This window comes from Ruditapes philippinarum, unplaced genomic scaffold (assembly GCF_026571515.1).
Source record: "Ruditapes philippinarum isolate M1 unplaced genomic scaffold, ASM2657151v2 ctg1513_1_1_1_1, whole genome shotgun sequence".
Taxonomy (NCBI): Eukaryota; Metazoa; Mollusca; class Bivalvia; order Venerida; family Veneridae; genus Ruditapes; species Ruditapes philippinarum.
In genome coordinates, this window is record NW_026852983.1 from 224,872 (window position 1) to 365,563 (window position 140,692).

Genomic DNA, 140,692 nt, shown 5'->3' on the forward strand with positions numbered 1-140,692 from the left:
TTTGAGATATTAACAAATATGAAATGATATGAAGTTTATTCTTCAAATAAACTATTCTTGTCATTATAATATTCAAGATGACCATCACAACATGAGTGTCATTTCATATGTCTCTCTGTTTGACCAAGCATTTCTTTTCACTATTAATTTTAGAATTGAAACTCTTTCAGCATAACAAAAATGTCGGTAAAGATTCCAAGACATGTGTCAGAAACTGATGTGATACAGGAAAAACACTTTCATTATAACAAATCTGATTGTTTTAATATATAGCTTTATAATATCGTTTATTTGTGTTTTTTTACATTCTTTATATCTAATTTCATTTATCTGGTTTATTACGTTGAAATATCAGATAGCACAATCTCGTAAGATGGTTCGACATGCTTTTGTTATGAGAATATTTAATTTTTTTGGAAGGTAGAAATTATTTTTTACTTGAAACATATGTGATCTAACTAGAATAATCTGATAGATGTCAAATATGGTTTGAATGACAGAAACCCAATCTTGAAACACATGTGTTGTTACTAGAAATATCATTGTTACAGTATAATATGGGCAAGATTCGTATTTTTTCATACATTATCGTTTTAAGTATTTTAGACTTTTTTTAGAATTTGGCTGTGATTCCATGTTTTAGTACTTATTGTATAGACGTTTGCCATGTAAAACTTACTATGGTACCATTCTACCTTAAACAGTTGCTTGTTAGAGTAAGAGATGAGTGGCGTGCAAAACTCTCTTTAATAAACTCCGTATGATCACAGAATGTAAAATAAAATACAGTCAATCTGTGACAATTTAAAACAAAAGTTCAACATTTGAAGTAGCAATGATGTAGTAAAAATAATTACAATTACAAATTAATTTCTATTTTTGCAAAATGGATTTTCATTATGTAATATGAATAAAACTTTAAACATTCTTTATTCTAGACATACATAGTATAATTTGTCACGTGCACATAAGGCATGTGTTTGTATGAACTGTTTACACTGTATAGGTCTTTATGGTTTAAAAACTAGACATATATCTTCAATTATATCAAAACGATTAATTATGATTGATATCACACTATACTTTCATATATTATCACACATGCTGTGAATGACAAAAGACAGTTTAATTTTAAGAATAAAAATAACATTTTAATTAACAGTATGACTTTATACACGCTGTTGAGATGCACATGCTAGCTTCGTCTAAAAGCACCCACATTCAGTGTTCACCTTGTTTGCAATGGTCGAATGTTTAACTATGCTGAAAGTGAATATCGCACTTTATTATTAAAACAATTAGCAGTACATTTTATGTTGAATCAGTAAACACTTGTCGTATGGTCCTTTTCAAGATGTATGAACGGTCTGTTTATGCCTGTAAGGACATAAACATACGCCTTGATAAATAAATAAACAAGATAAACAATTTCTGGCGCAAACCAAGAGAAATATTTATACCAAAGTGCGCATGCGTGAGGTGGATTTTCCGGGAAGTTTGTAAAAAACTGAGGCCCGGCATGCAAATTATGTCAAAATGAAATATGAGAAATTAGTTGTTATAATGAGATGATGAAATGGAATGATATAGGAATGATATGGGATAATGGATTGTATATCGGACTGTAAACAGACAAATACAAGAGATATATATACAAATACAAGGACAAAATGATACATGAAAACGATATTCAAAAACACGAATATCGACCACATGACATACTTCCCCACTTTGGGGAATGTCGCACCGACATTCATAAAATATTAAAGAGGAAGAGCTTGAATCAGACATTGCAAGTAGTAAGCTTAGACCATAAAGTAACTAAACTACTAGGTACTACTACATAACTAAATCTAAATACTGAAGGCAATTACAACCTGTGAGTAAATATATAATACCCGGACAAAATACCTTAAACTCAAGCATGTTCCACAAAAAATACCGTATGCCGCGAATCGCGAAAAAAATATGTCACGCGGAAACAAAATTTTTAATTTATCAGTAGAACTGTGAATTCATTGAAGAGGTGCACTCTCAACAATAAATCCTTTATTTCTAAAGTACTGCAAAGTACATTTATAAATTATCAAGGTAAAATAAATGGTACATGGTATAAAACATAAAACGAAACACATCAGGTACCGAATAACGCCTAACTTCAAAGTTGAAACACACCTAGATTATAAAAAAAAAAGAAAAAGCATTAATCTAATTTCCAGTTGTCATTTAGCATCCATCCGGGTTTCTTTCTAGTACGCTTCTGCCTCTGTAAATTGTTGTTGTTCTCCTTAGATTTATTTCTCAGTGCAGGAATGACATATTTAGAACCTGTAATAGAATGAGATGTTTTATTTGGAACAGAATAAGAAGTTTGAGTTGTTGATGTGACATCTTGTTTGCTGTTTGACGTTCCTGTAAAAGAAGTTGACATACAATTGTTAGAATCATGTATTGTGGCAGAATTGCTTTGTGAAACATTTGATGGACTTGATGTAAGTGAGGGATTTGAATCTAACGGAGCTGTAATGGAAATATCAGAGGAGGGATTGGAGAACGAGTTCTGATCCGAATGTAAGTCAGAGGAAGCGGGCTTGTATAAGGACTCAGTTGTTTTGCACAAAGGCATCCCCATAAAGGGAAGTAAAAGGTTCCTGTGCAAAACCCTGGACCTTTCCTTGCTGTTCTCCTTCTTCACCTCATAGATGGGAATTCCAGAGGTGGGCTGGCTAAGAATGGTGTAAACATCTTTTTCCCATCTATCTGCAAGTTTGGATTTTCCCCGAACACCTACATTTCGGACCAGTACTCGATCCCCGGGCTTCAATTCCGCTTCTCTCACACGGAGGTCATAGTACCTTTTATGTTTCTTGCCTTGTTTCTTGGCCTCTCGAGTGCAACAGAATATGCAAATTTTAGTCGGTTCTGGAGACCTGAGACGTAAGAATGGTCCTTGACAGGAGATTTGTCTGGTTCGATGCCAAGAAACGCATCGATGGCAAGCCTAGGGTTTGGCGCCCCAAACTGAGAAATGGGGAAAAATAACCGGGTAGAAGAATGGGGAGTAGAGTTATGGGATGGAAAAGAGGGGGAACTTTGGACTTCCAATTGCCCTTCTTGTCATTTTTCTGGGGTTTTCCCCCCAACATTTTTCCAAGGGGGTTTTTTAAAAGGGGCTCGGGGCATCCCTTTTCCCCTTTTGGATGAAAGGGGTTTAGTCCGGGTCTTTTTCAATTTTGGGCCAATTTTGCACAACTCCCGGATAATTTCCCCCTTTAAAAATTTCGTCCCTTGACCCCACTTTTGGAAACCCCGACTGGGAAAACTTTGTGACAAAAAAAATTTCCCAAAAGAATTTTAACCCGGAAAGTATGGGGAAGTTTTTTTTTGGGCCCGGGGATGGGCCTGAGAAAACGAGTAAAGTGATCGGTAATATCAAATTTTTTCAAAAACCCCAAACCCGGACATCCCAGAGAAAAGAAAATCCCTAAGACAATTTCCCATTGGGATAAAACTTCGACTGAATAGGGGTTTAACCCTTAGCAGTGTTTTATTCCAATGACTTTTCCGGATTACATCTTTGGCAGGTTTCGAAATCGTGTTCGGTATCTCGGCTCTAAATGAGGCCAAAAGAAACGTGAACGGAAATGAAGGAAATCGTTCTTGTTTACAACCTTTTATGTCCTGGCCTCTCATGCAAACCCCTGAAAGCTAAATCAAGGATATTGCCTTCAGGGAGACAAGCTGAGTAAAAGGATAACCATTTGAAGACCTTTACGGTAAAGAATTGTGGAATCCTTAAAAGTAAAGGTTGCTCCATTTCCTGTCCCAAAAACCGAAAATCCGAAACCTTTTGGCCGTTTCAATGTGACTTTTTGGCGTTCCCAGTTAAACCTATGACCAATTTCAAAGAGTTGAACTAAACGGGAAAGAGTTGGATCATCTTGCTGCTCCTTCTTCCAATCAATTGACTTAAGGCTTGCTTCCGACTTCGATCTCGTCTCTGGGATTAAGAGAAAGAACAGTTTGGTTAAAAGAAATACATTCTACGGCTGGAAGATGACCTGGACCTTCAGATTTAGAAAACAAAAGAGCCTTGACAGCATCTGAAAGGAGAATGTTAGAATCAGGTAGAGAAGAAGCTGAAGGAATTCTAGAAAGGGTATCGGCGTCGACGTTCTCTTTACCAGCTCTGTACCGCAAGTTGATGTCATACGCAGACAAGGAGGATAACCACCTGTGACTGGTAGCATCAAGCTTGGCAGATGAAAACACATAGGTAAGTGGGTTATTGTCTGTTCTAAACTTCCACAGAATTACCATAGAGATAATCATGGAACTTATCACAGACAGACCACTTAAGAGCCAAGAACTCTAGTTTGTGAGCAGGATAATGTCTTTCTCCGCTCTCAAACCCCTACTGGCATAGGAAATAACATGCTCCTTACCATCAGCACCAACCTGGTAAAGAACCGCTCCCAAACCGCTAGTACTGGCATCAACATTAAGAATGAATGGTTTATTGTAGTCAGCAAAAGCTAAGACTGGAGGAGAAGAAAGTTTATCTATCAAAGAACAAAAGGCATTCTGCTGATCTGGACCCCAATTGAAAGGAACTTTTAGATTTCTTAGAAGAACTTTTGCAGGTGGGAATACCAATAAGAAGGTCATTCAAAGGTTTGGCGATCTGTGCGTAGTCTTTTATGAACCTCCTGTAATAACCTGAGAAACCTAAAAAGCTACGCAACTCCTTAAGGCAAGTAGGTACAGGATATGTCTTGAGTGCTTCAATCTTCTCAGGATCTGTCTTCACACCATCAGCACTAACAATGTGACCCAAATACTGGACTTGCGGCTTAAAGAATTCACACTTGGACCCTTTAAGTTTAAGATTGTGCATCTCAAGACGTTGAAAGACAGACTGAAGGCGACGGAAATGAGTATCAATAGAATCAGAAAAGATGATAATGTCATCGAGATAAATCAAACAGTCACGAAGGTGAAGTTCGTGCCCATACAACGCTCCATCAGACGCTGAAACGTTGCAGGGGCATTGGTAAGACCAAAAGCCATTCTGTTGCACTCATAGAATCCGAGAGGCCCAACACTAAAGGCAGTCTTTTGCTTATCAGATTCTTTGACTGGGACCTGCCAGTAACCTGAGCGTAGGTCGAGTTTAGAGAAAATAGTGGAACCTATGAGAGAATCTATAGTTTCGTCGATGCGAGGAAGGGCATAAGCATCCTTGATTGTACGGTTGTTCAGTTTCCGGTAATCGATACAAAAACGCAAAGACCCGTCCTTCTTTCTTACTAACACAACATTAGAAGAAAAAGGACTCTTGGACTCACGGATCGCTCCTGCGGAAATCATGTCTCGTAAATGCTCACGTACCTCCTCAAACATCCCTGGTGGTATTCGGCGATAAGGGTCTTTAAAAGGTGTGGGATCAGACAAATTGATTTCATGTTCGACCAAGTCAGTAGAACCAAGATCAGTAGGCCCAGAGGAGAAAATATGTTTCCACTGATTGAAGAAGGAAGTTGCCTTAACCTGCTGTTCAGAAGTTAAAGTATCAGTGGGAATAGAAATACCAAGGTCATCAAGAGACTTGTCTGAATTGTGGGATTTATATCAGCAACGCCCTCTGAAGGATCAATGGTGCGAACAACAGACACATCATGTAAGTTACAAAGAGTCATTCTTGGATGAATGGTAATAGCTCTAGCAGTCAAGTTACAAACACGTACTGGAACCCTGCAAAAAGAAGTACCAGGTTGTAATTTAACCAATCTAGGGCACACATTCAACATAAGAGAATCAGTAGACTCTGTAACACCAGATGACATGTTGCCAATATGTCTCACCTTTCCCTCAAGTGTTGTTGTTTCAAAAGGCTTCACAATGACAGTCTGATGATGAAGAAGAGTAACAGGTTTGGTGACAATGTCAGGCAAGGAAGATATGATGTCTGAAAGTGGAGATGGTGTTGACTCTGTTCCTGATGACTTCAAAACATTCAGTATGTTGGTGCCTATTATTAAAGGAACTCTGCTGGAGTACTCTGTGTCTGGAACAATCAGAATAGGAGCTGAAAAAGATTGTGATGAAAGAGAAGGAAAGGAAATATCAAGAACTGAATATCCTAGATATGGTACCTTAGAACCATTAGCAGAAGAAATATCCAACATAAAATCTGACAACTGTGACATGACAGGCTGAGGCTTTAAAGATTTGAAGAAGGAAATTCCAATAGATGAAATCATAGAACAAGTATCTATCAAAGCTATAGTAGAAGTACCATTTATAAGAATTTCAGATTCATTAAAAGAGCCAACTAGAGGAAATGTATAAGCAGGGTCATTAGAAGGGGAAGTATGACCTCTCATCTGCCCTGCGATGGAGGTCGACTGTAGTTTTAAAGGACTGGCAGAGGCTTTGACATCCTGAGTGGAAGATCTCTCTTGTTTCAAGCCCTTGAGTTCCTTCTTTATACTAGACAGCCTGGACTCCATGCCTTCCATCTGCTTAGAAAGGGCCCTTATTTCCTGGAGAATTCTACTATCTACAGTAGTGACACACTGCTGTGCAGGAACAGACTCATTAGGAGTAGAAGGTAAAGAAACATTGGCCTGAGGGGCTGCCTGCTTGGGTGGAAGAGGAGAGAAGTGGCTAACCGAGACAAGCGTAAGTCTTCCTCAATGGCTCTCAACTCTTTACGAAGAGTATTGAAGTTGAGGTCCTTCTGAAAAAGAAATCTAGAGGCATTCTTAAGCTCTATATCACAAAGGCCTGACCACAACCTACCCCGCAGCATCTCATCCTTGGACACCTATCAAGATTGCATGGTATCCTGCTAAGCAACCTCTCCAGACGCAAACTATAACCAGCCAACAGACTCATCCACCTTCTGCTGTTCATTGTGAAACTGTTCCTTCAACCTTTCAGTTGAATGAACATTACCATAAATGCCATCTAACTCATTTAAGATCTCAGGAACAGTGGCATTTTTCACCTAAATGCAAAAGAACACCTCTGGCACTGCCTTTCAAAGATTTACGAATGGCCTCCCTGATGATAAATGGTGGATAATTACCCTCATCAATGACACAATTGACATCATAGCGCCATATCTCGAACATTGACGAGTTGTATTTCCCATCTCCTGAAAAAGAAGGTAACTCAGGGATACGGGCATGTACCAAGTCCCTATTTGTCACAAAAGACAAGTATGGTTGAGGGTTAGGCATGGGTGGAGGAATGCTATAAACAGGTGGAGGAAAGTGAACCTGATGTGTACCTGTTCTGCTGATATGTTCCCGTATAGGAGTAGGTGTAACATTAAATGTATGACTTGAGTGTACTGTATGAGGTGTACTTGCCATTGCATTAACTTGAAACTTACCAGATTTCTGTAACTGTCTAGCAAAATATTCTAGATCTGCATCTGAATAGTCTAAGGACTGAGTTGTACCATCCGCCATGATGAGAAAACAAACAAAAAATGGATTGGACCAAAAAAAAAAATGAACGTGACTTGAACGTGACTTTAAATTCAGGATTTCAAATGGCCCAAATTGTACACCATACACTAAAAAAATGATTTACATCAGTAACCAGTTTAGGTCTATATAGATGTAATAAAAAACAAACAATAGAAATAAAACAATTTTATTTCAAGAGAAAAAAACACAAAGACTTGAAAATAATTAATCAACTTTATTCAAATTATGACCCACACAGTGCACCATACATTACACAAAATTTCAAGGTCACCTGAATAATATAAGTACCAGATACAGTCAGTAAATTAGATCAAAGTTTGTAAAACAATAGATCTAATAACACTGCTATTCAGTCTCTATTATAAAGCAGTATTAAATTCAACTGAATAATATTCAATGCTTAACTCACTAAATAAATAACAAACACCTAAGATTGTCAAGTTACAGGTAACAAGTCTATAAAATTGTATTGTGAAATGCACAGACACTTGTTCAGTTACTTGCTATAGTGTATAAATTTCAACTAATTTATGGTAATTGCAAGAGAAAACACAGGCTTGTGAAATTATATGCAGGAATTCTGTATTGCAACAATGTTCAGTCCAATACTCTATACAATTTCAGAAAAAAAATCCCAAAGACCTAACTTACATAGATTATCTATAAATTTCCTTGCAGGCACAGACTCAACTGAATACAAGTACACACAAAGCTAACCGGAATAAATAAATGTGTAAAGTTTCCTTTTTTCTGATTTAGACAATTATTTCAATGCAAAATGTTTTTATTTTCAGTTCATAAAGTAAAATAATATACCTATCAACAGACTTTTTATAATGACTAAATGAGTAGAACCCAAATTATCAACTTTTCAGCTGTGATACAGTAGCAACAATTGATTTGCTATTTGTATATATGTTAGATTCTTGTAAATATAGAATAATTCTATATAAGAAAATATATTACCACTTACACAAAAAATACTTCACTATTCGAAAATGAAGAAGAAGTTTAATGTCGGTTCTCACAGACTGTGTATAAAAATATAAATCAGCGGGATTTAAAAATGAACAATTTATTCTAATTAAAGAATAAATATTTCACTTCAAATCTATTTACCGGCTACATGATACCGTCACAGTATTTCAAATGAAACGCTATTTGAAGTTTACAACTTTACAGAATTTTAAATATAATTGATTTTAACTGCCCGGGTTGAACAATTTATTCTAACTAAAGAATAAATATTTCAAACCTACTTGTATACTTTATATTTACTCACAAGTCAACTACAATGATCTGTTCCTACAATAAATGCTAAACTATTCAATCTACATGCTTACTTCAGGCAAAATTCCGGTTCAAGCAAGTCCTGCTTTTAATAAATAATAAAAATAAAGATTGGTACAGTAAGTTATCAGGATAGGATATAAAATAATTCAGCTGTTGGATATATAATATCTGGGGTAATATAGGATTTATTACAGTAAATGGACAATACCAGACTGAATGGAAATAATTTCACATAGGGACAGGTGTAATATACTAGTTATTCAGACCAAGATGAAAGATAAAAGAGACAGAGTGTTAGCTCACCAACCACCTGATAGTTAAATGCTGTGTCTACATGTCTGTGAACTGTATCAATCTTGCCAGCAACAGGATAAAAATCAATATCACAGAAGCCTGAAGTACAAGGCTTTGTGGAATTCAACCTAAAATATACAAAATCAAATAATAATATACATGTATATCTATGGTTCAAAACAAATTGATTTTCACATGTAGATCTTGATTAAGATTTTACACCACTCAATATAGATAAATGAAAAAAAATCAACCTAGATCTACATTATACAATATAACAATAAAATGGCACTTGATACTAATTAAATTGAAAAAGACACTTATCCAAAAATATGTAAACACTGAATTTAAAGAATTTACAAATTACACTGTTTGTTTACAAATGTTCAAAGTCCACAAATATATTGTTGTAGTCTAAATGGTCCGAAGAAGTGAATGATCCAACGTTGATATATAAATAAGAATAGGTACCTTTAATTAATTAAATGTTAGCGCTCTTTAAAATATAGAAAATTAACTAGTTGAACTTTTGTTTTTGAACTTTTGAACTTTTATTTTCAAATTCTAGGCCTCTGAGAGGCATCAGAATACAACATATTAAACATGAACAAATGACGTAATACAAATTTGCTATATAACATGAACAAATGACATGATACAAATTTGCTATGACTAGATAAACAGAAAATTATCATATCAGACTAAATTTGAGAAATATCAGACAAAATTTGAGCAATATCAGACACTGAGCCATTTCTAACACATAGGAAAATTTGCTATATAACATGAACAAATGACCTGATACAAATTTGCTATGACTAGATAAACAGAAAATTATCATATCAGACTAAATTTGAGCAATATCAGACAAAATTTGAGCAATATCAGACACTGAGCCATTCCTAAACACATAGGTGATAAAAATACATGTTAGCCTTAAGAAACATAATATTATACTACACAATACTATTTACTATCAAAAATGTATACATATATTACACAACCTCGTTTATCATTTGAAAACATGCATTACTTTCCTGCAATAAACAGCAAGTTTTAACAAGCTCGTTTTTGTCTGTACTATTCATTAGCAATGAATATTTCAAAGTATTAGGATTACTAGTATATCTTACTGAAATATATTTACGACGCTCCTGCTTAAAAAAGTCACACACAAACAGGTAATGAAATTCATCCCCTAAAGAGTTTGTATTACATAAATGACATGTTCTTTCATCTCTCGGGATACCAAAGAATCTCCCCTTTTTCTATAGGTAATCTATGGTTCGTACATCTGAACTTTAAAATAGCATTAGACAAATGGTAAGGCAAAGTATCTAGATAATTTTCAAAAACAAAGGAATCTTTGTACATTCTGTAATTAAGGCTTTTACTGGACTCAGCCACAAAACTATGCCATTGTTGTAAATATTGATCTCTCAATCTAGTTTTAACAATGTTCTTGAACAATTGCTGTGAAGAAGGTATATTATACATCCAGTAATTTGACATGCCCAGAGAGTCCAATAAATTGTGTACAATAATTGATTATCCAAGGTAGTTTTTTACATTTGTTATCATCACTATACAACTTATAAGAAACATTATACAATATATGACATATTTTCTCAGGTTTAGCATTTAAATTCTATTCCAGTAACATAAAATATGAGCCTTAACATGAATAGACAAAGGTAGCACCCCTAGTTCACCATATAGCATACAATTAGGAGTGCTTTGTTTTAACCGAAGAATAAGTTTTTGTAGAATTTTAACTGAAATTGATCTATCAAGTCTAAATTTTCAATTCCCCACACTTCACTTCCATATAACAAAATGGGTGCTACCATTGTATCAAACAAATGTATTTGCATACTAATAGGCAGGTTCAGCCTTCTAGACTTTACTATTACAGAGAACATTGCTTTCCTAGCTTGTTGTAACAAGTATTCTTTTGTTTTAGTAAATTTACCATTATACGAAAACTTTACGCCAAGATATGAAAAAGAGTCGACTACTTCTAACATATTACCTTCAAAAATGAAATTAGGAGCATTACGAATACCACGTACATTTTTTACAAAATACAACAATTTTAGTTTTTGCAGGATTAACTTGGAGACTCCACATATTACAGTAACTACTCATTGCATCAAGTGCCTTTTGCAATTCATCTGCAGTTTCAGCAAAAATTACAGTGTCATCAGCATAAAGTAGTATGTACAATTTAAAATAAACCTCAACATCGAAGTTACTCAGAGTATCATTTACTACTGAAGATAATGAAACTAGACCATTATAATGTTGTGACAAAAACTGGTTTAAATCATTCAAAAACAAAGAAAATAGAACAGGCGAAAGATTTTCACCTTGCCTAACACCTGTATGACTTGTGAAAAAATCTGACATTTTACTAAAGGAGTTCACCTGAACACAAGATTTAGCTTTTTTATACATATCATATATTATTTTTATACATTTACCATCAACATTATTACTTAACAATTTTTGCCAGAGTGCAGTTCTATTAATGCTATCAAAGGCTTTCCTGTAGTCAATAAATGAACAATACAGTTTTTTACCTTTAGACAATACAGATCAATTTAACATTTTTAAGGAAAAGATGTGATCTGTTGTACTATAATTCTTTCTGAATCCAGCTTGCTCTTCACACAATATATTATTATTCTCTAAAAAATTATTGAGTCTAGTATTAAGAACATTCGTAAAAAGTTTACCAAAACAGCTCAAAATTGTAATACCACGATAATTGTCTGGATCAGAAACATCACCTTTATTCTTATATATTGGCAAAATAATACCCTTACTCCATACTTCAGGAAATATTCCCGAGTCTAAAATGATGTTAAACAAATAGCAAAAAAATTTCATACATATTATCTGGTGCATATTTCAAATATTCGTTTAACACATCATCAAATGAAGATGAAGCTTTGTTGTTTTTAAGTAAACGAATGGTTCTTCTAATTTCCTCTACTGTAAAAGGTTTGTCTAAATCTATATTATTCGCAGATACATTTGAAACATTGAAATCATCTGGTGCGTCATTCGCTATATTTTCATTCAACTTACTAAAATGTTCATGGAACGCTTCAGTGGCAATATTATTAACAATTTCTTTTTTATTGTTACTGTATTTGTTTAACATGCTCCAATACGCCTTTGGGTCTTTGTTTTTCAGCCCTTTAATTTTGTCAACAATTGCCCTCTGAAAATTCCTTAACTTTTTATTAAGTGTGTTGTTTTCATGAAATTCCTTAGGAGTACCCGGTCACCGGAAGTAAACACAAAATATTAAAGCTGCTCTGATTGGCAGGAGTCGGGAATTCCCTACGTCACCGTCTGTGTTGTTTCGTCCCAAATAAATTCGTACCATTGAAAAACCAATTCAAACATAAAAATCCACACTGGCCACCAATGTCGTATGGTCCTTTTCAAGATGTATGAACGGTCTGTTTATGCCTGTAAGGACATAAACATACGCCTTGATAAATAAATAAACAAGATAAACAATTTCTGGCGCAAACCAAGAGAAATATTTATACCAAAGTGCGCATGCGTGAGGTGGATTTTCCGGGAAGTTTGTAAAAACTGAGGCCCGGCATGCAAATTATGTCAAAATGAAATATGAGAAATTAGTTGTTATAATGAGATGATGAAATGGAATGATATAGGAATGATATGGGATAATGGATTGTATATCGGACTGTAAACAGACAAATACAAGAGATATATATACAAATACAAGGACAAAATGATACATGAAAACGATATTCAAAAACACGAATATCGACCACATGACACACTGTTTCAGTGCTCGTTTTATTTTACATTGCGTGTCAACATTTCTTTCAAATTTCGATGCAATAACGAGGTTACCTTAATAGCCTTAAAATAGCTGATTATTTAAAAGACCCAAAATAAATTGAATGAATAACACATGTAGAACTGGATTAAAGATATGCGTGAATCAAACCAAGTATACGTGACTTATAATATGTCAGTTGTGACATAGCATGGATCGTAACATTTAAATATTCTGATAGTTCTTTTCTTTTTCATTTGAGAATCTCATTAATATCTAGTACCTGAAAATCATCACTTATAAATATCTGACAGACTTTGTATTTATATATACGAACCTTTAAGTATTTTTCATTAATTTTCATTTAGTTTTGTCAATCTTTTATAAGTACATGTAAAAACAATCGTAAAAATCGTAATAAGATATTTAATTCTTTAATTCTTGCTGATACATTTTCGCAAGTTAAAGCGAAGTTTTGCTTTTGATTGTATATTTTTTATCAGCCAGCTTACCTGTTAAATTATGTTTAGAAATTATAATTGAATATACCGGTGTATAACTGAAAAGTGAAATTCATCAAATTTTGTTTGACACATTGCTGAAATAGAGTTAGGAATAAGCAGACATGTAGACAAAATGTTATCTTTGTCTCTGAAATAACTTAACGATGATATCTGAATTCACGAGGCTATAATTCCATTCCGTTATCAAAGCCTAATCATGTTTTAATTCGTTCAAAATGGTGAAGTCAAATAAATCACCTTCAATGACAATATTTTGAAAATATTAGTTGCTATGTATAAAAAGGAATCCAATTAATATTATGCAAAACATAGCACGGAATTTGTGCTTGAAAAAGGGAAAATGGAAAATTACATTTTTCAATACTACGAAAACCAATTATCAAAGAAGACTTCATACTCTATTTACTGATTACGTCACTGACAATGGCATATTTATCAACATTATATTTAACATTAAATGTTTTGAAAAACGTATAACGCATACAATGAGTCATCAAAAATGTACCTTTGATGTCACGACAAAGTGACTTACTCATAAATAACTGTTATCTATGAAATATTTCGTAATGTGCAATTTAAAATGCGCAACGTTGTATTTGACACTCGATTAAACAGAGTAATCTAGAAATCGATAGTTTGATTTTGCCGTAAAACGGTCACATTCATAGTATATACTTATCAATAGTATGACAATAATTGTTTAGCCGACGAATTAGACAAATATGATGAATTTAAGTTAAAAAATCTCATTCAGCTATTTAATGCTAGTTTCTAAAAATGGTTTGGTACACAAGTACTTGTCCATTGTACATGTATCACGTGAATCACGATTTCAACGATGAATTTCACAAAAATGTTCCCAACCATTTGTTTTATTTTAGAAGTCGGAGTTAAGTCGGTATATCTTTTCAGCAGTTGAGAGTTTTATAATATTTAGTTGCACTCTCATGTTTAAGTTAACTAAACAAGTAACATAGTTATATTGCTTTACATAGAAACGTAAATAAATTTACCTGACCTGGTGTTATATTGTAAGACATAATATCTAGTCAATTCATAGTTGTAACAATCCTTTGTGTTATAATTAGAAAAGTAAAGGATGAAGGATGAAGACCTAAAACTGACTGTCAACAAAGTGTTTGACTTGTTGTGTTTTCTCAGAAAACCTGAAGCCCTATTATCCAAAACTTGCTTTGCAATCATCATAGTTGGTCTAGGTGACAATTCACATGTCAAATTCTCACGTGGGATTTTAAAATTGGAAATCTGGTTTGATTGTTTTACATCTAAAATATTACATAAATAATCATATGACATTGGATCGGTTGTTTGCATGTTTGAACTTTTTACATATCTAATTACATTAATTTGTTCTGTTATGATGGAACGCATAATTATATACGTTCAGTTTAATTTCAGGTAATTATCGTTTTAATTCAATAGATGTAATATTTTAAGAACTGGTGGTTACAAACGTGACTTACTTTTAGTTTGGTTCAATATTAATTCAATTGTATATGCAAATAGTCTTCAATAATATTTAGTGTATTTATTTTCGGTATACAATTGCTTATCATTAAACATCACAATTTAAAATATAGAACTATTTATAATGGTTTATCGTAATATTAGTTATGTCTGTAACACTTCAATCTTTTCAAAGTGCCTAAAGGCCTCAACAGACGGTAGGATTTAGTTGTACAACACTAATTAGAGATAAGATGTACAATTTTTAAAGCAATACAACACTTGCATTCAGACTGTAATTCTGCATTGTTGGAATCATCTGAGGTTTCCCTAAAATAAAGTTCCCTCCCAACTGATCGCTGAAATACTTTACTCACTAAATTTTTTTTTCTCCGTGAGTAATGATTGAAGCACCTTCATTTTTTTAAATTTTATTTTTTTTAATGTGCAGCCGGACCGAAAATCGAAGCTGGGACCCTTGGAATACCGTCCCGCGGCTCTACTGACTGAGCTATCCGGCCGCCTACAAACTACATCCCTAATTGTGTTCAATACGGGGACATAATAATGTTCGGAAAAAATTTGGGATTCGAACATACCACAACTTTGGGTCTCCTGAAGAGTTTTTCAACATCATTTTACCCCATTTTACTACTATGTTTAACTTTTAGCACTAATTGTTCTGGAATTTCATTCATTACACCCATTTTTATGAGATAATTTGGTAATCTGTTACTTGTCACTGTGGGAGGTCTGTAGAAATCTGTACGACAAGATTTTCAAAATAGAACATGTCCTATCCCTTACATCTAGACTAAAGGTTTACCAATTCAAGAAATAGTAACCTTCACACATTAAGATTTACTTCAAATTCCTACCGTCTGTTGAGGCCTTAAGCTGTAAGCCATGTTTGTATCAATTATTTTTTATTTACTTTTACTACTGCTTTTATGAATCAGCTTGTTAATGAGACAGTAAACTATTAAACTTTTATTCTGCATACTTTACTCATTTAAGCAACATGGAAATCTCAGAACAAGAACGGAGATTGCCAAGAGTTGATTGACACTGAAGCAAAATAACAACGCATTCACAAATCGTATAATTTTTCATACTATAGACAGTAAAAAACCAGACAGCGAAGTCCTGTTACCAGTAGGATCGTAATAGACCGCATTTTGATATATTCTGTACCAACAGATTTTAAGAATATTTTATTTGTGCATGACTTTTTATTAAGTTATCAGAGAGGCAATTGAAATATAAAATCAGTAGATACGGTAATGAGAGTACTAGTGATAATAATTATTTGATAGAAAATTGCACAATATTTACTATACTTGACGGCAACAATATGTACTTATGCTGTTTCCCCCATCACAATTTCTATTATATGGCATATTATATCACGAGCTTGCGCTGTGCCAAAATTAATATAAAGCTATAAAGCAGATTGAGGCAAAAACATAAACTGTCATTACAATTAATTACATTACTTAAAATAGTTTTGGCAATCTAAGTCAAAGCGAACTGACATTTTCTTTTTTCTCTACAGTCATAACGTCCGGAGATTTGTCATTATTTGTTTCCCTGATGGGACAGTGCAAATGCCTTCAATTATGAATAATAATAATAGGTAAAATGGATTTAACCTTCAACTATTCTATTTGATTTACTGTTTTCTGTCATGCTTAGACGAACCTCTGATCATTAAATATCAAGCTATGAATTATTCCAGACACTGACTGCTATGAGTTGACTGAAAACTGTTTTCGTGCGAATGTTACAAAATTGAATTTGTGTTGTTGTTTATCGTTTTGCTGCAGGGAAAGAGTTATCGTTTATATGGTGTGAGATCGAGATGGTCCATTGACGTCAATATATGATAATAGGTGTATTGTGTTTACATTTTAACACATACGTATAAGTAATTGTCATGATAAAGATCAGAGGCTGTGAAAAGACTGTTAGAAACAATAAAAAAAAACATGACTATTTTCGTTAGATGTCAGATACTCTTCTCCTGTGAAAAATAAGCATAAATAATGGTGGAATTATTTATATACATTAAGCATCAATACGGAGAGCATAGCATTTGTAATTTAGGTGTCGTTGGTTCAATTCTCGGCGATGCAAAACTTCCTCGTGACAATTAATGCCGAACATTGAGTCTACACTGATTGATTTAGCCATTTGCGAAGAAAATGATATAACTGGTAACTTATTCTGGGAAGACGAACGCCGATATGACCTAGAATTTTGTAAAATTCGCCGTAAAAGATTTATAAATTAAACTTATAAATATCACTAAAACACAACAATGATAAACGCACAATTGCAACTTGTAATTTCAATTAATTTGCTAAAGCTGGTGATGATTGTAAGGAAATTATAAAATGTTCCATAAGGTTTAAATGAGTAAATAAGCAATAAACACTGTTATCATATAATTTTGTTTATAATTTATAGAATGATAGAATAATACAATTCCATACGTTAATATTTTTGAATAATACTTAATCGTATGTTTGATAGATTTTGTGGTATTATCATGCAATTCGTAACAGTTATTCAGTCATATACGAAAGTACAGTAAGCAGCATTTGGAACTATTTATAGAAAGTTGCGACTGAAGTAAGCTGTTTCCAAACAGAATTGTTACTGTTCTGGTGATCAATAATATTACATAGTTAACCAACAAGAGCAATTGCGGATGAATACCAATAGAAAAACTAAGAACAATCCGAATGACCTGTATTCATGAAAACATATTGGGCATATATTAGGTTAGAGACTAACTTTAATAGGAGCTTAATCGACCAGCCTAGGGATTTTTTGAGAGATTTATGCAAATAAACGTAACAAAAATCGCATATTCCTGTTTTCTTACAAAAAGATGAAGCCCCTGAAATGATTGTCATTTCATACATTCATACATTCGGTTGGTGTTTGACTAGCTCTTCCGTTTACCAGGAAATTATACCCTGTCACTAAAACAATGAAGCCGTTTAACAAATAAAGCTAACAAAAATAAAAATATAAAAAGATCCCGGTCTATTTTATGAAAACACATTTCTAATACTCACGTGATACTGCGGAAACCCCATAGACACTAATATTTAAGTTCGCAAATAAAACTTGACATTTTAACGACAGTTTTGCGTGTTTAGTTTGTTTTAGAATGGTAAAGCGTAAAGGAGCATACTCTTCGACATATTGAGTATTTACTGTAAATTATTGTATTAATTTAGAAACCATCGTAATCTGATATACATGTGTACAAACTAGAAATATCAGGTACATGTATCCTTATATCCCAGTTCACATTATAACAGTTACGGTCAATGATAATTGAACCGTCGTTGTACAGTCAACGACTGTCTGGGGTAAACGTGATCTTATTGTATCATGGGCGTCACATGTCAACCTATTTTGCGCCCTCTCTTTTTCTATTGACAGAATTTAATTTTACTAGCATTTTATTACAATAAAAGTGTTACTTCTTCGCGATGTATGGTTTTGCTTTTCTTTTAAACTAGGCCCGTCTTCTAATTATTATTTCATTTATTTCCCTTTTGAATTCAATACTGGGTTTAATTCGAAACAAACTGTCTTGTTGTTTTTTTTTTCAGTTTTGATTCTTGTTTATAGTTTGTTTCGTAGTTTACACCTTATTCGAGCGTAAGGCGTATTTCTGATTAAAATTTTAATATCTGTGGTAAAGCAAAATTACCCTATGACTTCTAAGCAATCGGAGGCACCTGTACAAAAATGACTAAAACCCGTGAAGTCTCAACATAAACATGCCTTTCCAACAACAAAATTAAATCATATTTCAAATAAAGTTTATTTCAAGGTAATCACTTCTATCTTGTGAGACACCAAAGAGTAACACCTAATCGTGTGTTTGTGTGTGAATTCTTGGCGAGGTTCATAGTGATAATATTGTTTTATCGCCCACTCATTTGTCAGAGCATTTAGTAGCGTTATTTTATAAGTCTTCTTTGAAACACTAAGCTTCATGTTGCGTTTGTTCATGGAAACTTTTTGAAACAATCCTTTTTCCTTTTTTTGTTCCTTTATGACAAAAATGCCCGTATGTGTGATTAATCAAGTAAGTTGTTTTATACAATGGCATAAACAAATAGTGTAGACCTACCTGAGCTTCAGGGTGTCAAAATCTTGAAGTCAGTTTACTTTCAAATGACAATCAAAAATAGTTTTATATAACATAACACATGTTTGCATTTGTTATGCTTTGCATCAAGGCGTCATTTAATGAGGGGGTTTGTCATGTAAAATGAGGTTCACTCCGCAGTCTCAGATATTACAAGTAAGTACCTTTCAGTGTTGAAATGTAGTGAATCGACCTCTATAACCGATTTACCGAGAAAATATGGAAAATTCACTAATAAGGGTAGCATTAATTTTGCGTGGCTGCTAAGCCATTCAAACCACCTCATATATTGTACTGAAGGTTTACGGGGATCCTAATTTTCTATTGCTCTTTTTCGGGTCACTCCCCTGCATACTTAACAGAACCTTCAGATCTTCAAAACAGTTTGAAGGAATTATACGTTGTACCAAAGTTCATAGGTAAATTGACACGCCTAAAGTGCTTATTAATCTTTTGCCAATGTCCTTTGTCATCAGACGAGCCCTCTCCGAGGGTAACATAAAACAATAACATTTCCATTTTGATATAATCTCATCACGGTTTTTTTTTTCGCTGCTAATTAAGTCATCTGCTACATGCACTTTATTTACCGTTGACGTAAGTAAGTCACTAATGGACATAAATTAAGTAGCGACATAAAAAATACATATTGATACAGAGAACTAATTCGTAGAGTTATTTATGAAAATGTCATTGAAATGAATAATGAAATATTAGCTGTTTATGGTAATCTTGCAAAAACTATACATTTGCATCCTTTTATAAGATTCTAAGAAACAAGATTGGGAATTTGTTATCACCAAAATTTAAACAAGAAAACAAGTGAAAACAATATGTACCTTGAAACCTTTTCTTTACCTCATACAAGAAAATATAGACTATAATAAGAAGTAATTGTCATACACTGGATGAGTACGTTCCTATTTTAATAACGGCTATAGAGGTCTATTTTCGCAAAATACAATTTAAAATTAACATGTGCGCACTTGACGTGTGTCTATATAGTCTGTCAGAATGTTTTTATCTAATCAGACATTTGAAAGGTTTCCGACTAGACAAATTCTTTGGATAAAAAACCCGACAATATATATTCATTTAAACATTATATGGTTTCACTCACACTGAGTACACTATCGCTTTGTTTTCTTCTAATATCGTTATTTTTAAATAATATTTCACAGGATATTGCACAATGTGTTCTAATGTTTAACGGGCCTTAAAATCCATTGGGGCTTTACATGCCATTGAATTTGATATGATATTCACCGGCAAAATGTCATACTGAATAAGAACCAACATGACATTAATTTTACCGATGAATTTCGAACGCTCACTAGTCAATAATTGTATAATAGTAGTTATTCTGTTTCTGTCAGTTCTTGTTCTGTTAGGACTATAATGCTTATTCTTTTTCTGTCAGTTCTTATTCTGTTAGGACTATAATGCTCATTCTTTTTCGGTCAGTTCTTATTCTGTTAGGACTATAATGCTTTTTCTCTTTCTGTCAGTTCTTATTATGTAATATCAGTTATTCTGTTTTTGTCAGTTATTGTTCTGTCATCTGTCACCACTTATTCTGTTTCTGTCTGTTTTTATTCTTATTCTGTTAGATCAGTTCTTATTCTGTTTATTTTGGTTCTTATTCTGTTCAGTTCAGATTTTTTCGTAATCTATTTAAACCAGTTTTAATTCTGTTTAGATTGGTTTTAATTCTGCTTCTTTCTATTCTTTTTTTCTGTTTTGGTCCGTTCTAATTCTGTGTCTGCCAGTTCTTATTTTGTTTGGAACAAATCTTATATTATTCAGTCTATTCTTATTCCGTGTTGGACAGTTTTTATTCTGTTTCTCTCAAGTTCTTATTTTCTTAGGTTATTTTTTATTCTGTTTTGTCAATTTTTATACTATTCAACTCAGTTCTTATTCTGTTAAGATCAGTTCTTACTATGCTTAGATCAGTTCTTATTCTGTTTTTTTTTCAGTTCCCAACTTCCCATTGTGGGGTTTTCCGTTCCCATTGTATTTCTGTATTTTTTTTATTCTGTCTAGAGCAGTTTGTACTCTATTTATATCACTTTGTTACTGTTGCAATCAGTTCTTTTTAATTCCATATTTGAATGTAAGTGATAACTCTCACATACAACTGACAATTTACTGAGACTAATGTTGGCCCGGGAAAGTTTAATGTCTCTATCTACATTTGTCATATTTCTTGTATGGCTATTCAATGGTTTCACTATGAACAAATTCCAGTTCTTGCTTACACAAGTTAGTAAGAGGAGTGAAAATGAAAGGTTTCAATTGAAAACCTTTCAGAATCTTAACTGTACAGTAAATACAAAATATTGCGGCATCATTATACACAAGGGAAGTAATGTCATCAAACTTTATGATGAATACTTTAAATAAGGTTAACTCCCTTATAAGAACTAACTATAGTTGTAATGGTTAACGTTAAGTTGGTGATTTGTTTGTAACCATAAAGTGCATGCATAAAAATTATTAAACTATATAAACAAAGTTTGACTTACAAACTAAAATTTTTTATTCAAATAAACATAAATTAAATATCACATAACACGTTAAATCAAACAGTTACAAATTAAAAAAAATTGACGCATTTCATTGTAAAATAACATAACTCTTAAAATGCTTGTGGTGAAGTAATTGTTCACTATTTCCCCACTTGTATATGGTAATTCCAGTCATAAATTATGTGGGGGATACTGCTAGAAGAAACATTTGAGCATTTCTACAATGAAAGTTTTTTAATCTAAATATGGGAAAGATAGATGTGTTATATTCGGTCCCAGTCTAAATTTACTGTGTATCATGTTTAGGACAGTGCTTCAGTCAATTACAAAGCAGTGTTTGTTTGTTTGTTTAGTTGGGCTTTACATCACACCAACAAAGTAAAGGTCAAATGGCGACGTTCCAGCTTATATGGTGGAGGAAGACCTCAGGTGCCCTTTTGTGAATTATTTCGGGCACGAACGGACACTTGATTAGAACCACCGAGGTTCCGTAAGCTAGCTTCCTCACATGAAAAAATCCAAAGTCCCTGTCGGGATTTGAACCCACAGTCCCTGTCGGGATTCGAACCCATAGCGGTGAAGGGGCAAGTGGTTCAAAGTCAACGACCTTAACCAGTCGACAAGGGACTCCCCGTACAAAGCAGTGTATTATAATTCCATATCAAACTAACCAAAACATGGGCATATCGTTTTTATCAAAAGTCCAAAAAGTAACGCCCAGGAGATTCAAACTTGCATTGTGCGCTGAGGTAAATAAATCACACATACTGAAATTAGACAGACATGCTCAACTGTTCTGAAGAAGACGCCTTACCAGAAAAAGAAAAAGAAAAAAAAATGTTATTCAAATATCAATGAATAATGTCATTTTATATTTCAGAACCATGACTTAAAAAAACTCCAATTCAATTTATCATTTAGTAATTCCACTTCAAATATAAGAAAATATATAACAACTATGAACTCCACTTTCAATGAAAAAATAAAAAAAAAAAGTTTGAAAATCTTGATGAAGCACCACAGAACATATCTGAACAAGAGATGTCAATAGGACAGCACCCTCGACTATCCGTATTTGATAGGTAAATAATAGCCTTGATAATGTGGAAATTAACTAAGAGCAAGATTTAATTTGAATAAACATGCATAATAACTTGAATATCGACCAATGAAACTAGTGCCATATTTCATTTAAAATCCATGCCAGAGTTGTGGGTCTTGGACATGAATTAAGTTTCATCTGAGCACAATCACTAGTTTTAAAGATGAATGTTGCAAGCAAATTCTTAAAAAGAGATTTTCTTAGTTCATAAGGCAATAAATCTGTCAAATTCCATTCCAGAGTTATGGACATTGGATAAAGATCTCCTGAAGAGATGCATTTAGTTTCATGTTAATTCTTTTGGTAGTTTTGAAGATTGATTTATATGTACTTAACTTTAAACAGGAATTTTCTTAATTGACGAAGGGCCATAAATATGTCAAATACAAACTAGAGTTACTGTCCTTGAATAGTGACCTACTGCCATGATATCAAAGACATGGTTGAAATTACAAGCCAAAATCTTTAGAGGTTGATAAGACATATTGTACATGAAGTTGAAACCAAACATGTTCATGTAGTCCCACAATTCTTGAATAGTCAAGCTAAATAATGCAAAAACAATCTAGTACATGCATGTAGATGTAATAATAATACAGTTTATAAATGAAGAAACAAGTAATGAGGTAAACGTAAAATGAGCAAATAAAAATAACACTACCTTAATATATACTAAATAAAATCAATGTCCTGGTTTATTTTACATACATTATGTCAACAAATGAATATCTTAATAAAATAACTGAAACAATATAATACACCATCTATGATTTACAGACAATAAGCAGTCGAAAACAAAAATTGCATTTAATTCTTAAGGTTAACATCCATGCATGCAAGGCTTTTTAATAGTTTTTATATCTGTATATGCCATTTAGTTGATATCACTTGACAACTGTCCAATCCCAATAATCAAAACACATTCTCATACACATTTTCTGGAAACATCAATATAAAACCTTTCTTTTCACAAGATACAACAAGAGGGCCATGATGGCCCTGAGGTCGCTCACCTGTATATAGGACCCCCAACCCCCACTCCCCCAACGTTGCAGAGCCAATTTAACCAAAGGGCTTTTATTTGCACAAACTTGGTAGACACCCATAAGAAGATGTTTCATGCTAAACATTTAAGTTCTAGCTCATTGGGCTTTTTAAAAGAAGATTTTTTTTAGTTTTTACTATACACATATAGTTAAAAACAATGAACACCCCTGGGGCCGGGCCAGTTTTGACCCCAGGGCTTTTATTTGAACAATCTTTGTAGACACTTACTAGAAGATGTTTCATGCTTAATATCTAAACTCTAGCTATTTGGGTTTTTTCAAAGAAGATTTAAAGTTTTTGCTAAACACATATAATAAAAATCAATGACCCCCGGGCGGGGCCAATTTTCACCCCTGGGCTTGTATTTGAACAAACTTGGTAGACACCTATTAGAACATGTTTGATTGCTCAATATCTTAGCCATAGCTCTTTGAGTTCTTTAAAAGAAGATTTTTTAAGTTTTTACTATATGCATATAGGGAAAATCAATGACCCCCCGGGGCTGGGCCAATTTTCACCCCAGGGCTTTTATTTGAACAAACTTGGTAGACACCCATTAGAAGATGTTTCATGCTAAATATCTTAGCTCTAGCTCTTTGGGTTCTTTAAAAGAAGATTTTTCAAGTTTTAACTATATGCATATAGGGAAAATCAATGACCCCCTGGGGCGGGGCCAATTTTGACCCAAGCGCTTTTATTTGAACAAACTTGGTAGACACACACTAGAAGATGTTTCATGCCAAATATCTAAGCTCTAGCTGTTTGAGTACTTTAAAAGAAGATTTTTAAGTTTTTACTATATGCATATAGGGAAAATCAATGACCCCCGGGGCGGGGCCAATTTTCACCCCAAGGCTTTTATTTGAACAAACTTGGTAGACACCCATTGGAACATGTTTCATGCTAAATATCTTAGCTCTAGCTCTTTGGGTTCTTTAAAAGAAGATTTTTTAAGTTTTTGCTATATGCATATAGGGAAAATCAATGACCCCCGGGGTGGGGCCAATTTTGACCAAAGGGCTTTTATTTGAACAAACTTGGTAGACACTCACTAAAAGATGTTTCATGCCAAATATCTAAGCTCTAGCTCTTTGAGTTCTTTAAAGGAAGGTTTTTTAAGTTTTTACTATATGCATATAGGGAAAATCAATGACCCCCGGGGCGGGGCCAATTTTGACCCCAGGGCTTTTATTTGAACAAACTTGGTAGACACCAATTAGAACATGTTTCATGCTAAATATCTTAGCTCTAGCTCTTTGGGTTCTTTAAAAGAAGATTTTTTAAGTTTTTACTATATGCATATAGGGAAAATCAATGACCCCCCGGGGCGGGGCCAATTTTGACCCCAGGGCTTTTATTTGAACAAACTTGGTAGACACTCACTAGATGATGTTTCATGCCAAATATCTAAGCTCTAGCTCTTATGGTTTTTTAAAAGAAGATATTTAAAGTTTTTTCTTTTGGTTGCCATGGCAACCAGAGTTTTGCATGGAATTAAATTCTTTGAACAATTTTTAAAGGTGACCACCAAAGGAACATTCCTGTGAAGTTTGGATGAAATTGGCTTAGTGGATTATGAGGAGATGTCATTTAAAGTAAAAGTTTACGGACGGACGGACGGACGACGGACGGACGGACGCCGGACGAAAAGCGATCACAAAAGCTCACCCTGTCACTTTGTGACAGGTGAGCTAAAAATATAAAAAAAAAAACAGTGAAAAATTTAATACTTTTTATAAACAAGGGAAAAGAAGAAAGTACTTCTTTGATAAAATGATATCACATTTTGAAAGGAAATAATTATATAACAGTTCATTAATCATTTATATCTTGTCCCGTATACATACTTTTGATCTGTCTCATTTTAGATGTTGTTCATGTCAGTTGTTTTTCAGCAACAAATATGATCATTATTTTTTGATACTACATTAATAATACTGATACTTCAGTCAAAAAACTTTATGACTATGCAGGCTTCTTAAAACGCATTCAAACAATTCTAACCAATTTGCTGTGTGGTGTTTACTTGAATTTTACAGGATAAAAAGTGTTAAGAAATTTACTACATTTTTGAAAAGTTATTCATACAAGCCGATAATTAAGTACTTAAAATGTTCCTTAACCAATGACCTGGTAGAACCCTTTGTCTGGTTTTAACCTAGTTTAAAGCCAGGTCAACCTGCACAATCAATATATGATTTAACCCAAGTTTTGTATTTTGATATTGAAATCCCTTAAACTTTGAAAGGACTCTTCCATATTCAAAGATTGGCAAGTCCATTATGAAAATTCCGCTGACTGAGGTCTACAGAGATCATTCAAGCTTCAGAAATGATTCAAGCTTCAGAAATAAACAAGAAGTTTATTTAACAGCAGCAGCTTTAATCCTTTATCAAACTTGTGTTATGGGATATTCCTCAAGGTCTACATCTGTCTCTACTCTCTTTAATTCAACTTTGGCTAGCTTTTCATTGTCCACATGTTTATCCATTGTGTCTAAATATTGGTTCAATAACTTGTTGAAGTTTTCAGATCTGTCTGCATATACATGATGCCCTGCACCCACAATTATCTGCAAAATTAAAGTTATAATTGTATAAATGCCAAAACTGAAAATTTGAAAATAATACAAAATATGTATTTATTCTGTTTAATCTTTTCTTCAAAGCTAGTTTCAGTGATGATTTAAATTTTTTTTTTTTGGGATGGGGGGGGGGGGGAAAGCTTACATTGTAATAAGATTTAAGAAATATATTTTACCAGTGTAACTTTGCTCAAAATCAATCACTCACTTATATCATTAGAAAGTATATATAAATATACATTAGAAAGTATATATAAATATACATTAGAAAGTATATATAAATATACATTAGAAAGTATATATAAATATACATTAGGAAGTACATATAAATATTAGCTGTCTTTTTAAGGGAGGTAATCACTGAATAATTTGGCAAAAAGATAGAAACAGTTGCCCTGATATTAAAATACAAGTCCAGTCACATTAACAGTCAGGTCAAAAATTGTTGAAAATGTTATGAAAGTCATAATATGTATTTCTTAGGTAATGGAAAAAGATTTTTGTTGACAGGATGGGGTTATACATCCTGAATATAATTATTATATATTTATAATATAAATGTAAAATATACATGTTTATCACATAAACCGCAGCTCAGGAGTGTAATAAAGCCATTTAATAAAAACGATATTACACTAGTGTAATAACACTTTGACGTGACGTCATTTGCGCTATATAGAAACATAGCGTTAAAACGCGCTAATGTTAGCGTTACACTATAGGCGTGTCATTGAAAAATTACCCATTTTAACAGTTTACTGTTTTTATATTATATATGTGATAAATAGAATATTATATTCGTGTAGATTCAATACTAAATTTATTGAACTCGTTCAATAAATTTAGTATTAAACTACACTCATTCAATATCCTCTATATCGTCATTTTATCACAGGAATTCCTCTGAATTACAGGTGCCACTTAATAGACTACTTTATAATACTGTTTTTGAAAAATGAATAGTTTGTACATGTAGCCTAGAAAATACTGCATCAAACAACAAGAGGGCCATGATGGCCCTGAGGTCGCTCACCTGTATATGGCCCCCCCCCCGCACCCGGGCCAATTTTTACCCAAGGGCTTTTATTTGTTTATTTAAACAGACTTAGTAGACACCCATAAGAAAATGTTTAATGCTAAACATCTAAGTTCTTGCTCATTGGGTTTTTAAAAGAAGATTTTTAAAGTTTTTACTATACACATATAGTTAAAAACAATGACACCCCTGGGGCAGGGCCAGCTTTGACCCCCAGGCCTTTATTTGAACAAACTTTGTAGATATTTACTTAAAGATGTTTCATGCTTAATATCTAAACTCTAGCTATTTGGGTTTTTTCAAAGAAGATTTTTAAGTTTTTGCTATACACAGATAAGGAAAATCAATGACCCCCCCCCGGGGCGGGGCCAGTTTTGACCCCAGGGCTTTTATTTGAACATACTTGGTAGACACCCATTAGAACATGTTTCATGCTAAATATCTTAGCTCTAGCTTATTGAGTTCTTTAAAAGAAGATTTTTTAAGTTTTTACTACATGCATATAGGGAAAATCAATGACCCCCTGGGGCGGGGCCAATTTTGACCCCAGGGCTTTTATTTGAACAAACTTGGTAGACACTCATTAGAAGATGTTTCATGCTAAATATCTTAGCTCTAGCTCTTTGGGTTCTTTAAAAGAAGATTTTTAAGTTTTTACTATATGCATATAGGGAAAATCTATGACCCCCTGGGGCGGGGTCAATTTTGACCCCAGGGCTTTTATTTGAACAAACTTGGTAGACATTCACTAGAAGATGTTTCATGCCAAATATCTAAGCTCTAGCTCTTATGGTTCTTTAAAAGAAGATTTTTTAAGTTTTTACTATATGCATATAGGGAAAATCAATGACCCCCCGGGGCGGGGCCAATTTTGACCCCAGGGTTTTAATTTGAACAAACTTGGTAGACACTCACTAGAAGATGTTTCATGCTTAATATCTTACCTCTAGCTCTTTGGGTTCTTTAAAAGAAGATTTTTTTAAGTTTTTACTATATGCATATAGGGAAAATCAATGACCCCCTGGGGCAGGGGCCAATTTTGACCCCAGGGCTTTTATTTGAACAAACTTGGTAGACATTCACTACAAGATGTTTTCATGCTTAATATCTAAGCTCTAGCTCTTACGGTTCTTTAAAAGAAGATTTTTAAGTTTTTACTATATGCATATAGGGAAAATCAATGACCCCCGGGGCGGGGCCAATTTTTCACACCCCAGGGCTTTTATTTGAACAAACTTGGTAGACACTCACTAGAAGATGTTTCATGCCAAATATCTTAGCTCTAGCTCTTTACGGTTCTTTAAAAGAAGATTTTTTAAGTTTTTACTAATATGCATATAGGGAAAATCAATGACCCCCTGGGGCGGGGCCAATTTTGACCCCAGGGCTTTTATTTGAACAAACTTGGTAGACACTCACTAGAAGATGTTTCATGCCAAATATCTAAGCTCTAGCTCTTAGGGTTGTTTAAAAGAAGATATTTAAAGATTTTTCTTTCGGTTGCCATGGCAACCAGAGTTCTACATGGAATTAAATTCTTTGAACAATTTTTAAAGGTGACCACCAAAGGAACATTCCTGTGAAGTTTGGATGAAATTGGCTCAGTGGTTTATGAGGAGATGTCATTTAAAGCAAAAGTTTACGGACGGACGGCGGACGGACGACGGACGGACGCCGGACGAAAAGCGATCACAAAAGCTCACCCTGTCACTTTGTGACAGGTGAGCTAAAAATGAAACCCATGTAAACTGCTTCATTAATATTCAGTGCCCGGACAAAGTTGAACATCAAACTTTAACATTCCTCCCATTCCATAATCTTAATAAAACCAAACTAAAGTGGCAGCTGAAGATGTCTGCAGCAGAACTTATGTCTTATGAATGGATTCAAACATTACATTTATACAACCATGTTTTCTTATAAAAAAAAAACCTATGTTTGTAAGCAACTATTGTGACAAATAAGTTTAGATTTTTATCTTATTAAATTAAAATCATAAAACAATTTTGATATATCTTTTGGGAAAGCTGCATAAGTTTAGAACTTGCATTTCTATTTATTCTAAAAATGTTGTACTTAAAAAGTGCATTTACAAATCATTAAAATTTTGTTACCTCAACATCAACTCTGCTTTCAGTACGCAAGTATCTTGATTGGTTCCCACATTCTCTGTCCATCCAAGTACGGGAACCGTAAATGAAAGTGATAGGTAAATTCTTGTCAATATCAGCTATGCGCTGTATCATAGGTCGTTTGGCCCATCCAAGAGGTAATGAGAGTGTTTTAAAAGCTGTCTCACCACTGTAATTTAAAAATAAAAATACATTTTCATTATTTAAATGACTTTTACGGTAGTAACGTCCCCATTTTTTTGTCAAATTTTCAAAATGTAGTGCATATGATTGTGCATTCCTGGATTGTTATGGAAAAAATTTATTTTAGGTAATTTCTTAACATCATGAGTTAAACAAAGTAACAATAGAAATTTACATATGGAAAAGGATCTTACAAACATTAGTTATGTTGTGCACATTTGTTAGGGTATAGTAGGCAATAAACTTTGTCATTCATACACAGCAACTGTTAAATGATAAAAGCATTAAGTACTATACAACATAAACTTTTGGGAGTTGTGTTTCTAAATGGAAAAAGAAATGTAAATATATGGCATTCAAAATAAAAAAGAAGGCATAACTTTGAATTTATTTATTAAAGGCAAATCTATTCTTACTAATTTCAAAGCAGTTTCTCCAAAGGTTCAGTTAATAGACATGATAGAAGAGGTTGTATAAAATATTCACCAAAATTTGAAAGGGACATAATCATGTAAATATCTATGACAATGTTAAACTCTCTAGCCAGACAGAGCTTAGGTGATGGTAGTACTATTTTGCTCTACAAACTGCCTATCCAAATGTTATAAAAAGCCATAAATGAACAACACATTTAAAGGGCTTGTAACAAAGGGTTGTAACCCAAATTAAATAACGAAGGCATTACGACCCTTTCACATCAAGCTGTCAATTTGTCATTTTTAATGGCATTTAAGAATAAACATAGTCTAATCAAAATACAGTTACATGTATATCAATTTTAATTTAACCACTCACTTATTATAATACATGTAAATAATCATGTAGAGTTTAATAGAAATCAAACCAACTAAATGTTAATTTTCCTTGAAAAATGGCTTTTTTAATAACAAAATGTTTTAGCTCAAGAACCCAACTGTGGATTTTAAAGGGACTCCACTGCGGTTTTTTGACTTGATGGGACTGAAAATATTTTTTCTAGATAAATATACCATTTGATGTAGGTTTTAGACAACTAAATTTTGTGCAAAATTTCAGATCATTTGTGCACTTCGTTTTTCAATAATAATTATTCAAATTGTAAAAAAATGACCGGAAATTAAAAGCTTTTAAATGCTTCTCACTCAAATTGGGCTAAGAAAACCATAAAAATACGATTTTCAATTTATTTCAAAGTATATTTCTTAACTATCTTTGCATATATTTCTGTTTAAAGTGCCCCAGTTCATTTCAATTCAAGTTTTATGTTTTTAGGCTTTTGAACCTCAGTGGATTCCTTTTCATGGCAGTTTGTGATCTTCATTCCACTTTTCATATAATACATTAAGAAGGGTACGTTACAGGTGGTAAGGCCTACCTGGTTTATTAAATAGAGTAACCACCAAGTACCCTTCTGTATGACTCCTCAAACAGTCGGAGATAAATGACAATCATGCTTTATCAGACATACTTACCTCGGAACTTGTGCATTACAATGGTATATGTAATCTAATATGGTGTCATCATCAAACAGGTGAGAGAACTTTGCCTGAAGATCTGGACGAAACCTTTTGATTAAACCAGGACCTGCAATAGCATGAGTGAGAGTACAAAAATATCCTTATGATCAGCTGGAATAGTCAATTAACACTGTGTGACAGTAAAATCAGTTATTGTCACAAATGAATAATCTTTTTAAGCAAAAACATAAAAACAATCTCATATTTAGCAATTAAGATATAAATGAAACCATTATCATATTAAGCAATATACCTTGTCTCATGAAGTCTGGAAATGATGAATATATTTCTATGAAAATGGAGCTGTTTATACTAGTGTACTCAATTTAACTGTTAACCACATTTACACTCAGTTTACTTTAGCAGTATACCAGCTGGAAATTTAATTGATTATAAATTTTGTATTATTACCCCTCACTTTTTTCGTAATGCTAATTTCCCATAGGCCTCTGGGAGTTATTTTTACTGTTAATGCAAGTGTACCACGTGACTACGAATTTTGTACTGTTACATAGGTAACAGTATTTTTTAACAGTATAAAATCTGGTCATGTGGTCTATTTTCTAAATAAAATGAAATAAAATGGCTGCCATTTTTTTCTCGATTCATTCTTATTTTCGACGTTAAACCCCGATAGGACATCAATTTCTTCTCTGGAGTAACTATGACAGTGACACTCATAAAATTTAGTTGTTCGCACCCAGGTGTGCTTTTCGTGTATAAAATATCTTTTTGTTGAATAGTTAAAAGGTGAACATCCGTTTTCAACGGAAGTAATTGCAATGTAAATAATTAGGTGTCAAACTGGCACATGCAGACGATTTAAGCATGCAACAAAGGATTATTTAACAATTTTAATCAGTGAAACGTTACAGATATGGTGGACAGACATAGGATATCATCGTTATTTTGTCAAAAACCATGCTAAGAATATTCTGGAAACAGAAGGATCAGATTTCACAGATCATAACCGTGTAAATGGATTAATGTTTTGTTTTCTAAATAAAACCTAGCTTATTGTATGTTTATGATTTGTAGATATCATCACTTGCTTAAAGAATAAAAGAAAAAGAAAACTTCTCAAGTAGGCCTAAAGTACACTTAAAACTTAAAGTAACATTTAATAAATTTAAAAAAAAACTAAATAGCGACATTTCATTAATAAATTGGGTTTTATATCGTCTCCAGGTCTTATTTTGGTGTCCAAACAACCAAAATTAGTTTTATTAGCATAAAAATAGGTAACCTCATTGTGGCGAATGGGAAGTACAATTTCAGTTTGCATGAGAAACTCCGCCTTCGGGTCATCCGTACATCAATATTAAATCAACAAACATGACTATAAGTGGCAGTCCTAATTTAACGGTATATTTCCGCATTGTAACAGATGTTTTCATACAAATTTAATCTTTTTACGAGATTATTACTTTTACTGAACCCCAGGTTTAGCGCACCGTGAAGCTTAAACGGTTAAAGTGTGTCTGCACAAGAAAATATCACATTTGCTGTGTTCCGGATAGCAACTATAAAATTGTGACGTAGCGCATACACGAGCTCATTATAGTCTTATTTGCATGTTAAAATTCGTATACGAACTTTAGTGTTACCATGGGGTTTCCCGTTTAAAATCCTAATTTATGAACAATATTTGATGAGATTTACAACAAAACTTTTAAACAGGTTAATGAAACTGTAGAATGTTTGATTTTTAGGCTGACGGCAAAATATTTTTTACATATTTATTTAATGTAACTTTAAAAGGTAAGGACAGTTTAGTTATTGTTACTCTTGGTTTATTTTTGTTACAGTTAGATTTAGTTGACAATTTCAGATCATCACAGTATTTTTGTTCGGGGTAATAAAATAAATAACACATGGGTTTGTGAGTAACAGTAAAAATATCATCCCTCGTAAAAATATTGTTACCCTCGGCAGTGAGTACGCCTTGGGTAACAGTATTTTCCTCGGGATGATATATTTACTGTTACCCACAAACCCATGTGTTATTTATATATTATTCTGATGATGAGCAGGAAATAATATAATGTGAGTTACTTTATTCTCATCACTTTATACTTACACATAAACATCTATATTATATACATAATACTGCATATATGTATTGTCGCTTTCATCAGATAATCATGATGCTTTAAATAATTTAAATACACAGTCAATTTATGAGAAAATCTCACTTTTTTCTCTAGCGGCTCGGCTTATATTTTTCCAAGCAACCCTTTATATTGGGTCATATAACCTGTCAAAAGTCATAAAAACTTATAATAAAAACATGTACTGACCCCAGGGTCCTGATGCTCTAACTACAGCTAAAGGATTGAAAGGTGACAGCACCTTGGCTACAGCACGCACCCACACTGGTATTCTTCTACTGCGATCATTATCTTTTGGCCTGTCTGGAAATCCCCAGGGGTCCACAAGAAACAAGTGTTGAATCTTTTCTGGATATTTTATAGCATATGCACTTACAATGTAGGCCCCTAAACTATGCCCTAACAATGCCATTTTATCAATTTTCATTTCTTGTCTCCATTCCTCTATAGATTCAACAAATTCCATCTCAACCAGTCTTGCACTTGTACTTAACTTTGGTCTGGAACTTCTACCAAAGCCTAACAAGTCAAAAGTATACACAGGTCTTTTTTGGGCAAGGGCATCAATGTTTTGAGCCCAGAGTCCGACCCCACCTCCCATCCCATGAACCATAACTAGGGGTACATTTGGCTTGTCTTTGTTGGCAATAACTGTCCATATTCTATGTTGACTTTGAGGTAAAGTTACAAATTTTTTCTCAAAAGCACTTTTCAAACCTGTAAAGAAAAAGAAAACCTGCTGTTAAGGAATGTTTGGAATCATAAAATTGACTTCTTAATCAAGCTAAACTGACCTACAGTATATTTTAATGTTTAAACAGCATTTAACCTTTTGTCGATTTCTAGCTAGCATTTAGCCAATTTAATGTAAGTCATATGACTACATTATGACATTATTAGTGGTCGAAGAACTAAGGTTTACTATAAGAAAGAATATAATGTCAGAATCCCGGCCATCGTTTTTAATTACTTTTATTTTTTGGTTTGGTTATATGTCACAATAAAAATATGAGGTCAAAAGGCTTCAAAGCCCTAATGGTTGGAGAAGACCTAAGGTATCCCGCCTAGCTTTATGCAAGACAGCTCCTTGTACCTAATTAAACACCACTTGACCATGACTGAGGAAACCCTAACCCATGGCTTTGTATATCTTATATGATATAATTAATGATATTCAATGAAGCTTTCACAATCTGAAGATAAAGTGGGGAAGAGTAAAATATAAAATGGTAACTTTTAAAAAATAACTATTAAATTTTTCCCCAAATCTTATAATGAAAAAATTCAAATTGCTGTAGAATTCTCTTTGTGTGAATTTATAAAATATGTTTCTTTGCCAAAGTGGGGACTTAACTAACAATGAAAAGAGTAAAGTTACTTGTACACTAAGTGAAAGACTAGAGATCAAATAGCATAGCTATGAAAATCAAATAAATCCATATGTTATGTTACTCTGGCTAAATATCAGTATACTCTGAAAAGAGACATACTGTACAATCATGTATGTGTAATTTATTAAAATCATGGTGCTCAACAAGATTCAAACCTATGCTGCATTTGATACTTTTAAATGTCAAACGAGAAGTTTATACATATAATATAATATATATATATAAACGAGAAGTTTATACATATAATATATATTATATATATATAATATATAATATATAATATAATAATATACAATATATATATAATATGAAAAACACCACACTCAGGATCTCTTTTTCAAACAAATGTATTTAAAATTTCGATCAACATAATTATTCAAACAAGTAAAAATGTTGAATCATTTAGTAAGTCAGACTCGTCCAAGGGTAAAATCCTTCTAAAGTGTAAATATCGCTGCTGCAATAAAAATTTCAGTTTAACACTTACTACTGAAAATGCGTGCTTCTATCTGTACTAACTGAGACATTGATGTTGGAACCCACTTAAACCAACTTTCACTTTCTTCAGCAACAACTTGACTGTGAATACAAACAAAAGAGTCATTTAATAATTAGTAATATAATATCTGGAGTTGTTGAAGTTTATTTCAATACATCAAGTATGAAGTAAAAGTCCACCAAAGTTATGATAATTCATTACAAATCATAGAAATAAAAGTATACTGAACAGTTCATTATTTATATACTTAGTTTTTTGGTTGTAGAAACCGAAAGTAAAAAATGTATTCATGTTAACATTTTATTGGATTTGGTTATAATTGTACATCAGTGGGCATTTATAAAGTGATCATGATTGTCATACATAATTTCACTGTTGTTTCAAATGGACAGACTTTATTTCCCTCTGTATGTTAAAGCTAAATTTCTCCAAATGAGTTAAAATATTTAAAGAAACGAAAACTTGAAAAAATGTTTTAAGATTTTAAGAAAAGTTAAAGATTAAAGTTTACATGTTGTGTGCAATTAATTACTGATGCGGTATTTATCACTTTATTTCTAATGTGTGCCTTACAAAATAAGGGCTAGTTTTGCGTATTTTGACCTGTTTACGAGATTTTTATAATTTATTTGGGATTGTAAATGAAATTTACCATGGGTAAATTACTTTCTTTTCCACTTCACAACCATTTGACTTTACATGTAAACACATTTTATAAATTTTCATGAAAATTGGCATGAATCTGCAGGCAATTGTAGTTGTAGTTAGTGTTTGAAATTATTTTTTGTCCAATAGGATTAGGATTACAGTATTTCAAATGAATCGTAACACATTTACTTTGGTAAATCGGCAAACTGTGTATCAGTCTAGTAAATCAACTGTTTATAAAAATAATTTAAAACACTAAGTAGGTTAAAGTTTATAAGTTTATATCTGCCGCGCCTGACCTATTTAGTTTTTGTAAATACCTACTCATAAACTTTAACCTATACTTAATAATATTATACATTAGTGTATTATTGGCCAATTTAATGTAATTTGACTGTGGACACTTGCTTGTCCCATCAATGTTGCATGACCTTTTTCACGGGTCATTTGTTGCTAATTCATGAGTTTTTGCAATCAGTCAGAAATCTGTTCACACTTCATCCCAGAACTTTTATCATTTAATTATGTTTACAAACAAAAAAAGTTATGACCACCAAATTTCTCCGTAGATTTGCATCATCAGAAAACAATTGGCAAGTATAAAAAAAGAAAATTGTTCTCGAAATAATAATGAATGATATTTAAAGTGATTAATGAATCATGAAATAATTTTACCAATAAAGTATCACATCTATGATTAAATGCAGCGAGTTGTGAAAAATCAACAGCACACCGAGAATTGTCCTGCAAGCCCGCCATGTTGAATTGACCGACGTGGAGAAATCTTATTATTTCTGTTAAGGTGCCCTCACACATAAAACCACGACCTTACTGCGACCTGAAAACTAGTAAAATAGCATTTTTCTTTCGAAAATCGTTGGTTTTCTTTCAAATTACTCTCGCAGACGGTCCGGGGCTCTGCAGTCTTGTGTTCAGTACGTTTTCTCTATGTCCTCAATACGACCCTTCTACGTCCATGGCGTTTCCACTGCGACTGTATTGCGTCCCCAAGGCGACCCCATGGCAATCATCGGCGACCCAGCTGCGACTGTGCTATGTTCTCTGCGTCCTTACGGCGACTCTACGACGACTATTGCGTTTGTCCGGCGACTGTCCTGCGACTGTACGACGACCCTACTACGTTCTTGCTACGTCTATAAAAACAATACTTTTTACCAGTAAATTTCATTCTGAGTCTGACCTTCAATGAGTGAAGACGTATATTTAATTAGTATTAAGTTAAATCAACCATATTATTCGCGTCGCCAAAGGTTTCCGAGCAATTTCTTGTAATTTCATCGGTGACTCTACGGCGTCCTTAGTACGAGTGTACTACGTCTATTGCGTTCTTATTGCGTCCTTACTACGATGCTGCTGCGACTATGGCGACTCCACTGCGATCCCATGGCGACCTAACCAGGACTCAGCAAGAACGCAGAGTTTCTGCGACTGTTTTGTGCATGTTCAAAATAGTCGCCAACGGTCTGCGACCTTGTGCGTCCTTGGGTTCCTCGCTACGACCTCGCTGCGTCCCTGCTGCGTCCATGGCGACTGTGCTGCGTCCTGGGTCGTAGCAAGGACGCAGTAAGGTCGCGAGGTATGTGTGAGGGCAGTATTACTGATTAATCATGTAAAAATGAGTTACAAAATGACATCATTATAGATATTTTTTTAGTATTGTTTTATATCAAAATATTGATATATATGTAATTATTTCTTAAAATAATTATATTGGCACATTTCCTTTTAAAATTGAACAGGTCTGCCTTGCTTCGGCTTATTTTTCAAATTCTAAAATAAAAGAAATGGGTCTTGTTTTTTATCAATGCTTCAGATTTCAATGAAATATTGCATTTAACAGTAGAGTCTAGAAGTCAGACCTAATGTTAAATAATAGTGTACTGTATAAATTATAATATTGTATTGCCTTTGTAAATTTTTCTTATTAATTAAATAAAACAGAAATTAATTTGTAATTGCTACATTGTACTAATGACCATAAAAAAACCCACAAAACAAAGCTGTAAACTCTACACTCAATTTTTTTATTTTTAAATGATAATAATTATGATATACATACATTTTTTTAAATTGATAAATAATTATCATTTTCTACTGACTGTCAATATTTTATTTTTTCCAGATGCATGACTGAGTCTTACAAAGGGACTGTCAGCATTATTATGATGTTTTATATCATTAACAATAATGTAAGCCTAAAATTTTTTGGACTACATGTGCAACAAGTTGAAAACTAAAAATCAACAAAGGGCCATAATTCTGTTAAATTTGGTTGCAGCAAAAATTCTTTCCTTTACTGCCATCTACACATTAAGGTTGTTCGTCCCTGGAAGTTTAAGCAAAATCTGCCATCCGGTTTAAGAGGAGTTGCATTCACAAAATTTCTACATAGTATTACTGTATATAGTGAAAAAATCAACAAAGGGCCATAATTCTGTAAAATTTGGTCGCAGCAAAAATTCCTTCCTTTACTACCATCTACACATGAAGGTTGTTAATCATCCCTGTAAGTTTAAGCAAAATCTGCCATCTGGTTTAAGAGGAGTTGCGTTCACAAAATTTCTACATAGTATATAGTGACAAAATCAACAAAGGGCCATAATTCTGTAAAATTTGGTCGCAGCAAAAATTCCTTCCTTTACTCCCATCTACACATTAAGGTTGTTCATCCCTGTAAGTTTAAGCAAAATCTGCCATCCGGTTTAAGAGGAGTTGCGTTCAAAAAATTTTTACATAGTATCTAGTGAAAAAAATCAACAAAGGGCCATAATTCTGTAAAATTTGGTCGCAGCAAAAATTCCTTCCTTTACTACCATCTACACATTAAGGTTGTTCATCCCTGTAAGTTTAAGCAAAATCTGCCATCCGGTTTTAAGAGGAGTTGCGTTCACAAAATTTCTACATAGTATCTAGTGAAAAAATCAACAAAGGGCCATAATTCTGTTAAATTTGGTCGCAGCAAAAATTCCTTCCTTTACTGCCATCTACACATTAAGGTTGTTCATCCCTGTAAGTTTAAGCAAAATCTGCCATCCAGTTTAAGAGGAGTTGCGTTCACAAGATTTCGGGACGTACGGACGGACTGACTGACGGACGGACAAGTGCAACGCTATATGCTCCCACATTGTGGGGGCATAAAGATCTCTTAGTCTGAACTCTCTTACATAATCTATACGACTACGAGTATGAATAGTCAATCTACATTATTTTACCTTTGATTTAGCTTCTGAACGTCCATTTCTAATAATTAAAATTTGTAATATATCACATGCTATTTCAAAGAATCCGGATTTATCAAAAATAGAACAATATCTAGGACGCAAAATGTAATATTTATTTATACCTGCTTATCTTGTCAAGTTGAACGTCATCCGCCATTTTATTCTATCACATGACCTTTCTAATTTGTCTAAAACCCGTACCAGAAACCGGCATTAAATTTTGACGTACTAAAACCCGTGCTCGAACAAGCGTCTACCTGTTTTATACTGTGATGCTGCATCAGACGAAAAAAAATGTGAAAAAAGCGACTTGTAATGTTTTGGAATAGGGACAAAAAACAGAATCCCTAAGTCCAAAACAACAAAATTGAAAATGTTGCAGGCTCGATTTGATTGAGCCTGTTCATGGACGGTACTGGTAGGATGGTCCCCTATGGTACCACTGTTCTTATTATTTTCAGCATATTGTACAAATAAAAAGAACTTATATTTACTATTTTATTGAATCGTGTTTAGCTGCCGCATCTTGACTGTAAAATACACATGTCATTCATAGAATAACTCAATGATTTTAATTAGAAACATCTATGGTCGTTCAGTCATGTTTAGAATGGGACCTTATACGGAGAGCACTATGGTACCGTGGTATGTTAATTGATGGCCTTTTTTGGCTTCAGTATATTTTTTGTAACAGAATATGCTGTCACTACAGTTTCAGCAGACGACATTCACTTGTGGGAACATGAAATTGTAAATTTAACCGTTAAATATGGGAGTAAAATAAAGAAGTTTTTTCAGCACACACAGGCAGCTTTGGATTTTCCTATCAATGACAGAATTTATTTGAAATGAAAAAATTTCTAACAATTTCTTTCCAAATTCACAAAAAGCAGCACTTCCACTTTCACTTTAACGGTGGAAACAGTATTTGGTGGCATTCAATGTGTAAAGAAACAATTTTTCTGATTACATCGGAATGGGCAAGGACGCGGTACCCGCGGGAAGTACTATAAGTGCAAGTTACCGTCCACATCCCATAGCACGGGTTTTAGCAGATTACAACATTTAAACACGAAAATGGTGAAATTTCGAAGCCAGAACTCCCTGCTCTCGAGTTCGACACATAACCAGTTATGCCGTCTCAATGGATGCCAAAAAAAGACTGTAGGTCTATATGCATGAATATATATAGTGTCATTATTTTCTGCGATCTGCAAGCAAATCGTGACTATATTGTGGTGCACTGGCACACCGTACCAACAAGTCACGGTTTAATATGGGCGAGGGTCACGAGCAATACAAATTACTAAGGGATTGAACATTTTGTAACATCATAGAATAAAGTATAACATTGAGAATAATAAGCTACATTACCTCATTAAATAGAAAGCAATATATGTTCATTTTAACCTGGAAGTTATGTTACAAGTCGACTTGGCTTTATAGAAACTAAATAGTTTGCAGGATTGAAAATAAATTTGAAAAAATATAAAGTTCAACACAATCCGAAATAAATTTTATTTTAAGCTGGAAAGACTTGACGAACAAGCATACATGTACCAAACATCACTATATATCTATTTACATGCGGTTTGCAATTCATGTTATTATCAAGTGTAGGTATATTGTGCTCCTGTTAGTTCACGAACAAGAAAGAAAACAACAAATGAAACTTACGGTACAAAAACTGCCATAAGCTGTAACATATAATTATAGGGATTTTCAAGTATGACACAAGTAAACAACAATTATATTAAGTCAAAATCAGTTTAAATGGGCCAGACGTAGACCATATGTCGGCTATTTTGAAAACAGTATGTCATCATTTAAATCGCGGTAAATGGTGTTACGCTATAGTTTTTTTCATGTTTCAGTTAAAATTTCTACATGGTATACTGCTCAATTTTAAATATTAAAACTATCTTTACTTTGTTACTCAAAACTTATTTTTTAACAAACAAGAACAATTAGAAAATGATGATTGTTTTAGACGTATGCACAAATTTAATGGACTCTTGTTGCTTTTTGTAGAAATTTGTTGTTCTTTTTTACGTAAAATCTAGAGATTTAAAATATTTTGCATAAAAACTTTGTTGTTTATTTGTATGTATAAATCATGTCAATTCTGATCAATTTTAACACTGGTCACGTGAATATATGCCATTTCGATGAAATAATTAAGTGATGACGAGGAATTAGTGGTGTTGAGTATATATACTAAGGCTCCACTTCTTTTTTCGCTGGAAAAGGTCATTTCATTTGACTCTGCTTTCAATGGTCATCGTATGAAAAAGAATAACTAGAACACCATTGCCAATAACAGTTAATGCTTTTGTGTTGCCTTATTTGTCTAGATGCCGTCCTGCATTCATTATCAACAATTTTGATAAAGACATTTCAGACATCATTTCTTATAGAGGCTTGTAATAGTTCAAAGCGTTTTCTTACAAACGTTATATTCCCGTAACAAAATTGTCTTATATGTATACAGTATCCATATTGGAAATAATTATATAACAAGAGCACCGCTGAGGCAATATACGCTAAAATGAAAATTATTTGAGAAATAAAAAATAATCATAATTAATACAACTTTAGTAGAAGGCTACAAATTGATGTTATTAATGCCAAATATCAAAGTTCTGGGCTAGTTGGGTGGTTCCAATATTCCTACTTGAATAATGTTGAATCACCCTTAGGATATGTTGCCTGCTTTTTAAATTTGTCTCTTGACGTCTTATCTGTGATATGCAGGCTTAATAACCTCTGATCCCCTTTCAAAATTCCATTTTAATTAGTTCCGCCCATTGCTTTCTCGTTTAGGGCACACGCTTTTTATTACTTGGGGACCATACGCCGCTTTTTATGGAATGGCACGGAAGTGTCACATTGAAGGTTCCATGATAACCGCTGCGGATGTATCAAAATTCAAAATTGTACTACTTCATGTTTAAATGTTGAATTCTGCTTAAGCCGGTGCTATTTTTTTATAGTGTAGGAGTAAATAATTTCAAGGTATGTTTATAAAATAGAGAAAAACTGAATCCCTAAAGAAAGTCCAACACAACAAAATTGAAAATGTTGCAGGCTCGGTTTGATTGAGCCTGTTCATGGACGGTACTGGAAAGTGCAATTTACCGTCCACGCCCTCTAGCACCGGCTTAAGCAGAATTCAACATTTAACACGAAAATGGTGAAATTTTTAATTATAAGTCGACATTACCTAAGAGATCCCCAGGATGGGCCAATTTTCACCCCAGTGTCATAATTTATAAAACTTTTGTAGATGTCAAATAAGCAATGCTACATGCTAAATATCTAAGTTCTATGTATTATAGTTTCACATAATGTGGCTATAAAAATTAATGTGTTTCCCATATAAAATCTATATTAATCAAGTAACCCCCGGGGCGGGACCATTGTTTAGAAGAAGCCCACACCTGCGTTCTGCACATCGTCTTATTATAAGTAACATTTCTGCAAAATAGTTTATATTTTCTTCTATCGGTTCAAAAGATAGAGAGCGGTCACAAAAGTTTGAAATTCATACACAATCACTACATGTGACTTTGACTTGGGAGAAGGTCATACCTGCCAAACCTGCATGTGCAAATCTTCTTATCATGAATTTACTTCCATCGGCTCAAAAGCTTCAGAGCAGAAACGAAATTGCTAACAGACGGACAAACGGACTTTTAGGTATATACAAACATACGCCGTAATTTTTTTCAGGCTTATAAAAATGTATTTTCGTGTATAGAAAACAGAACAATTCATGCATATAGTAAAAATTTTAATAATATGTGAAAGCATTTTGTATTAGAAAAATCAAACAACAGCATTCTCACAAACACAAAAAGATACATGTAAGATCGTATTGGCAAAAACAATTTGTTCTATTGATGTTTTGTACTTTTTCAATTTATATTCTGCTTTTGAAAAGAGTGGGCTAATACTGTATATTTGGATGGGATACATGAATTCAGTGCAGAGCTGTGTATTAAGTAACATTTTATCACATTTTACAAGTTCTTTTTAATTACTAGTACAGTAACTGTATTACAAGTTATTCCAAAGTAGAGGTCCACTAGGCATACACAATATTTAGGCTCTGAGTGTTGTAGTTTAAAACCAGAATATTTCAACAAGCTTTTTCTTTATAAGTCTACATGAACTAAGTGACCACAGGGAGAATGCCTCTATTGCATGATTCAGAGCCATACTGTCAAGGATTACAAGTTATGCTAGATGCAAAATATCTTAGCTCTGAACATTGTAATTTTTTGAGGCGAGATTTCTCAGGTTTGCTTTTTAAAATCTTTTATAAGCCCTTATGACCTACTTAATAATCCACCAGACTGGAACTATTTATAGAACTATTGTAGGGAGCAACTTAAGATTCAAGAGAGTATATTTTGAGATGTTGTTCACGAACGGCAGCCAATTGCCACCACAATAACACACCTCTGAGCACTATATCTGCTCAAGTGAACTAAACAAAAAAAAAACAAAAACAAAATAAAAACAACCAAAAAACAAAATAAACAACAACAACAAAAGACAAATAATAATACAGTTGATTGTAAGTTAATACAGCTACTTCCCTTAAATAAATGTCGATTCGTTCTAAAGTATACAAATATATTGACGGAACATTTTTTTTTTATTTTTAACATTCAATTTAGCTTTCTCCTGACGTTTTGTATTGTTTTTCATTGATTATGACACTGAATTCAAACGCATAAAACATTGTAATTACAAATATCTTAATAAGATGGTAAACATTACCAGCTTCATAATAATTTATATTGTTTTTTCTTCTTCAAATATTGTACAAAAGACATATTAATTACTTATGTTATGATTATTAGAATACAATACCCCTCAGGGTATGAGATTACACACCTTACCCAATTGTGAAGAAAAAGTACAGATTAAAAATAAGATTAAAGTTATCAAAATACATTTGCATAGAACTCAAATAATTTTCAGACAAGAAAAAACCCATTACCTTTATAAATATATATCCCGAGTCTAATAAATATAATTAACTAACTAACTATTATTCTTTCCAAAAAATGTTTTACATATCTCTTTTGACTAAAAATCTTACATGGCTTTGTAACCTACACTACAAATAACAACACATTTGTTAGTTAGAAATGTTGTTATCTGATATGCTAAATATATTTATTTCACACCTATCAAAATGCAACCAATTTCAGCCTTTGCACCTTGTGATCTTTAAATCTAAACCACTATTGGATCCAATATCATCAATTTAAACTCGTTTTCTTTCTACGAATCCAAAAGGTCCGTATCAAATGCATAGTCGTACTCAATTTAGCCTCGTTTTCATTTTCCGAGTAAGATAATCCATATTAAAACAATATTGTACGCTACCTATCCTTTCTTTCATCTTTCGAGTTCAATAGCTCCATATTAAACCATATTGGCCAAGATGTAGCTGTATATTTGATATTATACAATAACACCATTGACTTTGAGTGTTTTTTCTTGAAAGAAGTGGTGGCGTAAATTAGTATTTATTACACACTGTTGGATGTAATATCTACTTTTCGGGATTCGTAGTCAAACCTATATTGGACAAAACACTAGCAGCACGTCCTAAACAGGTTTTACAGTTGTATACTCTTCAAAAGAATTTAGTTTAGTTCTCAACATTGAATAATTACATCATATCATTTCACAGCTTATGACATGTAACGATTGAAGTTTCAGCGTTTGCGCCATGTAATCTCCCAATATAAACCAGTATTGGATCCAAAATTAGCGATTTAGCCTCGTTTTGTTTCTTTTTTTTCGAGTACAAAAATCCATATAAAGTCTATTTTTGTGCTCAATATTTGGCCCTTGTCTCTATTTTCCAGATCTAAAAATCTCACATCAAATCACATCAAATTGTTCTCCTTCTAGTAAGTCCAAAAATTAAGCAAGTCCAAAAATCCATATCAAATCCTTACTGATCATTGTACTAGATGTTCAGCCAAAATGTAAATAATGATGGTGTGAAATAAAGATTTCATTATAAATTCTTGAATACAATAATGATTTTATTTGACTCGCACAAAGCTGTCAAGACTTATATAAGCATGATAAGACTCGGCTAGCTCCTCGTCCAAAATCAGGTTGCCAGCTGTTTGTTCGTCCAATAGAATTCACTGTTATATCCAACAATGTATTAAAATCTTATAAAATCCGTAATAAGAGTTTTCCTTTTTGTAAAAAGTACACTACCTTTACAATGAATGCACACATACATTCCAAAGGCGTTCGGCACATTTGCCATGCTAATTATGGTCAAATTATCATAAAATAATTACCCCTTGATAATCAAGAACAAAATTGCTATCGAGCACCGGTTTACTATGGCAAATGTGTCAAATTCCTGTGATAAATTCTAATTATAATTGAAAAATAATGTTATAATATAGGATTCACTATCATCATGTTTTTATGATAAAATTCACCTTATCATCAAATAAGCAGGTCATTAAATGAAATAAAAACACACTAGGATATATCATTATCGTCGTTTTCATTTTTATAAAAAAAAGAACACCCCTATGCATTTATCTTTTATAGAAATATACACTTATACATTTAAATCAAAGTTATCAAATTATAAAGTGAAGGATTCACCTTTATCACATTATAATGACAAAGTACACCCCCTTGTTTGTTATAGTTTTCTTGATAATAAATTACACCAAAAGTTTAAATCAATTTTATCAAAAAAATTAATATAAGTTTTACCTTTATCATCTTCAAATGACAACGTACACCCCTATGTTTGAATATGAAAATTAGTATAAGATCCACCTTTATATGACAATAAAGTACACCCCTATGTTTAAATATGAAAATTAGTATAGGACCCACCTTTTTATGATAATAAAGTACACCCCTATGTTTAAATATGAAAATTAGTATAGGATCCACCTGTATATGATAATAAAGTACACCCTTATGTTTAAATATGAAAATAAGTATAGGATCCACCTTTATATGATAATGAAGTACACCCCTATGTTGAAATATGAAAATTACTATAAGATCCACCTTTATATGATAATAAAGTAAACCCTTATGTTGAAATATGAAAATTAGTATAAGATCCACCTTTATATGATAATAAAGTACACCCCTATGTTTAAATATAAAAATTAGTACAGGATCCACCTTTTTATAAAATAATAAAGTACACCCCTATGTTTAAATATGAAAATTAGTTTAGAATCCACCTTTATATGATAATGAAGTACACCCCTATGTTGAAATATGAAAATAGTATAAGATCCACCTTTATATGATAATAAAGTAAACCCCTATGTTGAAATGTGAAAATTCGTATTGGATCCACCTTTATATGACAATAAAGTACACCCCTATGTTTAAATATGAAAATTAGTGTAGGATCTACATTTATATGGATATAAAGTACACCCCTATGTTTAAATATGAAAATTAATATAGGATCCACCTTTATATGGTAATAAAGTACACCCCTATGTTTAAATATGAAAATTAGTGTAGGATCCACCTTTATATGATAATAAAGTACACCCCTATGTTGAAATATGAAAATTAGTGTAGGATCCACATTTATATGGATATAAAGTACACCCCTATGTTTAAATATGAAAATTAGTATAGGATCCACCTTTATATGGTAATAAAGTACACCCCTATGTTTAGATATGAAAATTAGTATAGGATCCACCTTTATATGGTAATAAAGTCCACCCCTATGTTTAAATATGAAAATTAGTATAGGATACACCTTTATATGATAATAAAGTAAATCCCTACGTTGAAATATGAAAATTAGTATAGGATCCAACTTTATATGATAATAAAGTACACCCCTACGTTTAAATATGGAAATAAGTGTAGGATCCACCTTTATATGGTAATAAAGTACACCCCTATTTTTAAACATTTAAATTAGTGTAGGATACAACTTTATATAGTAATTCAATTATTAATTAAAGGGTTCGCCTTTATTATCTTCAATAATAAAGTATACCCCTATGTAAGAATATAAATCAAATACAAAAAGTACAAGGTTCACCTTTATCCAAAATTATACTATTTACATGTTACAATTACAATAATGGAATAAATTTCCAAATTATACTATTTTCATGTAACATACATGAAATAAATATGCAAATATACTTGTTACACGGTACATAATGACATACATTTTCAAAATATACTATTTACACGGTACATATTGATATAAATATGCAAAATATACTGTTTACACGGTACATACTGACATAAGTTACCAAAACATACTATTTAGATGTTACATAATGATATACATTTTCAAAATATACTATTTACACGGTACATATTGATATAAATTTGCAAATTATAGTGTTTACACAGTACATAATGACATAAGTTACCAAAACATACTATTTACATGTTACATAATGACATAAACTTGCAAAACATACTATTTACACGGTACATGACATAAATTTGCAAAATATACTATTTACATGTTACATAATGACATTAATTTGCAAACTATACTCGTAACACCGTACAGAATGACATAAATTTGCAAAAAATACTATTTACACTGTACAAAATGGCATATATTTCTAAAATAAACTAAGTATTTACATGTAACAAAATGACATTAATTTGCAAACTATACTCTTTACATGTTACATTATAAATGACATAAATTTGCAAAATAAACTATTTACATGCTACATAATAACATACATTTGCAAAACATACTATTAACATGTTACCGAATGACATACATTTGCAAAATACACTGTTTACACGGTACATAATGACATAAATTTGCAAAATAAACTATTTACATATTAAATACATTATTAAAGCTGTGTACTTTACATACATTATTAAAGCTGTGTACTATATATTCCTAATCACATTCATGTAAATAAAGAGCAATACGCATGTATTTAATAATAAATTTTACCAGCAAAGGAAGAAAAAACACTTAAATGTCCCTTTTTTAAAATGTCAAGGCGTAGCCAAAAGAAACGCTCGAATGTTTATCAATGGCTAAAACATAGATGGTATATATGAATACCAATATCTCATGAAATTATATGTGTATCAATATATGATTGTAAATATGTGAGTATCTATATATTAGAGTGAATTCATGAATGTCTGCATCGGAGTACAGATATACGAGTGTCATCATATGACTTTCGATATAAAACTATTTTGATATAAGAGTGTCAATATATAATTTTCCACATATGAGTGTCAGTATATGGCTGTCAATATATGAGTGTCAATATACAAATGTAAATATATGAACGTAAGTATATAACTGTCAATATATGAGTGTCAGTATAAAACTGTCAATAAATGAGTGTGAGTAAATAAGTTTTAGTATATGAGTGTCAATATATGGGTCACAACATGTGAGTGTCAGTATAATAATTGCCGAAAAATGAGTGTTAATATAAAATTGTGGATATGAGTGTCAATATATGATTTCAAATATATGAGTGTCATGTACAAATGACATTAATGTAGTTTGTGTGTTCTGTATAAAAATAAGCGGCAAGTTTAACAAATTATTTAATACAGCTGAGAAGTAAGCAGTTCATCATTAAGTTAGCTTTTTGAACACCTTAGCAAAAATTTAAAAAAGTTATTAAGCAATGTATGATTGCTTCATGTTTATTAAAAGAAAATATATGTGAAAAAGATCTAAGTATGCATTATTTCTATGCATGTGTGGATTAAGCAAAGAGAATGTGTGGATTAGACAAAAAGGAAAAAAATCAAAATATTTGAGTTAACACATCAACTATTGAAACCACTTATTTTACACACATTATAAATATCATTTTGCATATACAGTTAAACGCTAAAAGTGAAATTTTACGAATGAGAACGAGTATGGCACAGTTTATAGAAAACATTATCCTTAACATTTTACACTAAACCTCACCACGTAAAACATTTTTATCACAAAAAATAGTACGCGTTACATCACGATCGATACATAAACAGTTTTACCAAAAACTTTTACATTAAAATAAAAAAAATATGTACATTTCAATAAACAACAGTGTTCCGTTATCTAATGTGGATCATAAATAACATAAAAAGAATGACTTTAATTCAAAACCATACGTTAAAAAAACAAAGTTATAAAACATAAGTACAGTCAAACTTGTGAATAAAGGCCACCCGAAGTAGCGACCTTTTTAGACAAATGGCCTTTATTCGGACTGTAGTATTTCATCAATAAAGATTTGTCAAAAATATGCTTGTAGATGTGCCCTGAACCAGAAAACAACGGGTGAAACTAAATAAAATTGAATTTGAAAGGGGGCTTTGAAGCCGTTTTCAATATAACTACATTATGTCACTTTAAATTCAACAATTACATTAAATTTACATTATTGAATATTATGCACATTGAATAATTTGACTTAAACTAATCTATAAATACAATATCATGAAGAATATTAGATTATTTCACTTTAACTAATATATGAATACATGTTAAATATCATTTATATAAAATCAGTTGATTAATCATGCTGCTATTTCATACGTTCACTTATAGCACTTCACAAACAGGAAAAACGTTACATATTTGTTTTAGTTTCATTCCGTTGTTTTTTCCTCATTTATTCATTTATTCTAATCTAAAAGCCAAGCACATATACTACATTCACAAAAAGTAATGCATTTGAAAATAAAATCCATTCATCTCTTTTAAACAAAGTAAAACATATACAAATATAAGTTATTCTACTTCAAACAAATCATTTCAATCATCCAATCATCATCATTTTTAAACAATTTCCGTCGAGGCATCCAAGCATACGTACACAGTAAATAAAGTTCTATGCTATGAACTCCTCTACCAAGTTTAAAAGTGTTCCTGTTGTTTTTATAGCAAAGTCAGCATCTTCTTTTTTGAACAAATCGGACGGAATATTTGGTCTGGAAAGAGCGTCTGGATACCGTAACCTGCTATTGTCTCCAAATTTATCTTCCATCAGCCTTGCCTAGTAAGTGAAAAAAATCTATAAACTCTCAAGAAGAGTAGTCACTTTTAACAAAAATAACAAAAATAAAATATATCTTTTAAATTAAAGTAATATAAACATTTCATATTTGCCAGTTGTTTCGGTAACTCGTGAATGTATTGCCTTATAAAACGTCAGTATGACATGGAATTAAGTAAGCTTATCATTAGTTCTCTATATGTATGGTACAACAATACTAAGGTACCCTTTATTCTTAAGAAATTACCAAATAAATCTTATGAAGGCAAACATGGCGCATCAATTTCAACATATTACCGACAGGACGATTCTTCTATATTTCTGTTCTTTGGTAATTTGTTAAGGTTGAACATTGATCATATTTCTATTTCTTGTCATATAATGTATATGATATAAGGCAACAAACTTCCAAAGTTGTAACAAAAACTCAAAAACCCCAACAAAGTTTCAAAAACTTTGGTGTGGCGCCATACATTTCCGAGCATATGCAGTTTAAATGTTTTGAAATACATGTTTATTATGTTATACAAAACGACAGATAATTATGGAAAACGAAGACCTGACGATAGAAACAGATAAATATCCCCAACCCCTAAAGATGGACCTAGTTTAAGTACACGACCTTTCAATTATAACAAATGCATGATACTTCGGTATATATATATATATATATATATATATATATATATATATATATATATATATATATATATATATATATATATATATATATATATATATATATATATAATATATATATATATATATAATTTATATATATTGTTAATTAATTGTAGATCGGATGCATTGCGTACTGCTGAATATTATGTTAATGGTATCGTGATTTAGACAAAACATGTTTACCTGTTTACGCATATCATCATCGAGAGCCAGTAATGACAGTCTATGACTAGAACTTCCTCTAGGTACATTGTCTGCATCTCTTGCATAGTATGTCGATTTTAATGCCTTTTCACACGACTGGAGATGTTCAAAAATGTTTAAAAATACAGTTTTTATAACAGTTTATGCTATGTTTTTATGCTATGTTTGAAAGACATGTTCAGAATAAGACATAAAATTGAATTAATTCTGTTAATGAAATACGTAAAATAGAAAAAATTGAAAAAAGAAAAAAGTTGAAAGCTTTTTTTAAAAAGTAAGATAGTGATGTTGAGTATACACTTTTTCATTCAATATTTAATAAATATCTAATAATTGTTCAGTGATATCTCTACATACGGTTTATGCTACATATAATAAAAATGGCTCTGCAATAAATACTAAATTAGAACTTCTGACATGACTTTTAGATTTTCAAAACACTCTTATTTTTAAACATTTAAAGATCCTGTATGTTTTAATGGAGGTTGCATACCACACTTAAGTGAACTTATATACATGTATATGTATATAATTATGCTTATAAAACAATTTTTAAACATCGAAGAATATGTAAAATATGTACTGCAAATATTTGTACATTTCTTATGTAATCATTAAAATATTTGCATTCATTTCTTATTGAAAATGTTACTTAGATTTTATAGAAAATAAGTTTTTTATTTTCTCCCTTTATTAACATGAAATGTTAAATTCTTATATTAATAATGCTTTTTGAACATACAAAATTATTAAATCTAAATTTGAACATCATATTTATGATATAAAACCATAAAAATTTGTGTTACATGATCTCTAATATAAGAAAAAAATTACCTGATGACAAGTGTAACAAATCCAATTAAATCCGTCAACATCTTCAGCTACCACTGCGAATGATTTTGCAGCTAAGAAATCGCATTTTGCCTGCCGAAACCACCTTTTAGCCTCCGTTATATCCTGTCGTTTGGAGCGCTGTACCTGTGCATGACAAAACAACCCTTGCCTGCTTTTATATGAATGTCTATATTCCTTTATGTTGTCATCATACGCCTGAACATAAGCCTTCGCTCTTGTCGTTATGTTTGTATAGTAAAACGATGATAATGACATATTTGAAGGACCTCTAACAATATCTGTCCTAACATTCGTGGCGGGTACTTCTTCGTTTTCAAGTCGACTTAAAACAATTTTGATATAATTAAATACTTCAGAACAGTAATCACGGTTAACTAAATTTCTGTCTGGATACCATTTTAAGTAAAGGCGACGAATCACACGTTTTTTATCTTCTTCAGATAGTTGCCATGCTTCGAGTAATTCTTCTCGTATTCGTCTGCAATTTTCATCAACTGGAAAGGCAAATATAGGCTCACCACTACACCGATCGATGACATTGCCAACATCTTCCTTTTGGCGGACAAATCTAAATAAACGGTAAATTGGAATCGTTTCTTCTTGAATATCGGGATTACCTGTGTCAACAAGGTAAATATGCGACAGGTTGCTGCAATTTGGCGGAGACAAATCGCGTATGATATGTACGTAAATGTATACAGGATCACGATTGCTATCTTTATCGTTTGCTGTATCATCAAGATCCAATACAACACTCTCAAATTCATAATCTTTAAAGGGGTATATTCCCTGCTCTAAAAAAGGGAAAAATATTTTATCAACGGCTGTTCCGGGTTTCGGGAAATGGTCACGCATTTCTGCAATTGGTACATCAAACTGATCTATGCCTAAATCATCAAGAACAGATTGAATATTCATAGGATTTTCAATTTCCTGAAGCATTTGAGTTATAATTAAAACAGATTTATCGCCGAGCCCAGATGAGCAGGATAAAATGAGTTTGGTCAGCCCGGGAATCAGTTTGTTCAAAACAAGCTTCTTAGAGTTGATGTCATCTTTGAAGTAAAATACTTTCTTTTGGTCGTTAGATTTTATATAAAAGTACAACTCTTTGTCAGTGTTAGGAATGAGACGCTTTTTGAAATACAAAACAGTTTTTAAATCCTTTACTTCACAAACTTTAATGCCATTGAGTTGAAGATACAATTCTTCAAACCACTTATCGCAGTCTCGTTTATCGTTGGTTCTTGAGTGAAACTTTAAAAGCCTACTGAGTCCGTTCAATAGATGATCTGAGTGCAGAAAAGTCTCTATTTTTCTAACATTTGAACTATTTTCGATTACTTCTATGCTATCAAGACAAATCTGTTCTGTTGTTGCTTCTGTAAGTAGAACAGGTCTTATATACCCTGGTAGATTGCAAATAGCAGCAGCCTCTGTACAGCCCAATTGTATTTTCAAATTATGAAATCCAGAAAAATACGTTATTTCGTAATTTCCTGAGAGTCTTTTCTCGTATGAATAACGATCCGATACCACTAAATCTTTAGCACTCATCAGAACCATATCTCTACTTGGGAGATACAAGCATTTGCAATTGTCCACATTTTGCTTTGGCGTACAATTTGATATAAACAAATGCTCAATTGCCTTTCTAGCTATATTAAGTTCTTTCAACATCATTGGTTTTCCCTTTGTCTCATTCTTCAAAGTTTCCAAGACTCTAGCATAGTGATCAAAACCTACAGTTTCCTTGCACCCGAGACATTTAAATAAGTCAAAATATTTTCCGTAATATACAGGGGCAGCATATAGGTAAGGTTTTATCTGATAATATTTTGGTAATTCAATAACAACATCATTGATAGTAACAAGTTCGCCATCGTCTGGCAGGTAGATAATTGGAGTGTTAGAAAGACGTGATTTCAACTTATCATCAAAGTCTCCATTCTTGGCAAAGTATTTGTATATTTTTGTCATTTGTTGTATAATAAATTTATTTGCTATATCATTATCTGTGCTTTTAAGAAGACCTTTAAAACTGTCACAAACGTTCTGACAATGAAGTATAACTTTTTCTAGTGGTGGACGTCGATAAAATTTTGCAAGTTTTGCAAACCCCTTTTCTAAAACTGTATACTTTTCGTTACCTAAAATTAATTGACTGCTTGCCCAAAAAAAGGATTGTTGTTTTTTCAGATACCGTGTTCTCAAAGTGTATCAGATTTTGCCCTTCATCAAATTGACGAAAAATGTGTTTCTGAAAATTTGATACTTTGTATGGTAAAATAAATCTAACTGTTTTCAAGTTGTCGAGTGTCTCTGTCTGCCAGCCTTTTCCTTTGTTTAACTGAAAACATTTCAAAAGTATTTCCGATTTATGTTTTATGTCACTATTTATTTGGTGAACACTTTCTCTCTGTATTTCGAGAGCAAATCGTAGCAACATTTCATCGTCAACTTTAGTTTTTAAATCAAGAAGTGTCAAAAAGCTGTACCACTTGGTCGTAAGAAATGGACTTGGCGGGAAATAGTCCTCACCTAGCATAGAAGCAAATACGTCATTATTTGGACTGAACAATTCCCGTGCTCGTTTAATTTTAAGACCGACTCGGATAAATGGAATACATTTTAGTTTCTCAATGATACGTTGTTCTACAGGCGATCTTACTTTTTTATTGATAATTTTTTCCCGCAGGAAATCTATGTGAAACGCAACCAATTTAGGAGCATTGGCATGCCACACAAGGCACAAAGCTAAAAAAACATACCAATAAGTCCTCAGGAAAGGGTATACAGTGGCCACCAAAAACACAAAAAAAACAAAACAAAAAACAACAAAAAAAAACAAAAAAAAATCAAGCAAAAACAAAATAAAAGTCAAAAAATTATATGAAATTGCATACAAATCGGAAATAGTATTTCTGTACAACGGACAACTACTCTGAATCTCTTGAGAAGTGCTTTTTGTTACACTTAAATCAGCCCATTCCCTGTACCGCCATCCAGGGGGAATTTCTTTGGGAAGAACGATCACTTTCATTTCTGTCAATAACGGATGTGAAGGGGAAAATTTGCTGAGTAAGAAAGATTGGCAATGATTTAAATTTCCTCTTGAAGTTGTTTAGTATCTTAATTATTTTTTTCAGTTACTGAAAATATGCTCTTTTCAAAATATTGGGGCAAAATATTTTTGGGGACGGGTGGAAGTTAAACGGTTTTTTCTTTGATATTTTTTGTTGAAAAGTGAAACAAGAAAACTCAAAAAATAAGACATTTGGGGAAATTGGGGGGTTTGCTACTTTGTGTTTTTATCATCCCCTTTTCAAATATCGGATATTTACAAAGTTTTTTAAAGTCTTAAAAACCCTAATTCAGGTAAAAACAAGTTTTGGGGGTGATTTTCCCAACCCCTTTTTTGAAATTATGTTTATGTATATGTATCCCTAAAAGAACTTTTTAAAAATGCCCAAATGTCCCTTGTTTTAACTTCATTTTCTATAGCAAATCTTAGACTCGTATATGGTAAGAAAGACCAGTCCCTTAACATTTTGAGATTTCCTAAAAACTTTGCAGAATCAATAATCATGTTTACATTTTCATGATCAACAAATGTATTTTCATCAATTTTCACTAGAGATTCTGACACAAGGAAATCATAAAACATGCATAACCATCCGTGCGATATATTCTTGTTATCATTACACGTATTGGATAGTTCTACCTCATTCCCTTGAGCAAATATATCCTTATTCTTATTTTCCGGTAGCATTTCGACAAATTCCTTCATTTGCAAATACTTAAAACAGAGTGATTCTGTCGCACTTTTATCTTGAAATAGGTCAAGAATATCCGCATGAATGAAATATTTAGCTGACCGAGGAAGCAATTTTGCAAACTCCGAAACGTAGACTGGGTATTCTTTTGTACAATATCTCAAAACTGAATCAGCTGTTAATAGAATTGGGAGTCCCTCTATCCGCTGGAAAAATTCTCGGTCTCTCTGCAAGAAAGTAATCAGTTCTTTCAAATAAACTGGAGAAATATATTTTGTTTTACAGATATCGGTATTAACATTTCCTAGTAAATGCACTTTGTCTGGTTCAGAAATATTTTTGAAATGATTAATAACCAAATATGGGGTAGAGATTGGAATGCGTGGATTTATTGTCTTGATAAAACGCCAAATTTTGGATGGAGTGCTCACAAGTTTCAGTCCAAAGGATTTCAACATACTTTCCAACAGCTTCGGTTTCAAATTAAGTAATGAATCAGGCACATAATAGTGGATGTTGTTAAATACTCCTGATTCAAAATCATGTACCGAATCGTTAGACACATAACACCATAAGATATGAAATCTTAATCCTGATCCTTTAAGAAGATAGTCTGCAGGTGGTGTTAATTCACATTTTGTGTCCAAGATGCATGGAAATAGTCTTTTCTTTTCATCCAGTACTTCTTTGTAAAATTTATGAATCAAATTATTCCAGAACTCTCCATACGTATTATTTAGAACGGGGAATATCCTGTGATAAGAATCAACTATAGACACGATCTCTTTCCATGTTTTTGCATGGCTTACAGCTTCTTCAATATCTGATTGAAGGTGAAAAAGCCCAGTTATCCAAGCTGGAATGATATTGTTAATTGCAATGCAATCATTCCATTTTCTTTTATGTCCTTCTTTGCCAATATTTAGCCTTACCTCGTGGTCTAAAGCAAAATGACCGTTAACATGCAAAGGGAAACCTGATCGCAAAGGCAATGGCAAAAAGCAAAATACCCGACCATTTATTGATATATCTTTGTTGAAAACATTTTCCTTTTTGTCATCAAGAGGTAAAGCTACACCACCTAAAGGTAACTGTCCAATTTCACCAGCTTTTATTTTTGTAATAATCTCATCATCTGCCATTTCTTTAAAACCAAATTTCTGAACAATCATCCAATTTCTAGAAATGTCACAGCTGTCAGAAATTGTCATGTTGTACACTGTTTCAAAAGCATGAGCCTTCAAGTTAAGAACTTTATTATTTTCATTTTGTTTCACTATATAGCGTAGCTTAGAATTAAAATCAAAATGTTTTCGTTTCTCTTCCACTCCAAATCTAACATGTACTGAATATTCTTCACAATACTTGCCACTTGTAATGTTTGATATCTTGATACAACATATATTTTTCAAAAAAAGTAAGGAATCATACATATCGTCTTTAAATGAAAGCAATATCTTGTCCATTCTTTCAATATCAACTATGGTATTGCTTATTTCAGACTTTTCCCTTCTGAGTGGAAAACGGAAGATAGTGCCCTTTCTATCATTTATCAAAATATCAGAACTAAATCCAAGTAAATGATCTGGAAAGTTCCTCTGAACACCGTCAAAAGTAACCATTTGTCCTGGTTCATCCGGACTTGCCTTTGGAACATGTTTGCAAAGAGGATCGAGGAATACTAAAAGGCCACCATGCAAATCTTCGGGCCCTTTTGTAAAAAATGACGGGATGTCTGTTAAATGGTAAACTGCATTGAATCCGACTCCATACTGTCCGGTTTTTGAGGGATCTTGATGTTTGCTTCCTTGCCCGAGATTATGTATTCCTTCAATATCTTTTTCAGTAAAAAAACTATTGTTATAAACACATAACGACGGTCCCTGTAAGGTTTGACAAGAATCACTAAATAACTGCTTTGTTGAATGGTTTCGGTAATCTTTAATAAAGTTTATTTCTGTTGCACCGGCATCGTCTGCATTTTGAAGGAGCTCACTCATTATGCTAGAATCGCAAGGATATGCGTCTAATAGGCCTCTTATACGTGTTCCAAGCTTTTCATTTTGACCAAACGGGATTCCTTTAGATATGTCATGAAAACATCTACTTTGCTTTGTCGAAACACCGAGAAAATGTGCAGCAGATGGTACAATACCATGATGCAATATGTTCATGGAATCAGTTGTAATAAACTGTTTGTTTTCAATTACAAGGTCTTTGGTAGGTATCAACCTGTGTAAAACGTCAGGTGCATATATCAAGTCATGTTTTTCTGATATACTGTCAAATGTTAAGTTTGAACGTTCCATGCTATACTGTAAGTTCTGCAACATTGCATTAGCGTTTTCAATGTCTTTCTCTTTATTCCGACCCCACGATTCCTTAATAAAGTCAAATGCTTCAAGAATATTGTCGATATTGAAATAACTTTTAATTCCTAAAACTTCATAAACAGAATTAAAATGTTCTTTTGCAAACTTTGGGACAATGTTAAGTAACGGCGGAATTTCCGCCTTCACATTAAAAGCTACATTACATGTTTTTACAAGGTTCCTATGAACAAGAACCACTGGAACTTCATTTAATCTTAGAATTGCATTTATGTCCTTATCAGGATGATATTCGTTTCTCAAATACTTTTCAAATTGTTGAAACAGGACATTGTATATGCGCTTTAACTCATTATACTGTGAACGGGTATTTTCGTATCCGGAAGAAATACTTTCCATTTGCCTAACCATTGTTGTAACATTGGTGTCTCTTATTTCTTTTACCTTAAACATTGAAATAATTTGTTCCTTTATTGAGATATCGTTTCCAAATATACTTTCATCTAGTACACATTCCACAGTCCCAACAAAATCACATAATTTTTGTCTGAAGAGATCTTTTGCTTTTCCAAATCTGTGCTCAATAGCAATATCATGATTTTGACTACAAATCTTCATGTCTTTCTGCCGTTCATTTGCTTTCCATGAAAAAGCCCATTTGTTGGGTTTAGGTAAAATTGGAAACATATCTATGTTTGAAATTGAATCCAAAGTATATTTATCTTTTTCTAATCCTTCCAGAACTGTCTCATTTGACATATAGTTAAATAACTTCCTACATCTGTCAGAAACACAAATACAACAGCTCTTAGCAGCTTCTGATATTGAAACACACCGATCTAAAAGAAGGTCGTGGGGTATATACTTAGTAATCATTCCATTCTCAATTAATCTGTTTAGTGTTTGATCCTCTCGAAATCCATGGTTCTTTATTGGAAATCGTTCATCGTCCACATTGAAAAGGTTAGCAATTGTACAATGTGGGTTTATTACTTCTGAAGGTTTACGAAGTTTATTTGAAGGAAGCGTTGGAATGCAACTTGTTTTTTTGATCACTTTATTAACAATCTTATCAGACAAATCTAATGCGTATTTCACCAATTGATTTCTCATGTCAAACTTGTCTAACCAGAATTCATGGTCAATATTACGTAGAACAATAAGACTTATTTCCCGTCCATTTATTGTTTTTGACTCAATATATTCCAACATGTCTTTGTTACTATTTCGTATGTTTTCTAGAACAAGACATGGCATCTCTATTACTATTTTGTTAGACCTTACTGTAAAGTATGAAACGAAACGAAACATTATATCACCGAGTGGTCCGTCCCTCAAAGTCGGATTTAGATATATGACATCTTTGAAGGCAAACCATGTGTTTCTTACGCAAAACACAATTGGATTTGTAGTAACAATGTATTTGTAGAAAGCAAGCTTCAGAGAAATAACTACCTTTTTACTGTTCATTGGCCACAGGTCGTAATACTTGAAGTTGCATTCTAAATCGTTTGGATGAACTGATTCTAGCAAATTAAAGTAAGCATTCACCAAAGAATCTTCCATGAGTGCCTCGTTCCATTTCTTTCTTGATTTATCTTTGTCATCATCAGTGACAGAAACAAACTGACGACGGTCACTTGTTACTGAGAAACATCCATTTATATGAACCGGTAATCCAGTTTCCAAAGGCAACGGCAAAAAGCAAAATACGTGACCTGACCGATAAAAATATTTATCAATGGAGCCAAGACAAGAACATTTTAGGTCTTTTTCATTGCTACAAGGAACCGCTACGGCGGCAACAGGCAACGCGTTGTCTGATTTCTGTTCATTATACATTTTAAGTGAATGTTTGGTACCAGTAGCCCACGAAACAATCCAATTTGTTTTAGAATTAGATGGTAAACTGTCTATTTCTATAAGTGCCCTCACAATGTTCCGAAAATTCTTTTGCTCAAAGGAATATGTATGAATTTTCTTTTAAAATGGACATTTGTTTTCATTCAAATCCGGTACCCGAGGTAAAAACTGGTCCAAAGGAATGAGTTAATTTTTGTTCTGTATCTAGTATATTCCTCTCTTATACCGAAAGAGAAAAATCAGGTATAGTTGAATCACATGCATTTTCTGCCAAGTGATAAATTTGAATTTTCCGTACATTTTGAGTGAAAAGCAACATGTTGCCTGCAGCGTTTATTGTTAATTGAAGAAGATTTAGCATGTCATCACGTGTGTATGATTGACTGAATATTTCGCTTACTTTGGCCTGATCATCTGTGCGTAGGGGAAGCCTGAATAATGTACCCTGGTATCCATTGCTAGGAAAATCTATAACGTTACAATCAAATATACCTTGATAAGGTTTAAACTGATCAAGATGTCGTTTAACTAATGTCTGATTATGTAATGTGTACTTCAGTCCTGTACCTTTCTTGTTGCCAAGATATTTCTCATGCGGATCAAAGAAAACAATATCTGACCCCGTGATAAAACTTGGTAAATCTGTAATGTTATAAACTGAGCAAAATCCTAAACCAAATTTTCCTATTTTTTTCGAATCCTCCAGCTTTGTTCCTTCATTTAATTTTCTAATATTACTGAGATCATCTTTCGTAAACATCTGATCATTGTATACCCAAAGAGCTGGTCCTTGAAAACCTCGCATTCCTTTGCTAAGTACACGTTCTTTTGACTCCCTGTTCAATCTTTCATCGTACAGAAATCTTACCTCAGAAGCTCCTGCATCATCTGCATTCTGTATCAACTCCTTCGGAACAGACAATCCATCGGTATAATTCCTCACGTAACAATGTGTGTAAATTTTTGCTTGTAAGCGCTCTTTTTGACCAAAAATTCCCTGTAAACACCTAATTCCTTTTTTTCCTCCCATCTTAAAACAGCTTTTTCTTGGGTTATAAGGAAAGTGGCACACCTAAGTTCTTCCGGCAAAGAATGAGGGGTAATCTCCATGAACAAAAACAAACATTATCGGTCAAATTCGCTGGGAATGAATTAGGAATCATCAATCATATGTTACATTTACTTACGGGATGAAAGTTGTAGGGGAATTAATAGTTCTATCTCGTCCATAAATCAAAACTCAAGATTGGTGTTATTATTTAAATGTTCAATCCCCCTTGTTCTTTCATTCTGCTAATTTTGTTAGAACATTATTGACAATCAATCTATCCCGCTTGACAATTTGTTCTGCTTGAGCTATGCAGTGTTCATCTTTAATGAATGTAAGTACGTTTCGTAACACTGACTCATCTTGCTTACTTTTACAGCAAACTGTTTCAAATAAGGCATGAAAACTATTATACTCTGGAGACAGGCTGAAGAAGTATGGTCGCAAATCAATATCGTCTTCGTTACTGATAATTATAATCCTTTCGGCTGAAACAAACTCTTCCCCAGTCCACATCAACTTTTGATTTCTAAAATTCAACTTGTATTCTTCTGCATAGTTAAGATGTTTACACATATGTTCAAATATGTTTTTAATGGATGGCATAACTTCTGATTTATTCTGAACTGAAAAACAATCACGAATAATGCGTAGTTGTTCCAGAATTCTTTCAAAAGGAGGGGACTTATTCCACTGAAAACTTTCGCACAATTTGTCTGACTTGCAAACAACTATGGGCATTGTAGCACCGACTAGCAGACATTGCTGAAAGTCTATGACCTCTGTTGGCCTACAAAGTTCCTTATCATGTTCGTACCATGGAATGCATTTTGGGTAAGGTTCGGTTGATAGCTTTTGTACACAAATGCATGACAGAGATGCCAGATGTGTTCTGAGATTGTGACCGTCGGCACACAATTCATCTAGTACATGGGGATGGTCAGTTAAATGCCTCATGAATGACTCTGATTTCTTTTTATAATTGATATCTTTTAACTTTTTTTCAGCCCATTTATCTAATGTTTTTGCTACTTTAAAAAGTATTTCAGCATCTACACAAGAACTATCCTGCAGTCCTATGGCTCTAAGAGAATCAATGATTTCATCACTTAGGGGTTCTTTTATTTCAGGTGTAAGAAATTCATCATACAACAAATTTTGTATTTTTGAATTGGTTGGATCGAACAATTCACATGCCTTGTATCTTGCAGAATTTGATTCCTTGCTAGTTAATAAAAATGGCACATCTCTTGCAACATTAATTGTAGCTGGATTATTTCGAAAAAGGTGAAAATTCTTCAAAAAGAAATCCATAAATACATACAAACAATCTCCATATTTTTCAAAATGTTTTAGGACTCCATATACCAGTTCATCAAGTTTTACCTTCCTTGCACCTAAATAGCACATAAGGTCATTGCACGAGGAATCCACTAAAAGGCAACGGAAAGGAAAAGCTATATTCTTTGGGAAACATTCGGTTCCATTGATATATTCTTGGCACTCTGATACAGATCCAAAATTATCTTCACAGGCCCCATTGATACGACTAACAATATAAAACAAGCTTAGTTGTTTCACGATATTCCGAGCACCTGTGTCTAGCGATACTTCAAATTGACATCCTTTAATAAAGTCCCGCAGCTCATGTTTAGAAATGCTACAACTCGATCTGTTAAATATAGCTGCTGTTCTACTTGAATCCTCCCTTGCATTTATCTTTGAGAGAAGATCAATGACACCCTTTCTATTTGGCAAGTAGAAAAACCTTTTCAGTTCATGAAATGGTACCATCCAGTCTGGTAAACTTCGTAGGACAGTCACATTCATCATTTTGAAGGAATCACATATAGCATCTGATAGTGTTTCTCCATCGTAGGTTTGGACAAGCAGTAGATCAGAGAGTTTTACTAAATTCAGGGACAACGGCTGCAACCATGTTCCATCAAGTAAAACTGGAACTAACTGAAGTTCCGAAAAAAGGTTTAACTCATAACCTTCAGAATTGACGATAAATTTCCACACAACGTGAAGCCATTCAATTGTCAAATAAGTTGAATTCGTCATTTTGTATCCTTTCAATGTATCAAGGGTACATTCAAGCAAATCTTTGAAATCAGATGGTAGCAATTCTTTAAGTTGGTACAAACCTGAAAATACAGTATAAATAGTGTTAAATACTATTTCCCTACTCTGAAAAATCCAGAACACTTTCATTATATTAGTATTAAACTCAAAACTAATAACAGTTGATTTTGAGAAAACCAGTTTCGAAGAGGGCCAAAATGCCCTATATATTGTTCCCTGAAAGAAAACGAAAAAAAAACAATGTTTGTTCAAGGCATATAATGCTTAGGTGGGTTAATATGTCACAGGGTAAAAAACTGATATCAAAGTTCAAATCTGTATTTGAGACTGTAGTTACACATAAAAAACATAGGTCACTGGGTCAAAATATATGTCAAAGTTAATTTCTACATCTGAAACTACATGTAGTACAAAACTCTTTTTACAACACTACCAAGGAGCAGCGCCATCCAATTTTCTCAGTGAAAGATAGTTAACGGATAACCAGGAGGAAAATGGGTATAACTCTGCTGACTATAATTTCAGAACTATCTGGCCTAGTGATATCGTTTTACATTATGATTATATCCAAGTTTATATATTTTGAAGTGAATGGCTTTGATTGTTTTGAAAAAAAGGAATTCAACAAAATACATATTACAGGTCCCAGTGAGCTTGACCTTTGAATCTGTGACAAAAATATGGGTTTGACAATTAGAACTCATCAATATGCATAAGCATATAAAGTTTGCAGTTCCTGTCAATGCAGTAGTGTTTAATGGAAGTTTTTTTGTTTTCTACTTACATATAACAGTGACCTTGACCTTTAACATTCTAACCTTAAAATGAGTATGTCTGCTAGACCTAATCAAGATGCATCTCATACAGATCTCAAGTTTCTGGGCCAATGCACTTTGCTAAAATGGCTATTTGTATGTTTTGTTATTACATGTCATTTTAACTTGGACATTTGGTTAGATCAATTTAGACCATAGTGCTAAAATTGGTCTAACCAAAGATCCAAGCTATATACATACAAGGAGAACCCATTACCGTCTGTTAAGCAATTTTTGACCCTTGAGCTATAATTTGAGCAAAATTGGTAAAGGTCCACTAGACAATGTTTTATGTCAAATATCTAAGCTTGAACCTAAGTGGTTTAAGCGAAGAAATTTTTTTAATTAAACAATATACATATAAGACAACCCATGATCTCAGGGCCGGGGTCAATTTTTACCTCAAGGTTTTAATTTGAACACTTTTAGTAGAGAGACTTACTAGAAAATGTTACATACCAAATAGTATCTAGCACCAGCGTGTGTGCTAAGGTGAGTTAACAATATTTACAAAACAGTAAAAACGCATTGAAATTTGTGAAACCTACTTTTACAGTCAGATACAGTGTTCCAGGACTTCTAAAATCCGGAAACTTCTGAATTCCGAACATTTTTCAGGGTCATAAAATGTATCCTTCTGTTTTCTAAGAATTTTCTCTGAATTACGAAACTTATAAATTCTGAATTCCGAACTATTTTCTGTCAAAATTTGGGGCATATCAATTCAAATTTACTTTCAAAATCCGGAAATTGAAATAGATGTTAAGGAATATTATACTTATGGTTGTAAAACTTTCAAAATTTCAGTGTCATTCAATAAGCAGTTACCAATTATCTTGACGCCTATTAGAATCATATTCTGTCTTGCATGTCAAAAACTTGATTGAAGTGTGAAAAGGGTATAAATAAAAAAAATACAGATTAATAGCAGGTATTACATGAAATGAACTTAAGGATAAATTGTGATAATTAATATTACGCTTTTGTATCAACCGATTCAATGATAGGTGATAATGAAATTCAAAATAGTTATCAACTTTTTTAAAGTCCTATAATTGTGCCATTTTATGAACTTAATCAGCTTCTTATATTTTTAACATGTCTTACTTAACAATTGATTTTTCATGTTTCTACTTGTTCAGACAATTCCGAACTGCTGAATTCCGAGCATTTTGGCTAGTCCCATAGGTGTTCGGTTTTCAGAAGTTACACTGTAATATGATTATTATGAAACCTTAAGCAATTACTTGCCTGATTAAAAAATGGATAGGATTATATATAGTGCAGTTATTAGATGTTCTTTAAATTCTTTTTACTTACCTTTACTATGAATTCTCTCTAAACTTTTGCACAAAGGTTCCGAGCATTTTCTCAACAATTTCCCTCTCGACTCAACTAGTATCTGACAAACACTCTCTGAACAGAGAAAAACAGGATGTTCATTCTTATCAAAGCGAATCCATTCCCCAGACGCCAAAGGAAGTAATTCAAGGCCTTCCAAATTTTCGTAGCTCCCACAATCGGATAGGATGTATGCAAGAATTTTAAGTTTATCTTCATCATTTATATTTTTGTACTGGTGAGTTTCTAGAAGACATATGACTGCTCTTGCCGGGGAAAGATCTTCTGCATCAGGAACATACTTCTGAATAGTGCTGAACAATTTAGTTGTTACATTCACATAAGATTTCCCAATGCAACTCATTCCTCTGATGACAGCATCTTCAACAAACGTGTAACTTTCAGGCAAGTGCCTAAATGTAGCAAAAAAAGCATCCTTTAATGAGACCCAAGTTTCTTTATTCAAAGAATACAGAAAACATGTTTCTGACAATTTTTCATATAGACCCTTTTCTAGTACTGACCAACGTTTATGTGTATTCTCCGAAATTGGTAGACACAAATATGTATTTGTTACTGATTCATGTGTGTTTCCTAGTTCAATGGATCTGTCTATGAGAACCTTAATAAGTTGACAGTATGCCAAAGGCAGTGCTTCCCGTAGTAAATATGTATTCCAAAGTATGGATTTATCGTCAATTTTGCAGTCATCCTGCTCCTCAGTTGGCCATTTCAGATGGTGTCGGTTTTGACTTAAAGCAAAAAATCCATTGACATGAACGGGTAAGCCAGTTGATTTGTCTCCTTCCCTAGGTAGTGGAAGGAAGCAAAAAACATGTCCTTCCTGGTGTTCAAAAGAAACATTCAAAGGAGTGGCCACACCGACGTATGGGCTATAACCAAGTTTTTCATCATTTATAAGAGACATAAAGTCTCTAGATCCACTTTTACCAACAAAATAATTGACAACGAGCCATTCATGGCGTTTATTCGTCCCGTTCGATGACACATCTACGGTCATGAAAATATCGTTGTGTAGATCAACGGGTTCAGACATCTGTTGAAAGGATATTATATTTTCTTTAAACTCTGATCTCTTTTGTTTGACTAATCCGTAAGTATCATAGATAGCAACTTTACTATACTCTCTCAAAAGTCTATCCCCACCTCTTGTCCACATAGAGATACTTTCCAAATTCTTCAGAAATATAAGTATACTTGATGCTTCACCCTCAAATCCTTGAAAAAGACTTTTTATTTTATTTTCATTGTACAACGTTTCTGAAATAGAGGAAACAGCCTCTCGAAGGGGGAACCGAAATAATGTACCATTGAAATACCCGTGTTGCACATGCTCCATCCTCAATCCAAATGTATCTTCAAAAGCTACCTTAAAAGCTTCATAATTCAGACCTACCTCTGCAAGTGTCTCTATCTCCGAAAGGTCTATAAGTGCATTGACCATATCTCTTGGTTGTTGAGGATCTATCATCAGAAGTTTGTGACCACTCAAAACACTGGGATAATCTGTTAGTTATAATAATGTCTGAGTAAGACTGTGTAAAAATAAAGGATTTCCATAAAAAGAATTTCAATGGCAAAATATTTATGAAAACGGCTTTGTTTATTGCATAGATAATATTTTACAAAACTTTCAATATAATTTTTTACACAGGAATATTGCAACAAACAAATTTCTCCTACAATGTAAATTAACCGAATCTAGTCTTTACGATTTTTGCTGCATGGTTGTTGAAAGTATAGAGCACCTATTTTGGGACTGCCGAACGGTACCAATATTCTGGAATAATTTATTCAAATGGCTTAATGAAATAGCAATAAATGTTACGTATGACAATTTTACACCATTCTTTCATGCTGAAGATAAGACAACATCGTATTTTTTCTCTTTTCAAAATATTACATTTATACCAGTAAATTAAAGAATGAAACTCCAGATATATGTATTTTCAAAAGAAAATTTTTAAAAAGATTAAAAATTGAAAGATTTGTTGCGTTACAAAATGATACATAAGGAGAATTTGAAAATTGCTGGATAAATCTAATCGAAAAATGTTTTTGATATCTAAATTGTAAATGCAGAGAGAAATGCTACCAAAGCAGTATATATACTTTTTTCATCATTTTGCCCCTTTTCTTGTGTAATTGTGTAAATGAATGAACGTCTTAACTTTTATAAATGTCTCATATATTCTGATATAATACCTGACTATAAACATAACAAAATAAAACAAGATTGCATTTGAGAAAAATGCTATGCCACCGCATTAATACAACACTAAATAGTAGTGTAGGAACAGATTTTTTTTTGTTTCTATACAATTGAAGATTGTCATAATGCATAGATCCCCGACCTATGTAATTCTTATTATCAGATTAGTGGTTAAATCTATTGTTAAATCAACAAGAATTTGTAACAGAGTTACCAACGTCCCCCGCCTCGGGGAAGTTTTATATGAAGCAAAAATTGTGCTATATCAAAAGATTGAGGCAGGGATCTATGGATTTTCAGTCCAAAATTATGATCAATGCTAGATCTGCAAATGCAACAATAAATATATTAAAGAAATAAATTGAAACACTGAATTTAAAAATCTATCATGTTAAGCTTTGACCTCTAAGTGTGACCTTGACCTTGGAGGTAGGGGTGCAGGTGTTGTGCATGACATATCATCTTATTATTGTGACTATTTGTGCCAAGTATTTTCAAAATCCCTTTAGCTATGAAGAAGTTATGGACGGGACACAAAATATACCATATAACAGACTCTGTTACCTTTTTACCTTAGTTGTGACGTTGACCTTGGAGGTAGGGGTGCAGGTGTTGTACTTGACATATCGTCTTATTATTGTGACTATTTGTGCCAAGTTAATTCCAAATCCCTTGAACTATGAAGAAGTTCTACATTGGACACAAAATATACCCTTTAAAAGACCATGTAAATTTTTGACCTCGAAATGTGACCTTAACATTGGTGGTAGAGATGCAGGTGTTGCGCATGACACATTGTCTTATTATAGTGAATATTTGTGCCAAGTATTTTCAAAATCCTTTGATATATGAAAATATTATGGACCGGACAAAAAAAAAACCCTATAACAGACTATGTTAATCTTAGACCTTCAAGTGTGACCTTGACCTTGTGGTTGGTGACCGATTGTTGCGCATGACACATCATCTCATTGTTGTGAACAATTGTGGCAAGTATTTACAAAATCCCTTCAAAGATAAGAAAGTTATAGACCGGACACGAGATAAACCCTTAAATAGACAATGATGACCTTGAATGAGCAAGTGCGACCTTGACCTTGGAGGTAGGGGTCTGGTTGTTGCACATGACACATCGTCTTATTATAACAAACATTTGTGCCAAGTTATTTCAAATTCCTTCAATAAATGACAAAGTTATGGACCGGACACGAAATATACCCTGTAACAGGCTATGTTAATCTTTGACCTCCAAGTGTGACCTTGACCTTGGAGGTAGGTGACCGGTTGTTGCGCATGACACATCTTCTCATTATTGTGAGCAATTGTGGCAAGTATTTACAAAATCCCTTCAAAGATAAAAAAGTTATGGACTGGACACGACATATACCCTCAAATAGACAATGTTGACCTTGAATGAGCAAGTGCGACCTTGACCCTGGAGGTAGGGGTTTGGTTTTTGCGCATGACACATCGTCTTATTATAACAAACATTTGTGCCAAGTTATTTCAGATTCCTTCAATAAATTACAAAGTTATGGACCGAACACGAAAGTGTGACGGACGGACAGACGGACGGACGGAAAGACGGACGGACGGACGGAGCCTATAACTATATCCCCCTTTTTTCTTCGAAAAGGCGGGGGACAATAAAAGATCAGAGTAGGAATATATCAATGCACTTGAGTCTAGTGAATTTGGTGGTGAAGGTCCTATTTCACACAGCCTTAATTTCATGACTGCATCAAAGGACAACATGTAATACACTTTGTCAAAATCTAGGTCAGCTGATATCAAAGTTCACTTTTAATTTTAACACTAGAGGCAATTTAAACAACTTTGGTAGAGTACCTATAGATGATATCATTTAACAAATATTAAAGCTCAAAGCATTGTACCTTCAGACAATAAGATTGTTTGATTTTTTACTCTATGTATATATTGAAAATCAATGACCCCGCGGCGGGGGCAATTTTGAGACAAGGGCTATTATTTGAACAATCTTGCTAGAGTTTCACTTCACAATGTTTCATGCAAAATATCTAACCTCTAGCATTTGTCAATTGCTAGAAGAATTTTTTTTAAAGTTTTTACTATAAGTTTTTACTATGTAAATATGAGGAAAATCAATGACCCCCTGGGCGGGGCCGATTCTGACCCCAGGGCTATAATGTGAACAATCTGGGTAGAGGTCTCCCAGACAATGCCTTATGCAATATATCTAAGCTCTAGGCCTTTTGGGTCTTTACAAGAAGGTATTTTAAGTTTTTACCATATGTACATATAGTGAAAAACAATGACCCCCTGGGCGAGGCTGATTTTGACCCCAGGGCTATAATTTGAACAATCTTGGTAAGGGTCTACCAGAAAATGCCTTATGCAAAATATCTAAGCTCTAGGCCTTTTGGGTCTTTACAAGAAGTTATTTTTAGGTTTTACTTCCGGTATATGTACATATAGTGAAAATCAATGACCCCCGGGGCGGGGCCGATTTTGACCCCAGGGCTATAATTTGAACAATCTTGGTAGAGGTCTACCAGACAATGCCTTATGCAAAATATCTAAGCTCTAGGCCTTTTGGGTCTTTACAAGAAGATTTTTTAAGTTTATTCTTATAATTCCTTTTGGTTGCCATGGCAACCAGATTTCTGCACGGAATTAAAATTTTTGAACACCTTTGGAAGCCCTTCACCCAAGGATCAATCCTGCCAAGTTTGGTTGAAATTGGACCAGTGGTTTTTCACAAGAAGATTTTTTAAGTTCACTATATAATCTATATAACACACACACAAACAAACAAACACACGCACACACACGCACACACGCACGCACGCACGCACACACACAGGTGAATCGCTATATGCCACCGCATCGCAGATGCTGCGGTGGCATAAAATTAATAATGTCTGAATTAAATAATGCTAATTGATCCTAATATTACACTATATGATAAGCTGTAATAATGAATATAAACCATACAAGTATTTTATACTAAAAATTGACAGTTTAATGAAATCACTATAAGCTACTGCAAACGGATATTAATTGTTAATTATCATAAAGAAGTCAATAGTTGCAATACAAAATCAATGGATGTTGAGGAAATCAGTGGTTGCTTTGAAAGTCAATAGTATATTAACTGGTTCCTATGGAAGGTCAGTCGTTGTTTTTAAAGTCAACAGTTGCTTTGCAAATGACTAATTGTTTAGGAAAGTCACTGGTTACTATGGAAAGCTATTTTCGTCTACGAAGTATGGAATTTACTGAGAACTATAGAAGGCAATTTGTTATTCAAAAATGCAATGGTTTCTATAGAATTCCCTTATTGCTTTATATGCTAATATTGGTAAAGAATGTCACTGGTTGCTGTGGAAAGTCAAGGCATCGGTTGCTTTTGAAAGTCGCTGGTTATTATGAAAAAATCACTGGTTCCTTAAAAATGTCATTGGTTACTACAGGAATTTAAAAGTTGCAATGGTTCTCACTGGTTGCTGTAGAAAAGCTATGTTTGCCTTGGAAGACAATGGTCGGAAAAAATCAGTGGTTGATAAAGAAGTGTCTGGCTATTTTGGAAAGTCAAATGTTGCTATAAAAATCGCTGGTTAATGAGGAAAGTCAATGTTTGCTAAAGAAAATCAAACGTTGCCAAGAAAAGTCATTGGTTAATTACAAAAAACACTGGTAACTATTGAAAGTCAATGACTGCTATGTTAAAAAAATCAGAATTAAGTGTGATCACTGGGAAGTATTAGTCACAACAAAATTGCATGTAAATTGAAGACTCAGTTTGATTGAGCAAGTATATTATGGATAATGAATAATTGCAACAATTGCATTCACGCCCCCTAGCACCGAGTTGAGTGGTACTCAAATTCTAACACTTAATGGTGCAAGAATCGATGAATGATCCTGAAGGACAAGAAAACACTGAAGTGAAGTACAAGTGTGATCTCTTGGAAGCATAAATAACAACAAAATTACACGAAAAATTACAGAATCGATTTAATTGAGTCAAATGCTATGGAAAGTCTATGATTGCTTTGGTAGTGATTTATTGCTAAGAAAGCTAAGAAAAATTAATGGTTGATATGTGATTCACTGGTTGCCTTGGAAAGCAATTGAAAAAGAAAATGCATTGGTTACTATAGACGTTACAGGTTGCTATAGAAAGTTTATCGTTGGTTTGGAACACACTAGTTGCAAAAATGGTTGTAAGCTAAGGAAAGTAAAGTGTAGTTATGGAAGTCACTGGTTGCTAGTGAAAGTCAATGCCTGTATGGAAATCACCGAATGCTATTGAAAGTCAATGGTTGTTTTTGAAATTATAACTGGTTGCTAAAGAAACACATTTGTTGCTGTTGAAGTCAATGGTTGTTATGGAAAGTCAGAGGCTCATTTTGAAGCTAGTAGTTGCTATGGAAAGTCAATGGTTGCTAAGAAAATGTATCGTTACTTTGAAATGGAAATATTGAACTATAGAAATAACTGGCTGCTATAGGAAAGTTTTTCAATTTTTACTATATACATATAAGGACAAGTCTTAACCAACACCGGAAGGAAAATAAAATAACCACAGGACTGTAACTTCAACAAACTTTGAAAAGAAAAATTAGACAAATGTCTAAGCTCTAGCATTTGCAGGTTCGAAGAAAATGTATTTAGCACATTAGGAAAACATGTAACCCTTTAGCCCTTCATGTTTTAGTGTTTTAGCCAATGTTGACCCTAACACTATGATTTGGACACACTTGGTAGATGTAAACTAGTCAATGTTTCATGCCATTTATCTCAGCTTAAGCCTTAGTGGCTTAACAGTATTTTTTACACTTTATACATATGACCCCATGGCAGGCCAATTTAGACCCCAGGAATATAATTATACCCCCACAAACGTAGTTTAGGGGAGGGGTTCGTTTGTGGGGGGTATATAGGAGTAAGCTTGTCGGTCGGTTGGTCGGTCCGTCGGTCCGTCGGTCCGTCCATATCATTTTTTTCGGACGATAACTAGAGTTTGAAGTGAGGTATTGTAACCAAACTTGGTATATAGCAACCTTATGTGAAAACCCCGGTTGGTATTGCATTTGGACCCCCTGGGGCAAGGTCAAGGTCAGGGGTTACTAAAAATAGAAAAATGGTTTCCGGATATTAACTTAAGTTAGGAAAGAGATATTGTAATCAAACTTGGTATATAGCAAGCTTACATGAATACCCCGATTGGTATTGCATCTGGTCCCCTTGGGGCAAAGGTCAAGGTTACCGTTATTAAAAATAGAAAAATGGTTTCCGGACAATAACTTAAGTTAGGAATGAGATATTGTAATCAAACTTGGTATATAGCAAGCTTACATGAATACCCCGGTTGGTATAGCATCTGGACCACCCAGGGCCAAGGTCAAGGTCACCATTACTAAAAATAGAAAAATGGTTTCCGAACATACCTATAGTTAGGAATGAGATATTCTAATCAAACTTGGTATATAGCAAGCTTACATGAATACCCCGGTTGGTATTGTATCTGGACCCCCTAGGGCCAAGGTCAAGGTCACCATTACTAAAAATAGAAAAATGGTTTCCGGATAATAACTAAATTTAGGAAAGAGATATTGTAATCAAACTTGGTATATAGCAAGCTTACATGAATACCCCAGTTGGTATTGCATCTGGACCCCCTGGGGCCAAGGTCAAGGTCACCGTTACTAAAAATAGAAAAATGGTTTCCGGACAATTACTAAAGTTAGGAATGAAATATTGTAATCAAACGTGGTATATAGCAAGCTTACATGAATACCCAAGTTGGTATTTGCATTTGGACCCCCTGGGGCCAAGGTCAAGGTCACCGTTACTAAAAATAGGAAAATGGTTTCCGGATAATAACTATAGTTAGGAATGAGATATTCTAATCAAACTTGGTATATAGCAAGCTTACATGAATACCCCGGTTGGCATTGCATCTGGACCCCCTGGGGCTAAGGTCAAGGTCACCGTTACTAAAAATAGCAAAAATGGTTTCCAGACAATAACTATAGTTAGGAATGAGATATTGTAATCAAACTTGGTATATAGCAAGCTCGCATGAATACCTTGGTTGGTATTGTATCTGGACCCTCTGGGGCCAAGGTCAAGGTCCCCGTTACTAAAAATAGCAAAAATTGTTTCCGGACAATAATGCATGTGGACCCCCTGGGGCCAAGGTCAAGGTCACCGTTACTAAAATAGAAAAATGGTCTCCGGACAATAACTAAAGTTAGGAATGAGATATTGTAATCAAACGTGGTGTATAGCAACCTTACATGAAGACAGCGGTTGGTATTACATTTGGACCCTCTAGGGTCAAGGTCATAGTCGCAGTTACTAAAAATAGGAAAATGGTTTCCGGACAATTACTAGAGTTAGGAATGAGATATTGTTATCAAACTTGGTGTATAGCAAGCTTATGTGGAGACCCCAGTTTGTATTGCATTTGGACCCCCTGGGGCCAAGGTCAAGGTCACCATTTCTAAAAATTGAAAAATGGTTTCCGGACAATAACTAGAGTAAGGAATGAGATATTGTAATCAAACTTGGTGTTTAGCAAGCTAACATGAAGACCGCGCTTGGTATTGCATTTGGATCCCATGGGGTCAAGGTCATGGTTACTAAAAATAGAAAAATGGTTTCCGGAAAATTACTAGGGTTAGTAATGAGATATTGTAATCAAACTTGGTGGCTTATATCAAGATCCTGGTTGGGATTGCAATAAATTGAAATAATTCTTTGTTCACAGTGCTGTTGATTCTTTATTTACTGTAGGTTGAGTTCAAATTTTTCTTCAGACCACTAATTTTTCAAAAGTCAAAAGTTGCTGGTGGGGGTATTAATCACCTTCAGTGATAGGTCTAGTTTTAAAAGATTTGGTATAAGTTCACAAGATAATGTTTCATGCCAATTATCTAAGCTCAAGGAAAAGAAAATCTTTCTTACTAAACTCGTATAAGGAATGTCAAAAATAGATTTCACACTTAATATCTAAGCTTTAGCCTTCATTGTTTTAGAGAAGAATTCTTTTAAGTTTTTTCCTATAAACATATAAGGAAAATATATGACGGGGCCGTTAAAGGCCCTCATGACAATGTTTCGTAACAAATATCACGGATATAGCCTTTAGGTCTTAAAGACTGAAGGTTTTAAGTTTTTAGCCTTTAGGTTTAAGAGACTGAAGATTTTAAGTTTTTTAAAAAATACATGTAAGAAAGATTCATTAACCTAAGGGCAGGGCCAATTTAGACCCCAGGACATTTGATTTGAACCATTAATAACGCAGGACGCACGAAGCACACGGCACGATGCACGGCGAACGCAGGGTGATAGCAAAAGCTCACCACTTGGCACTTTGATAAAGTGTTGGTAACTGTAAATTGAATTTCTTTTAATAATGGGTTAAAGTTTAACATAACGACGACAGAGACGATAACGACAAGGCAACCATCATAATAGATCGACCTTTTCTCCGAAACAGCAAGCTAGAAAAGGTCAACTGCATTTCAGCATTGCTGTTATAGCTTATGTTAATAAAAAAAAGCTGCACATGTATGACAGATAACCATACATGTGAAAGACATATCAGCTTTTTCGACTGAATGCAATGTGTAATGTGATTTTTGCGTACCTGTTAGATGAAACACAGACTTGAAGCCTAAGCCAAATCGTCCAACCTTAAGAGGGTTATGTTCCTTTTTACTGCTGTAAATCATTTGAATTCCTTCCCAATCCTCTTCCGAAAACACAGCATTATTATAAACACACAATGCAGGTCCCTGAAAATTTTTTTTTTTTTTCAAATTGACTAATGTACATAAAATTGGTTTTGCAGTTTCTTATTATCTTGTCCTAAAAGTTACATACTCATTAAGGGAATATTACATACATGCGTAAATCAAATGGGGTGTGTTACTCTTACTGTCTAATGTGCATTCAACATTTACTGTAAGAAATGAACAAGGGTGATATAATCTAACATAATAGCACATCTTATGTTTTCTGGTAGATGTGAAATAATAAACATTATTTTCTCATCATACAAAAATAACTGCCCTCTTCAATTACATCTAAAGTCATGGGGTAGATGTACTTTCAATACATATTACTCCGAGATCATTATTAAAAATTGGCAAGGTGTTTAATATGATAACTTACTTTGAGTAAGTTTTTTCCCCATTTACGTCAATTCCTTGCCGCAAATATATATATGATATATCTAGGGTGCTTTCAAGTGGAATGCAAACTTACACAGTCATCAAATTAGTATTTAACATACGTTTTTTATACAGGCATTTTTGAGCTATCCTTTTTCCAAACTAAAACAATACTTTTGGAAGTTGCAGGTAGCAAATATAAAGCTTTGTAAACTTTAAGCCCTCAAAATACTACCATTTTATTTTTCAACAAGACCTTTTTATTTTTTTGTATCTTGTTACAGTTTGCAAAAAGGTACATATTGGGTATTTTGATACACTGTATTTTACTTATGTTCCTCTTTGGCAATTGGTATATTTTAGTGATTGAGTATTTTGTATGAAAATCATAATACTACTTTGTTAACATTTCGCCCCCTTTACGACATAAACACTGCCTGTTAATAAATGTCATCAAAATATAATTTTTTACCACAGGGTTGTACATTTATATGGAACTAGATAATTAATACATGTCTTGTCAAACGAAAAAAAAGTCTAAGAAAAGTATTTGCAATTTTTATCGTGCTGTAATTCTAAACCATTGCAACGTTTTATTTTGAAATTATTAACTTAAATTATAAACACACACATTAACTGGTTGCAAGTTGATCATTTTTTGCGGGTAGAACACTTGTTGGCTTGGTAAGTTTTTTATCCTGCAATCGATTGCTAAACAATATATCATAGAAAATTATGACTACAAAAAGAGGCAAAAGAGATAATCCGGTTAAAAACTGAGATTTACATGGTATGTTCCTCCAGCACCAAGCTTTCCTTCTCACTACATATTAACGCGTGTGATATTACAGGGGTGTTAATACATGTGTCAAGGGAAACCTATCAACTGTTAGGTTACAGTTATCTCATTTACTTCTATGCATATTAAATAATTGTTAACAAATAAGTTGAAGTCTTTTAAACTCGTTTTTTTGTGGTAAAGTAGCTTAAATTGTTTACTATCTAACATGCTCCAAAACTATTATTATCATTATCTCATGCTTGACCTTTCTAAAGAATTTTTCTTAAAGTGACATTATGCCCATCCAATGGTATTTAGTTCGTGAAGAGGTCAAGGTAAAAATCAGTTTAAATTTTCCCATAATTACTTTTAATTTTATATTTCACTATATAACGCACATAACCAAAGCACATTTCTATAAATAGCCATTGGAAATTACCTGTAATGTCAATTTATAAAAAGAGTGGGGCATTCTTTTTATATTTAGGTCATGTCTATATTTTATCCTAAATACTTTCAAATATCAACTGTTGGTCAATCACCATTAGAATAATCAAACTTTTGAAATATATAGAAAATTCAGCTCAACTTGACAGTGAAAAATTGAGCATAATGTCACTTTAAGCATAATGTGTGCCTCTCAAGGTTAAACATTTACGATAATATGGAAAGTTATTCATATTACTTCATGAGATATACATTTCACGAACAAAGGCTTCAATCATATCAGTCAGTTGAGTTTTTGGAAGAGGTATTTCCTTTGTGTGTAAGTAGTCCAATCACATTGATTTTGAAATAGGTATGGTATTCCCTTTATCATTTAGTAGTCCAATTATATTTATTCACACTGACGCGTTTGACATAACATTTTATGTCTGGCTTTATAAAAGTTGCCTGCTATGTGTTAGATCAATACTTTATATATTGTATAAATTTGCACCTCAACATTTAAATTGTTCACTTAAATACGCAGCTGTTTTTTCGCAATATATTGTATCATAGTTTAGAGACCTTTCTGTTGAAAATGTGTCAGGGTTAAATCGTATACATATACATGCACAGTGCGTTAACTGGAGTGCGGGTATTAGTTACCCGCACTCCAGAGCATATTAATTGATTGGCTCATTTTTGCTGGGGTTTACATATTGTGACGGCAGAGAAAGGGAAAGCGACAGAAATGTCATATTCAGATGTTCGTTCATTGGTTCATTTTTGCCGGGGTTTCATGTTGTGACAGCAGGGAACGTGCTTTTATGTTTGACTATGATACAAAAGAGAAAGAACACCAAAACACTCGGCAATCTGATTAATACTCGGGGGCTACGCCCCTCGTACAAATCAGATAGCCTCGTGTTTCGGTGCTCTTTCTATTACTTATTATTCTCTTTTATTCATTTAACTTCGTCAGCTTTTGGTCACTATAGACAATTTTAATTTTGAAATATCTGGTTTAACAAATTTCTAATTTAAAGTTATAAATTAAAAAGGAGTTACCTTGAAAAATTTGTTGAATGTAGGAGCTGACTCGCTTGTATCATTATTTATACGTCTACTGTCATAAAGTATTTTGACGTCACTGGCATCGGCATCCTCGGCGTTCTGTATCAATTCCTATATATAGAAAAAACAACATTTATATTTGACAACAATAATTATACAGGTTTCAATTGTGAATTCTGTAACCGAGTGCTAAGGGTGTTGTATTGCATTGTCATAAATAATCTGTTTTTTTTTTCAAATTTAATCATTTGCTTACTTTTAGAAACTAGGAAGCAAGTAAGCAAGTTTGTTTTGAAAAAAATCTAAATTGATATATCATTTTCAGTTTTTTTTCTGTTTTTTTTTCTGTTTAGATGAATTTGGATGGTGCTGTGTCGTCATATAGTTCTGGCTTCAAAATTTTTAATAAATTATATGGTAACGGGCCTGATGCCTTTAATGTCTTGTATACTATGTCTATGCTCAAGTTTGATGTTTAATAGTTGGTCATTTTATGATAAAAATTTATATATCTTTAAATTGGGATATAGTTAAGTAAAATCCAAGGCATTATGATAAACAGGTACGAGCGTGTCAGCACTGTTTGAGCCGCAACATGACAAAACCAACATAATGGGTTTGCGACCAGCATGGATTCAGACCAGCCTGCGCATCCGTGCAGTGTGATCAGGATCCATGCTGTTCGCTTACAAACCCTATTACATACAAGTAGAGAAACTGATAGCGAACAGCATGGATCCTGATCAGACTGCGCGGATGCGCAGGCTGGTCTGGATCCATGCTGGTCGCAAACGCACTATGTTGGTTTTGTCGTGACGCGGCTCGTTTATATATAAATAAGACTCATGGTGTCGGATGCCTGGCACAATACGACATTGACTTCAGAGTACCCGTCCTGTCGCAGTATAAAACGAGGACGTAAATGGAATTTTCGTTTCGCAACGCTTTCCCTATGATTTCAACATCTGCGCAGATCTAAACGGACAGCCTGGGTAGCATTTTATTCAGCTCTTCTAAAGGTATATAGTGCCCAGCAATTTTACACGAGCGTAAAACTTCGGTTGTTCTTTACACAGTCTATATTCATGCATAACATTGAACCCTCGTCAAGGTAGGATTTATGTATTTCGTATTAAATTTAGACATAAACGAATGAATTCGATTTGTTAGAATAAAATTTTAATGTCAAAAAAGCAATTTACCTTTAGAATTTGACCTCCGTCAGGGTACTCTGAAAGTATTCCTTTAAGCTGTTTTACAAGGGATGGCTGTTTCATACAAGAGTAGCTGATCCCTTGTCTCGCTCTTCCATCACTCATTGATGCTGTGTTTCATAAAAAGTAACAATTTTACAGAATGAAAAGTATATATTATAAACCATGTTCATCATATTATTAAATATTAATTAAAATATTATTTCATCTTCATGATCCTCTAAATAAATGAAATTTTATTTCTAAAATGTCAAGTCGTATGGTTTTAGCAACTGGCTCAAACGTTTAACTAACCGGTTTATATTTAATAAATATACAAATAGCATTATATAATATATGAAAGGAGGATATTACCCATTTCTGACTTCAATGCTTTACTTTTTCATCAATATGTGCTGTAAAATAAATAAACGGTCATGATAATATCATACACATTTTACGTATCTTTCCCTAAGCTTTACATATATCAGATACTTTGCCATACGTTGACCATATGTAAAGGTTCAAACATTAAAGCAGCTCCGCTTCATATATTTGTCACTTATGTAAACTTCTTGAGGTGCCTGGCTTTAAGAGCAAAACTGGAAATGCAAGCCACGCATAATTCGGACTATGTTGCACGAAAAAGAGAATGTTGCTTATGAAAAGAAACAGCAGAAAGAGTCATAATTTTACAAGAAACTATTCATCTCTAAGTTTCAGGCTAATATCTCTTTAAACATTTTGATATCTTGGACAAAAAATCAAATATGCAGAATAACTCTGAATAAATAATTAAGGACAATAGCATCAACATAATTAAAGTGGAGAGTTGACACTCTAATGTCAACTGCAGTCATTTGAACTTTGGTTCCTCCAATGACCTTTTGAATCTTTTTCTGCAACCCAAGCCAGTTCAGATGGAGTAACTAGGTAAACTATTTATTAAACATGATTATTATCTAAATTTTAATTAGGTCTATAAGATAAAAAAAATAAGTGAATGTTTGCTTTGCATCTGCATAAACATTAGAACAAAAATTTTAAAATTTTATTCAACACATTTCCCATTTGGTAGATCTAGATCTACATTGCAAAATCATGTGTTGTGATTCTCATTGACAGACTCTGCTACCATGTTTAGTAAAAACGATTTCTTTTGTTTGGTAATAAATAGTTTTGGGTAGCAGTGATTTCTGTGGGCAGCTGAAGGGAGGAAAAATTATAATATTTCACTATTAAAATACGTTATAGCTTTTTATATCAAATAATAGCAAAAATCAAGTATATTTCAGACATTTAAGGTCAATATCAAGCTCCTAATAAACATTTTACACTGCTTTTAAATTTTCATTAATTCTCTAGTAGATTGTTTATTCAACAAAAGAATACTGCGTTATCGCGCACCTGCTAAATGCTCCAACTCGTACCATTTTTGTAGAAAAAAATAGGAAACATACGATTTTATTAGATCTATAAGAAATAGTAAGAGTATCAAAATATAATGTAGCGCACCAAATAATGGTAACAGTTCTTGAGGTAATTGTAAAAAAAATTTATAAATTTATTGGCTGGTTTAGGCCTGAAAATTGAATAAGTGTTTGCCTCTGAATGCTCCCACTCCGACTTTTCTCACAACCTATAAGAAATTAGATTGAAAACCTAATTGAATATTATATTACATGTACCAGAACATTAGCCGAGTTATGTTGACACAATTTTCTAGATTGGTTTTAAATATTTCTATTCAAAAGACACCAAATAAAAAATCCAAGCTTTTATGGTACATTCATTAGACTATGATCAGTGTTAATGAAATATCATATGATTATTGATGTGTTTAATTGATATAAATTTCAAAATCGTGATATATTTTTGCATATTATAATAAAGCATGGATACGTGAGTGTAAGTATGTAAAGCTGCGGTCTAACTTACTCCCGGCAGAGCCCAGGACCACCCCGGTAAGTTACTGGGATGATCCGGGACGATCCGGAAATTATTGTTGCGGTCACACTTACCACGGCAGCACTACGGTAATTCCCAACTAACACACAGGATGCGTCCGGACCAACCAGGCAGAACCCAGGTGAAGCTAACGTTCCCGGATGACGCCGGCAGAGCCCAGGTTGACCCAGGCAGAGCCCCGGTCGATCCAAACAGAACCCCGGCGGAGCCCAGGGCGATTTCCGCCGGGCGATCTTCGCAGAGTCCCAGTAGAACCCCGGTGGATTGAAAATGCGCGAAAATAAAGACGCTCAAACATAATTTTTATTTAATACATTTGTGACAATTTTAAATGATATTTTATCCTATTTTAATATTAAGATTTCTGAATTATCCTTATGCAAGACTGGACAGAAGGGAAACAAGTGCAATCATCGTAAATTGCCGTGATTCTTTTTAAATGATCAAAAATGATTTTAAAGGATCAATCGTAGCTCTATCGTCATCCTCAGGGGCTCTGTCGGCATTCACCGGGGCACTGCCGGCATTTCCCGGGGCTCTGCCGGCATTAACCGGGGCTCTACCGTAGCTGTACAGGCTATGTCATACCCTGGATCATCCCCGGTTTGTGCCGGCAGAGCTACGGTGCTACGGTGTAATTCCGGTCGTTTCCGGCAGAGCTAAGAGTGAAGCCGGCAAAGCTATACCCTCCCGAATCACCCTGGACGACCCCGGTGATATTAGATATTTTATTCCATCTAGGGTCGAATGCTGGATGTTCCCGAATCATCCCGGACGTTGCTGGCAGAGTTACGGATGTACCCCGGCTGTTACCGGTCGTTCCCGGATCACCCCGGACGTCTACCGGGGCTCTGCCAGGGTTTTGCCGGGATGTAGGTCAGACCGCAGCTTGGTACACTTACGGAAACACGACATTTGAATTACGAACATATCTTGTAGTGTTTCCCGGATCTAAAGATTAATGCTATGAGAAAACTCCGAAATAACCTATGCAAAAACCAAACAAAATGTGCGCTTGAGGGCGTTTTATTATATAGACGATGGTCGACATCTATGTAATACCAGATTGTAAAATCGATCGGTCTTGCAGTCTAGATATTAAGACTACCTATGTAAGTAAAAGCAGTTTTACCTCAGTCGAGTATCTTTTAAAAGATACTTCTTGTTAGTATTGAAGTTAATGACCATAAACGAAAGCATAATTAGAAAGGTGAACTTGCCTTATAAGTTTGACGTGAACGGTTAGTTGATTTTGCATACCGTTGAAAAAAGACAACGCCGAATGCCAAAATTGTCTTAGTGTCTCATTTGAAAGTGTAGTTAGTTTTATCGACGCCAACAAGGTCATAACAACAACACCCAATGAAGCTTAGAATGGAGGGAGGAGTTAATTTGACATGTTTGCACTGCACTCCTTAATGAGATCTTATTACATACAATGCTTTAATGCTTTAAGTTAATACTTCTCGAGTTATGTTCTGGACAAAATGTAGTCATAAAAATTAGGGCAATTGCTCAAAAATTACGAAAAGGAGATATTATTCTTAAGCAATGTACCTCTTTTTAATTTTAAAGATCTATTCACGGGTCAATGAAGTTTCAACTTGATACACTAATGACTCACCATAAACTTTCGATAAAAGAAACAAAAAAATGATATGTCTGTTGCCGTTTTATGTAATTAAGTTTAAAGTTTGGATTCAATCTAGATATCATATAATATAAAACATGAAATAGCAGTTACATAGTTAAATCATTAATGTGAAATGTATACAAATTTATAATAATTATAAATGATGTCAATGAGCTCGCTTTGAGGCTTTGCCTTATTCATATTATGTTACAGATTTGTTGTATATATGTTTAGATATTGAAAGTTCAAAATTGTGAAGTTTAATTTAATGATATATGGGGTTTTGCTCGCAAAATTTAATGGTAGGATTGTGTTCGCTTACGACGACTCGTGTAATTTTCCATGACATTTTTATCGACTCAATATTTATACCCATCCAAGAGTAAGCGGGCAGTTGTTAAGTAAAATCTAAATAACTTTATGTGACATTTGTTTTAATCCTTTAATATACGTCACCTGAGTGATCAATAATTAACCCAGTGACCCACATCTTTATCTATTAATTTATCTATAAATATCTTTTGGAAATATCTGTACTGTTCAAATATATAAAAGAATTGGCGTAGTCTTTTGATATTTAAGGCGGTTATATATTTTGTCACTAGCATTTATGATTATCGAATATTACTCAATCGCCATTAAATAGTCAACCGTTTCAAACATAAACTTCTTTGTATAATGTCACAGATTGGCAATTAACACTATTCTACATTTAAGTAATTTGAAATAAAGTTAAAGAAATTTGAAGAAAAATTCAGATTTACCTGTAATATAAAAATCCTTTATATAGTTTACAACTGCAACCAGTAAACAAATGAATATTGTTTACAACAGCAACCAGTAAACAAATGAATGATTAATCTAGTACATGCAATTTTCTGAAAATGAAGAGGCCATAATTTACGTATTCATGGCAGACAACCAGGCCAATTTAGATCGATAAGAAATACTAAAATAAATTTTGAAAGAAAGAAAAGTTGGTAATGAATTTGCACAACCATTCGGCTTATTTAATTTGCAAAAAAGGATAAAATTATAATAAAATAACCTCCAATTGATCATCAAACAACACCCTTTATAAAGATTATCGAACGGTTATTTGCAAATATAACCGAACCGCCAGGCGAGGGTTATGCTGCTCACACCCGTTTATATTATTAGATATAAAGATCGTTGACAGGTTATATACCTGTCAACAATCTTTATAACGAATTTATAATACAGCAAGCATCATTTTTAGAGAGAAAAGTAAGATTTCTGGATGAATCGACAGCAGCCATGTATATAAAACTTTATAAACGTCACGATTATCCAATGAAAAATGACGTTACAAGCGTGCAGTATTATAAACGTTTATATAACCTGCCAAGATTTTTTGTTTATAATCCAACAAAAAAAAGAAAAAAAGAGAGATATTAACGCCACGATCATCCAATGAACCAATCGCAACTTTTCGGCCCTTTCCGTCAGTCTTCGGATAATGACCTCGAACACAATAGTATGAATACACAGAACGGATAAGGTATCTACGCTTAGAAACTAGACATGTAAACAAATAGTAATTTTAATTTAATGCTGAGAGTTGTTGACAAGTTTATTTCCAATATATCAAGTAAATGCCCATCTATAATAAGTGAATTCATACAATACATTATTTGTATATTTATTATTATCGAAACCGAAAGTACAAAATGCCAACCTTTTGACATTTAGTCACATTTGCTTAAAATTGTATATCAGTGGGCATATTTATATAAAAAATGGATGTCAGACATATTTTCAATCGTAATTGTACCGAAACAGACTTAATTTTCCTTTGGATGTCAATTATATGTACATTCGTTTTACATTCTCTCTTCATGTTTACACCTGAAACCACGTGGTATAACTATTTTCATTCCGTATTGTTTCTGAGATTATTATAGATAATAGCCGAGGAAGTTCCGATTGGTTACTAACTTGCAAAATTATAATTTATCACATACCCGTGCCGCTTTTGAGACTCCGTAAAAATGGTATTGAACGGCCCTGCATATACGTCGAGTATTTTGACATTTGCGTTTTATACACGTAGCGCTATACTTTGAAATAATACATAGTTTCATATTTTCACGTGTAATCAATAGACAGCAGTTAAAATATCAAGTCATCTGGCTATCGTTATTTATATTATCTGGCTATCGTTATTTATATTATCTGGCTATCGTTATATATACGTCGACATATTTCGATCCAAACAGAATACGAGTATGCGTACCCGAAATGACTTAAAATGTAAAAAAAATGGAAGAGTAAAAAAATCAGTGCTTTACCCGGTTTAGCCGTCATCGTCGGGTGTTTTTACTTTTAAGGTAAAATTTAAAATGTAAAAAGGATATAAACTTACATAAACTAACATAAACTGATTTTATTATACGGCGATGTTTAATTTTGTATCAAGCAGCGAAAACATTCAAATGGCGTCCACAGGTGCAAGCATAAAAATTATTCCAAAGTACCTATTTAGATAATGATTAGAGAGTTTATGTTCCCAATGTGTATGCATTTAAGTCTAGATTGAAATATTTAAAGACCCATTAAGCCCCTTTAATACGATCTGTTTTATTTCAAAATCTTTTAAATGACTTTGTCCTAAAACAGTAAGTTATGATGGAAAATAAGCATGACTGATTAAGTACTTAAGAAGTACTTGTGCTGATTCAATAGGAATTGATACTTATGAACTGATTATAATAATTAATCAGCTATTACGACTAGTCTATAAAAATGGAACGGACCTTTAACAAAATGATAACAAAGAAGTGAATATATTACTTAATTAATCTGTTGACTCCTCAAACATCCAAAGGCTCTTTTAGATCCTCGCAGTCAGCTGTTGGATGTTATATACTTCCATTTCATAGAAATACATGTAAGACTTTCTCAGATAAATAGAAGGTCTAGTACAAGAGGCCCAAAATTGTGGGATAAACTTCATCGAAACCGTAGACAAATCAAATATGTAGAAATTTTCAAGAGACAATTAAAAACTTAATTCTTAAAGGACTTCTCTTCCTTATTCTAAGCACGGAATTACGGTCAGATAGAAACTGTGATTTAATTAAGAACTGTATTGCATTTACAGTAAACTTCACTTATAGCGAACACGGTTATGGCGAACTTCCGGTTATAGGGAACAATTTATTTTGGCCCGAATTTTGGCCTTCTTCATTTAATATAAAAATATATGGTTATAGCGAACACGGTTATAAGGAATTATCGCTTATAAGGAACTCATTTCTAAGTCCCAATTTAGTTAATAGTACAGAAAATTACACTTTTATAACGAACTCCAAAATATTGGCTATCCGTAAATAGATCCCGCATTTTCAACTTTCGTTTTCATTCGCACGGATTAAAACTCGGGCGAATGTACCGTTTATCGTTGTATGTACTTCAATACATCTATTCAAATGAATTTGTATAGTTTTCTATTTTGGATATTTTTAGCATGAGCTCTTTTCACCAAGATAAAACGGTTATTTATTTATTTTCTTCAATAGTTTTGCTCGAGTAAAATAATTATAATAATTTATAATCGGTTTTCAACAAAATCATGCATGCTTGCAAGCATGATCCATTGCAAACTGCAAAGTACGCTTGGTTTAAATGAAAAGAAATCTATATCTTACATTAGTAAAGTCACCCTTAAATTATAATAGAAGATATTCAATATAAAAGGAAGGAAAAATCGAAAATCTTGTTTATTCTCAATCATGGAAAGAAAACGAAAATAGTTTAGAAACTAAATATTATATTTTATGTGAAATTGAGATAAGGAGTAAAACTAAAACTGAAATAGCAATCAAATTCCAAAAAGTACGCTCTCGGGTAGTGTGTCTAAAATATAAATAAATGACTAAAATTTCTATTTCTTAATCAAATTCTCTTCAAAAATGGCGGACAATGGTAAACAATCGTTCGTTATATGTAAATCTGTTCGCTATAAAAACTCCTGATACAACGAACTAATTCGCTATATGCTTACAAGGAACTCCGGATATAAGGAACAGGTTTTGAATGTCCCAGTGAGTTCGTTATAAGCGGAGTTTACTGTAATAGGCTATGTCTATCGTCTTATGACTTGGAGCAGTTATGCAAATATCTGAGCTTTTTTAAATTAAGAAGATAAAATTGTAAAATAATTGCAAAACATCTCTCGAGTATTTGCCAGCATTGAGGATGATAACACATTTACAATTAATAGCAAATAAAGCATCAAATAGTATTCATGAATACTGTGAAATCATTAATTTTGACAAGACATAAATCCTTGACATGGTCTTAAATGGAATGACTGTTTTGTTTTAAAATAAACTGGGGAAATATTCAATGACAAGTAAAATATAAAATAAATAAGAAAATATTCAATGATTGTGTGTTCTTTGTGATATAGTATTAAATAGGCGACTTCAGATGTATAGTAATATGTAATTATGAAATTGTTGTATATAATCACTGGACTGTAAATATATATATATCAAATTTTCAAGTTCAAAGTATGAACACAAAGCCAAATCACATAAATTTAATTTACACAAAATTTGTCTCTTTACTGTCATATCTATTATCATCTATTATCATAAATTTTGATGACTGATTGTATATTGTATAATTGATTTGAAGTAGCACTTCCTTACTGTGATGGTATAAAATATTAATATACACTCCTTGTTAGAATTTTAGGGGAAAGTGTCCCTTTTTCCCCACTTTCTTCTTTTGAATGCAACTTTAAAATTCTTTTCATAAGTTGGATATTAATTTATGGGTTACGTAGAAAATATAAACAAGCATGATAAGGTGTTCCGTTTGGGACATCTTTTTTTTCCGGATCGGCGACCTTTAATATACTTTTAAATCCTAAAGATACGAGACCATACAACGAATCGACGTGGCGATATCTAGAAATGTCTTTCTTACAGTTTGTTCAGCTTTGATCAGAAAAAGTGTTGCGTTTTGTTAAGAGTCCATTTTGATGACGAAAACAAAAGTGTTAAAATCTCTAATGAATTTTCTCTGATGAAATTTTTATTTAAACAAATTACATGTTGAAGCTAAATACGATTTGATATTTGACCTCAATGTAGCCCTTGACCTTGAATGTGGAAACAGTGGTTTTCAGGCAACGCATCGTCTGACTGTGGTAAAGACATATGCCAAATTGACAAGACACAAAATCCATTTGCACTTATGACTTTTTGGCATAATGCTAAGTTACATCATTTGCTGCAGTCTTGATTGTTGAGCCTTGCAAACAAAATATCTTCTTGTGGTGATCAAATTTACCAGTTTATTTCTCCATCATGCATACCAAAGCAATGGTCCGGACGCGAACTCTTTGACAAGTTTAATCCCCCTGCTGTGACATTGACCTTGAAGCCAAAGGTCTGAGTTTTGAATGAAAAACATCGTCTACTTATGGTAGTATTTTGTACTAATTAAAATCTCACAATACATGCTGAAGTTATTAATTGGTGAGAACATCTGCTTTGAACTTAACCACGTCCTGTGGTAGGGACCTATGCATTTCACGTCACACCTCGTCTCCATATAGTGTGATAATGTGTACTTATTTGGAAATTCCATCATGGATGCAGAAGTTATGGACCGAACACAAGGTTTATACTTTTTTGATCAAATACACAAATACGTACGCAAGCAAACACACACATAATAATTCTAACATTACGATGATTTGCACTGGTATATTTTTAAATTTCAAAACTGGTTTTTAAGAAGGAACATGGGAAAATATTGTTGATAACCAAAATAAAGTTCATTATTTGTACTGGAGACAGTCAGGGTCAAATTGTAATTTTCTTTGCAATCTGAACTTTATACAAGAAATGAATATGCAAGGGTCTCTATATAATAATTTGCAGTGGGTAGCTTAGTCGGTTATGCTGCCGAAGGGGTAACACTTAGGTCTAGATTCACGTCCAACAAAGGCTTAAGGAAGATTGGGTATTCTTTACGGAACATAGAAAGAATAAAAACAATAATATATCAAGTTGAAAAGCGATTATTTATTGTTTATTTTCTCGTAGTTAAGTTTCTAATCAAAATATAAGGCACACCTTTTGTTATAATTAAACAAAAGTACATCCCTACGATATATTCAGCAGTAAAAAGATAATCAAGTTACATATATAATAACAAACCTTTTTGATTTTGTAATTAAGTTTCAAAACGTTATGTAGGGCACACCTTTTGCTTCTACAAAACAAAAGTTCATCCCTACTATTTCAATATTTCTAACAACAATAAATAAATAAAATAAAATGGTTAAGATAATAAATATATTAATTATTTTCCTTACTGTAATTTGATTGTAAATTAATAAGGCACACCTTTTGCTTTTTCCAAACAAAAGTTCATCCTTACGATTTGAATATATACAACCTTAACAGTCAAGTATCATATTTTCGTTATTGTTAAATATCTACACAAGGCACACCTTTTCTTATTATTAACAAAAGTACATCCCTATGATTCCAGTATTTTGATAAAGAAGATAAGCGCAAAATTCACAGGAAAAATAAACACGTATGTATTATATTTTCTTCAATGTTTGTTATTAAGTATATATAAGGCACACCTTTTGTTATTTTGTAACAAAAGTACATCCCTATGATATAAGTTATTTGTAAATTTTGTACCTTTGTTGATATTAAGGTAGCTTTACAAAGATCTCTACACTGTCTTCATGGTGTTTCTTTAAGCATCTTCACACTGATGTTACAAGTATATATTTAATTTAGGGCACGCCTTTTGTTATTTTCTAACAGAAGTTTATCCCTATAGTTTTTTTAAATAACTGATCAATTTAATTGTATTTATTCCACTTCAACAAAGTATTATTTGAATAAACACATTGTTAAATGTATCAAGATACAACTTGATGTAACAACGTTCTTCAGCTATGAACATGTATGTATTGTATAAAAGTACATTTATGTGATTGACAAATTGTGAATAATTGCAAACAAATAATACATAAAAAGGTGGAATTTACAAGGCCATAAAGAAATTATAAATCCTTATCATTTTTGCATGATATCATACACTATACCATGAATTGACCCTAAAAACGTGCAGTTCTTTCAAGGTAAGTATCACATTATAGACATATATAAGTTTTGCTACATGTATATCATGATAACATTAAAGTGGTCTGGTCTACATAACTATGTTTTATCAGACCATGCATCTCACACTTACCAACAACATCTATATATAATTCTTTAGTGGTTCGTTGTTATGTCTGGTACTTAACTCTATAAACATAATTGTTTACTATATTATATGCCTTGCATGAAATACCATTTCACTTTAAAGACGACTGTAATCAGGCCTAGTTAAATTGTTGAGAATTGAACATATTGTTTTTTCTTTTTCTTACAATGAATTTTAATAATATAGCAGCGTTAATACGTGCAAACATCTCAGCAAAATGATATAAAAAGATTTAAATATACTAAAGAATTCTAGTAAACGTGAATAGGAATCTATGCCTGCAGAAATGAAGTGCTCTTTTTACAAGTTGGTGCTCATATATTTTAAATACATGCATGTTTTACAGATATATACTAAGACATTTAAAGTAACATTATGATAAATATAATCTGAATTAATTTGAATCAAGTGAAGAACATAAAACAAACTTTATGTACATTAATGGTCATTGTGTGTTAATACTATGTAATAATTAACAACAATAAAGTTAAACCACATATTAATAACACTTAAAAAACAACACTTAAGAAGTATTTATATGGACAATGTTTCTATATTACAATTTAAAAACTCTCATGTCATACAAAAACATTTGCTACATTAAAGTGATAATTGCGTCGTATTGAAGTTTTAGCTAGTGTACATGACAACTATTCTGTTTTACTCAGTAGAGAAAAAATTAAGTGGTTCATTCATATATTGATTCAGTCACACACACAGGTAAATAGCCTATACATAATATAAGTATTTGATAATGTTCAGATATATTTACTTTCAATGTTTGTGATCTACAAACATTATGTTATCACTTCTATAAAAAATGCATGTAAAACACAAAAAGTTGCAATCTGACTATGTTCAGATCTTCTTAGGTTTACATGTAGATATGATCGCCGCCTTCTTGCCGTTTTGGATTATACGTTATACGATAAAGCTATTTCTAGCTCAACTTACATGAACTCAGACAAATCAGCAATTTCGCCTCAGAAAGGAACAACAACTTTAAGTAGATATTTGTAATATGTTTTATTCTATCATTTTTTGGTATCTTACCGTTTATTCTGGATTTATATAGGCGTCGCTATGTTTTCTCCCGTAATATGTTTACGTCTACATTTAAACATACAAAGACCTAAACTGTACTCAGACAAACAATTAAAAAGTTTCTATGTACAGTATGAATATTTACAATCAAATTAAAGCGCTCTGTGCAAACATTTGAGTACAGAAATCCAAAATATTACAGACACAATAAGGTAAACAAAATTCGAGAAATCCAAAATATTACAGCTAGACATTGTGAACAAATTCGAGAAATCCAAAATATCGACACAGTTAACAAAATTCGAGAAATATAAAATATTAAAGACACAGTAAACACAATTTCGAGAAATCCAATGTTTTACATACACAGTTTACACAATTCGAGAAATCCAAAATATTACATAGTTAACAAAATTCGAGAAAAAAAAATATAATGATAATGTTGTGAAATATGTTGAAATTATTTACATACCTAATTATAAATTAAACACGATAATTAAAATAAATATAAAATCATTTCACTTAAGGAATCAACACACGCGCACCGATGCAAATTAAGATAAAATCATTGCGAATAAAAACAGGCTAATAATAAATGATCACTATAGTAAATATATACACATACATTTAACAAATATGTATGATTTACTGAAGCACTGATATAATCAAACACTGAAAAAAACTACTTATACTTATAACATGAAAACATCACATACATCTTTTTTAGAAATAAAAATTACCTTAAGTCTACACAAAAACTTACTTACTAAGCAAATATTAAGATTTAAAGGGAGTTTCAAAATGAATGATACTTAAACGATGGTAAGAAACTTTGTTCCTATTATGCTCATCTGATCCAAATATACAGAACTAAAACATGAAAGAAAGATGTAAAAGGCTGGTTATCTTCAGAAGTATATGTCCATGATTTATAATCTTATATAATAACAATGCAGTTGCAAATAAAATATTTAAAGAATCACCAAACTAAGTATCAATAAAGATAATTATACATGTATATTCCTTTCTTTCTATGTGTAATAAACACAATTCTACAGGTGAGGTTTTGCTACATTCGTCAAACATATATTTAATTATGCAACTTTATTTACATAAAATTTATACACAATATAAATGACTACGAGTTATTCATTAATCTTAAACATGAAATAAACATGACATGTATACGACATATTTCAAAATACTTCGTTTTGTCGAAAATATACATATATCAAAACAGTTAAGATGCTTATACTTAATTACACATTAAGCGAATTAATCATACATACTAAAAATAATAAAAAGATGCTAACATCCTTTTCAAAACAATAACAAATGCTATCCTCATACACAACAACTTACTTCCCTTTCGAAGGTATATGCACAAAAGCAAAAATGTATTGATAACTTGTTCTATTTACAAATAGACGACAAAATTTTATTTCACATGATTGTATATAATGTGAAACAAAACAGCAGTAAAATATTATATACTAAACAGAAAGATCAAAACATCAAAACATAATTGTTTTAATATTTGTTTATACTTAGTCTAATGTGTTGATACTGGTTGAATAAAACAAATTAAACATCAAAATACTTGTACATGTATTTACAACACTTGTAAAAAGGTATCTGTGACAGATGATAATAATATTTTTTAACTAGATTTGTCACAGCATTAAAAAAAAAATATAAAACAATAAAACAAAAAATATAAAATAAAATAAAAACATTCAAAATCTAATAAATCACCAATTATTATGTTAAACGGACAATTGTGATAAATCTGACTCCTTAGAAAGGATCCGTGTGCATTTTGGGATTTAGTAATACAGTAAAATAAAAACACATATGTATATACACATTTGTTAAATATTAAGGTAAACCTACACGCATATAATACTCTGATCAATATTCACTTACTCAAAAGCACAGTTTTTACAACATTATATCAAATGCGACTGATTCAGCATATATAAACAATAGTGAATTATGAATTTCAAGTATTTACAAAACTGATAATAAAAATGAGAAATATGGTTATACGTTTTCAGCGCTAAGATAACATATTCATTACAATATAAGCAGAAATGTTCAATGCACAAACTATGTATGATACGAAACTATTCTTCACAGTCATCAAATTAGCTTGCCTCATCAGGTTACACACATCACGATATATATTCTTCTACAATGGTAATCATTTTACAAGCTACTTCAATAGAAAATTCAGCATCCTCTCTTTGAAAGATGTCCGATGGTATTCGAGGACGACTGACAGTATCTGGATATCGTAGTCTAGCGTGATCACCAAGTCGTGATTCCAGCAACTGAGCCTATATTTGTGTGTAAAATCGAAACAATTTTTTTCAATACTTTGATTGCTATTTTGTATATCATGATTCCGAATGTACATATATAATTGTTATATAGAAATTAAAAAGTTTTCATTGTTTCACGCTTTGCCTCCCACCTTTCAAAATCATTGATTATACATGTAGTTATACTCTATTTTTCCCAATAAAAATATGTTTTATTTTTCTTCCTTTTTTTTTCTCCGAATGATGAGTAATTAATCATAATATCGAATATATATTTTTTCATAACACTGAACAAACAAACAAATAGAAAAGCAAACCTGTTCAAGCATTGCGGGTTCACTCATTAAAAAAGTAAGACGATGACTGTAACTTCTTCTTGGAACATTGTTGGCGTCCTTGAAATATCTTGCCGATTTAAGAGCTTTTTCACACGACTTAAACAGTAAAAGAAAAGATTTCCCTGATGCTTAATATGTCTGAGAAATGGAGACATCATGGTTTTATCTTAAAAATGTCCATTGTGAGTAAAAACGTGGTATTATAAATCAATAGAAAAATGCTAAAAAATGAATAAAAGTCAAATCTTATGAAACAACACTTTTGTATGTCTGTGGCTATATACTAGTGGCATATTTAGGAAATATAAATCAATTTAAGTGCATTGTGGTAGAAAAATGCACAGTTCGAGTTCAAATGTGCAAGAATATACTCACTTCGGTTGATAGGCTTGTGTGATAAATTACAAAGCACTTGAACGATAAGCCGTGCATTTTTATACAACAATGCAAGAAAGAGTCATATGTATTTCAATTCTTACATGCTAATAAAAATGCGAATTGATAAAAATATGTTAAAAACTAAAGTGAGCGTAGAAGTAATATTCCAGAAGTCATTTGCTTTATTGACTTAATATATATGACGTCATATGAAGTGTAAGCATTCGTGTTTATGCCGTGCATATGTCGTGTAATACATGCACTTGACTGTCCTATCTGTTTGATAAGAAAATTTAGTGTGAAACATGTTAGAATATTAAATCGTTACTTTACTAGGATACATATTCTACATACGTATTTAGAACAATTTCTGTTGAATGAATAATTATTTTCACCTTGCTTAATATGGTGACATGAAAAAGACTATGAAATTTAACTGAATAAAATCAAAAACACAGGATACTTAGCTTCAACTTTAACAACTGATAACAAGCGTTTTAAGGTCAAACTTTCCTACGTAATAAGTAAATCAATTTAATTTCAGCGAATCTAAACAAAAAATATCTTAGCGACAAATGAGAGAAACAAAACTAAGTTTTCTTTCCCTTTATTTGATAACCAAGATAATAGATAATTAAAATCATCTTGGAAACATCCACATGTTTTTACCTCATGTGATTTTTATAAAGAATACAAGAAAGTTGCTCACCTGGTGACATAGGTAACAAATCCAATTAAAACCTTCAACACCGTCTGCAATTTGCAGCATAGCTTGAGCTGCTCTAAAATCGTTTTTTGCCTGCCGTAACCATCTTTCAGCTTCGGCAACATCAGGTCTTACTACTTGCTGTGACACAGAATGGGAAAAACGACCCGTGTTGTAAGAACAACAGTAATCGTCATAATTGTCATGATAGGCACGTGCATACGCTCTGGCACTTTCATTCAAATTGCTATAATACCTGGATGTTGATGGTGCAAATTCAGATGGCCCTCTTGTCATTTCATTTTCTGCATCATCCGTTAAATATTCTCCATTTTCAAGACGGCTTATCACTACTTGTATATATTGGAACACCCTTTTACTATAATCTCTTTGCTCTGGATTTTTATCTGGATGCCACTTAAAAAGAAGCCTTCTTATAACACGTTTTCGGTCAGCCGGTGGTAATTTCCATGCTTCTATTAATTGTTGCCTGATAAAACGACAATGTTCATCAAAAGGTTTTGAATTGATTGGTTCAGCATCAAACTGTTGGATTTCTTGTCCAGGATCTTCTTCTCTACGGACAAACCTATACAAACGATATATTGGTACTTGTTCTGAATAAATGTCAGGATTGCCCGTTAAGACAGTATACATCCTTCCCAAATCACCAAGTAACAAGTTTGATGCTGGACATTCATTCAAAATTTTAACATATATATAATTTGGATCATCTCTATCAAAATCAAACTTTGCGTAGTCAATTTCCATAGCAACACAGTTGAATTCATAGCTTTCAAATGGTTGGATTCCTTGTTCAAGAAATGGGATAAATCTTGGCTCAACATATGTTCCCGGCTTAGGAAAATAGTCTCTTCTTTTTAAGTTCTCCAAAAAATGAGGTTGAATCTTGAGTCTTTGAAGCAGGTCTGGTATTTTTTCAGGGGTTGTTATATTTTGAAGGAGTGGCATTACATAGATCATCGAACTCCAACGAAGCTGCTCAACACACATACGAATTAATTTAATCAGTCCATCTAAAATATGACTGATGTCTGTTACATCTTCAGCATCATTAGAAACAAAAAAGGTTATTTCCTGTGGAATAACACTCTTATTTACTTTTATATGATATGGTATAGCTATGTCGGAGCCGCTGACGACTTCATCATTATATCTCAGAACAGTTTTCAGCGACGGAATTTCGTAACATTTGACAGACTGTAACTTACTTCCAGCGTCCATAACTAAGGAATCATTAAATGTAGCTCCTTTTATTGAAAACTGTACATTTAATATGCCACCTAAAGCAGACAGTAATTCAGGGGAATGGAAAAAGTTTTCTAACACTAAAGTTTTACTGCTACGCAAGTATGATTGATTGGCGTCATCTGGTAGGTACACAATTTCTTCAAAAAGATCTGTTAAAAATAAAGGTTTTAAGTGAGCTGGCCAATTTGTAAACATGTCTCTCATTTTTTCAGAAGTTTCCTCTATATCAAGAAACTGATTTCCTGCAAACAGGTTTATACTGACATGTCCTTGTAATCGGTTTTGGAACCATATATTATCCGACACAACGATTTCGTTTGATCTCTGCAAAATGAGATCCTCATTCGGAAGATATATAGAGTTTACTTCATTTATACTATTGTCTTTATCATGATTATGCTGCAATAACTCCCTAATTGCTTTTCTTGCTATATTTCTTTCAGCTGGGTTCATTTCAGAATCTTTACATCGATCTTTTATCTTTTGCATAACGTAAGCATAATGGGAGAACATAATATGTTGCTTGCTTCCTAATTTCTCAAACATACCATGGTATCTTCCATAATACTTTGGAGCCGAGTACAAGTAAGGTTTAATCTCAAGATCAGTAGGTAAGTTTGTTATTACCTCACGTAGTAAAACTAAATCTCTATCTTCTGGGAGATGAACAAAAGGTTTGTTCTCCAGCCTTGATCGTATCGTTTCAAAACTGCCGATTTGTTTATCAAAATATTCATAAAAACATGTCATCTGATCTTTGATAAATTCTCCACCACATAAACTAGAAGATCTCAATTGTGGTTTTAACACATCACATATATTTTGACAGTGAAGAATAACTTTGCTTAGTTCTGGCTGTTCATAAATTTGAAGGGTGCGTCTGACACTTTTAGCAAGTTTATTGAAAACATTGCTTGGCAAAATGTAGCAGCTTGTCCAGCACAAATCTGAATGCAAACTTGACACTGATTCTTCAAAGCAAATGATTTGTCCGTTACCATTAAATTGTGGAAATATATCTAGTTTATGCTTCTCTACAGAATGGGATAAGATAAATTTAATTGATTTAATTCTATAAAGGGTTCCGGTTTGCCATATCCTACCTTTATTTGTTAGGAACGTTTGAAGAAGTGTGTTTGACTTTTCACATAAATCGCTGCTTGAGCGAAAAGTACTTTCAAATTCAATGTTACTTGCAAATTGGATCATCATTTCATCAGTGACTACACAGATTAAACCAAGTTGCTTAAAAAAATATCTCCATTGGTCACTTTGATAATTATCTGGTGGGAAATCATTATGACTTTTCATGCATCTAAAAACTTCATTTTCAATGTCATACAACTGGTTGACTCTCTTCATGGTACCATCAACATTTATAAACGCTATAAGTGTTAATTGCTGTATTATTTGGGCACGGACAGGTTTTTCCGGTATATCCATACTAAGTCTATCACGCAGAAATGTAATATGACTAATCCAATATTGCTTAGGCATTGCGGTGAAATTAGGCAGGACCATCTCATTGTAAACAATTTCTATATCTGCCTTACGTAGTTGAAGAAAATCATACAATTCATGTAGTAAATCGTTTTCTTGAAGCAATGTGATGCTACAGTTGTCAGCCCATTCTTGAACCCCTACAAATGGCATTCCTCTTGGAATAACAATTATGTCGTATCCGATGTCGATGCTTGTGAGGGTGCCCTGCATCGTTAAAAATAATGGTAACTCTCTTAGTTTTTGTGCAACTACATATGGATCTTTATCCTTACAAATTAAAGTATGTTTTCTCCCGAAATAAGCTAAGATTTCTGTACTTTCTCCTTTTATTAGCTCTTTGAAGGTTCGTATTTTCTCTTTGTGATAGACCAAACAGTCAAGTATATCAGAGGGCGATTCCAATGAAGGTACGCACTGTTTCAGAATCGATTTTATGATAGCTTCATTTCGTGATTTATCGAATACGCTCAAGTCAATTGTTGGCAGATTCAACTTCCCAAGTCCATTTCCAATTTTCTCCTGTTTTTGAATGTAAGTTAAATGCAACAGATATGGAAGCTTATGAATAGGAATTAGAGCGCGGTGCGTTTTTTGTTGAACACAGGGCAAGAAACTCCAATCATTTAACTGTCTTAAATTTGTTAGGAATTTCTTCATATCAATTTCTATTTTTGTTTGTGCGTCCATTGAATTATTTTTAAATTCTTTTCGCGACTGATCGCAAAGAAATTCATACAATAAAAATAACCATTCCTGAGAAATAGCGTTTGGATTATCTATTGTTTCAGATTGCAATTGTGTTTCAAGTCCAGCTGCGTATAAACTTTTCTGCATTGTATCTGGAAGCATGGTAGTAAAATCATTGAAACTAAATTTTTTGACCACATTCGATTCAAATATTTTAACATTTGAAAATATCGGAATCAACATAAGATTCATAAAATGAGATGATGATCTAGGTAAAAGTGTAGCAAAATCGGTAATAAACACTTTGTGATCCTCACTGAATCGTCTTAATTTGTTGTCTTGTGTCAGCAGAACAGGGAGACCCGATAATTTGTCTGCAAAACAGTCATCCTGGCAAATAAATTTGACGAAAGTCAGCAAATTTTGCTTTGTTCTAAACTTTGAGACTGTAACGTCAACATTTACCGGGCCTATATCACAACATGTCCGGTTTAAAAACAATATTGTTGTTTTTGGTGAGGAAACAGGAATGTCTTTTACGCCAGCTATTTGCATTTCGTTCATTATCGAATTTGGCGTTTCAATCAACTTCATACCAATATTTTTTAGGAATTCCCCGACCATATTAGTTCTGTTTTGTGTGTCCGATGAGATTGAGTATTTGGATAAATAATTGAAAATGTCGTTGAAATACCCACCCATGTACAATTCAGATTCAGAACTGACATGAGTCCATGTCAGTTGAAATCTATTCGAACTTCCAGAGGTGTCTTGTTGTTGAAAGTTGTCATTCTGACAGTCAAATACGCATGGGAAGAGGTCTACCTTTTGGTTAGCAATTTGTAAATAAAATTGTGAAATAACATCTCTCCAAATCCTAGATGGCGAATTATCATGTAGTGGAAGGAACATATGGTATTTCTGTAGAACATCGTTGACTTTATACCATGCATGTTGTGTTTTTAGAATCTTTGTTACATCATTTTGTATTTTAAGAATACCACAAATCCATGATGGAATAATTATATGTTCTAAGATATACCGATTCCATTCCATTCTAAAACCATCCTTCCATAAGTCCCTTCTGGACTCGTGATCTAGTGCAAAGTGTCCATTTACATGGACAGGTAACCCTGTTTCCACAGGAAGCGGTAGAAAACAAAAGGCTTTACCTGCATCTTTAACTTCGTTGGAGAGAAATAAAGATTGAGAATTTGCCGAAGATTTTGTATTCAGGAAATGCATCCATTTAAATATATTTCCAAATGTTGAAGTGCCTGGTGATTTTTCAACTTCTGCTTTCTGTTTTTTAGCATCAGTCACATTTAGAATACTGTTCAGAGGTAATGCTACACCACCGATTGGTATCAGACCAAGGTCACCATTTGAAAATGGGACTTTCATTTCTTTAGTTCTACTGGTTGTACCCTGATGACCAAATTGTTGGATTATCAAATACTTGTTCTTGCCTCCAAAGCTATCATTCACCGTCATTGGATAAATTACTCTACTGATATCTTCATCTAAATTTTTCTCCTTGTTATTAATGTTTTTCTTTACCACAGTATGAACATAATCGTTGAAAGCTCCTTTTTCTTTCATTGATTCATCAGAAATTTCAACATTAACCGAATATTCCTCAATCAGTTCACCATTTGTATTAATTTTAGATATTTTTAGACTCCTGACGTTTTTCAGGAAAAGCACTGATATATTTATTTCTTTTTTAAACCTATTCAAAATTGAATCCATTTTTGCTGTATCAATAACCTCCCCCTGTATATCTGAAGGAGTACGCCGCAGAGGGAATCGAAATATTGTTCCCATTTCACCTTTCATTAGTTGGTTCTGTGAAAATCCGAGTAATTGGTCTGGAAAATTAGCTTGAACATCCGACAGTTTGCACATTTGGCCAGGTTCGGTAATTGTTGCTTTAGGTAAACAGGAAAGTAGCGGATCAAACGTAATTAGATAGTCATTATTATCGCCGGCAGAAGATTTAGTTATAAACGATGGAGTGTCTGTTAAATGGTAAACTGAGTTAAATCCTACTCCATACTGTCCAGTTTTTGTCGGATCTTCACCTTTGCTTCCCTGACCAAGATTATGAATACCCTCAAAGTCTTCTTTTGTGAAGTAGCTGTTGTTAAACACGCATAACGCTGGTCCTTGAAGTGATGCACATGATTTACTGAAAAGTCTCTTTGTAGAATGTTCACGATAGTCCTTTACAAAATGTATTTCTGTCGCTCGAGCATCATCAGCATTCTGTAGGAGTTCTTTCATTATACTCTCATCACAGGGATAGGCCTTAAGAAGGCCCTTGATGCGGGTAACAAGCTTTTCCCTTTGACCAAATGATACAGCAATCGACATTGATTCGAAACATTTTAGTTCTTTTGTTTTTACACCTAATGATTCACCAAGAGATATTGGTATATCTCTATGAAGAATTTTTATTTCAGTGTTTGTTCTAAAGTCGATATTCTCAGCGGCTAAATCATATGTAGGCCAGAGCTGACATAAGGTATCTGGTGCTAAAATTCTGTCATGATATTCATTGAGACTATCGTACTCTGTTTTGGACATCTCTATGCTCTCCTTTAGATTGACAAGCAAAACACGGATTTTCTCTACATTGCTGCTATTGTTTATCCAATTGTCTTTTAACGAGTCGATAGCATTTATTATGAAACTTATGTCGAAGTAGTCTTTAACACCTAAGTACTTGCAAATATGTATCCATTTTATGTTTGCAAAAACAGGGAGCCGATATAATGAAGGTACACACTCTTCCTTTAAATTCAATGCAACATTTTCTGCCTTGACTAGAACAGTTTCAATTGGTATAACAGGGACATCACGTAATTCGATAAGACACTCAGGTACATTTTCTGGGTCACTCTTTATAACACTATTGAAATGTTGAAATACATTGTTATGTATTCTTTTAAATTCATCAAATTGAATAGATGTGTCTTTGTATTCCCGAACAATAAGCAAGATTTGCTCGACTAACAGTCGAGGATCCAGATCGTCTAGATCTTTAACATTCATTATTTGCAAAAATCTCCGAACATCATTTTGCCTTGCCTTTGCAATCGAGAAGAATGATTCATCTACTAAAAACTTAACACTTCCAACATAATCACAAAGTCTCTGACGCACCAATTCTCCTGATTGTCCTAGTAGTAAAGGTTTAGCATCTTTGTGATTTATACAATGTTTCGCTCCATATAAATGTACTAAATCATTTTTAGTCGTCTTATCAGCGCCCCATGAAAATGTCCAAGTCTTTGGCCTTTGTAAAACAGGCATGATACAGGAGCTTTGGACAAACTGTAATGCTTCCAAGTCATTGTAAAGCGACGTCAAAACTTTAGCATTCGATAAATAATCTATCACAGATGTACACCTTTCACGAGCACAGCTGCAGCAAACATGGGCTAAAGTCGTAACAGAAACACACCTATCAATCAGAAATGCATTGGGCATTACTTTATAGTTCATTCCAAGCCTTATCAGATTCTTTAGAGCAATCTCGTTACGGAACATCGTTATATCGTAAGGAAACCTTTCGTCGGCCACGCTGAATAGTTTTGAAAGTGATTCATACGGATGAATAAGGTCAGACGGCCGACGAAGTCTTTGTTGTGGTGACGTCGGAATACATTCAATTTGTTTCATGATGCTATCAATATGCTTGTCTTGTATCTTCAGAGCTAATGTTATCATATTATTACGCTCTTCAAATCGATTCTTCCAAAACGTATTATCGATATTTTTAAAAAATATCTGAAAAAAGTCTTTCTCGCCAATAACAGCAGAACGTAGCAACTCAATTTTGTCAACGTTACTTTTCTTTATATTTTCAAAGATGTATTCTGGCATTTCAATGACTGTTTTGTCCTTTCTTGGGATGATGTGTTTTAGAAACTCAAATGCTGTGGCTCCGCACGATTTCTGACGAAACTTTGGGTCTAAAAATACCGAATCATGGAAATTTACCCACGATCCATTTCCCTCAAATATTTTGCATTTGCTAGCAACAATATGCTTGTAAAATTCATCTTTAAAATGTAGAAGTACATCGGAACAGTTTGATGGCCAAAGTGTGTAATATTTGTAAGTCTTGTTAACATTCATCTCTTTCTCTGAAAGTTTTTCAAGCAGTTTGATGAATGCAATTACCAAAGCATCTTCTTGTACAGCATTATTCCAATCATTTCTGTTACTGCTTTTATCATCCTCCGTTATAGTAACAAGCTGACGTCTATCTGAAGTCACAGCAAAACAACCGTTAACATGAAATTGCAATTTTGTTTTAATAGGAAGTGGAAGAAAACAAAATATATGACCTTCTGAATAAAAGCCAGCTCCTACATTTTGTATTGCAATCGGTGTTCCGTCTGTTTGATCTGCACAAGGAATAGCTACAGCTGCAAGAGGAACTGCACCCTCAGAAAACAATTTTTGCGACATTTTCAATGACCGGCTATTTCCTCTAGCCCATGACAATAGCCAAACTATTTCAAAATTTTCATCCATATTGGCAAGGTTATCAATTAAAGCCTTGCATTTTTTCGTTGTTATATAATGGATAACAGTTTTATGCATTTCGATAAAATTTCTTGCTTTAATCTGTATCATTCGTGATAAAACTGACACAGACAGTGGTTTGAATAAGGAATGTGCAATTTGGAACACACTCTTATGAATGTTGAACAACAGTTCCGGTTTTGAAGCGTTTGTTGACTTTTCATCAAGATGAAAAACTTCAATTGTTGTGACATTTTGCGAAAATAAAAGCATATTTCCCGCTGTTAGAATTAGCATTCGCAAAAGTTTAATCATTTCTTCATTTGTATAAGACACAGAGTAAATTTTACTCTCCCTTGCCTGTTCTTCTGTGCGAAGCGGAAGTCTGAATAATGTTCCGTTGTATGATTTGAAATCCTTATCACCTATCTCGCAACCAAAAACACCATTGTATGGTTTGAATTGGTCACTATGTCTCAGTACTAATGTTGCATTCGGTAATGTATATTTCAATCCCGTTCCGCGTACACTTCCGAGATATTTTTCATGTGGGTCAAAGAAAACAATGTTAGATCCAGTGATAAAACTTGGCAAGTCTGTAAGGTTGTAAACAGAACAAAATCCTAACCCGAACTTTCCTATTTTCTGTACATCAGTTTGTTTAGTTGCCGCGTTCAACTTAGTTATATTTTTTAAGTCATCATCAGAAAAAACTGCATCATTGTAAACCCATAATGCTGGCCCTTGAAAGTCTTTCATGCCCTTACAAAGAACTCGTTCTCTTAGTTCTCGATTTTGTCGTTCATCGTAAAGGAATCTCACTGTAGTAGCACCTGCATCATCTGCATTCTGTATTAACTCTTTTGGGACTGATAATCCATCAGTATAACCATCCCTCAACAAAGCATGTATCCTAGTCGTCAAATGTTCTTGTTGTCCCCATTTCTCAACACCAAGTTCCTCTGCATCCAATGCCGCTTTCCTTGATATTGACTTTACTCCCAGAGCTGTAGCAGTCTTTACTGGAATCATTTCATGTACGAGATAAGAATCCCCATTGTCTACGCAAAATAATGTTGGATCATCATCATACGTACATTCCGACGCCGGTCGGAGGGTAAAACCACTTGGATAACATGTATCATGTACCATCATTAATATTTCAAGATCACCAACTGAAACAAACCCATCAAGAACAAGACTTGCAATTTTCTCTAAAATATCAACTACTATGCGCTTATCTCGATTCATAATTACTTTGCTTTCTACTTTTTCATTACATGAATTGATACATTTAATGGTATTTTGCAATGTACATATGTCTTGCTTCGGTAGACAACCAAGCGAGATAAATAAATGCTGAATACACATGTATTCTTCTGGAAGATAGTAATAATGAGGGTGCAAATCAATGTCTGCTTTCTGTTTTTCAACTATAACTCTTTCAGGGGTAACAAAGTCTTCTCCTGTCCAAATAATGTATTCGACAGCCAAATCATCTTTCAATTTTCGTACTTCTTCTTGACGTTTACTAAGATGGTCATAAATACTTTTGATTATAGGCATTACATCAGATCTGTAGTGCACTGAATAGCAGTTTCTAACTATTTTAAGCTGCTCAAATATATTTGATATAGCTGGCGGATCTTTCCACCCGAATACCCCAGCAAATGGCTCTGACGTGCATTCAATAATTGGCATTATTCCTCCTACAAGGAGGCTTAAACTAATATCTTTTGCATCGGAGGGTTTACAAAGCGTGTCATTACTCTTAAACCATGTAATACAAGGAGGATATCCTGGCACTCTCTTTTCAACTGGAATACACGCAAACGAATAGATAGATTCCCCTAAACTAAACCCGTTTCGACAGGCATCTTCTAGCAAAGAGGGTTTCCTAGAGATGATATTCATAAACGCTTTTGCTTTACGAAGAAGATCTTTGTTGTTTTTTCTCTGACACTTTCTATTCAAATCGTTCAAAGTGGTAGCCACGCTGTAAAGAAGCATGCAATCTATATCTTGTATACCTTTAAGTCCAAGTATTTTAAGAATATGAACTGCTTCTGTATCCTTTGTATACGTAGAATCTGGTAATAAGCACTCTCCGTACAGTAAATCTTCAATAACTTTTTCAGAAGGGTCAAAGAGCTCCGAGGCAATATATGAGCGGGAGTTAGGTCCTGTTTTGAGGAAACGCAGGTTTTTTGCCAATCTCACAATTTTTGAACTGTTCTTGAAATAATGGAAATTAGTAATTAAATACTTGATAAACAAATTGAATTCTTTATTGTTCTCTTCCAATCTTTGGTTAGCAATTTTGAGGTACTCTTCAACAATATATTCAACAGAAATTTTTCTTCCGCCTAACTTTGCAACGAATGATTCCAATGATACGTTCACTTGAAGGCATGTAAACGGTAACATTACGGACGTTGGAAATGATTCCTTTCCATTTATAAATGTAGGCGTTTCCGTTAAGGATGCTGCTTTTCTTTTCCCATCAATATAATTTACAGCTTCAAATATCTTGAGTTCCTTTGTGAAGAGTTTAACATTTTCTGACATTTCAAACTGACATTTTACCAGCATTTTCATAAACGCCCTTTTTTCATTCAATGAACAAGAATTGTTGAAAGCAGTCACACTCTGATAAACAGTTTGCCCTTTACTTATCCGAGACAAAAGTGAAATCACATTTTTATGACTAGGGGAAAGGCAGTACTGGTGTATGATATCTTGTGGAATCCAAGGCGGTAAACTTTCTAATATGGTTACTCCAAGTAAATGGAAGCAGCTGTATACTTCCTCTGGAAAACCATCTTTTGATCTAAGAAGGAGGAGATCAGTTAATTTTGCCAAATGGATGACTTTAGGGCTTTTCCAGGATCCTTGTTTCAGTACTGGTACAATTGAGAGACCTGTTGAGATTGAAATGTTTCCTTTCATGATAAAGAACTCCCACACATCATGCAACCATTGAATGGTTAATTTATTTGATCCAGTTAGGCGTAGTGTTGTAGACGCTCCTAATTCGGTCTTCAGAATATCTTTTAAAAACGAGATTATTGTAGATGCGTTCATTTCTTTAATTTGCGAAGCACCTGAAAATTAAAGAAAATTATCATTTTACCCAGTTCAATGACACTTTTGTACTACTTTATTTCTTAAAATCTTCTAATCATTCTAATGATGCATATTAATATGTTTTATATCGAAGCAACAGAGATGGTTTTGACAAAGGATTTTGAAGATCTTTTCATGTTTTCGATGAAAATGCTTTAGTTATATATCGTAGTTATTTACCAAAATGCTCGTAACTTATTAACCGTAAACTTTAATTTTGGTTTATGAGCTTATATCATAATTCTAATAAACACACAACCAAGTTTAAGATAATTTCATTGTATATATTTTAAAATTTATAAAAAAACATTTTTTCTAAAATTGACTGGTTAAAATATAGATTCAAATTATGGTCTATTTCGACCATATTAAAATTAATAATATGTTATTTAAAAAGGTGATCATTTGAGCGCAATGAAACATATAGTTGTGAATTTTAAGACATATTTGACATATTGCACACTTTTGTTTGGTACAAATATTATATCAAGTATATATATTTATTATTTAAATGTATAATTAAATTAAACTCACCAGAACAACACAAGCCTTCTATCTGACATACTAATGTGCTTCTAAGAGATGACTTGTTCTTCAAAAGAATGTGCTGAAAGCCAGGAAGTATCCTTAAAATATCTTTAGAGCAAATGTATACTGTCGCCTCGCTCTTGTTGAAATTTGTCCATTCTCCAGAAGACAGTGGAAGAAGCTCCAGTCCATGTACCAACTCATATTGGCTCTCCGATAAGATATATTCTAAAATATCCATTTTGTTTTCACATGTTATTTTTCTGTAACCATTGTTCTTATGAAGGTATGTTGTGAGCACTTCTGGAGTAAGATCCTGAACCTGAGGATAATAAATTCGTAAAGTTTCAAAAAGCCCTTTTGGAATGTCTACGTATTTCTTTCCTACAGAAGTGAGACAGTGCTTGATGGCATCTTTGACGTGTTGGTGTTCAAAAGGTAGGTTCCTTAAAGTTGCAAAACATGCATCATTCAGTCGTATCCAAGTGTTAACATTGCCACTGTACAAAAACGGTTGTGTTTTAATATTCCTAAACAATGTATATTCAAGTTTAGCCCATGTTTTATGTGTTTTTGATGAATCAGGCAGACATGCATACACATGGTGAATTGAATCAGATACATTTTCACAACCAATCGACCTTTGTATCAATGAGTTTACAAGGATCTGATAAGCAAGAGGAATGGCTTCACAAATAAGATATTTGTTCCATAAAATTGACTTGTCATCAATTCTTTTATCTCTTTGCTCCTCGGTTTCTAGCTTTAAGTGGTGTCGATTCTGACTGAGGGCAAAGAATCCATTTACATGCACTGGTAGTCCGGTAAGACGTGATCCCTCTTTCGGCAATGGTAGAAAGGCAAACACATGCCCTTCAAAAGTACGCTTCTTAGATTCAAGTGGAGCCGCAACTCCTACATATGGACTGTAACAGAAATTCTCATCGTGTATTAGTTTTTGAAAATTCAAGTTGGAACTGCTACCAACATAATAGTTCACAACCATCCATTTAGATATGTTAGACTTTCCATTCTTTAATATATTTATTGATATCTGTACATCATTCCATATATCTTTCTCTTGATAAGCTGAATTTAGTTTTTTTACTTTTTCTTTAAATTCAAATCTGTTTTTACGGACGCTTCCATTTGTATCATGTAGTTCTATTTTAACAATTTCTGAAATAGGATTTTCGTTTCTACGTGTATATATATTTATACTTTCTAAATTCCTCAGGAAGAGTAAGATAGAAGACGCCTCTAGCTGTAATCCTTCGAACAGGTCCATAACTTTTTCCTCATCATATAATGTTTCTGACACCTCTGAACAGTACTGGCGGAGTGGGAACCAAAACAATGTACCTTCATAATAACCATTGGCAACTATTCCTGGTTTGATTCCAAACGCTCCGTCAAATGCTTCCCAAAATGCCTCAGCATTCAGACCATGCTTTTCAAGGGTTCCAATTCGGGATAAATTAACCATTGCGTTTATTTGGTTTGAAGGTTGCTGTGGATCTATCATTAAAATTTTGCTGCCGCTAATAACACAGGGATAATCTGAAAATTATTCAATCGGAATGTGGTGTGTGTTGACGCTACGTGACTTTTTATATTAAGAATTATCGCTGAATGCAATTTATACCCAAACTTTTGTTAGAATCTGACTTTTATAAGTAGAAAGGGGAGACCATAACAGTATAACACACGTACAAAAGTCTCTAAAAAAAATCAGAACTCCGCGATACGGATATGTCGTCTTGTCAACAGTACAGCTGTCAGTTGAGCATTTTCTTCTTTAATAAACCTTATTTATATACACTGCTCTTGCCATATATAAGTACCTTTAACTTTTTTGAATCGATTGTAACAATATTACATCAGGATTAATAACACAGTTATATAATCAAAAATAAAAAAACTAATGGAAACGTTTTTCACTGACAGATTAATTGGAAAACTCTGTGCACTGCATTTCAGGCCAATGAAGAGAGGTTGCAGTCAATCAACTTATAGTGACCAAGTTATGTTCTGGACACACCTATTATGTATGGAAATTAACAAAGGGCAATTACTCAAAAATTATGAAGTGTAGAGTACAAGTTCTTGTACACTGCACCTCTCAATGAGACCCATAACCCTATGAAGTTTCAAGTCCATAGCTTTTATAGTTTAGGAGAAATGTCCCAGACAAAAAATAAAGACTGTATGAAAATTATCAAAGGACAATAACTCATTGTGCAAGTAGCTATTAAGTATGAAAATTAACAAAAGACAATAACTAAAAAAATCAAAATGTACTGAGTACTGGTTTTTATGCAATGCACTTTTTCTCATTGAGATCTATCATCCTATGAAGTTTCAAGTCCGTAGCTTTTATACTTTAGGAATAATGGCCTGGACAAAAATAAAGAATAAAAATTAAGAAAGGGCAATAACTAAAATGATAAGAAGTACAGAATAACGATTACTAAGTTATGTTCAGGACAAACCTAAGGGGACGCCATCACCGACCGACGCCGACACCGCCGACAAAAGTAGCCCAATATGTCGCCTTTTTCAATGCGACACAAACACAGCCTGGTACAGATAAACATGGAGGCATATTTCCAGATAAACAGTTTAATAGAACTAATTATATATCCCTTAACAACCCTGCGATACGATAAAAACAACAAAAACTTCTCAGATAAATGTATTTCATATTAAGTGGTTATCTAAAATAATTTTCAGTTATTAGTTCTATAACCGATAAATGTGCGTTGTACAGACTCAATCAAACCGAGTCTGCAATTCTTATGTTATTTTTTTGTGATTAATGCTTCCAAGGGATCACTTTGTTTCCAGAATTTTTTACTACAATATATATATACATATAGTTCTTTTCATCTTCAGACAAAAGAAAAAGTTTTGAAGTCGCCAACGGCCCGTACTGTCTCGGTGTGATAAAAACAGACAAAAGCTTTTACAAATAAAGAGATAACAATTTTATACTTAACTTAAGTATTGCACCTATTGGCAGGTTTTAATACATTTTAACAGAAAACATACATGTATCTTTTTAACCAGATTAAATATCTCTTTTCTATATTATTTACACAACTATTGAGTATTAATATGCCTAAAGTTATATACCACCATAAATAATAATATCAGTTGTGTCGTCTTAAACGTAAAAGCACTAAAATAGTCAAGAACTTTTCCTTATTTCTAATTGATTTACTTCGGAGGAAGAAGAAAACATAATTTTCTCGTGCAAAATATAATTAAAAGGTCATTTACAGATCAAGGTCATACTTTAAAGATTCAACTTGCTTAAATTGTCATAAATCTCATTTTGTCCAAGTTTGACTAAAATATATGTCAATCAAAATTATTTATGACAAATTAGCAGGACAAAAGCAACAGATTGGCAACGGGGACACCATTGTTGTAGCAATAGCTCGAACTATTTTCTTCAAAACTATTAGAGCTAAAAATAAGAAAGTTATAGAAATGGACGAAACCACGTAACACGAGGAACATAGTGACCCTTATTCGCTCACCCGAGTATACGGTACACATAAACAAGATATCATTATTATTGGTATTGATGGGCGAATAGCCATTTCCAAAACAGGTAAACTGTTGAAATGGTGTCGTGATTTAAATGTTATTATGTTTCAGCATACTAGTAGCAATGTTCTTTATTTCCACTAAAAGGATCTGCGCAATGTTTTTATAATCACAACTCTAAATTAAATTCAAATTTGTTTAGCAAAAGGGATGTTTGTTTAAGGGTTATAAAATTTGAGATTGTTGAGCACATTGTAATAAGTTAAGCATACTAGTTAAGAAATTTTAAGTATACAACCTTTATTTTCTGTTTAACCAAACTAAGGAAAATCTGATATTTTTACAAAATAAAAGTTCAGTATCGTGCTTCCCCTTTCAAATTGTAAAGAAAAATAATACAAAAACCTTCAATTTTTTAAAGATAAAATTATGTTTCTCTTTCACACTTTAATCCATATTGGTGTAGGGGTTGGGGAGGAGATATTCTTTAACAAAAAATGTAGCGACGGACGACAGACAACAGGCTAATGACACAAGGGTATCACAATAGCTTACCGTGAGCACGTTGTGCTAAGGAAAGTTAAACTTTTCAATTAAAAGAGGAAAAATTGTGCCTGCTGAGCTTACTTGATTGTGTTTATATTTAGTTCCAAGTGAATATTTTATGGCATAGTTTCTAAGATTTTAAGTTAAAAGTAAATTTTAGCATACATTTTAGTTAAAAGGGGGCATTACTATATTAATTAACAATAAAGACTTGATACGCTTGCGACCCTTTGAGTTTATATCAAAGTCTGAGTGAACTAAAGCGTAGGAACACCGGTCTTAAGTGCAACACATCATAAATTTATGATAATTTCATATGTGAAATAAAAAAATAAAATCATTTCATGCATATAAGTTTCAGAGCAGACAAGACCATCTCTGCCTATATGTATATTAACATAAAAAATGACAAAGTTTGAACCCCCACAGTGACCTTGACCTAAGTCATAGAAACCAGAGTCTTGTTCGTGACTGACACACCATACATCTATGGTTATTTAAAATGTGAAAGAAAATTAAAATCCTTTCATGCATACTGAAGTTTCAGAGCAGACACGACCACCACCATCTATATTTATATAACATAAAAAATGACAAAGTTTGAACCTCCACAGTGACCTTGACCTAAGTGGTAGAAACCCGAGTCTTGATCGTGACACACCATATATCTATTGTTATTTTATATGTGAAAAAAAATTAAAATCCTTTAATGCATACTTAAGTTTCAGAACGGACACAACCACCACCATCTATATTTATATAACATAAAAATGACAAACTTTAACCTCCACAGCATCCTTGACCTTAGCGGTAGAAACCTGAATCTTGTTCACGACACACCATACATCTATAGTTATTTCATATGTGAAAGAAAAATTACCTTGTTATGCATACTGAAGTTTCAGAGCGGACATTACCACCTCCTTCTATATTTTTATAACCTAAAAAATGACAAAGTTTGAACCCTCACAATGACCTAGACCTTACTTGTAGAAACTAGAGTCTTGTTCGCGACACACCATACATCTATGGTTATTTCATATATGAAAGAAAAATTAAAATCCTTTCATGCATACTGAAGTTTCAGAGCGGACACGACCACCACCTTCTATATTTATATAACATAAAAAATGACAAAGTTTGAACCCCCACAGTGACCTTGACCTTAGTGGTAGAAACCCGAGTCTTGTTCGCGACACACCATACATCTATGGTTATTTCATATGTGAAAAAAATTACAATCCTTCCATGCATACTGAAGTTTCAGAGCGGACACGACCACCACCTTCTATATTTATATAACATAAAAAATGACAAAGTTTGAACCCCCACAGTGACCTTGACCTTAGTCGTAGAAACCCGAGTCTTGTTCGCGACACACCATACATCTATGGTTTATTCATATATGAAAGAAAAATTAAAATCCTTTCATGCATACTGAAGTTTCAGAGCGGACACGACCACCACTGTCTATATGTATAAAGCGGGACGGACTGACGGACTGACTGACAGACGGACGGTTCGATTTTAATATGCCACCCTTCGGGGGCATAATAAAAATCTATTCTGGTTCGATAGATATATAGTAAATGTCAAGAGAATGACATTTTATGTACAAATGCAAACCATGCCTGATGATCTTGCTTCTGACCTGTCACACATTTAAATATTCGAAAAATACCTGATCTTGTGTAAGCAATATTTATTTATATATGTTCGAATATAAAAACGTATACTTAGTATACGACTATTATGCACATGTTCCATAAAAGCCTTTGATAGATCACCTGCTCAATAAAAGCATCGTTTGATCGTTTAAACGAAATGATTTTCACAAAAAAGAAACGAATGGAATTTCAAATGCTTCGTTGAAAAGTTTCGTTCAAAACAAATTGATTTTCAATTTCAATCGTTTCAAAGTCGGTTAAATTCGTGAAAAAGACCAACTTTTGTAAACTACCATAACCAATGCTAGAGACAAAAAAGTCTCAAGGTATAATAGCTTAACAAAAAAGACTAAACTGTTCTTTTTCTATGTAAGTCTTTACAAAATATGTGACGACAGGGTTGGGGCAAATTTTGAATTCAGTTTCATGATTTATATTTATTGACATCTTAAAGGCTCACAAGGTGATGTTACTTGCTTAATGTATAAGATCTAGGTATGTAAAAAAAGACAAGTTTATGCCAACTAAGCTCTGGTCGTTTCTAAGAAGAAGTGGTTAAATATATATTTACAATAGAAATTTATTTGTTCACACTGACTCTATAAGCGGGGCCAGTTTGGGCCCGAATGGAATGACTGGTATGAATATTCTGTAAAAGTTTGCGGCATTTGGGCATTGTTGTTTCGGAGAAAAAAAGATTTTCTTAAATTAGTCAATATAAATTGAGTGAACCTTAGGGCCGGACGAATTGTGATCCAATAGGTATGATTTATATATCTAACCTTTGTAGGTAATTCAGAATGATGTTACATGCCAAATATCATAGCTCTTGTCATTGAAGTTTCAGTAAAGAAGTTTTTTTAACATTTATACAAATTTATGCAAACTAAGTAATACCAGGACAGGAACATTTTGACTTAAAGAGCATGAATTATATAACTTATCTATTGGTCTAATGCAACTGGCCGAATAACGAACACCGCCCTGACGCTATGTCTGCCTCGAATGGGTTCAAAATCAGAAATGATATTGAATATGTAATACATTATAATCATATCAGCGAGGATGTTAATTGTTAATGTTTATGTTGATCTTTAAATAAATACCTGTGATATGGAACACGGACTTGAAGCCTAGACCAAATCTGCCAACTTTCAGAGGATCATCTTCCTTCACACTGCTATATATCATACGAATACCATCCCAATCTTTCTCTGTGAATATCGCATTATTTGCGACACAAAGAGCTGGACCCTGTGTTTCAAATGAATCAGCTAGATAATTATGTGTTAGTAAAATCATATCTAAAAAAACAAAAACATAAGCTACTAAATGTTTAATATATACACCGACATAAACAAACCAAGACAGCAACAAATGGCAAAAGTTTCAGTAAAACGGGTTTTCATGTTTCATACCATCAAGCAAGAGTGACAATTTCGATTCAAACCTAGAACTGGCTCTATAATATTATTTGAAATCATTGGCTAGTAAGAAAAATCAATAAATGCCGTGAAAGTCATTGGTTGCTAAGAAAGACCGATGACTTATTCACTGGTTGCTATGGAGAGTCAAAGACTACTAAGGAGCTGGGAGTATAAGGAAGCCCAATGATTGGTATGCATGCAACTGGTTGCTATATTTAGTCTATGGCTGTCTTGGTAGTCACTGATAACTTAAGAAAGTTGCTTTTTAAAATAAATAAATGATATGGAAGTCATTGGTTGTTGCTGTGAAAGTCACTAGCTGCTATGGAAATTTATAATCGCTAAGGAAGTTATTGCCTACTTTGGAAAGTAAATGAACGCTGTGGGAAGTCAGTGGTTGCTATATAACGTCAATGATTGCTATGGAGGTCACTTTGTGCTAAAAAGACAGTAAATGATTGATTTGTAACTCACAAATTGCTTGCCACTAAAGTCACACAATCCTATTGAAAAGCAATGGTTGCTATGGAAGACACTGATTGTAATTGAAAGTCATAGGTTGTTGCAAAGCAATAGTCAATGGTTAATTAATTGGTTATAAATGAAAAGTCAATAATTGCTATGAAAGTCAATGGTTGCTTAAGGAATTCACTGTTTGCTATGTTAAGACAATGGGTGTTATGGTTTCATTTCTTGATGGAAAGCCAATAGTTGCTATCGAGATCAACTGTGACTAAACATCGTCAAATGTTGCTCTTGATGTCACTTGTGCCTATTGAAACTCAATGATTGCTAAAAAAAGTCACTAGTTTCTATGGAATGTAAAAATTTACGAGAGTCGACAGTTGAGGCCATGGGAAGTCTCTAATTGCTATGAAAATCAATGGTTGTTAAGGTAGTGATTGGCTGCTTTGAAAATTCAACGGTTGCTACGAAAATCAACGTTTTGTAGGAAGGGTAAATAGTTGCTATTGAAGTCACTGGTTTCTACGGAAGTCCCTTGTTGCAATGGAAAGTCAATGATTGAAATGAAAGTCGTGAAGGGAGAATAGTTCCTATGAAAGAGGCTCGCATAATATGATTTTATTTAACTTGTAAAATAAATTTAGTACCAAACCTACACTCATTCAATATTCTCTATTTGTTTAATGTGTACAAGACAAATTTTTCATTTTGAATATCGCAATTTTCAAAAATAACATTTTTGAAGTACTTACTACATAAGAACAAGCCATGACCCCTTGAGCGTGGCAAACCTTAACCCCAGTCAGTCATATAACAAATATTTAAATTATTTTAAGATTAACTGTTGGTGTGTTTAATTTTACACAAGGCTGATTCCATATTAGCAAATATGCCCTGTTGAATTTAACTATTTAGATATTACTAAAACAGTTTTCTGAGTTTGCCAAATTATCTCGAAACGATACGAAACAGATGTTTTCAGAAAACATTAATATGCCCAATTGGCATACTAAACCAGTGGCTGAACGAAGATACTTGGATATTCTTGCTGTTACACCTATAACTTTTCATTGTCTTGTAAGTGTATGCTAGCTAAGGTATTCAAATGCCTGTATGTAGTATAAAACAAAACAAAACGGACTAAACAGGCTCGATCCACATACATTTTGCGTGTAAACGCTGCACTTCACCACGAAGATATTTCGACTTGTTATTTGCCTGTGTAAAACAGATGTAAGGACATTTTAGCCGCTTTCGTGACTTTGCTCAAAATACCACATTTATTTACCAGATAATGAGTGCAAAATGAGCATGTTAATATTTCAAGACAACAGCAAAACATAAAAACACAGCTTACCCTGAAAAATCTGTTATAGTTTTCATTTGTAGCACTCGTATGATTAATTTGTCTGGCATCATAGAGTATATTGATCTCAGTTGCCTCAGCATCCTCGGCATTCTGTATGAGTTCCTTTAAAAGGAAAGTGATAACCCATTTATCATAATCACACAATTACAAAACTTTTTGTGCTTGATAATACTGTAAAAATACCTTCCGTTTTATCACATAAGCAATAACTTTTTTCCAAGCCTAACTGCCTTCCGCCTTATCGTATGAGCAATGACTATTTTTAAGCCTAACTGCCTTCCGCCTTATCACATGAGCAATGACTATTTTTAAACCCTAACTGCCTTCCGCCTTATCACATGAAAAATTATTATTTTTCAAGCCAAACTGCCTTCCGTCTTATCACAGGAACAACTATTATTTTTCAAGCCTAACTGCCTTTCGCCTTTATCACATGAGCAATGACTATTTTCAGGCTTAACTACCTTCTGCTTAATTACATAAGCAACTACTATTTTCTCTACATATAAACCTAAACAATATCGTTAACAGATTTTTTATGGTCGGTATCAAACAGGGGGGAAATATGCGCATGCATGAATCACTGACTGAATTTTAACGGTTCTCAAACAAACGTCGAGAACACCAACATTTGGTGCGATAATGTGATAACAAACATTTTTTTCATCACTATATAATGATGACGCAAAATCAATCGAAAGAGAAATGCGCCGGTGTAATGTTGTAAAGTGACCCAATAGAAAAACAAGAACTGTCGGAGGACAGTAACGCTCGACTTTTCGAAAAGTTGTCACAAGGGTGTTTCATTGAGTAAAATAATGCTTACCTGTATGAATACATAAAATTGTCCGAAAAGGTACAAACCCTTCAGTAGTTATGGAGATGCCAGCTTACAAGCAAATATTTACATAGAATTTCTAAGTAGAGAAAGGGGCATAATTATGCATAAAAAGAAAATCAGAGTTATGGGACTTATGCAAATCATCTTCGATAATCACAGAGAGCAAGTGTGTGAAGTTTCAATCCATTCCCTTCAGTACTTATGGAGATACCAGCTTACACGCAAAAACTTAACCAAGAATTTCTAAGTCGAAAAAGGGGCATAATTATCTAAAAAAAGCAAATCAGAGTTAGTCTATCTATCTATCTATCTATCTATCTATCTATCTATCTATCTATCTATCTATCTATCTATCTATCTATCTATCTATCTATCTATCTATCTATCTATCTATCTATCTATCTATCTATCTATCTATCTATCTATCTATCTATCTATCTATCTATCTATCTATCTATCTATCTATCTATCTATCTATCTATCTATCTATCTATCTATCTATCTATCTATCTATCTATCTATCTATCTATCTATCTATCTATCTATCTATCTATCTATCTATCTATCTATCTATCTATCTATCTATCTATCTATCTATCTATCTATCTATCTATCTATCTATCTATCTATCTATCTATCTATCTATCTATCTATCTATCTATCTATCTATCTATCTATCTATCTATCTATCTATCTATCTATCTATCTATCTATCTATCTATCTATCTATCTATCTATCTATCTATCTATCTATCTATCTATCTATCTATCTATCTATCTATCTATCTATCTATCTATCTATCTATCTATCTATCTATCTATCTATCTATCTATCTATCTATCTATCTATCTATTATCTATCTATCTATCTATCTATCTATCTATCTATCTATCTATCTATCTATCTATCTATCTATCTATCTATCTATCTATCTATCTATCTATCTATCTATCTATCTATCTATCTATCTATCTATCTATCTATCTATCTATCTATCTATCTATCTATCTATCTATCTATCTATCTATCTATCTATCTATCTATCTATCTATCTATCTATCTATCTATCTATCTATCTATCTATCTATCTATCTATCTATCTATCTATCTATCTATCTATCTATCTATCTATCTAATCTAATCTAATCTAATCTAATCTAATCTAATCTATCTATCTATCTATCTATCTAACACCCTCTTTCGAGTATTATGTGCAGGCATGTGTCTGTGCGAGAGTTTAATACTGTACATGTATTTTTGGGTCAGAATTGATATAAAAGTTGATAGTTTTACTTAAGAAAAGAAAATTAGCAGCTAAAACAGATGAAAATAATATTTTTATTTTGTTGTTGTAGTACTAGTTGCAGCGTCTGGTACTGCTGCTGCTATAGCCAGGACAATATCTGACAAAACAACGGTAAAGCTAAGAGGTTTGTGTTAAGAATAAGCAACTATCTTATAAAAAGAAATTTAAGATATTAAATGTTTAAATTAAATGCAATCTTCCTTTCTGGTAGCTTTAAGAGTGTTCATTTTCAACGAGAACACAGAGTCTCGGTAAGGTGTGAGTTCAAAGCCCAGAGGAGGCATTCTTTTTTCTTTTCTTTTTTGTTTTCATCTAGTGTTCCATTTAGGCATACATGTATTTAAAACTAGCCGTGATCTGTTCCTACAAAATGTGGTAAAGTGTATCGACAATAAAAAAGCGGGCTCGACAATAAAAATCACTAGAAAGATAAAGGAAGTTTATTCAGGAAGTTAATATTGAGGTGTTGTTGAGATAACGTAAGGGTACACTAATCCTTACTATGATAAATACCCTAGACTTTGCGACAACCTTTTGTAAACATAACCGGTTTATTTATTGACATACTGCTAAGAGACATACGAATGTTGCTATTTTAAAATATATGTCCTGTAGTGCCAAAGAAATTACATCAAAGGTTTCAAGGGAATGATAATATATACTAGATAAAATATCAATTACACTTCTCAATTTGTAAATTTAATATTTCTTCACCGTAACAAAGACCGATTTATATGATTCTGTTTAAATGTCCCATTCTTTAAAATTGTACGTACATACAATATAGTAAAGCGAAGTTTGAGATACTTGCTGAATAAGACATTAAATGTTTGTCGCGCAAAGTAAGTTAAAGTTCGAACGATCTTATATACTATCAGAAGATAAATACCTACCAAATAACCATTACAATCTTTTCTAACGTGAAAGCTCTTTAAACTCAAATAAAATGCCAAATGAAAATTAATTGATTGGATCAGATTTCAAATTTAAGTCTACAGTGGCACTGGCCTATGACCTACAGACTTGAGAATTCATGAAATGATATGTGAGCTTTAAAATGAATTTGATCAGACTGAAATAATGTACAGTAAATGATCCTTAGAATATTGAACTTATATATTCTTTCAAATTAAAAATCAATATAACCGTGACTTTTGACCTTTATTCTAAACTTTTAAACACAGTTTTGTTATCAAATACCTGTTATCATCATATAAATATTTAAAGTTTGTGGGTTATACATAATTATTGAGCAGACACTTATATCAATAGCTTTAAATCACTTTAAATCTTACGGTCTGGTTTGTTAAACGTCGCACTAACACATCATAGGTCATATGGTGTCTTTTTGGCTTTACTTTACTGGTGAAGGAAAATCTCCGGTACCCTTTCGTGCATTATTTCAGACACGAACAGGCACTTGAATAGAACCACTCAGCTAGTTGTAAACTCCCTCACATGTACCCGAAACCCCTATCGGGGTTCAAAGCCACAGCGGTGAGAGGCAAGTGGTTCGAAGTCAACGACGATATCCACTCAGCCACGTACGCATTTTAAAATAATAATGCAGTTCTGAACAAACATAAAGATGGCAAAACCGACAAAAAGGAAAGCAACAGCATATACACACATGCATCTTCAAGATTAGATCGATGAAACATATATATTCAAAGTTAATTCTATAATGGCACATGTACATTCCAATTAAAATCCCAACACTTATTTACCTTCAGAATTTGACCACCATCCGGGTACTCTGAGAGTATACCTTTTAACTGTTTGATGAGTGGCGGTTGTCTCATAGGGGAGAAGCTTATACCTGGATCAAACATTCCGTCGCTTGATGGCTCTGAAAGTATTCAATTATTTTCATTATTACTTAAACCAAATAAGTGACATCAGTCTTTTGATTGACCAACTTTAAAAGAAAATAGCATTACCAATACATTATGAACGATATCTATAACATATTTAGTCAAATATAAAATTGAACACAAGTATGGCAAAATGTCAAGTTATTTTTTTTTTACCTATTCAATGCCAGATTAAACGTGGATGGGCATTATGCCACGGATGGGCATAATGTCAGTTAAAATAAGAAATAAACTTTTAGAGAAAAAAAGTAATAAATGATATTACTAGTTCAATACTTTTCTGGAAAAAAATGTGAAAAAGCTTAGAGTGTAATACAGATAGAAATCTAACTTACAAAGCAGAGGCATTTAGTGGGGGTTATACCATCCGTCTATTCCCAATTAAAATGCACGTTGGCACTCTACCAAGTGATTGATTAATCTTAAGTTTAAAACATCCTAGCTATATCTCGGGCTGGGTCCAAGGTTGCAAAAGATTGGTGCACAATGCACATTAGTCCAACAAATTTTACTGAGAGTTCCGATATTGAAGCTGATTTTTGTGTGAGCAAAATCTCCTTATAAAGCGAGATTCTGACAAGAAAAGCAAGAAATTGCATTTCTTTTTTCCAGTGTCACCACAGGTAAGATAACAGGCGCTAGCCGCACTATACCTGTATATAAAAACTATATACTATATAAAAAGAGTTTCAAAACACTTGCACGTCACCGTTGTAGTTTTGAATCCCGACATGGACTTTATATAGTAATTATCCAGCTAGCTTACGATACGTAGTTGTTCTACTCAGATGCCCGTTCAAACTTGAGATAATGCATAGAAGGGTACCTGATGTCTTTCTCCACCAGTAAAGCTGCAACGTCGCCATATAACCTTGACTGTGTTGAAGTAACGTAAAACCCAATCAAACAAACAAACAAACAAAATATATAAAGAATATTCTTTATGCATTATATAGTATAAGCGTTTATCTATTGTGTCTAGCACCTATATGGGTCAGATGTACAGATCTATTCCAAATGGCAGTTATTTTGTTTTTTTCCAATCTTAAAAATAAATTCCTAACCGAACTGATAGTGTAAACATTCAAACTGACACATTTTCAGAAGTTCATTCCGGTATCGCAACAAGACAAATGTAGCCCTCACATTTCATTGTCAAATTGTATTTTATCTTAATGAGCCGTTAGTTGAATGCACAATTCATAATACTACGCTTACAGAGCTTTAGCATTCTTGCGATGCCAGTTTTCCAAAACTGAGATATTTTCTCTAATAAAACTTGCTAGGAAATGGGCTGATTTGTAATAGAGTTTGCCAGCGTCCCCGGCCAAAGTGAGGCTGTTGGGTTTATTGTAAGCACAAACTAGTAACTATTTTATTTATTCATTTTTTTAAACTTTCATATATAGATCTTTCAGAAAAAAAGTCTTGATAAATGCTACATCTGCACATGCAACAATAAATTCATCAAAGAAATATTATTCCTGTGTGTGTGTGTGTGTGTGTGTGTGTGTGTGTGTGTGCGTGCGTGCGTGTGCGTCAAGAGAAATTATGATACATTTTCTTAATATGGTTGCTATAAGTGCTTATTTAAAAAACACTTGATGAATCAGTCAGACAGAAAGACGAAATCTGTTTTTTATTTTATATCCCTCTCCGCGGTGGCCAAAATTAATTAGGAATATCAAAATATTTTGACTTCATGCACATAAACAATGTTTTTTGAACAACAAAACTGAAACAATAAAAAGTTCTCTGACACGAATATGAAAATAAATTTGCTACTTACCCATTCTGTTAGTTGTCTTGTTTTGTTTATTTAGCAATCTCAAAGTATCTCCCTCTCTGGTTTTTACAATGTTAATACAAAATATTTAAATATTAAAAGGTAATATTTATCCACAAACTGCACAACGAACCATTTAAACTGCGCAGTAATAACACTACACTTAATACTGCGTAGATTAAAATATTACTTTATTTGTAATATAAACTCGTTTGTAATATAAAACTTATTCACAAGTTAAAATGGAATAGGAGTCTAGTTACATTTGAACTAACATGAACAATGCAAAACAGTTTAACCTGAATCATTGGCAATGTCAAATGGTTGGTTTTCCGAAAATGACCTGCAAATGATTTTTCAGAAATTAGACACGCATTGTACATAACACGTGATTGTTTTAAGAAAATAAATTTACACTGCCGATTAGATAATAGCCACAATGCTGTCTTCACTGTTTACATTCAGTTCGTGAAATTGAAATTATCTTTATCATTAAGTAATCGATTTTATAATTCCAATTTCAAAAGAGTTTGATGTGGTTATTTATTTGCTTTATATAAAAATCAATGTTACTAGGAGAAACATCACATGCAATATATAAAAGTTATTTATAATGTTTTTAATGTAATATATAAAACCTTTACAAAACCACTCGCTCTAGTATCTATAGATTAAATACTTGTATTGTAAATATATAATAAGCTCGGTTTGATGAAAATGTGCATTATGTCGCCTTTATAAAATTCTAATGGCATCGAAGCTTGACTGAAAGCATTTTCAGTAGATCAATGCACACGGTATTTCATATACATATTTAAGTTCGGTATTTATTTTTCTGTATTGAATTAAAAGCATGAAAATACAGTCTACCCCTTTCTTTTACATATCCATATATCGTACAACTCCAATTTAATGTAAATTTGAGAATGTAACATATCACACCGCATTACCGGCGCCAGTGATGACATATTTCTGCAAATATTAAATAAATCTAAAAATCACTGATTAATTCACGATCGCTATAACTTTTGTTTGTATATTTCTTATGTTTCTAAAGCCTCGGGCTCACTTACTCCCGGCAGAGCCCAGGACCATCCCGGTAAGTTACCGGGATGATCCGGGACGATCCGGGATGAAATTATTGTTGCAGTCACACTTACCCCGGCAGCACTACGGTAGTTCCCAACTAACCACCCAGGATGCGCTCCGGATCATCCAGGCAGAGCCCAGGTGAAGCTACGGTTCATGCCGGTGCTTCCCCGGTCGTTCCCGGATGACGCCGGAAGAGCCCCGGTTGACCCAGGCAGAGCCCCGGTCGATCCAGGCAGAGCCCCGGCAGAGCCCAGGAAGATCCAGGCAGAGCCCCGGCAGAACCCCGGTTGATTGAAAACGCCCGAAAATGATAACATTGATACATAATTTTTATTTAATATAATATCTATTGTTCCAGAATAGTAATTCATGATGATTTTCTGAAAAATCCTTATGCCATACTGGTTAGAAGGGAAATGGGAAGGGTTTTAAAACAAACAAGTGCAATTATCGCAAATTGTCGTTATTCTTTTGAAATGATCCGGGCTTTGCCGGGGCTCTACCGGGATCAACCGTATCTCTACCTATATCCTCCGGGGCTCTGCCTGTAGTTATCGGGGTGCTGCCAGCATATACCGGAGCTCTACCGTAGCTCTACCGGCTATATCATACCCGGATCATCCCCGGTTTGTGCCGGCAGAGCTACGGTGCTTCCCCGGTATAACCCCGGTCGTTCCCGGCAGAGCTAAGGATGAAGCCGGCAAAGCTATACCTTCCCGGATCATCCCGGACCACCCCGGTAATATTAAATATTTTATTCCATCCGGGGTCGAATGCCGGATGTTCCCGGATCATCCCAGATCATCCCGGACGTTGCCGGCAGAGTTATGGATGTACCTCGGTTGTTCCCGGTCGTACCCCAGTCGTTCCCGGATCACCCCGGGCGTCTACCGGGGCTCTGCCGGGGCTCTGCCGGGATGGAAGTGAGACTGTAGCTTTAAGTTGCTATGCAAAAATATTTATACATGTGTGAAATCTCACACTTGCAAACAAAAACAGTGTTTCAGTCAGATTTATGAACATTACAAACTTTGTATTATACACAGCATGACTATATTAATGGATTTCTTTTATAAAAATATGTACATTTTGCAAAGCACCCAATAACTCTGTTAAAAGACCAAACATTTTGCTACAATACTTTAAAGATTAATTCTAAGGATCTTCACACGACGGTACAACGGCGTCCGTGGCCGAATGGTTATGGTCGTTTGGTTCAAACCACTTTCCCCTTACCGCTGTGGGTTCGAATCTCGATAGGAACCTCGGATCATTTCATGTAAGGAAGCTATACAGCTAGCTTACGGATCGTCGGTTGTTCAACTCACTCAGGTACCCGTGCCTGAAGTAATGCACGGAAAGGCATTTGAAGTCTTCCTCCACCAGTAAAGTTGAAAAGTCGCAATATGATCATTACTGTGTTTGTGCGACGTCAAACACAACCCCCAAAACCCCCACTAAAACACTGCGATACGTGTATATGTACTCATTGAAAACATCGACGAAAACATCATCTATGAAAACTTTCTAGCTCATTATAAATATGCGCGTGTGTGTGTGTGTGCATTTGTCTTATTATTTCTGTTTCTTTCATGTGTTTAATACCTTTTGCATGTTTGGGGGGGACTTTAACTTTATAACTTTGTGAAAACTGGATATTTTTATAGGCTTCGTAACCTTACTTTAATACGGTAGTTATTATTACCTTTCAGATAAATAAAATATTTTTTTTTTGCTTGAAACGAAATTAAGTCAAACGATCACCATGTAAAAAGTATATGCTAAAATCAGAATATTCATTAAATAAGAAATTTATAATGAGCGGTGCTAATTTTGTTATCAAGCTACTATTACCCATTAAAATTCTCTGTAATTTTTTTATCCATGGAAATTAGACATATGCTATATGAGAATAAGCTTTTTACAAAGTAAGTTATTATGGCCTTGTCAGATTGTTTTTTTAGGTTTTGTAACCAAATTGATTACCAGGCAAATATTATTTGGCAGTTTCCAAAGCAAAAGCATGATAAATAAATTTTAGTACCTCCTTTAGTAATCAATTTTCTTTACTCTATAAATGTCGTCATACTTGTATATGCCTTATGATTGATAGACATTTTTAAAATCGAAATGAGTTATGCTGAAACAAGTTATTGTAATGAAACTGAAGAAATATACGGAACAGTAGTAATAAATCAATGGAACAAATACAATTTTATACAACATCTGTGACAATATGTGACTGTGACACAATAAGTACATTATTGGTTAAAAACATTGATGAAAGTTTCAATAATAATAATAATGATAATAATAATAATAACAATGATAATAATAAAACATCAACAGATGAAAATCTACAATTTCCCACTGTCTATTGAAGTTTATACCTACGATAGCATCGCCTTAAATTTTGGAGTGTAAATTTAGCATTCTTTACAGACAACGAACATGGCTACTACATAAGTTCTAATTGAGACTTCGTCTGCTCTTCAATTTGCTGTATTCCTTTTGATAATGGCAAAGCTAAATATGTACGCCTGGAAGGTACACTTAAAGCATCTCCCATGACCATACCCAATGCATGAACATGTCTCCTTCCAGGGTCTTCTACACATACAACGGCTCCACTGTCGCCCTTCTCTGCAAAGTGTTTAGAGCTGCTAGCAATGTCCTCAATTTGAATCAATGGAGAAGTCAAACCACTTAGTACAATAGGCATTGTAATTTCACCCACACCAGGTTTTGACATCGCACCATGAATATGCACTGACTGTCCACTTCTACAAATATCATCCTCCTCATTAACATTGTATCCATGTAATCTACCCCTTAATGGTTGTCCGCGGGTATCTTTAAATTTCGTGCTTTCTTCACCAACTGGCTCATTTATAACAGCTGCTGAGATATCTAAACCTCTTTCATAATGATTGTTTGTCTCTGGTTTCATGACACCGAAAATTATCTCGTTACCATTCTCAACATAATATACGTCGTTGCAGTCTTCGGTAACATGTTTTGCGAGGAGACAGTATTGTTGGTTTCCTTCCTTTGTCTTTGCGAAGCCACCAAGTGTTCCGCCTTTTGAAATTTTAGATACGGTCTTTGATCTCAAAGAAATGCATTTTTCAGATGATTTTGCCTCTATTTTTGCACCCGTATGCATAAACTCTTGTATTTTCTCACCACATTGTGCTATTTTAAAAGGAAATATTTCATACTTCTCAAGTACCATACGGATTTTATTATTTCGGATCTTTTCTTCATTTAATGTCAATGGCTGAACTGCATATATGTAAAATGTGCGATAGCGATACCCTATTCTTTTGACTGTTGGACAAATCTTAAACAATTCTTCCGTCATCTAAAAATAAGATTAAAATTATTTTAAATTATGATTTGTTGTCTTCAAAAAGCACGCATTACTCTTAGCTGTAAAATTTTACATTCAATTACTGAAAATTTCACACCCTAAACCATTACTAAATCATAGGAAAGAAATTATCACTGTATGATGATATAACTTACTCTAGCACTTAAACGATTTACCTGTTCATTGATCTTTTTATTAAGTTTTGGAACTCTAGGTCTGTATACTTCTGCAACATTACTCATTCCATATACAGCCAGAATCGCTTCTAGAAGTTGCTCTGCATTCTCTGCTATGTTCGGATGATCCTTTCTTTTATAATCTGCACAATTTTTAAAAATAACAGAACAATTTATTAGATGGATAAATTAAAGCATCCATAAAAATTAAGAGAACGTTACAGAAACTCTAGTAACTGTAGTAATATTATAATAAAAGCGTCATGTTTGTATATGAATAACCTCACCAGTTAAGTGTCAAATTGCTAATCAGCGACGCATTTTTTTTTTGTTTTTGATGTTTTTAAATTTTGTTTTTTTTTCCCGCTAAGGACCGTTAACGACCGTCTGAATAATCCTGATATGTTGGTCTTAACAACTCAAATTTGTTTTATGTAAATTGTTTGTTTTTTTTTCTTTGTTTTAACGGCTTTTTTTACTGCAATCAAGAATATGTGGAACAGTCCAATGAAAATATCAACAAGGAAGTAGTGCAACTTGTATTTAAAATATCATGCATTATATTTTAACCTTATTACCTTCTTTTAAGATACTCCCATTAGTGTCTATGGGCCTCTTTTTAGACTTCCCTAGAGAGAACCGTGTATTTTCGTCAACGTCTGTACCCAGGCCGCAATCATTGAAACCGTTAGTATTGCTAGCAATTCTAAGATGTGACCTTGTTCTCGTATATATGGCTGTCAAAGTTTTAAAAGATATGTCCTTTTTTATTACATCTGTACATTTTGATGTCGAACCGTTAGTAATTCTCTCAGTTTTATCATTTGTACTTGACCCACTAGTTACAGTAGAAATTCCAAGCTTGCGTTGCACTGGGTTAATCATTGATTGTTTGTCACTATGAATACCATTACTTTGAATGTTTTGTTTCTTTTTTTTATTATTTTTGACAATTTATTTGGTTCATCCCCATTTTCATGAACATGTTTCTCTGTATTGGTTGAGATGTTCTTATGGAACATATCATAACAATGTTCACAGATTGCTTTCAATGGTTCCAAGGATATCCGTTCTAATAAATCATCAATTTCTCCCAATAAGTTTTCTCTTGTAACAACCGTAATATTCATTTTACCAAAATATTTATCCTCAATTTTTGTTTTAGCATCTTGGTTGATAGCTAAAAGTATCATGGGAATTTTATATTTGCTTAGAAACTTTATTTCACTTTTTTCTTTATCATTAGCGATGAACACATACACAGAGGCCTCATTTTTCATCCCTGCCTGTAGAAAACAGTCACTATTGCTGGAATCAAATATGTGTCCTTCAAAACTATCTGAGGAATTATAAATTTCAGACATTAAAGAATTTAGTCTTACAGGAAAATTAGTATCACTTTTTCTCTTACACAACACTATCGTAGCGTATTTCTTTTCTTGCACACATTTTCCCTCGCGCATTAAAGTAATGTATCTAGATTGTAATTTTGTAGTTTTTGCAGATGCGTTGTCGAAGCGCGGAAACTTTTCGCGAGGAATTAAAACACTTCTAAAATCCATTTCATATCATTTATGTTGATCTGTGATAGCTTAAATTTGTATGAACTATATAATTATATGTTTAACTAAAGAAGACTTTCATGTGAAGCTGTAAAATGATTGTAAATTAATACACACATACTTTTTATTTAGTTCATAACCACTATCTTCATGTTATCAATTGTACAAAAAGCTCATTGTACACTAATACATTTAAGCAGTTGTGTTTGTATTATCGTCATACAGATCTTTTTAAAGCATATCTTCCTTGATTATATCTAAGTTTAAGCTATGGTGAACCAAAAGAAAAATAACAAAAATAAAACATGTTTAAAAAGGAAATTAAATCCATCTTGATAACAATTGAAACACCTGGTTATGTTTTGTTGTTCTAATCTAGTAAATAACTTTTGAACTATTTAATACAGTGTACACGTTTAAACTTCGTGCAATTTCTCATACATTCAAACTATGTACTTGATGTCATTTTCATAACAATAGATAAAGACAATAGTAATGCAACTAAATGACATTTCATCGCTTGGATATCCCCTAAATCCCTGCCATGTTTGATATAAGTATATGCCGATCATTCGGCTAAAGACCTCAAAATAAGCCGAGATACGCCCCTGGTGACTGCCTAGAATTTTTAAAAACATATTTTTTTACCATGTCATGTGTTCGATTTCACTGCTAGCATGTACACTCTACACTCGAATAATATTTCTTCTAATTGTAATTTTAAATTTCTCAAGATAACATGATCATGTTCAATATAATTTTAAAGCGCTTCAAAATTTGAAACATATATAGTGCATGCGCATCAATATCAAATGAATGTTGTTATGTAAGATTTATCTTAGCATTTTGAAGATAAAATTTAAATTACGAATTGCAATGTGAAATTGACTTAAGATTTTACTTACAATTATCGTCAGTTAAAAACTTAAATAGATCGTTAGATATTTTGTGAAAATGTCTGCAGGTCCCTTGATTGAGCAGCCGTCGCAGAGTGGGCAAGGCCGTTGATTTCAAAATACTTGCTCCTTACTGCTGTAGGCTAGAATCCCGCCAGGGACTTTGGGATCTTTTATGCGAGAAAGCTATCTAGCTGGCTTACGATACATGATAAAGAATTATCATTTAGTATATGACGTACTTACTTTATAGTAAGTTTTTTGTTTCATCTTTCAGACCTAACATTACTTTGCAACAATAAAGCAGATTTGAGGTTCGGTCATGCTCGCTCATATTTAGAATATGTGAAGTAGCTAATATGGCTAGCTGCAATAACATAACAAAATTGGTAACAGTAGCATATTATTCTCTAGACAAACTCATAAATCCGTTCCAAGAAATATTGTCGATTTCTGTAAATTATAGTAATAATATAAATTTTCTTTGCTTCTGACTTTTGAGTTCGTCTTGAAAATCTCTTATAATTATCTGAGAACTATAAACGTCATTTTGCACATTTTGCACCATTCGAAAGGTAGTGAAAATTGCATAATAGCCTACATTTTGTCATATTGGAATCAAAAAACTTTGTGAAACTATAAATAGTAATGTTGTTGCTAACCTATGCCAACTGTAAATAAAATTTCATTCAGTTTTCAGAAGGGTGGCTCAACGTGCATACTTCGTGCTAGATTTTAGGAGCGTCCGTGGCCGAGTGGTTTAGTTCGTTGAATTCAACCACTTGCCTCACATCGCTGTAGGTTCGAGACGCAATATGTGTCCGGATTCTTCTGGTGAGAGACTATCCAGGTACGTTGGTGGTTCTACACAGGTGACAGTTTGTGCCTGAAATAATCTACAGAGGTATTCCTCCAACAAACAAGCTGGAAGGTCGCCATATGACCTATACTGCGTCGGTGCGAAGTTAAACCCAATAAAAAGTGCTAGATTTTAATGCATTAACCGCTTCAAATGACAACTTATGAATCAATCATAACAATTTGTTATGATGTAATTTTTAACAAAAAAACAACAACAAAGTAATTTTTAACAAAGACAACAACAAAATGCAAACACTCATTCTATGACCAAAGTGACGTCTAAATTTATGTAAGATTGATGTAAGTTTTCCGCAGAAACATATTGTAATAAACACATTTAGTCCCTAAATCTATCTTAAGAAAGAGTATTCATGCTAAAAGTGTGTTTTTCAAGGAGAATGATATGCCATAAAATGACCATGTTATACAGGGTTGACCGACCAGCGTTGTTGCTTTAAGTTTTATTTACTTATTCTCTGTTTGCATACATACAAATACAAGAGAAACTACATGTTAATTACATATGTGCATAGCAGAGAACAATACAAAATTTATAATATAGATCGTACATTTTCAACAATAGATTATGGTAAAAAACAACATATAAATATATAACTATATTACACGCATTTTAATTATACAATAACTTAATTAGTAGGTAGATAATCTTATGTGCCTGAGATACATAGTGAGTACAGCTATAAATAGACTGGGCGCACTATCAACTTAGGTCGTTGGAATCGGCAAGGTGTGTTTATGTTTCGAAGACATGTAAGTTTGAATGTTTGTACGGTGGCATAGAGGTGACATTTGCAGTGTTATTTTATCTCGTGGTATCAAGATTATAAGTTGTAGCTGCAAGAAAATAAGTCATCGCAACGAGATAATATCTTGAGACCACAATATAATAAGTTATGGCCACACAGAACAAGTCATGACCAACTAATATTTTCAACCCACAAGATCCACAAAATAATTAGTCCTGACCACGAAAAAATTATGATATCTTGAGGCCACAATATAATCAGTCCATCAGATAATAAGTAATGGCCACGAGATAGTATCTTGACGCCACGAGATTAAATGATACTACAATTGTCACCTCTATTCCACCGTATTTTTAGCCGAATTAAAATAAATCACATGTCCACATAGGCCTACATGCTTTTTTTTGCTTTTTTGGATAAGCAGATAATTATTCTTTTTTGTTCAAGGTATTCAACGTTAATATTATTATATTATTAGAAAATTTGGATGATTAAACTTTAAAGGAAAATGTTTGAATGAAAATTTACTCGACTCAAGAGGGTTGACATTTATCTTTTGCCAGTGCAACTCTTTTTACATTCATAGTTAGATTTTAATTAAGTCTTACGAAATGATAAGTACCTGATGTAGTTTTGCGTATTATCAGGATTTTCCACTTGACCTGTTTTTTGTAGAAATTATTGCAGGTTATTGACTTTGTGGAGGGATACATAGGTTTTTATGCTTCAGTATTTATCCTAGTTTGTTTCAATTATTTGACACTGTTTTGAGATGTGTCAAGGCACTTTCAGTCTTAGTTTTCCATTGGTGTTTAAAAACGGATCATTCTAGTCTCATAATGCTAAATAAAGAAAATAAACCATGATCATACAATGTCAATATACTCTTCATGTTAAGGTTTAAAAAAGACAGTGTTTATTCTGAGTTGTTTAAAACAGGAAGTAAACATTTCTTTTGATTTTCTATACATTACAGAAAGTGTAACTGTCGAGTCATCCACTTCTACTTAAAACAGTAAAGGTAATTTATTGCACATTATTATATATTGTTACAGGTGTGGATCCAAGTGAGGAGTACAAGATGACTGACTAGCAAAACACTGTTATAAAGTCCATTTTTAATATGTCACAAAGTATTTGTGAACCCCTCATGTCAGTCATAATGACGACATAAATGACCAATACTGATCAAGCAACAAGTTAAGGTCTCATGTAGCCCCATCCTTTTCTAGGCCTGGTCCTACTTTTCATATGGTGTAGACGACGAGCAACAGTAACATTTATATTTGCTGTCCCTCTGCTGTCTATTTATGTTCATCTGCCACATTGAAATGTTGGAATGCATTGTTGCATTTAGTTAAAATATTCATAACCTCGGGATACTTGTAAATCATACAAAAAGCTTTCATTCTAAGCTGCGTAATTTTGAGCAATCATGGGCATCTTGTTACCCATTCTTCAGCAATTTTCTGATATCTTATTTAAGATACAGTAGAAGTAGCAAAGTAAATTGAAAATATAAGGAAGAAAGCCAAGTTCAGACGTAAGTGCTTGATTTAATATCTAAGATCTCATTAAACATTTGTTGCTCATACTGAACTGTTTTGATCACATTTATTTTATCCGGTTGTCTGTGGTTTAACAGCAGTTTCTCTTTATGACATCTACGTCTATGTTCTTTTAGCTGGACTTTCTTTTTTTGCTTGTTAATTACTGGTTTTTATTCTATTAGTGGCTATCACTTTGTTATTGTTCAATAGATTGTTTTCAAACTAGAACATAATTATCTTATAGGAAAGACCTTCAAGTTAAACAGACATTCCTTGACCTTCACTAATTAATAACCTTGACAGTAAAGGTCCAATTCATTAAAATCCCTTGTTTCCATTGTAACTGGCAATAAATTTGTTATAGATGAACGGACAAACTTCGTATTTAGACACATGCACTAGGTCAGAACCTTCATGTATATTGCAAACAATGACATTGAAGGTCGAGTTTTCACTTACTATCGCTATAATTGGCTTTAATTAGTCAGTTGATTATTTTCATTCTTAAAAAAAACCTGACCTTTACTTTGGACTTAAGATGACCCGACCGTCAAGGTCAAAATATTAAATTTTGATTAAGTTGTCATTGTTTTGTTATTTATGTACGGATTTGATTAATACTTGAAAAACAAGACTTGTTACCAATCAAACATTTTGGATAATTTAGAAGTGACATTGACCTTTAATTGACATTGACCGTCAAGGTCAAACTAATAAAAGACTCTTATTCTTTTCTATAGCTATGACATTTGGACCATGTGCACAGTTTTAGATGTAAAATTGAACTTAAATATCAGCTGACCTACATTTTGACGAAGTGACATACTACATTGTCATTTGATAACAAGCAATTATCATAGTATTGCAAGCAATCCATAAGTCCCCTACCGGTTAGAACCCCGGCAACATTCTGATGGGACATTGGCCATTCAATTTTACCAGTGAATGAATGAACTTAAATCTTTTGAGTTCTAAGTTTGTCTATGTAATGTGTTAAGTTTCCCTGCCTAGTTAGGAAATTATGTTTATACAACAGATAATCAAAAGGTCCAATTTTCTCAGGATGAATAAGTAAACTTGTTGGAAAAAGTCTTTAAACGTGAACTCAGGAAACAGTTTTTATGAACAGATAGACAGACATACAGACAGACTGAAGGAGACTCTTAAGTTATTTTTTTAACCATCCCTGTTACCAAAATATAACATATTTTAATGCAAAATTATTAAAGAGGAGATAAATCTTTGAAAATAAAGATGCTAGATTTATGAACATTGTCATATATGACGTTTAACTTTAAGTTTAAAGATACCATTTATAGTCAAAAAGAAGATAAGTTAAAAAAATAACAATTTTCAAAAATATAGCATTAACTATAATGTATAGTAAGTAACAAATATGAAAATTAAAAAGATATAATGTAGGTGTTGATAATGAATGTTTATTTTGAATTTGAAGAAAATCCATGAAGAAAAAATTAGAAAGTTAAAGAATGAATAAGAAAAATTCAAAGTTAGAGGAGATAATTCTGGAAATATGGATTCTAGATTTATAAACCTTGTCATATTATTACGATGTGGGATTTTAAAGTAAATCCTATAAGGAATGAAGAAGTTGGAGTTAAAAAATACCAATTTCTCGAGAAAAAATCTAAGTTCAAGGGGGACATTATTCTGGAAATAGTCTTGCTAGAGTATTTAACCTTCTCATAAAATTTGGGTGATAATAAGAAACATATATATGAAGTTTGAAGTAGATACATTGAGAAATAAAGAAGTTATTTAAGAAAAGACAACATTTGTTTCATTAAAATTCTAAGTTCAAGGGAGGAAATTCTGATAGTTTTTGTGCTAGAGTTGTAAACCTTGTCACATATGATGTGGTTGATGACGAAAAACTTATATTTAAAGTTTGAAGTAAACACCTTAAGAAATAAATAACGTATAGTGAAAAAGCATAAAAGTTCATATCAGAAATCTTGAAATTCAGTCAATTTGTTGCCATAGCAACCAGAATTTTCAACATAGGAAGAAAAGAAAAAGATGTGCATAATTTCCAGACTGCCATTTATCTATATATAAATTTCATAAAAATATTTTCAGTACTTTTTGCGTTATTGCGGGATCCAGTTTTGTGGACGGACGGACTGACGGACTGACAGACAGACAGACAGACAGACAGATAGATAGACAGACAGACAGACGGACGGACGGAGGGTAAACCTAAAGTCCCCTCCGGTTAAACCGGTAGGGGACTTAAAAGGTATAAAATTTTGACCATGTGCAGAGCTTTAGATTTAAAAATGAATTTGGTATCAGATGACCTCTAGTAGATACTTTTGCCGAAGTGACCTACATTCTAGTCCTAAAGCTGTAAAGGTAAGAAATTTAGATCATGCGCACAGTTTCAGATGTAAAAATAAATTTTGATATCAGCTTGCTTAAACCTTTTATTTATTTGCTTTTAAAAAACGAAAAACGTTGCCCCGCCCGACCGAGTCTTTTGTTTCACTTTTCATGACAAAAGTAATGTAAATGTTGTTCTTTAATAAAGTACAAAGATCCACCGACCTATATTTACTCCTCCTGTTCATAAATTTACCATTTTGATGTTTTAAAAATTCAGATCGCAAGCTAAAAACAAGACAGTCATTACATTTTAAATTAAATAAAAATAATATAATATTCAGTAATTATTGAATAAATGCAAGCCTCTATTGTGAACAGTATTTTAAAGCAAATACAAATTAAATTTCCCTTAAAAAGACACATATGATAAATCATAGACAATTTCCGTTCCATATAGATTTTCTTCTGCAATATTCAATTCTAGTGAAAATATTTATTTTAAAATAGTTATATAATTGGATATTATTATCCAAGGCATGTAACTCTGTCATGGATTTTGACTAATTTATTATTATTTAGCCCTGTGTAAATTATAGCTTTTTGAGTACAACACGATGCTTCAAAACTACTAATATTAGTCAGTTGAAACTTTGTTCATGTCTTCTTGATGGCGTTCACTTTTCAAGACGAATTACTCTTGACATGGATTTTGAATGAAATACGCCATTTTGTGACCATACAAATGTCCTGGTTTAAGTTTTACATGCAACATCTATCTTCACAACTATTAAAGGTATTCACTTGAAACTCTATACCATAAGTCAAAAGCACTATTAGGACTATGATCATAACTAATCAAGTATTTTGTTAAAAGGAAATCCTTCACTATGTTTATTCTCATGCAATTAAGGCTCTATTTTACTACAATGCACTGTGGTGACTAGTCTATCGTTCTGTTATTCTAACAGTTCTTGATTAACAATGTAGTCAGCATAGCTACTGAACGAAATTCTTTAGAAACAAAATGAACATGAAAATTGGGTCAGATTTTTGTCTTGGCAAAGCTGATTAGATCTTTCGGAGCATATGCTAATGTTATTTTCGAAAACTGATGAACGGAGATTTTTTAGAATACAAAAAAAAGAAAGCTCAAATAGAAATCATTTATTTTGTTTGTTTTCTTTGTAGTTTGTAGTTAAATTGCAATTCAATGAAATCGGCAACCATTTTCTATAAACAAACAAAAGTACATCCCTTCTTTAAAAGTATCTTTTTTTCATTCAATAAAATGCAGAACAGTAAATCTTATGTTATGTTTTATTAAGTTTCAAAATTTTATATAAGGCACACCTTTTGCTATTTCTAAACAAAAGTTCATCCCTATGATTTTAACATTTATAACTACAAAAATGATAAAATGGTAAGCAAAAAATATCTTTTTACTTTTTGCTACTAGTAATTCGGTTGGAAAAGTTTATAAAAGGCACAGCTTTCGCTATTTCGATACAATAGTTCATTCCTATGATTTTAACAAAATAATAAAATGGTAAGATATTTTTTGCTAATAGTAATTCCGCTGTAAAAGTTTATGTAAGGCACATCTTTTGCTATTTCAATACAAAAGTACATCCCTACGGTTTTAATATAACGATACTTGTAGAAATTAAAACAATGGAAAAACAAAATTTAATCATATTTCCTTACTTTTTCTTTTCCTTACAGTTTTAATATATAAGGCACATCTCTTTCTACAACTGCATGTTAATACATGTGCATCCCTTTTTTAACAATATCTTTTCCCCCACTAAAAATGCGAAACATTAAATTATAAAAAGTCAATCGTGTGTTATTTTGTAATTAAGTTTCAAAAATTTATAGTACTACAAAACAAAAGTTCATCCCTAAGATTACAATATTTAAACTTTAAAAATTATAAATAGTAAACAGAAAAGAAAAGGTATTTTTCCTTAAAATAATTCAGTTCTTAAAATGTATGTAAGTCACACCTTTTGCTATTTCGATACAAAAGTACATCCCTACTGTTTGAATAAAACGATATAAGTAGAAATTAAAACAATATATATTTATATAATGTATATATTTCTCCAATATATTGAAGTCAGTTTTAAGCTTTATATAAGACACACCTTTTGCTACGATTGAACATCCCTATACCAAAACATATTTAGTTTTACATTCTTTTTATTAATATTAAAAAAGCTTCATATATAAAAGCTTTGTTTTAAACATTTGTTATTATGTAACAAATCTACATCTCTAAGACTTTACAATGTCGAAAAAATGTAACGTGTTTGACATTAATAAATTTACATATATCTCTACAAGTCTTTATCTTCTCTCTTCAAGCATCTTCAGACTAATATTAATAATTACATTTTTAACTCAGGGCACGCCTTTTGTTTTTATCGAACAAAAGTTTATCCCTCTTATTTCTGTACAATGCGTATTTATTTAACAAAAAAAATAATTAATTCAACTTCAGTAACATATCATTGTTAAACACATGATGCAACAAGGCTCATCTTTTATACGTGTTGAATAAAAGTACATCGTTGTAATTGATCAATTAGTAGTTCATTTTATTATATAGATTAACAGAAAATGAAATATATACTAATATAAGATATGTATGTACTGTGTAATTAGCCTCTCATCATGTTTAGAAAGCATCAATTCAAGTATAGCTTTAACCTCATGACATAATATAAATCATATATAAACCTATATACAGAGTTTAGGTTAACGAAATGCATGGTTACAGAAGGTGCCCTTTTTACAAATATAGGTGCGCAAAAGAAAAAAAAACTTTCAAAATGAACAGTACCAACGTATTACAGAAAAATCTTAAACATTTGAAAGTAGCGTTTTGGAATATGTTGAACTACATGAAGTGCATAAAACGTGATAAAATGTATTTACATTCATGTCAATATTGATAAGCATAATTTGTTTACAATATTCAGCAATCATATTTATCTACAGTTGTCATGTTGCAATAACAAAAACTGTCAATCACACAACAGAGTAAAGCATTTTGTTACCTTCTATTTTACAGAAATATTTAGGTTTCTAACTCACTGCTATACTAAGGTAAATATACAGTCGTATCAAGTTAAATCTGGTGTAACACACCAAATAATTAGAAAGCATGTCTTATTGACATGTTTATTGGAATTGATGGCTTTTAATTCAGTAAGAAAATAGAATAGCTGCATAAACATAATAAAGTTTAACTCCTATTTACATTCTTATATGTTTTCTGCTGTTTTTGCGTTACCAGTTTTATTTTAAATACATTAAATATAATCAAATCACACAATGTAGTTTCTACCATTTGAGTATCTATTTACAGTAAAATTTACAATATGAGTACTTAAAAATTATTATGTATATGAAGATGTATTATGTACAAATCAAAAATAAAAGTTTTGTGCGTTCTGTTTATAAATGTCTTCGAAATATAACTTACACAATATAATCATATCATTATGAAGAAAACAACTGCAAAGCGGTGTATTACTTTATAAATATTTGATGAAACAAACAGAATGAAAATCAATTTCAAATCATTTCAATATATGATGAAATTTACAGAATCGACTCTTGAGACTCGATGCAATCCTACATAAATATTATAGGTAAATATTAATGATCACTATGTGTAAATAACATAACAGATGATATGAAGGTGTTTCAATAATAAAATAAATCCTATGACATAATAATAAAATCCTATGACAGACAAAACAAAAACATAAAATCAATAATTACAAAGTATAATGCACCCACCTCTCACATATACGTATGATATGCACAATCAATCATAAAACATCATGTAATTAAGAACTGTCAAAACAAATTAAGATACATTTTAATGCAAAACTTAAAATCAAACAGTGTAGAACTATTTACATTGTAAATGGGCATGTGAACATCGCTTAATATATATAGTGTTTAATTATAAAATAATCAATAGAAAACTATTCTAAATTCTAAAGTAATAGCAAATCTTGCACTAACAAACTGTTTCCATAATTAAGCAAACATAAAGATATTCTATTTAATAGTGTTCAACCCTTGCAAATTGTACACATAAAACTTACAGGGTTTAAAAAAAAACTAAAGTATGCGATATATTGTATCGGCTATCCCTGACTCATGAGAGTTATCTGTAATATTCAGTGAGAGTTATCAGTTAGTAATATTTCGTGTAGGTTATCTATGGTTACCAGTATGAGTTGTCGGTAACAGGTTTGACTATTGCAAACTATGCAATTTTGATATTGGTTTAAAATTGTATAACTTATGCTGAAGTAGTTTGTTTTCTTTTAAATAAATCATAGTGAATACATTACATGCATACAATGAATGTTAAACACAGACAATATAAATATGTCAAATTTATCAAGTGCCATCATGCGATTAAAAATCTATACATTAACATATGTGTAAAAAAGATACTGCAAATAAAAAGTAACCATTGTATTCAAAACTGATGCTTTTTGTGTGTGTTTTAACTACTAAACTTTACAGGAAAAAAATGATGATGAAAATTCATTCATAAATAAGACAATAATGAGCCTGAGAAGCGCATCATATGAATTTTAATGATAGCAATGTAATAAAAGTCACACACTAGAACTACATTATAACACTGGTCATATTGAAGCTATTTACACATTCTAATAACATTCAGTCGCAGAAAACGAAAAGGTTTTCTAAAGTATAAATAGCAAAATCCTATGACATTTAAAACAAAAACCTTAAATCCATTATTTGCAAAGTAAAACGCACACATCCTTTACAAATACGTGTGATATGCACAATCAATCAAAATAATATGTATAGTACAGTGTTTCTTTATTATAGCAAACATGGTGAAGTTACTAGTTGTAGATTCTCTTACAAATATCTATATATAATATATGTATTTGTACTTATTTTCTTTTAATTTTAAATATGCTCTTTACAATTATACGAGTAAACCATGCATGTATGTAAAATGGTGCCAAACTTTTAATGAAATAAATAAAAATATAATTCACATGGAAAGCTAAATTATCAAGTTCTCCCCAATATATACAAGGAACTTGAAAAACATAAATTGAAACATTTTGTTAAATGTTAAATAATAATTGAATGACCTATAAAAAGTTTTCAAAAACATGTCTGAATGTAAAGTAAATACATATTATATAATAAAAACTGCGCTTTGTGTATGTACTGCAATATATATAAATATATGTGGGGCACTATTTTCGTCGTTTCCTTGGCTCACGAATGAAGTTACAACGAAATTGTATTTCGTCTTTTTTAGTCTAAAGTATTTAATTGAGTTATATGCATTTTACTTTTATCACAAATAATATAGACCTCGAAAATGGCTTTTTTACTAACTACGAAATTTCATGTTGAAAGATAAGTGATTTGATTGAATTCTTTTTTGGTGATAAGAGTATTGAAAATGAATCGTTGTCCAAAATTGTACAGTCACATTTGCATCAAATTGTTTAAAAGTTACTAAGATGAATTTATAAAAATGACTGTATATAATATGTATTATATATAGGAGTAGTATATATGTCACAATGTAACTTAGTATTCCGTTCTTGAATCTACACATTTACAAATAGAATTTACAAAAGTAACAAAGATTTCAAAGCAAAGGCAAAAACATTATTTTAAAGGCATTAATAAAGCTATTTATACATTGCAGGAAAATCAATATATACACAGAATTTAATAAACATGTAATGGATTATATAAGCACATATTATACAACAAAAGCTATATTGTATTAACAAGCATTCTTATGAAGTTAAGGACAGGGAAAATGTATCAATAAACTCTACTAATTACATGTTTACATCAAATGTTTACAACCCATCAAAATAACAAAGAATATGAAAGAAGCGTAAATAAAAGCATTATATTTATTTTAAAGGATCATTAAGGGAACGACAACTTTTTTTCTTCTTTTTTTTCTTTTTTTTTTTAAAGTATACTTGAATGTTGATCATATCACATTAAAAAAAGCTTGTAATAGACATATCACTAGAGCCAATTAATATCAATCAAAGCTATTTCTCTAAATCAGTTCAATCAAGTGTAGACTCCATATGCAAAACTAACTACTCAACACATCTTATCGTATTTGGTATCTTCATATCTACTAAATACGATACATCAATGTTACAATTTAAATGTACTCCTCCACCATTTCCAGTATTTTCCGTGCTACTTCAATAGAAAACTCGGCATCGTCCATGCTGTAAATGTCTGAAGGTATTCTCGGACGCGAGAGCGCGTCCGGATATCTCAGCCGGCCATGTGCTCCGAGTCGTGTCTCTAATAATGAAGCCTGTTTATAAAGATATAAGAAATGATTATGCTAATGCAATTGATTTGACCGAATATTAAAATGCTACATACGTACGTTATCCTAATGATGTAAAATGTATAATACAGATACTTGAAAAAAAACTGTCCAAGCTTCGGTTTGCTGATACCAAAAGATATGTTATTGTGCACAGTAACAACTGTGCACATTTTAAATTCGGAAATTGATAACCGTTTCATTGTGAAGACAAATATTGGCCATTGTCAGAGCCAGTGCAGTGATATATAGAGCAGAAAAACGTGCGGAAGAGAAACTTCAGTAACTGTAAACAAGAGTGCTTATTTGTAACAAATAGTGAACTCTTTGTTTACATTGAATTCCAATAATTCGTGATGACTAAATGCTCACATTTTCAATTTCTAATCTCTTTATGGTCATGGATTTTTGCACTCAAAAAATGAATAAGATTAACAAGAGTATTCTACATTCTTATCTGCTCTATACATAAAATAGCCAAAATTAAAATTCTGGA

The 140,692-nt window shown here is 32.9% G+C and overlaps 4 protein-coding genes across 5 annotated transcripts; all 4 read right to left on the reverse strand.

Annotated features, from left to right (window-relative positions):
* Nucleotides 1–26,092: 26,092 nt before the first annotated feature.
* Nucleotides 26,093–39,364, reverse strand: LOC132730171 ((Lyso)-N-acylphosphatidylethanolamine lipase-like). 2 transcript variants are annotated; one of them, XM_060716030.1, is made up of 6 exons: nucleotides 39,208–39,364; nucleotides 35,184–35,275; nucleotides 33,495–34,022; nucleotides 31,150–31,261; nucleotides 29,498–29,684; nucleotides 26,093–26,335 (listed from the first exon to the last, which is right to left on the reverse strand). In XM_060716030.1, exons 1-6 carry the CDS (start codon nucleotides 39,240–39,242, stop codon nucleotides 26,156–26,158), a joined length of 1,134 nt encoding a protein of 377 aa, XP_060572013.1. In that variant the 5' UTR covers nucleotides 39,243–39,364; the 3' UTR covers nucleotides 26,093–26,155. The 2 variants fall into 2 exon arrangements, with proteins under 2 accessions (XP_060572013.1, XP_060572020.1); XM_060716037.1 differs by lacking the exon at nucleotides 39,208–39,364 and adding an exon at nucleotides 39,077–39,185.
* A 3,501-nt stretch (nucleotides 39,365–42,865) lies between these two features.
* On the reverse strand, nucleotides 42,866–84,038 carry LOC132730146 (sacsin-like). The gene is made up of 13 exons (XM_060716004.1): nucleotides 83,384–84,038; nucleotides 79,394–79,434; nucleotides 79,028–79,149; nucleotides 77,820–77,936; nucleotides 75,019–75,166; nucleotides 65,123–66,670; nucleotides 61,146–63,049; nucleotides 60,078–60,848; nucleotides 55,339–59,968; nucleotides 54,295–54,639; nucleotides 51,862–54,032; nucleotides 51,007–51,123; nucleotides 42,866–50,142 (listed from the first exon to the last, which is right to left on the reverse strand). Exons 2-13 carry the CDS (start codon nucleotides 79,395–79,397, stop codon nucleotides 49,978–49,980), a joined length of 12,042 nt encoding a protein of 4,013 aa, XP_060571987.1. The 5' UTR covers nucleotides 79,398–79,434; nucleotides 83,384–84,038; the 3' UTR covers nucleotides 42,866–49,977.
* A 4,626-nt stretch (nucleotides 84,039–88,664) lies between these two features.
* LOC132730188 (sacsin-like) lies at nucleotides 88,665–121,514 on the reverse strand. The gene is made up of 8 exons (XM_060716048.1): nucleotides 121,180–121,514; nucleotides 119,244–119,365; nucleotides 115,357–115,470; nucleotides 113,214–113,361; nucleotides 106,346–107,899; nucleotides 94,688–105,789; nucleotides 93,580–93,696; nucleotides 88,665–93,277 (listed from the first exon to the last, which is right to left on the reverse strand). The coding sequence occupies exons 1-8, from the start codon at nucleotides 121,181–121,183 to the stop codon at nucleotides 93,113–93,115; spliced, it is 13,326 nt and encodes a 4,441-aa protein (XP_060572031.1). The 5' UTR covers nucleotides 121,184–121,514; the 3' UTR covers nucleotides 88,665–93,112.
* Nucleotides 121,515–124,353: 2,839 nt separating this feature from the next.
* On the reverse strand, nucleotides 124,354–127,433 carry LOC132730126 (uncharacterized). Its single transcript, XM_060715983.1, has 3 exons — nucleotides 126,396–127,433; nucleotides 125,818–125,960; nucleotides 124,354–125,632 (listed from the first exon to the last, which is right to left on the reverse strand). Exons 1-3 carry the CDS (start codon nucleotides 126,700–126,702, stop codon nucleotides 124,727–124,729), a joined length of 1,356 nt encoding a protein of 451 aa, XP_060571966.1. The 5' UTR covers nucleotides 126,703–127,433; the 3' UTR covers nucleotides 124,354–124,726.
* Between the last annotated feature and the right edge of the window lie 13,259 nt (nucleotides 127,434–140,692).

Excerpts from the sequence above, each read along its gene's own strand:
- LOC132730171 (XM_060716030.1), bottom strand. The coding sequence starts at position 39,242 with ATGGCGGATGACGTTCAACTTGACAAGATAAGCAG. Across the intron at positions 35,276-39,207 it reads CAACTTGACAAGATAAGCAG|TCAAGTTGTTGCTGAAGAAA; the intron begins GTATAAATAAAT and ends TTGTATTCACAG. Across the intron at positions 31,262-33,494 it reads TAGAGCATCAGGACCCTGGG|GTCCTGGTTTAATCAAAAGG; the intron begins GTCAGTACATGT and ends ATGCTATTGCAG.
- LOC132730126 (XM_060715983.1), bottom strand. The coding sequence starts at position 126,702 with ATGATTAACCCAGTGCAACGCAAGCTTGGAATTTCTACTGTAACTAGT. Across the intron at positions 125,961-126,395 it reads TGGGAGTATCTTAAAAGAAG|ATTATAAAAGAAAGGATCAT; the intron begins GTAATAAGGTTA and ends AAAATTGTGCAG. Across the intron at positions 125,633-125,817 it reads ATAAAAAGATCAATGAACAG|ATGACGGAAGAATTGTTTAA; the intron begins GTAAATCGTTTA and ends TCTTATTTTTAG.
- LOC132730188 (XM_060716048.1), bottom strand. Across the intron at positions 115,471-119,243 it reads ATGGTGGTCAAATTCTGAAG|GAACTCATACAGAATGCCGA; the intron begins GTAAATAAGTGT and ends TTCCTTTTAAAG. Across the intron at positions 107,900-113,213 it reads GTCCGTGTTCCATATCACAG|ATTATCCCTGTGTTATTAGC; the intron begins GTATTTATTTAA and ends AATAATTTTCAG.
- LOC132730146 (XM_060716004.1), bottom strand. Across the intron at positions 54,033-54,294 it reads TCTCGAAATACAGAGAGAAA|GTAACGAAAAGTATACAGTT; the intron begins GTGTTCACCAAA and ends AATTAATTTTAG. Across the intron at positions 50,143-51,006 it reads ATGATGATATGCGTAAACAG|GCAAGGCTGATGGAAGATAA; the intron begins GTAAACATGTTT and ends TTCACTTACTAG.